The sequence below is a fragment of the Aulonocara stuartgranti genome (assembly GCF_965226115.1).
Source record: "Aulonocara stuartgranti genome assembly, chromosome: 15".
Lineage (NCBI taxonomy): Eukaryota > Metazoa > Chordata > Actinopteri > Cichliformes > Cichlidae > Aulonocara > Aulonocara stuartgranti.
This window is the reverse complement of record NC_138951.1, coordinates 21,663,390-21,781,233: the sequence shown is the minus strand read 5'-3', so window position 1 is coordinate 21,781,233 and position 117,844 is coordinate 21,663,390. Positions and strand designations below refer to the sequence as shown.

General features: G+C 39.6%; 6 protein-coding genes across 10 annotated transcripts; 4 read left to right on the top strand and 2 right to left on the bottom strand.

Moving 5' to 3' along the window:
* Positions 1–1,754: 1,754 nt before the first annotated feature.
* On the top strand, positions 1,755–31,989 carry LOC309688911 (uridine-cytidine kinase-like 1). Of its 2 annotated transcripts, none has more exons than XM_082504984.1 (15): positions 1,755–1,912; positions 4,258–4,466; positions 10,482–10,588; positions 10,950–11,120; positions 14,890–14,961; positions 19,350–19,539; positions 19,631–19,692; positions 21,639–21,655; positions 25,707–25,805; positions 26,218–26,311; positions 27,003–27,065; positions 27,261–27,383; positions 27,631–27,738; positions 28,244–28,400; positions 29,301–31,989. In XM_082504984.1, the coding sequence occupies exons 1-15, from the start codon at positions 1,833–1,835 to the stop codon at positions 29,375–29,377; spliced, it is 1,629 nt and encodes a 542-aa protein (XP_082361110.1). In that variant the 5' UTR covers positions 1,755–1,832; the 3' UTR covers positions 29,378–31,989. The 2 variants fall into 2 exon arrangements, with proteins under 2 accessions (XP_082361110.1, XP_082361109.1); XM_082504983.1 differs by having other exon boundaries at positions 1,756–1,921.
* A 676-nt stretch (positions 31,990–32,665) lies between these two features.
* On the top strand, positions 32,666–46,614 carry mpv17 (mitochondrial inner membrane protein MPV17). The gene is made up of 8 exons (XM_082505814.1): positions 32,666–32,785; positions 33,511–33,591; positions 35,930–36,045; positions 38,456–38,548; positions 40,472–40,567; positions 44,384–44,416; positions 44,498–44,550; positions 44,930–46,614. The coding sequence occupies exons 2-8, from the start codon at positions 33,519–33,521 to the stop codon at positions 44,997–44,999; spliced, it is 534 nt and encodes a 177-aa protein (XP_082361940.1). The 5' UTR covers positions 32,666–32,785; positions 33,511–33,518; the 3' UTR covers positions 45,000–46,614.
* Positions 46,615–49,303: 2,689 nt separating this feature from the next.
* uts1 (urotensin 1) lies at positions 49,304–52,200 on the top strand. Its single transcript, XM_082505815.1, has 2 exons — positions 49,304–50,286; positions 50,703–52,200. The coding sequence occupies exon 2, from the start codon at positions 50,706–50,708 to the stop codon at positions 51,150–51,152; it is 447 nt and encodes a 148-aa protein (XP_082361941.1). The 5' UTR covers positions 49,304–50,286; positions 50,703–50,705; the 3' UTR covers positions 51,153–52,200.
* Positions 52,201–59,801: 7,601 nt separating this feature from the next.
* trim54 (tripartite motif containing 54) lies at positions 59,802–77,213 on the bottom strand. Its single transcript, XM_082504974.1, has 8 exons — positions 76,845–77,213; positions 75,466–75,644; positions 72,468–72,642; positions 69,652–69,747; positions 68,640–68,873; positions 63,375–63,397; positions 61,159–61,283; positions 59,802–60,970 (listed from the first exon to the last, which is right to left on the bottom strand). The coding sequence occupies exons 1-8, from the start codon at positions 77,034–77,036 to the stop codon at positions 60,903–60,905; spliced, it is 1,092 nt and encodes a 363-aa protein (XP_082361100.1). The 5' UTR covers positions 77,037–77,213; the 3' UTR covers positions 59,802–60,902.
* A 4,439-nt stretch (positions 77,214–81,652) lies between these two features.
* dnajc5ga (DnaJ (Hsp40) homolog, subfamily C, member 5 gamma a) lies at positions 81,653–106,421 on the bottom strand. The gene is made up of 7 exons (XM_082504975.1): positions 106,162–106,421; positions 94,412–94,539; positions 90,754–90,967; positions 89,360–89,516; positions 87,455–87,633; positions 86,550–86,593; positions 81,653–85,739 (listed from the first exon to the last, which is right to left on the bottom strand). The coding sequence occupies exons 2-5, from the start codon at positions 94,528–94,530 to the stop codon at positions 87,458–87,460; spliced, it is 666 nt and encodes a 221-aa protein (XP_082361101.1). The 5' UTR covers positions 94,531–94,539; positions 106,162–106,421; the 3' UTR covers positions 81,653–85,739; positions 86,550–86,593; positions 87,455–87,457.
* Positions 106,422–108,538: 2,117 nt separating this feature from the next.
* LOC309689712 (uncharacterized protein) lies at positions 108,539–114,643 on the top strand. 4 transcript variants are annotated; one of them, XM_082506330.1, is made up of 9 exons: positions 108,539–108,689; positions 108,884–109,222; positions 109,332–109,598; positions 109,779–109,874; positions 112,037–112,123; positions 112,210–112,238; positions 112,392–112,448; positions 114,053–114,115; positions 114,299–114,643. In XM_082506330.1, the coding sequence occupies exons 1-9, from the start codon at positions 108,629–108,631 to the stop codon at positions 114,413–114,415; spliced, it is 1,116 nt and encodes a 371-aa protein (XP_082362456.1). In that variant the 5' UTR covers positions 108,539–108,628; the 3' UTR covers positions 114,416–114,643. The 4 variants fall into 4 exon arrangements, with proteins under 4 accessions (XP_082362456.1, XP_082362455.1, XP_082362458.1 ...); XM_082506329.1 differs by having other exon boundaries at positions 109,332–109,610; XM_082506332.1 differs by lacking the exon at positions 109,779–109,874 and having other exon boundaries at positions 108,540–108,689.
* The last annotated feature ends 3,201 nt before the right edge of the window (positions 114,644–117,844 follow it).

The window sequence follows — 117,844 nt, the reverse complement described above, 5'->3', positions numbered from 1 at the left end:
CACTACAGCGCTCCAGTGCTGCGTTCAGGCTCCAATGGGACAAACGTAAATTTTCTGGATTTGCAGAAACCTGTCTTTTTGTAATCACCACCTGGAACAAAAACTAATTTTTACTACTATTTGGCAGTGCAAGTGGGATTTTCTTTTTCATATTTTAACTTTCACTAATTATTAGAATATTTATATCTAGCCTTACCCTTGTTTTCCCAAGAACTTTTCCACATATCTGAATCCAATTGAAAATAATTTTAAGTTATTCATGGCCTATTTTAGATTACTCTGACTCACCACAGCATCTTGTGGTGCAAACTAGTATTACTCTAATGTAATATGTGGAATATGTGGACGATTTCAAACTGTTTTAAACACAGAAATTCACCCAAAATGCTTTTAAAGTAAATTTAAACTACCTGTAATCAGTCAGTGGCATGTGTGCATCTTTTTCCAAGCGTAAAACAAAGACTTCCAAGCGTGCCTTAAACTGCCAGTTTACAATGACAGTCCTTGGCAAAACAATGACAAGACTTTATTTGAACTTAACAATTTATTTAAATCTTTGTATAAGCAATTATTTCTTGTTCTAAACCTGTATTTTTACCACGTAAAAGATTATTTACTATGTAAGCATTAACGATAGAATCTGTTAGCTAAACAAAATAGTTAATGTTTAATTTACTGTAATAATAGCACAAATCAATTCATTATTTTGTCATAGTGGCAAACCAGCAAATTAAATTAATCACAAAATTGACCATTAGAACTAAGACAAAAGAACAAGGTAACCAAAAAATTATTTTAAAAGTTATTTTAAAATTAATTATATTAAGAACAGGAATGATGTGCGGAGCTGTTGTAACTACAGAGGAAAAAGTTTATGAAACTATGAAGACAGCAAGACAGTATAGAGGTGTGCGATAAGTGGCAGTTGAGGTCAGGCAGGAGTCTTTGTGGACTGTTTGCAGACAACATTGTGATCTGTAGTGAGATCAGGGACCAGGCAGGCAGAGGTATGGTCTGGAGAGAAGAGGAATGAAAAGTGAGTAGAAGAAAGATAGAATGCATCTCCAAATGACATGGAGACAGCTATAACAGCAAAGCTTCAAGAAGCAGGAGTAGGGGAGGTAGATGAATTTAAGCACCTGGGGTCAACCATGTAAAGAAATGGACAGTGCACAAGAGAGGTTAAGAAGAAAGTGCAGGTAGGGTAGGACAGGTGGAAACAAGTGTCAGGGGCTATTTGTGACAGAATGATAGTAGCAAGAGAGAAAGGGAACGTTTACAAGATGGCAGTGAAACCTACTATGATGTATGGCTTGGAGATGGGGATCCTGACAAAAAGAGAGAGAGCAGATTGAAGGTACTAACATTTTCATTGGGGGCAACCACAATGGACAAGATTAGAAAGAGGGACAGTTCAGGATGAGCAGTTTGGAGACAAAGTTAAGGAAAGGGTCAGATGGTTTGGGCATGTGCAGTGGATGTATAATGAATACACCGGACAGAAAACCTCAGAGGAGATTAACGGGTGCGAGTTGGCATGAGAGGAGGATGCTAAGAATAGGGTGCGATGGAGATGATCCACTGTGGCAACCCTTAATAGAAGTAGCTAAAATAAATAGAAGTCTTTAAATACATTATTAGTGTTTTTTGTTGTTGTTAAATTTAAACCAGGAGATAGTATTTCTTTTATACTATCCTCGAAATAATTTTGGAAAAAAGTTTCGGTTTTTTTTCTATTACCTTGAACACAATCTTAGTTTACGCCCGCTGACGTCACGACGCTCCCAGTGTTTGGTTTCCGCGCCGCGCCGCGCTGAGCTGACTGAGCAGACATGGCAGCAACCAGCAGCGACAGCAAACCGGATGAGCCGCAGACAGATGGAGGGACGGAAGGGGATAGATCCATGTCGAGGTCAGACAGGTAAAAAAAGGAAGGAATAAAATATGGCTGTTGTGGCACGCGGGGTGTTGTCGAGCCCCGCGGTGGAAACTGCTCTTGGCAGCTAGCTAGTCCAGCTAGCTACCACACTCGGTGTAACCCACGCATTGTGTTTTGTCGTGGGTGCAGAGAACAAAAGCTTAATAAAGAACATGGGAGAATTAGCGAAAAAACACCTAAGTGAGGACAGAGAGACCTGGGCCCGGTCGTAAAATATTCTATGGAGGTTTTATCTGTGGTTACATCAACACTTTCTTCCCTCGTCTCTTTCCATAAGCATCTGTACAGATCCTCTCATTCTGTATGCAAGACTAATGCGACAAATGACGATTTTATGAACGTTTTCAACTTACAAAGCGTTTATTCATCATTTAAAAGTATTCGGCAGCTTTTCAGTGCGGCCTATTAAATTCGGCCGTATTAACCATCACATCTCAAAAAAAATATTCACTTTCAAATTGTGTATTTCAAATGTTTATTTTTAGGAATGGCTACTGTTAACCAGGGTCTGTTTTTGTTAATTACCACCAGTTTCTAGATGTTCACTGACCATATGGTATCACAACGGAAGCTAGTGTTGCTTTGTTGCTAACGCCCCCTTATTCATAACACGTAGCACTGAGGATGTGCTGGGGATCAGGTGTCTGTCTGGCAGCTTGGTGACCTGGCTGTGTAGCTGTAGTGCAGCTGGGTGTTAAATCTATGCACAAATGCATGAGTTTTTGAATCATTGAAATGTCACTGCACCAATGAAAAACCTTGGATCCTTGCATACTTTGATGCATATCAACCACTCAAAAAATTGATGGTTACTGTGAAGGTGTTCTTTTAACTTGGCTGCACTGATTGTAAATAAAATACAAAGTTGCATTTAGTTTGTATTTACATTAGGTCAGCGAGTTATCTACGTTAGGTGTCTATCTTTACAGGGACAAAGATGTGCATGAAGCACAGAAGCGGGAAAAAACCCCAAAAGGAAATCCATAAAATCATAAATCAGCCTAAAAAGTGTTACATTTGCATAATATTTTGCTTCTGCAAAAAGCAACCTATTGCCTATTTCTGCAGGCTTACAAGTTAATATTTAATGGCCTACCTTCTCTGCCATTGAGCTACAGCATTAGACTATAAATAAAAAACGGACATAGCCAGTAGGTGGTCATCCACTGGTTAGTGAAGTGAAACCTTGTGGTGAAGCTTTCACACTTGCTTTCTTAGTGTTCTAAATACGATCTGAGAAACTGACTGCATGTTCGAACTGTAGTGACTTGTAAACCATAAAGTCCAGCCAAATGATGACAGCCTTACTCATGTGAATGGTGGCTCCCCACCCAGTGTCATGCTGTGTCCAGGGCAGCGGTGTGATTTCCTGGGGAGGGCCGGCAAGTTCCCCCTTCCTCCCCCTCAACCACACCGACAGCAGATGCTTCCCTGTGAAGAGGAGAGTTCATAGAGGGTCTCCGGAGTGAGCAGAGACCCTCTTCTCTCTCTGCAGGACAACAGTGTATCTGCAGGTTCCCAAGAGTTAATATTTTGAATATATTTAGCTAAATGTTTTCCCTTTTTATACCCATTTATAGCTTCACATCTTTGAGCTTCTTTTGGTTAGAAAAAGGCTACTTTTGACACAATGGTGGTCATAAACCTGCAGATATGTTGTAAAAATGAAAATGCCTGTATTGGAGCAGCAGCGGGGGTCCACTATGAGCGAACAAGGCATCTCTGATGGCATACTGCAAACACAAACTGTTCAAAAAGCAGGCAAACATGAGGACTTAGCCTTAGTATGAGTCTAAAAATTACTTTAAATGATCTCACGGCACTTTGGAAACATCCCACAAGTGTTTCTTTGCTTGCCTAAAAATACGCAAACAATCTGTTTTTTGGTGAAAGTCAAGCCGCACACCTGAAATGTAGAGGAGTGTTCAAAATACGATGCCCTGCGGTGCCCAAACATGTGTCTTCTGTTGGTGTTATTTGAAGCTGCATAACTGCATTGCTGCTGTGATATGATGTGACAGACCCACCCCTGTCCAGTTTTTTCCATGGCGTAAATCTCACCCATATCAGATCATATTTAGATTCATTAGTGACTCTAAATTGGATGTAGGTGTGAATATGAATGGTTGTCATGTCTCTTTATAAGTCCTGCCCCATCACAGCCTGGGGACCGGTCCAGTGTAGCCTTCAAGGGACACATTGCGTGATATATACTTATTTACATGTGAATCCTAGTTTCCCATTAATGTCACCTGTTAATTAAAAACCTGTTAAAAGGGTTAAATGTTGCTCGCTTACCTTCCTTTCTTTTACCCCAGTGGAAGTGGTGACGATTCCTTGGATGGCCTCTCAAACCATGTCCCCCGCTGTCCTTTGACCCCTTCGCTATCGCCACGAAAACGGACTACAAGCCAGTCCAAGACAGAGCCTCCTCTGCTGAGGACTAGTAAAAGGACGATCTACACTGCTGGCAGACCACCTTGGTATAATGTCACTGGGACAACCTTCAAAGAAGCCTTCGTTATAGGTGAGAGAACATCTTATTTCATTTAAATTGTTTAAAATTATGCCAAGCATTCTCCTGGCATTCTGATGAGGAGGAAGTGAATGCCAGAGTCTATCAATAATATAGCTATCTGAGTTTTTCCAGATTAAAAATCTCAGGTGCTTTCGTCCGCTTCCTGTAGCTAGTGCATTAAAATGAACATTATACCTGGGGACAGAATCATATTATTATTTTTGACCACCATGGTGCTGTTGTTGAATGTAGAGCCCCCCCCCCCCCCCCCCCACCCACCCACCCACACACACACACACACACACACACACACACACACAAAAGAAAAAACTGGTTTTAGTTGCCAAAAAAAATTGTAACAGGCGCACTATCAATAAAACCAGTGATGTCACTGGAATTTGGGAGAAGCTTTTGCAACTGTGTTGTACAGATGCAGTCAGCAGATTCTGGTCAGTCTTTGTTTTATTCCCAGAAATATTTGCCTAACTCATGCTAGGTAATGCTGTGTAAGTATTTGGTTATCAGACCCGCGATAATGTGGCGTCTTTTCTTTTTGTACAGCCACTGAGGGAAAGTTGGCTCAGCACTCGCTGCTGGTGGAAAGGAGGCATATGTGAGATCTTGTTGGCATTTAAGTCTAAACACTGCTGTGCCAAAATACATCCCTAGTGCGATGTTTGCATGGCTGCTGGTTCTTAGTCTTGTTACTTGATAAAACAAATAATTATTTACCAAAATGAACTGACATTTCAGTTATCTTGGGCAGCAGCTTTGCATTTTCTCAGACTGAAATCTAACATTTTCATGAGGCTCTGGGTGCATTGTGTGTGCATTTACAGCAGGCTGCCATCTTGCTGATCAGCTCAGTAAAATATCTGCATCGGGACAAGTCCCAGCAGCAGTAAAATGAGCGTGACAGAGACACTAAACCTGTGTGTGCCTGTGCACGTTTAACAGCCGCAGAGCCAGCGTACCGTGGTTAAACGCATCAGACTGGCATGACTGGTGATAGGTGGAGGGAGAGGTGGACATTATCTTTAGTTGGCAATCTGTTACCGTCAATGGCGCGCAATGACTGGTTACAATTTCACACTCGACTGTACCGTGGCCCCCAATTTAAAGGAGCAGTCTGTGTAACATAAGGGGGACTGTGCTGATCTGGTCCCAAGAAACAATGGAGAATATAAAGTACTGGGGTTGCAGGAACAGATGGATTTAGGGATGGAAGCAAAAGTGAATGGCAGAAAAACATTGTAAAGCCTCATAGGTATCAAAGGTGGCTGCTGTCTCTACAGTCTGGGTTTATTGCTTATAGAAAAAGCAGTTTTATCTGTTTTAACAGGATTTTCCAGTGGCTAGGCTTTGCTGCTGGGTGACGTGCTGAGAATTTCTTGTCTATGCAGGAGCTTGTGATACTTTGGATTAGCTAGTATTTCTAGAACATCTTCAGAGCTGTAATCGGGAAATAAGCAGCCCCACAGTGTTCTTTGACCGGTTTCCTAGTCAGCAGTTTCGACCCCGATGAGTCTTATCAGGGCAAAAAAAAAAAAAAACCCATTTCAACACGTCACCAAGAGTTGTTTATGTCGTTGAAGCAGCTCTGTAGGCTATTTCTGTTCCTGTGTGCACACACACACACACACATGCACCAACAAAGACACAACAGCAAATTCATCCTGCTTTTCACCCGCTCCTGCCAGCCAGCAGGGTGTTCTGGCCCCGTTCCCAGGATTGTTTTCCTGAAAGATTGCTGTTTTGGTCTTTAACCCAGGAGGTCGAGGGAGGTGAGGCAGGGATTGACTTTTATTTTAGACATCTGTCCCATTGGTTTCATGTTTTCTTTTTTGTCTCTCAGCTCAAAATATGTTTGCGTTCACAGATTTTTCTGCACTCTTAAGCATAAAGCGTGTTGCATGATTTTTGTTCATCGCCATCACGTTCAGTATTTTTTAACCTCACATCCAGATGATGGCTAAATGTGAAGCAGAAAGGACACGTTTTTTTCCCCCCTAAGCTTTATTTTCATTTTTAAATTGGAAAACAAACAAAAACAAACAAACAAAGCAAAAAACAAACAAACAGAAAACTCACAACTATGGGACAGAGCAAGTATCAACAAATAACCACAACATGGCAGGCCATTGTGACCACAGAAGCACTCCCAGGTGCACACTCTTGTATCTATGCCTTTCAAGGATAACCTCAGACATCTGAAAACCAAACACAGAAAATACAAGCATAATAATAATAATAATAATAATAATAATAATAATAATAATAATAACATAACAACATTGATAATTACATAATTTTAAAAACAAACAAACAAACAAACAAAAAAGAACTCAGGAGAAAAAGGGAGCAAAACAGAAAACAGAAAACACATCATGTGAACCCCTCCCACCATCCCCCCACCCCTTTACCCCTGTATGGCTCTCAACCTCATCACATTCGTGTATCCAGACAGCCCATATTTACACCTATCTATAGAAACTCTCATGCACAGGAATCAACATCCCCCACGATAAAACTGCAGCATTCAGGAAATCGAGTCAGGAAGGCCTAACCAGGGATCAAATCAAGGCAGACCCAGGGGGATTTGCGTCATCTCTATGATCTATTAGGTCCAAAGACGGTAGTACTGCCAGGAAGGGCCCCCAAATTTTTTCAAAGGTTCCATATTTCCCTTTTACACCATGCAATATCTTCTCAGCTGTGCAGTAGGACGCTAGCTCATTAATCTAGTGTCTCAATGTTGAAGAATTTTCAGATTTCCAATGTAGCAGAATACATTTTTTCACTGCAGTACTCGCAAGTAAAATAAAATATTTGTTATGGTAATTCACATTGATAGAACCTGTGTCACCTAGAATCCATAGTTTTGGGTCCAGTTCAATTTGGATCCCCATTACCCTTGAGATTATTTCAATGGCCTGTCTCCAGACCTCTTCACTGGGCAATTCCACAGCATGTGCAGGAGATCACCATCTGTTACCTTACATCTCAAACATTTGGGGGAATAATTATTATCAATTTTATGTAACCTATAAGGGGTGTAATATATCCTATGAAATATATTAAATTGCATTTGCCTGTGATTTGTAGAAATTAACATGGTCTGTGCCTGTTCCAATAAATGGTGCCATTCTACCTCTTCATAGACATGGCCCAGGTCTGTCTCCCATTTTCTTTTTATAGACGCTTTGTTATGGTCAGGTAACTTTTCATTGATAATAGCATATATAGATGATGCTATTCCTTTTATTGACTTCCATGGTTTGGTGCAAAGATGCGTTTCAAGAGGAGTTTCTTTTGGTATCTCGGGGAATAACCCTTTGGATTTCTCTTTGACCCAATCTCTTATTTGTAGGAATTTGAAGAAACTTTGTCCTGGGAGTTTGAATTTTTCCTTTAGTTGTTGAAAGTCAATAAATGTATCATTATTGTATAAGTCGGCAACAGTTCAAATATTTCTGTCCTTCCATCCCTGCAATATTGGGTCAGCAATATGATGAGAGAGATCAGGGTTGCCACATAGGGGTGTCCTTCTAAGAAAAGAGATATTTATTTTCAGAAGTGAGTGGGATTCCTGCCAGGCGCAGAAGGTGGTTAATATTATCAAATTGTTTGTGAGCTTGGATAGACATTTTTTTGTACCTAAAAATAGAACATCTTTTAATAGTATGGGGTTCACCTCATGTTGTTCTATTGGAACCCATCGAACCTCACTCCTCTCTGCATGTAGCCAGATCCAAATTGATCGATACTGGGAGGCAAGATAATAGTTCCTAAAGTTTGGTAAACTAAGTCCTCCCCTTGATTATGGGGCCTGTAGGGAGGAGAGTTTGACTCTTGGATTTTTCTTTTGCCATATGAAAGAAGTTATAAGTTTATTAAGCTCTTTGAAGAAACTTCTAGGAACATTTGTAGGGAGACATTGAAATAAGTAAATGAACTTAGGCAAAGTGTTCATTTTAATAACATTAATTCTCCCTATGAGAGATAATGGAAAATCCATCCATCTCTGAATGTTAAGTTTGGTTTGCTCCAACAGTTTGATATAATTTAGTTTGAACATTTGATCCTCGGATTAACCAATTTGTATACCCAAATACGTAAAGCCATTATTACGCCACTGTAATGGGTCAGTAAGAGCTCTAATTTTGATAATTGATTTTATGCTTTTATCTCACCACCTGTCGGCATCTGACAGCTGAATGTGTCAGTGATTAATGAAAAAACCAATCAGCTATTAAATAAATAGTGACAGCAGTTATTAAGGCAGCTGCAGTCAGGTTAATTCTTGATATTGAATACATTTTGATTTTGCATTTATGTTTTGGTGTCGTTTCACAGATAATTTGAATAGAACTGTATAATGTGGTCAGGGGACATTTGCTGATAGCAATCAGAGCAGTCAGAGAAAAGATAACATGTGTAACAGAAGTGTAACAGTTTTAATAATGGAGCATGTGGACATCTGTGTCAAACAAACTCATCAGTTCATTCAACATATGTTAGGCTTGAAAAGAGCTTGAGAATACCAACCGTACAGTTAAACTTATTGCATAAACACTTGTTGTCTCGTGGTTTTTTTCTGGGTCAGAATGCTGTGGTGACTACATATAAGAATGATTAGTCTTCATATAGTCGCTTAATAGAAATCTGTGCATTTTCCTGTGGTTTTCAGCTGTTTAATGAACAAAATAGTATTTTCTGCTTTTTTTTAAATGCAACAAAAATCTATCGGTCTGGCGATTTTTAACTTGAAAGCAGTGATAAATAGATGATTGGGATGATTGTCAGACATGATCACCTGGGTCATAATCTGCACGGTGTGTCCAAAGTTGTAAAGAGAACGCTCTGTTTATGTGCCAGGAAAACAGAAAATGAATCGGAAACAGAAGCAGTGTACCAGTAAGGTCAGGAACATTGCAGTCTGTTGTCCCATAACAATTAAAAAAAAGTACTGGATTAGGATTATCTTTAGCTGACGTCGTAACATTTATCTCCAAACTTGGATGTTGGAACACAGGAGTGATGTCACTCCAGTGTGTTACCGTTTTCCAGAAAAAGCACAGAAAACAGGATTTGTGTTGGTTCTTAGCAAGGTAGATCCATTCAGGTATCACTAACAATATACATAAATGTTTTTATACTCGTTTTGCTCTTAAAAACACCACCACAGCGCATTCATGGATAGAGCTCGGTCAGTGCTCGGAGTCCCAGCCAATCATTATGTCTGTAGTGGACCAAGAAAGTTAAACAGAAAAATGTTTTTCCTCGGTTCTCAGGAGGATGTGGCTTATTTAGTGAGTCACAAATACATAACAGTGGCACTGCAGATTAAAAGTGTTACAGTTGTATTACTGTTTGTGTTCAGTGCCGCCAACTTGGATTGTGGGGCACACGGGGTTGCTGAGGCTTTCCAAGTGGGAAATCAAGCAAGTAATTTTAACTGTGAAATTCTGACTTCCTAATTATTCTGCACAGCGTTACTGTCAGTGGCCTTCAAGGATTGAAGGATATTTTAAAACACATCTTTCCATTAGTCAAACTGACCCAGTAGTGTCTGAGATAAGTCTCCCTAATTATGAATGACATGACTTTTTTGCCTTTTAGATAAAACTGCATAACTGTGACTGACATTCATATAATAGACTGAGGTGCTAATTTATTAGAGGGATGTCCTGCGTTTTTACTCCTGCTGTCCTTGATATCAAGATGTTGAATAAAATGTTTCTGCATGAGTTTTCCTGGGTGCCTTTCATGCTGCAGTCATTGTTAATCCCAAGTATTTCATTTATTCCTTTTCATGCACCTCAGAGAAGTGGTGGAAGAAATTATGAGAAGTAAAATTATTATCAAAAGAATTGTGTTGGACTTTTGACTTAAAGAAAAGTATCCAGTGAAAGCTTTGCTGTCTGCTTCTAATATAACAGACTAACGTTTCTGTACTAGTCGAGCAGATTGTCGTTATCCATCAGTAATAGTGTTGTGATTCTCTCTCTCCATCGTTTTCAGGTCTGTGTGGAGGAAGTGCCTCTGGGAAAACTACAGTAGCCAATAAGATAATTGAGGCGCTGGATGTCCCCTGGGTGGTTCTGCTTTCAATGGACTCTTTCTACAAGGTACAAAAAGCAGCTGAAAGCACTGAAGTGTAAATAAGTACTGTGATTAATAGCATTTTAGCTCATTAGCAGCTTTAGTGCTGCAGTCAAGACACACTATTATTTCACATACTGTATTTAAGCCACAATAAGTAATGAGCTTTTTGATTTGAAAAGAGTCTTGCTGAAAATATAAATTGTACTGCTTAGCCCTCTGTGACTGGATATCTGTCATCTCTCAGATTTTTTTTTCCAAGAAAACAGATAATGCAAACTGGCCGGTAAAATCCATCTCAGGCACCTGAAATACCTGAAACCAAAGGGCTCAGTTGGTTTGCAGTGTGTGAATTTCCTTTCTTCTTTATATCTCTTTGTCATTCAGGTGTTGAATAAAGAAGAGCAGGAGCTGGCAGCTAAAAATGAGTACAACTTCGATCACCCCGATGCCTTCGACTTTGAGCTGCTGGTCAACATCCTGAGAAAGCTGAAGAAGGGAAAAAGCATCAAAGTGCCAGTTTATGACTTCACCACTCACTCCAGACGCAAAGAATGGGTGAGACCCTCTGATTAACTTTAACACTGTGTTGGGTCGTGATTGAAAATTTCAGTTTCGTGATTGAAACTGAAACCTTCCCCCAATCGGAGCACCATTTTTACTGTCATTTGCATTTTTAACACAAACTTTCCTCCAGAGGTTTTACAGCTTTGGTTGGTTTACCTCTGTGTTTTAATTCGTCACATTGTGCTCTGTACTCTGGTTTAAAGTGGGGAGGGTTCAGTTGAGAATAATCTGCTTTTTGTTGTGAACACTTTGCAAATTTCAGTCAGTCATGTGATCAAATCCCATCCACAAAGTCCTCATGAAACAGATTAAGTGTAATTGATGATTACACTCGTAAAGCATAACAGAAGATGTTTTTCCCATAACTTTGCTTGGTTGGTCTTGGCTAGTCATCTGCAGACGTCTCCTATCCAAAGCCCCCAGGAGTGCTTGTCTCAGGAACATTTTTCCCAGGAACTAAAAGGTCCTTCAGGCTGCTGTTTGTTTGTTTACACAAAGATTAGGGATGCTGGTCTACTGATGAAGGATCAGCTGTTTTGACATGCAGGACTGTATAAATGTTAAACCTGATATCTCAGCTACCTGTGAGACAGACAGAGAGTATTCACATTCACTGCTTTGTTCTCAGCACCACTTCCTCTCTTCACTCACAGTCTTTGACATTAGATCTCTGAGATATTTGAATGCTAATCAATAAAATCAAATAAAAAAAATCTCCTTGAACTTAATCTTCAAAGTCCAAAAGCCCGCCCACCATATAGATCAATTTCTGACTTAGTTTTGAGCTCTTTTCATTTTTGCGCTGCTGTTCTTGGTCTTGTTTCTGCTGTGCTTTTTTTTTTTTTTAAAGTGGTTCTTAATGTTGTTGTTCCCTCTCAGTTTTTAGGATGCCCACTGCCAGCAGGCAATGTCCAGTTTAATGTTTTCCCCCCCACTGTCTCTTATTGGCTTTTTAGGTGCAAAGGTTTTCATGGCAATCACAATAAAAGGCGCTGCTGTTTTCAGCTTCTCTTCCTCCCAGTGTGGGTTTACTGTCTGGGTGGGGACATCGTGTATTTGCAGCCTGTGTGTGTCATAGACATCCTCACTCAGCCTTTTAAAAAACAGTTTAGGCTGAATATGTTATATTTGATATTTGCAAATGTGCTCCTAAATATATTCGACAGTGACTATTTTTCCAGAGGTCTCAGATGCAAGTGAACTTCTATTGAATTCTGAACCTTTCTGTTGTTTTTCCATAAAAAAACCCTCCTATGCTTCCTTTAATGTGAAAACACGATGTTGACAGGAAGAAAAAAAAACTTCATTTGTGACTTTCATGTGATTGGTGCAAACTCTGACCAGAACAGAGTCATCAGTTATGCCTAAGCATGAGACACCAGCGAGGTTTCTACAGTGGGAAGACATAGAAACACTTGGTCTGCTCCCATAAACCACCTACTAGTCCCTGCCTTACTCCACATAGAGGAGTAGTTTTCAGTGGCGTTGTTGCTTTAAACTAACTTGTGAGCTATTTCAGCTACTGAAGCTGATGACTTGATAAAAATGTGTATTATTAGAATATTCCCAAATGTGTCAAAGTCGTGAGAAGAGAAGCAGTTTTCCACTCACTTGAGTTCGGTTAGTTTAGTGTAGTCTGTCTTCATTGAAATAAAAGCACTGAACACTTGAGAGGAGAAAAATGAACATTACAGCTACAAATCACCTAACACCTCCGGGGATGCTTCAGTTATTTAAGCTGGTGAAAATTCAGATGCTTGCTAATTTGCTAATTATTAAGGATTTTAGGGTACAGTACATTAAGCCCAGCATCTCCTCCCAGAGGCATTGTGAGGAATCAATCAGGCGGCATAGCTCACTGTCTATTTTTCTGCGATGTAATTTCATGGCTAAAAGCCACAACACCACATGGGAAATCGCCTCAGATCTGAGATCATTTTATGGGCCTTTTGTAACGGGGAGGATGTAATTAAGACTCAGGCCTCAAGGGTGCCGAGGGCCATCAAGCTGCAGGCTGTGTTTATAAAGCAGTAATACAGATGGACAAGAGCGAGCAACTTAGTTTTTCTTCTTTGGTAAAACTTTAGGTCACATTCCCTCTCTCTCTCTCTTTCTTTCTTTCAAGCACTGGCACGTAAGTATTTTAAAGAGCCACTAAATCATCTCTTAGTAAAGAAGGAGGAAATGAATAAATCAATAAACACTCATCTGTTTGTTTAAAGTTCACTTTCTCTCAAACTGTGCACACTGCCTCTGCCTCTCTCGCCGCTCTTTCTCAAAATCAATAGCAAAGTGTTCAGCCTATTGACTTCAGCATGAAGCTGGTCGTGGAAAGGTAATAGGATTGTGACATACTCTGCACCATTTTGTCTGCGATTGAATCGGTTATTAACCTCTTTCTCAAACGCCTGGTAGTAAAACTGGTTCTGGGTGAGTTTCATCAGATAAGTTAGTAAAGCAAACATGGGTTGAGGTTGTGTTTGTGCGTCAGTGGCTGTATGTCATGCACACACATGCAAGTGACAGTGTTTAACTGACATCTGTAAAAGTCTGAAGGCAAATAAAAATCATCTGTAAATGTGTTTTATGCTTTCATCTTATATACAGTAGATTTGTGTTATCTTGGGCAGTGTCTTTTATCTCATTTATTGCACCTTACCAAGGATATTGTGTTTCCTTTAATTTAAAAAGAAAAAATAACTGCTTAAGTCTCATAGTTTTCTTTGGTTTACGTTGAGTTAATGCAGGAATCATGTTTATCTGAAAGCAAAGGGTTTCATGTCTGAGAGCAGGAGACCAGATTTGCATATGTCACAGATTTCAGCAGTGTGCTGTCCAGGCTTGTGCATCTGGCAAGTCATAGTTTCACAAAGAAAACACAGACAACCCACAAGTTTAAACTTATTGTTCCCAGTTCTGTATGTGACCAGGACAATTTGACAGAATCAAGTAGATGCAGGCTTTTTTTTTTTTTTTAAGTTTTTTTAAGTCACAGTCCAAGATGTGGCCAGATGTTTGGGTTTTTGTGATATCACAAATAGTTTGGAGGACAATTTTGCAACTTACAGTGGTGCTGTTTGTGTTTTTGAACTTGGATTAAACCAGAACTCATGTGCCTTGAAATGTAAAATATCGCATAGATTCTTCATATATTTCTTTTTATTTTATTGTTTGTACCCTGACTCTCACCCTCTGACTCTGAATTGGATAACCAAAACAAAAAGTAAAGGTGGATTATTTCAATTTGTGTGGAAGAAGACTATTTTACAGACATCTCTAATTCTCTTCGATCCATAGTTAACAGCTTAAATTTAACTGTACAAACAAAACATTCGATTTATTTTTGTGTTTCAAAGTAAAAGGACATTAAATGACCAGCATGAAGAATGAATACTTTAAAAATATATTTGGGTAAAAAAAAAAGGAAACAACTTTTTTCTGACCTTCAAGTGTATTTTTTCTTAATTAAAACGCATCCGTATTGTATCATAAATGTTTAATTTCACACTCGTTGTAGCTCATTAATTGTGAATAATTTTCATATCCTCACTTATGACACTGAAATTATTTTTAGTTAATGAACCACTTAGTTCAAGGTGTCCACACAGTGCGGGGTTGGAGGATTTTGACCCCTATCCCTTTGTAACTAATAACCTAAGAAACATTGTGTTCACCAGTACAATCAACATGAACACACTGCAAGTGCAGCTTCAAGTGGGGGGAAAAATGTGAACCTGTCCTTAAATTTGTCCTCTTACAGAAAACTGTGTATGGTGCTAATGTTGTCATCTTTGAGGGAATCCTAGCCTTCGCCAACAAGGAGCTGCTCAAGGTAAGAATATCAGTATCCCCTCCACTCTGTTTTACTTTTCTTTTACATTTTTCTTCCTTAGAATATTTCGAATGTGCGTGTCTGAGGCACCAACAGCCACATACCACATCACTTAAATCACCTGTGATGCTTGGATTGAACTTCAGCTCGTTGTTGATGCTAAAATGAGTTGTTGAGATGTGATTGGCTGGTTAGTGTTAACAAGAAGTTGAGTGTATATTCATATTTATGTCATAATAATAATAATGGTTATAAATTTTATTTATAAAGCACCTTTCAAGACACCCAAGGACACTTTACAATAGGATAAAACACATAATGGAAAAATGACAAAATGAAGAACAATAAAACAAAAGCACAAGATAAAATTAACAGACAGTGGGTTCACAGTGAATATGCAGATTTGAACAGATGGGTTTTGAGTTGAGATTTAAACTATGGGAAAGGGCCAGTGTTCCTTATATCTGGGGGTCGAGCGTTCCACAGCCTGGGAGCAGAGCAGCTAAAAGCTCTGCTTCCCATGGTGGTGAGGCAGAAGGAAGGCACAGCAAGCTGGATAGAAGAATATTGAAGTGAGCGGGCAGAAAAGGTGGTGCTTAACAAGTCAGAAAGGTTAAGGAGGTGCGAGGTTATGAATGGCCTTGAAGGTGAGCAGAAGAAGTTTTTATATTATCCAGAATTTCACAGGGAGCCAGTGAAGTTCCTGAAGAACAGGGGTGATGTGCTGGTAGGAGGGTGTGTGTATATTTATCTGGACTATAAAAATAAGATGTGATGCAGAAATTGACTCAAATTAAGCTTTATTTTAAAAGTTTGCTTTTTAGGCTCCTAAAGCTGATATTTACATCCATTTTTATGGATGTGTAGAGAAGACTAGTGCTAGGAGGCTAAGGAGACACTGCCATCATTGCAATGCTCTTGAGGGTCAGAGGGAATAAACACTTATAAAAAGAGGCATTCTTCATTGCTAATCAGTCCTGCAGTCGCTCTCTCCAGCCTCTTCTATTGTGTATGAGTGAGTGTGAGAGAGCAGGAGAGCTGGACTGTGATGATAAGACAGGCAGCCTCTCCTGAGACCCGGCTGTGTAGCTGATTACCATCTGATTAAGTTAATAGCAGTCAGCGTCTCATGTGATCAATGGTGTTTTTTGTCCATTCTTGTAATTGAATTCAATTACAGCTGCAGATCCGATATGCTAATAAAGAGGTTTCCTTTAAGAAACCAAGAGGTTGCAAAAGGACATGGTTAATAATAGGATTTGGTGCTTCTCTCACGCTATCAAACCATTGTGGTCAGTGTTGCAGATCATTATGGAAGACTGCTTCATAGTAGGAGGAATTTTCAGTTATTGTGATGAAGCAGCTTGTTTTTCAGATAATTTATTCATTGGATTTTCTAAAGATGTCATGTTTTTGTCTGTATGTTGTTGATCTGAATTTGAATCATGATTGATATATGTATTTTCTAAATGTCAGTAGCTGTTTTTGCAGATTAAATTTGCATATGTTTTATAATAGATCTTTTCCATCTCGCTTCCCCCGTTCATTTATTTAGGCTTAATAAAACACTACTAGCACAGAAAAATATTATTTGATTCACTACATCAGTGAAGGGTTCATTCAAATGATTTTCTTGGATAATACACACGTGCCTTCCATATTATTTTATATTTTATTTAAAATCAAGTTGAATTAACTTGGAGTCCTTATCTTTCTATCCTGTCAAACACAAACAGTGGCTGCAGTAATGCATTTGTCACATGAGACAAAATAAATCTTAAAGAATTTTATTTTCAAACAATTAGAAGCCAATCAAAATAAAACTTCAGTTGTGCCAAATTCTGCTCTGTAGCTGTTCTTGTTTTGGTTTTTGGCTCAAGGTTTCGTCTTACAATACATAATACACAAAGTAGGTGCACGTGGTACCATTAAGACCATCTTATGTGAGAATGGACATCAAATGGTCTTTAAAATGACATCTGACCTGCCCGTGCTAAAAACAAAAGAAGTAGTTCCTGAAGTCAAAGCAGTGCTGGCACAAACCATCTGCATAGACAGCGTTGGACACCGAGCCAGTGGTGTTTTTTCTTTGGTTTTTCATTTTTAGGCATATTTCCAGTAGAAAAATGTGCAGATTTAATTTAAAAAAAATTGTTTGAGATTATTTTTTTGTTTGGATTGAACAATAGTAAGTGTAGAGCAAAAGATTTTGTGTATTGTTCCTGATACAGATATAGCTTTTCATTTTTCAGTTGTATTCATGCCCAGTCCTGAACCCACCAGCAATATTGTTTGTATGATATGTTGTGTAATCCTGCACTTGTACTTAAACCAAAAAAATCCACAAATTTCCACCTTTTCTTTACTATATCATAAATGTCATCAACGAATCCACAAATTTCCCTGGTGTTCATTGCTCATTGCACATTCAAGGCTTGTAGCTGCATCAAAGGAAAACTTTCCAATTTTCCAGCCTCATCACTTTGGCAAAAGAAAACTGGGAGCTTTCCTAGGTTAGGAAATGATCTAGAGCCACAGCCTTGCTGTCTAACCTTTGGGACCAGGCCACTCTTCATTCACCTGCTCCAAGCTGACAGCACTGCTTATCCAGCAACCTGCCACCTTTTTGGTTGGTCAGTCTGTCAGATTTACAGCAGCCTGAACTGCCAGCCAGTGGCTTTTTGTGCAACTGAGTTATAACTGCGCTCCCACTGCCGTCCTCCTCTAAATCACACACAGACTTCTTTTAATTTCAAAAGTCATCTATAGTTCTTTGTGTTGCCTCCTTGTTGTCCCACCTTTGTTGTGATGCTGCCCCATTGATTTTTGTCTTCTGTCTTCTGGCTTTGCTGAATTGAGGTTCAGTTTAGTGGAGCTTAGTTGGTGCATCGGGGCTGACTTTCTCTTTGAAGCTGCAATGATAACTGGTGTTTCCTCAGATTCTTCAGCATGTCCCGACCCCAGCGTCAAGCTTCCGATGTAAAAATGTCAAATCATTGAAGCAGCTCAAAGTGCCTTTTCACGGACACTGACTTTATTGAGACTGAAAAATGAAGTCTGTGCAATTTGTGCTCTTTACTTCCTCTTCTTCTTTAATACATTTATCCTTCTTGTGCAAGATAAAAAATACTATTAATAATATTTTTCACTGAGAGTCGTGTTATGTTATTTTAGTCGCATATAAGGATAAAAAATGGAAATGGGACATTTAATGTCCCACTTTAAATTCTGACTATATCAAGATCAAGTGTTTACTGCAGAGAGCTGGGAATATAAAACACTCCCTAACTGATGGGTAGTGACATTTGTTAGAAGCGTTCAGGCTTTTAAAAAAATAAATATGCAGCTCTCAGGAGTTGTTTCTGTCATTTTTACTCATGCTCAGACAGTAATCTAAGGCTATCAGAAAAATAATGAATAAAACATCTTTCATTCATCGTCTTCAGAAATTCTATGAACGGAAACTTTGTTTTGGCCTACAGAGAACTCTTCAAACATAAATGACTGCAGTGTCCTGCACTACAGCCACTAGTGTATCACCAGAGTTTCTAATTAAAAGCACATACACACACCAGAGCTACATTTCAGGGGCAACTGTGGATCAGGAGGTCATTGATGATGAGGAAGGTTTGTGGTATGATTCTTAGCTCCTTCAGTCTATATGTCAAAGTTTCTTGACATACAGTCAAGATATACAGATATAGAGTCAAGTTGCAACATATTTCACCTTAGAGAAGTGACCTCAGTGGATCCAACAGTACTCTGCATAAGTAAAGTATGTGTAGCGCAAAAAGAGATGCCTTTGAATGGGATTCAGCCTGTTCACATAAACTCCAAAGTTTTATGTACTCAGCCCGACTAACCATTATTTACAGGGAAATGGCCACAATAACAGAATCCTAGGGGCGGACATATGTTAACAAATGCTATTAGAGGATATAAATATGTCCGCTGCCAGCAATTTAAAAAAAAAAGTACTGGACCATTGATGGAGCGTCTTGTTAATGTATGTGGGTGTGTGATGCTGTTATCGATACTTTTGCAAATCAAGGAGAACTGCAGCTTACTGTAGTAAATGGGGCACAGGTGCTTAAACTTTAAAGATACCCAAAAACTTTGCAGGAAAAGCCTGCTACTAGTATTGATATAAAACCTGAACTGGTGGTGCCTTTATGGGGCCAGCACCTTAAATGTATTGACCCCATAAAGAGTTACAAAAATATCCTAATATCAATAATGATAGTCATTGTGTGTAATATGTATATACATATACAGAAACATGAAATCACTATAAAATGATCAAATAAATGCAGCAAAAGCAAAAAACTGCGCATATAAAAATGTTACAGGTCGATGAGTGATTCCTCCTTTTGGCTTTTGTCTGCCAGCTTCTGGACATGAAGGTGTTCGTAGATACAGATTCAGACATCCGCCTCATACGGAGGCTGAAGAGGGACATATCACAACGTGGACGGGACATCAGCGGCATCATCAAACAGTACAATAAATTTGTAAAGCCAGCCTTTGAGCAGTACATTGAGCCCACTGTGCAGGTTGCTGACATCGTGGTTCCCAGAGGTCAGTGGCAGTATTTTTAGTTCACCATAGAAAAGCACAGGAGCGCTCTTCTCTATCAGCACTTTACACATTGCTTGTTTTTTATGTGCAGGTGGAGAGAACTTTGTAGCTTTGGATTTGATTGTTCAGCACGTACACAGTCAGCTGGAGAAGGTAAGGAATGTTTATGATTTTGTCATTTGAGGATGTGAGGGATTACTTTGGAAAATTGCAGCTTTAATTGCATGGGCTTATAAAGGATACTATGATCTGTAGTTTCTGCAGACAGGTGGAATGTATTAAAGCTGGCATTAACTATTCCTACATGTTTAGATAGAGCTTCTTATATTTTGCTGACCGGCTTTCACTGTAGGTACATATTCTTCTAAAAACTCTAAGGTGGGAATGCCTTTATGATTACTTCAGCACAATCTTTTTTTAACCTTTCAAAGTAAGTGTGGTGCTGGCTGGTGTGGAATAGTGTGAACATGGCCTATGGGGCGTTGACTGCAAAAGATTCTTCTTTATTTATTTTTATTTTGGGGGAAATGATACAGAAATAAAAGACGGAGGCAAATTTACCAAAACATCCCAACATCTAAGATTCATCAGACATGTCAGGTCCATAGTTGGGACAAACAATAAGGTGAAGTTTGATTTTTTTTTTTTCTTTTTTTCACCTATTATAAAAAAGAAAATGAAAAACACACTTCACTTTAATTTGAACGCTGGCACCTTCATGGTAGTGACACACACCACTTGACCACTTGCAGGTGTGCATTTGTCCTGTGCTGGATTGCCTCTGTTGTGCGAACACAGCAGACTTTTGACTTGAACTTTTGAAAAATTGGAAGAAGTTGCAGGAATTTAAACCTGGTGAACAGGATGGGCTGTGGACAATAACACGATGTCACATGCTGCTATTTTTCCCGTCTGATGGTAGAGCACATTAGCTGATGTCATATTTTTCTCCTCTGCTTTAGTAGTTTGGATGAAGTTAAGCGACAGTGGCCTTTATGATAAAATAGTACTAAAAGTAATTAAGGGTACTAAAAATCAGGAAAGTAAAATTCCTGGACACTTTTCCCTTTTGCCATTTGAAGTGATGGAGGAAGATTTGTGACGTCTTTTTATGCTTTTTTTTCCTTTTACACCTCGTGGTTGGAGGTCTTAAGTAGGTACCTTAAATTAATGACCCTTTAAGGAAAGATCGTGTCCTTCATCTTAGCTCACCTCATTGTTCTGTCATCCACTCACCTTTTGATCTACCGCTAACAATGATCTGCTCCACATTCAGCACATTCAGTCATGGTCGCTGCCGGAACACCCACAGCATCTGTCACATTCACAGGCGTGTGTGCAGTATGTAATAATGAGAAATAGACGGGCACACACAGGTCAGCATGTATATTTTTCTCTTTGCCTTTACTAAAATGACTAAAATATGCCTTTTTTAAATTAAAAAACACATTCATGGTTATATTTATATGGAAAGTACAAACGTTGGCATTATGCGCTTTCCTTTGTTGGCCAAGGAAAGAATACCAACTCTTCTTTGCCTTCTGAACTGTATTACCACTATTCTTTGCTTGTGTTTTAAATCATTGATATATAAAGGACGGGGTGGCTCAAGACCTTTGCATAGTGCTGTGTATCCAGAAAGTTGCAGATTTTTAAATCAGTACTTCTGACACGACTGTGGTTTTAAACTACATTATTTCACACTTGGTCATATAAAATTGACAGCTCATGAAATAATTCGCTTGTTTTCACTTGTTGTTTCTACAGTAAAATGAAGTGGTCATAAAAAGCTGATATATGACAGTTAAACTCTTGTCCAGCCAAACATGAAATTAAAGTTCACACTTGAAGTGTTTGTCTGTTCAAATGTACGACTCTCCACAGGCAAACATTTATTGTGTATTGTGAATTTTTTGTTTCTCTTTTGGGAAGAGGTTTATGTTGTGAATGATCCTTTTTTTCTGACAAGCCGCTTGTCTCATTTTTTGTTTTTTTCTTATGTTTCTCGCTGTTTGCACACACGTGTCTGTGTGTGTGTGTGTCTCCTTGTACGTGCACGACCCCTCCTCTCCTGGCTGAATGCTGTGTAACCATTCCAGCGTGAGATCACTGTGAGGTACGATTGTTGGTGCTTTTTTTTAATTACCACATCCTCAGAGTCATCTTTTTTCTGCTCTTTTATGCCACTACATTTTCAAGAATGCCTCACTCTTTTATTTGCAAAGACTAAACTGTTTTGTTTTTACTACAAACTCATACACATGTCAGTGCTTCACCTGCCTTTTCACTTAATTCTGTTTCATCCCGATTTCATTTCATAATGGTCAGAGGGTTATAATGATTTTATCATCTCTGTCTCTGTTTAATCTTTTATTTGTTTTACTCAGCAGAAATATTTGAATGTATTCATTGTGAAAACACCTAATCAGCCTATACTTTTCAAGTCATGGATTAAAATAAAAACATGTCATTAAACATCATTTAAAGCGTCATGACCAGTGGCACATTTTGTGTGTAATATTTCTTGTACTGTCATATAACTACGGTATATGACCTGAATAGTGAGTTTAATAGTTTCCTGTAAGTCACTGGAAACCATTGATCATAGTTTGAGTTTAGAAATTGTGATAACAAGTTAATGAATGAGTTATTCACACTTGTTATCTTTTATTTATTCAGGTAAAAGTCTCATAGAGATCCCAGAATTGAAAAAGAAAATGAAATTCCCTTCATTTTGTCCTGGTAGTGAATAGGATCAGAAGCAATCTGGAAAACTATCATCTAGTCTGCTAATGCAGGACAACAGGCAATATTTGAGTGTTTTTGTAGAGCCAGGTGCTATCCACTATGTAATACTGTCTGGAAAATAAAACAATATTGAAACAGGATCTATCTGAGCCAAGACTTCCTGTTCTGTGAACTGTTTATTTAAGCTGCTTAAATATTTAGATTTTAAAATAGAAAGAAAGGAGAAAAGCAAAATCACTGAGAAATGTGTCTCTACTCTCCACATGAATTGTATGCAAACACATCCAGCACAAATGTGATTGGTCAGAAGAAGACAAGTCGTTATGTCCTGTCTTCTATTCTGGACCAACAACCTGTTTTTCATGGTTATGAACTGTAAAATTATGATATTATTTTATGCCATGTTATACCCCTAATTAAAGATTGTGAATTATTATGTAGTTTTAGTTTGCATTATTCTCCTGAATTAGAAGAAGCTGATAACTATTGCATTAGTTAAACTGATTTGCATTACATTAAATTGCTGACTTGTTGTGAATGAATGATATTGTTTTATGATGCATTATATTGCTGAGTTATAAGAAATACTGTTCGCAGAAGGTTATTGTCTAATTTGTCTGAGTAGAAGAGAACAGAGTGTGCTGGAGTTTTCTGCCCCATTTCAGCAGGAGCAGATAAACAGGGAGCCAAGGTCGTAGCTTAGGCGCTGTGTGAGAGAGAGCATGTGAATGTTTAGGCTTTTTATGATAAGGTGGAGGCACCAGAGGCTATAAAAGTTTGAGCAATGCTCCACCATTTTGAGATTTTGAGGCTGTCTGCATCAGTGTCCATCTCCCACGTGTGTGATCATTAAATCATCGTTTGACTCAACCCGGCCGGACCAGTGTTGTTATTGTGGTTTTTTCTCTTGTCTCCATCCCCAATATTTTGAACCTTAACAGAACTTAGGCAAATTCTGATTTGGTTCTCTCAGACATAGATTGGCTAGTTTGCTGAAGTTCCTCAGGTCATGTTCACACCTAACCACAACAACATGCAGCCAGCTCGGCGAAGCCTGTGCCAGTTCACATCATTTAAAAAAACAGAAATGGGACATGTTTTGGTCCAGAGGCACAGAATAGACTTTATGGTGCAGGATAGAGGAGAAAGATCAGTTTTTGGTGTCCACAGGATGCTGTAAACTTGCAGAAAAGCTGGAGTGGAGACCTAAATTATGTGTGATCACAGATGGTCATGTGCTCCTGTATGTGTGAGATGAAACCTGCTGAGAAGTAGAAGTTCTTAGCTTCAGTTCACCCTTGAACGAAGATGAATTTGCAAGCCTACTTCAGCTGAAGTTTCAGTGGGTTAAATGGTTCAGCAAATCTAAGGTCAGCTCTTAGATGGATTTGTTGAATGTGGAGAAATTCCGGCTGCCCTCACAGCTTTTACTGAAACTAATCCCAGTTTCTGAAGTTGAGTCACCTTAAGCGAACCCCACTCATGAGATAAATTGAAGTGAGCGTGCTCCTCAGTGCAGAGCTGGAATGTGTTTTTTCGGTGTTGTACAGCAGCAATGTGGTGAAGCTGTTTCACTGCTAATACTCTTCTCTCTCTTCCTTTCTCTGTTTTGTTTTTTTCCTCCTCTTGTCCCTTTGTGTGTGTGTGTTTTTTTTGTTTTTTTTTTCCTCCCTGTGTTTCCTCCTGCCTTCACCTTTAAACACTTAATCTCACCAAACAAATATCTGTCACCTTCTTCAGAGGAAGATGCGCTGGGATATGTGAGCCTCACCTCGTGCACCTTTTTTCACTGTTGTAGTCTTTAAAGATACAGATTTGTAGTCTTAGATTTAATGCACTCAAGCCTTTTTAACTTGTTAAACTATGCACTACATATTCTGACTGTAGTTAAACCGACACGTTTGCTGGGTTTGATTCCACAAATGTCACAGTTCCATTAATCTAAGCTGTGCACAATTAAAACAAAGCATGCTGTATTTATCAACACCAGAGTGTGCATGAAGCAGAATAGTTTCATTGCTCTTTAGTATTCTAAGTAGCATGTGTTTGAAACGGTATGCGCCACATATGCCAAATTTTTAATTTTTTCATGATTGCTTTTATTGTTTTTCTGTTTGTGGCCTCAAGGTCATGGCACGCATTGATTTATTTAAGTGCAAACTTTTATCTGGCATTATGATCAAAACGTTCTGAGAACAAAAGCCTTGCTAGATTTAAGAAAGCTTCCAGTGCCACGAACAATGGAGCAATAGAGTTGAAGAGTCCACAGTTTCTAAATCTAAAGACTCTACATCAGGTGAAAAGCCAGGGCAGGATCAAGTCCTTCATTTATTGACATGTACTTTTGCACTCTGAATTTGCCCCTCAGAGCGATGCTGTCGATTCCTGAAGTGTCTGAGGGGGAACACTGATTTAAATAAAGCAAGGCTTTTAATGCTGTGTTTCTAAAAGTCTGGCAGCTGACACACAGAATCAGCTTCTTTCTCGACTTTTGCTTTAAAATCAAAAAGGCTTGTTAAACCGTGTAATGTGGGGCGAGTTACACAAAGATGCCTCATGCTTATGCTGGGGTGGCCAAACGCTGTAATCCCGTAGAGCCGCCCGCTCTACATGTTTATCGTTCGTGTAGGAAGCAGTGCCACTGACATTAGTCCTGATTATAGCAGTTAATATCTACACAGACTGGTGAGATGGATGGACGCCTTGGCTAATTTATTTAAAAAAGGAAACTCTGCTTATCTTTGTGAAACCGGCCCCTCATCAGTTAACCTTAAAATGTCTGCTTTGCAGAGCGTTTGGTCGTTGGTGTTTGTAAGCAGTGCACTCTCTGTAGTGGTAGGACTTAAGATGTTTGCAGCTTCTTAATATAACCTCTTTGAGCATCGTTCTGTGTCGTGTGATTTTGTGATTATTGGTGTAAAAAGTTGCTCATTGATTACAGATTTGATATTTCAAGTCAGTTAATGAAAATGACACTTGAACCTTTTTTAAACAGCAGATATGAGAACTGATGTGCATCTATTGAAGCCTTTCTGTTTACATCAGGGTAGCTCTGGCTCATCGGTCAGCTGACTGATTACATCACTATGCTGGATGATTATTAGATGTCACTTAAATATAAAAAAAACAAATAAGTACAAATTAAATCAATTCCTGAATTAATGAAATGATTTTAGGTTACATTTGTATTAGTACATATTTGAGCAGCTGTACAATACCTGGCATTTTGAAATATTTGTTACAGAACCTACAATACTAGTTTGTTTTCAATATTTTCTTTCAGAATAATAAAAAAAGAGATGAAAAATGAACTGATTGGTTCTGATTAGTTAACCTGCAAATCCAGTAAAAGTATTTAGTTGAATGAATGTAGACACGTCTCTTACTTTGGATGCATGAATGTGTTTTGTTTGCCGCAGATCGGCTCTGGCCTCAGCTCACCAGGGTCAGCCATTACCCAAAACCCTCAGCGTGATGGAGAGCACGCCACAAGTCCGTGGCATGCACACCATAATCAGGTCAGAACGAACACTCTTTCATACGCTCATTTCACAAGCAAAGTCTTGTTAAAATTGGCCAGTGAGTAGGATTTAGAGACACCTACCTGTGAAGCTGCAGATTTGCAACCAAACCACCTCTTGTACTTTACACGTTTTTACAGGCCTACTGTGGGCACCACTTCAAAATAAAATAAGAGACAGGACCTTTCTATAGTGACAGTTTTCTGAGCTATAGAGCCGCTGCAGTTGGGATGTGGATCACGAGAAGAAAATATTTAAAAGTTATTTCTTTAAAAATTATAATCAAACAGGAGCTTGCTAGTGTAATGGTGCTGACTTTTTATTAGGCCATAAAAAAATCTTTTCTTTTTAAAAAATATAAAAAAGCAGAGGCTCATCCTGTTTGCATCTGCCGTCTGTGTTTGTGTAGGAACAGGGAAACTAACCGAGATGAGTTTATCTTCTACTCCAAGAGATTAATGAGGCTCCTGATAGAGCATGCCCTCTCCTTCCTGCCTCTCAAGGTGAGTTTTTGCATGAAGATTTTTAACTGAACTCCTGCTCTTACTCCTGTAGAGCAGCGGTCCCCAACCCCCGGGCCTCGGACCGGTACCGGTCCGTGAGTCGTTTGGTACCAGGCCGCGAGAGTTGAGGCTCAGGTGTGAAATGTATGGTTTTTATCGGTTTTCAGCATTATTTTGTTATCGTTTTTATCGTTTACTCGGTTTTCCTGGGTCTTTTCACGTGTGTTATGAATAAATTTTCTTTTTTTTCAGTACCGGTACTAGTTTTATTTTGTTGTATTTATCCGCGACACCTTAAAGGCCGGTCCATGAAAATATTGTCGGGCATAAACCGGTCCGTGGCGCAAAAAAGGTTGGGGACCGCTGCTGTAGAGCACATTTTTTCTACTGTTGCTTATGCTCCGTAGCAGGTTGGCGTTTCTGTTCTGAACAGGAAGTCTACTAATAACATTTTCAATAGTAGCAGCATCAACTCTTGCCAAGATTTGTCTTGATGCTTGCTCAGTCATCCAGCTAGATTGAATCCATTCATCTGGACGTCGCGTTTTCAGACTGATTGACGAAATGTTTCTCCCACTGAAAATGCTACGTCCAGATGAACAGATTCAACGTTTTGGGATTTTGCTAAGATTGTTTTACTTCAGCCTTTAATTTCCTTTTGTTCCTCTTGGCTCTTTCTCCTCCTCTGCAGTCAGTGTCTGTGGAAACGCCACAGGGTAGCATCTATGAGGGGAAGAGGCTGTGCGGTAACAGAGTAAGTCCTTTAAGATGACATTAACAGTTACTATAATAAGAGGACATTTAACTTAAGATGATAATTTTGCACATATGTAAAGATCTGGAGGAGCCGAAGGTTTAAGTGCACATAAATTTTAAACCTTTTAGTGTTTTCTGGTCCAGATAAGCTGCATCGCTCTAATAAACCTCACAAAAATGTCTGTTTTTCCAGATAACGGGTGTTTCTATCCTGAGGGCGGGAGAGACCATGGAGCAGGCTCTGATGGCTGTGTGTAAAGACATCAGACTTGGAAAGATCCTCATTCAGACCAATCATGACACAGGAGAACCAGAGGTGTGTGTGTGTGTTTTAGGCAATACTATAAAAGTTTTATCAGTGTGGCAACATTAAAAACACAATTTTACATGTCAGATCTAGCTGGTTCTTCGTGTTCGACTCTGTTGTTCAAACAGGGTTGTCTCTTTAATAAGTTGCTTGTTTGATTTATTTTTTTCCACAGTGCTAATTATTGTACAAGTTAGATTTTTATGTTGTATAGATTTAATAAGCTTTCTCACTGTTTTTTCTCTCCATCCTCCAGCTTCATTACCTTCGTCTGCCCAAAGACATCAGTGAAGACTACGTCATCCTCATGGACAGCACCGTGTCCACTGGAGCTGCTGCGCTCATGGCGGTCAGAGTTCTGCTGGTAGGTTGGCCCCACGTCTTCACAGCTCAGTTGTTCGTACCTCAAAATACGTGCTAGGTTAATATTGCATTTCTTGACCCAAGAGCAAAAAGACATTGTTATGCTAACAGACTTTCACTTCCTGGTTAAATAAGGGTGAAAACTGGTGTCCTAAAAAGTGCTGATGTTTTTAAATTCTCTCTAAGCTACCTTAGTGTGATTACTGCAGGGATTAGGCTGTTTGGCCAGCTCCAACCCTTCAGGGCTGAAGTGTCTGTTTCAGGGTAGGCAAACAATGAAATGCTTGTTTTTAAAAGATACCATCAGTTTAATAAAAGTGCTGCAGGTGATTTATTTTATCCATTATCAAACATTGTGCAGGCTCAGGTCATTAGTATTTATTACCCTGTGATGCTGTTAATGAAGCTGAAGTTATTATGTAAATATATGAAATTATTCATTCTGCTTGGATGTGTTCTTTCACCGACATCATCTAGAAATAAGTTCTGTGTTTCTCCACATGAAGGACCACGATGTAGCTGAGGATAAGATCTTCCTGTTGTCCCTGCTTATGGCTGAGATGGGGGTCCATTCGGTGGCCTACGCCTTCCCTAAAGTTCGGATCATCACCACCGCCGTAGACAAGGAGGTCAACGACCAGTTCCACATCATACCAGGCATCGGTGAGTACATGCACTCTGGCTTTATCAAAGTTCATTTATCATCTGTTTGAAAAACATTGTACTTTTAATAGACGATTAACATGATTTATAGAGTTTTAAGCATAATTAGCCCCATAAATCTTCTGGTTTTGCCCAAAACAAAACAGTATGTTAAGAAACTTTACTGACAGCATATCTAGGGTAAAGTGTCCTGATAAGAAACAAGGACTGTGTCAGAGGCCTTAATGGAAGAAATTAATGGACTTTGCAGAGCTGGAAGAGATCAACAACCAAGTTTGTTTTTTGCACTCTGGCCTTGAAATGTATTTTTTAGCCTTTATTGACAAACAGTGGGAGGCTATAAGAAAAGGTCACCTATAAATCAATAAGAGGCATTAAAAGGTAAATCATCTGTGAATTACACAAAGTTCAAAACCACTGCTGCATGGATGAAAGCTCTACCGTTTGCAGACAAAATCTAGCACCAGCAGAGCGGCTGCAGGGTGTTTGCGAGTTAGGGAAAGCCACAGAAAAGTCAGTGGTGTGTTTTAGGTTTATTTAAAGTAGATTATTAGCCAGGATTATAAATATTTGAATAGCAAGGTAAAGGGAGTTATTGGGAAGGTTTACAATGTAAACATTTGCTCGAAAGAGCTCTGTTCTTTATACACACTGTAGTCTCACATCCAAATCAGTGGCAGCAAAGGTGCAAAAATGATCTTAGAAATTTCCCACTGTGATTATAAATGAGCCTCTCTGTACACAGTGTAGCTTATAATCTTATTAAGTTAGGAAAAAGGTAAAAAAAAAAGGCAGTTATGTTCTTTAAAATCTTCCATATTCGCAACGGATGTCACCCACTACAGAGAACACAATAAAGAAAAGTCCAACTTTTTCTGTCCCGTCTTCTGCTCCTCTCAGGGAATTTCGGAGATCGTTACTTCGGCACCGATGCTCCGTCGGACTGGTGTGAAAGTGACGAGGGGATGGAGTTCTGAGGAGAGAGGTGCAGGGTTGTTACAAAAGCACTTAGTCACTGGAAGAAGAAGACAGCTGATTGGTGCCATTGATGTCCTCCTGAACAGTCAGCTGTTGCTCTACAAACTGCTTCCCATTCACAATGATATACTTTAAGGTCAGTTTGGTTATTAAAAAAGTCAGGAGCCAAAGTTGAAAGCGTTAGCTGTCCTGCAGGATGCGGGATGCTTCTAAAAAGATGATATACCATTAAGTTATAATTTAAAAAGGGGAAACCTAAAGCTACCTATTGAAAAAGAGAACTAATTCTGGTGTTAATAATTTTGCCAGTGATGTGTTTTTGTTGCTGAAGCTGCAGCCCGTGAGCCTTCAGGGGTGATGTTTAGATTTGCATCAGTTTACTGGAAAAGCTGACCTTCATAACCTGCATAATGTAAATAAAATGACTAATTGACAGATTTTAAAACCCAGCCGCTAAGTTAACTGGAAGATCCAGCTCCAGCGACGCTCAGTTATAATGATGTATAAGCAGTTTATGAAAATGGTCACTTCCTGGTGCTGGGTCAGTCAATAATAATGTTATCATTTGCTTTGCACATATACATAAAGGCGAGCGTGGAGGTGATGCGTCTGGCCTAGTTAGCGGTGTAGCTTGGTGTTTTTCTCTCCTAGCTTAAAGCTCTCGTAAGAATCAGTGTATTCCAGCTTTGCTCTGCTGCTGAAGCTGCAGCTGTCTGTACTGTAAAACACTTTTATCTCAGGCGACTTCCACTGAAAGGGACAGCAATGACTCATACTTGAAGAAGACTGACCGAGTGAAAAGGTGAAAGGTTTTAGCTTCCTTTTTATTCGGTTACTCTCCTGTTAAATTGTTTTTTTTTTCTCAGTGTCTTTGACTTTATGGTTCTTGTACAGCAATAAGAGAGCCAGGATATCCCAGTTAGTTATTTTTTATTGAAGCAATTTAAATTTTGAGATTTTAAACATTTCTGCCAAGCTTCAGCTGCTAATTGAATCAACACACAACTAGGGAATGCTTTGTACTGTATTTCTTGTCAGCTCTTGACCTGAAGCCCCTGTTACTGTGAGATTTTATTGATTCTCATCAACAGAAAACGTCTTAAACCAAATGACAGCAGGGGTCTTTGCTGCTATAACGTTTTGATTTAAAACAGAGCTGCATTCAGATTTCCCAGATTTTGATTGGCTTTAAGTCTTAGTAGCATTTCATGTGTAAATGCCACACACTGCTTCTGTTTGCAGACATTTTTAAAAAATGTTTTCTTATTTATTTATTGTATTGTATGAGGGTTCTTCACACATTCAACACATAACAGATGTTTATTCAAACTGCATCATGAAAATGTTGTTTGCATGTTATATGTTTTCAGTTCTGTGCTCTTATCCAGTGCCGTATCATTTTATTTAATGACAGTTTGATTTGAGAAACACAGATTTAAAAGCAGTTTAAATTTAGCTCTTTCAGGTGCTTCAATGCTTAAAAGCCTCACCTGCGTACCTGCTCCTTACAAGGCCTCATTTCCACCACACAGTGCGACTGATTCTTGGTACCACCATTTTTGGTGTTTTAAGCAAGCTAAGAAAATGCTGAAGTTCTGCATTTCCAAAGCCACATACGTGCCATCGTTGCTCTTCATGTGTTTTGCTTCGTGTAATGTTGCACCTTGCTGTGATGGCTGCTCTTCTCGACGTTGAGGTGAAGTGGGAAGCTGGTACCAAAAAGCGAGTAAAGTTGATGATGAGGCTTTGGGGAGCAGGAGCAGCAGCTGTGTGGATATTGTTACACATGTGCCAAATGTCCACTGTGAGCAAAACTCTAAAGCCGGGATGTCAAACATCAGTTCACAGCCCACGAATGGCCACAAATAATCTTAAGTGAGCCACGCCCGTAAGATTATGTATGTGTCGTCTTTGTCTTCTTCTTCCAGCTGCTCTAATTCAGGGTCACCACATCGGCCCCTATCTCACCCTGTCCCTAGCACACCACACCAGTTACCCCACTCCCTCGTTACTTGTTATTTATTTACATTTTCTTGTCTAATTGGTCATCCATTTTGAAACTACATTTTCTGCATCCTACAAAAGTGCAATCTCAACAGTATGCCTCAGCTTTTCCACATTCACAGAGTCTGTTGTCATTTCAGTTACCAATGATGAAAGTGTTAACTTGTCTAGATTTAAAACTATTAACTTTTCAGATGTTGTCACTCCTTGCTAGTGAAGCTGAGATCTCTCCCAGTTTTTACACTTTGTGAAGTCATCAAATGAGCCAAAATGGACCTGGTTCTGGTCCCCCCGGGCTGCATGTTTGACACCCCGTGCTCTCAAATAACTCTATTTCTTCTGACTTTATGCAAACTGAGTCAATAAAAAAGGTCACGTTAGAGCAAATTACAACACGTTACTTGAAAAATGTGTTCTGGGGACAGTATTGACCTCTCCTTGAGTGATTTACATTTTGGTTTCCTGGTAAGCCATTCCATTGTCATATTTATGCCAGTTACACCTGTTTGTAAACCAGAAGTCCCATTGTAATAACTTTTCTTTCTTTTTTGTTTCATTTATCGTAAGTGCCACTTCACTTGAACAGAATAAAAATCATTGCAATTTGCTTCCTGTCATGTTGTTATTCTGGAGTTGTCCTCTAGAGGGCAGGGGTGTGCCTATGTTATTGTGTACAGCGGAACTGACGCAGACTACAGTTCCTATGCGACCAGTGAAGACATTCACTGGTCGTAGTAGATCATGGTTTCTTCTGCCCTTATCGGTTGCAACAAAGCTAAATAAATTGTTGATTACTAATCAATTTACGCAGATGTAATGAATACTGTGTTAGTCAAAGTTAAGTAAACTCTAAAGTAATCTGTAAAAATCACTTAAACTGAAATGACAATAATATAGAGTTAATATAAACTAATAAAAACATCATGTACTTAAAATACTAAAATAATTCAGGAAATATCTTTGAGACTGGGAAGCCTACATGTCTGTGTTACCTGGATCCCCTTTTTATTGTATTGGAATTTTTAGAAGACCTTTAATTGTGTACCAGGTTTTTTTTAAATTGTTGCACTGGAAGAATTACCAATATAATAAATACAAAACTTGAGACTAATAAGACCCAACTTGGTTGACAACTTCTTTAAACTATAAAAATATAACTGATGTGAGCTAAGCCTAAAGAAGTAAGTGTATTTAAAATAGAAACAACAGTATACCACATAAATTTGTATTCATATTTTTCTGTGCTGTACAGTTGGAGTACTGCAAAGTCGGAGCTGATTCCGTGCCGTGAAAGCATCTCCGCCTGTTTCCTCAGGGAAGCCGGGCATGTGTACAGTTTTATTTACATTATCCACAGCTTGCTAGTTTACGGACCTTTAAGTTAACTACGGTGAGCTGTAAAGGTGAGTTAAACAGCAGCTGCAATAATGTTAAACGGAAAGTTACAGAAACGATGAAAGACTCAGCAGTTCGTTATTCTTGATTTAAACTGTGAGTTGCTACAGTGCGTTAGGAGTGCAGTTTAGTTTGGTTTCGTAAGCTAAACGAGTGATTAAAAGTTAGTGCTGTGATTTAGAGACGCTAATGACGCACTGTGCAAGTCGTAGGTTCCGTGCAACGTTAGCTTCGCCAGCCAGCACGAGACCGAGCCTCAAGCCAAACGTCATAAAAAAAAAATAGATTTTACAGTTAATCTAAGCTGTCGTAAAACTAGACATCTATTAACAACTTCGGTAGCTTGAGAGAAAATGTTAGACCCAGTGTTAGAATTCGGCATTGACAAAATTTACCGAAACACGAATACTTTAATAACATGTTAACTTTGAGTCAGCAGTTGACCATAAGTGTGATGTAACTGAATGGAGAGGATTAGCTAGCCGTTTGACTGTATTTGAAAGAGTGAGCTAACCTCTTCGATATAGGTCTTGGATACATTTAAGTGTTTTAAAACCCTGAAATAATTTTAAAAAAAGCCCGAAGTTTACACTAATGGGCAATCACTAATGGACAGTTTAACGGAACTTCTTAGTGGTATCACTTGATTTGAATCACGTTACAACCGGCGGGCGGGGTGATTGAGCAGAAAAGTCTGCATTTGCAACAAGCTTTTATTTTTCTTTCTTCCTAGGACGAGGAATGGCAGGCCTTTGGAGAGGCTACCAGGTCTTGATGACTAAATACCCCTGGACAGTCCAGATAGTGACAGCGGGTAGGACAACCTTGTCACTGCACATAAAAATAAGTTACACGCTGAATGCGCAAACGTAAATGTAGAAAAGCTGCAGACAGATGTCACATGAGAAGGTGCAGTTGGGTACACCATACACTGACCTTTGTTGATTAAAATAAAATGAAGGGTCCCGTTTCAGCTTCTGGTTGACTTTACAAACCTTTGCTCCAGTTTAGTGTACAAATAGACACAGGCTAAAGGTCATTGTACTGTGATCAGGAATAAAAGCAAATGAAAAAAGAATCAATAATATGTGTATGATATGTACATCTATTCAAGAAGGTTGTAGAGTCGTACATACTCATGAGAACATCAAGTTTGCATATATTTTTACAGGATAAGTGATCAGAACATCCAGACGAAACCATAAATATATTGATTTAACACACACACAAAAACATTTGAATTGAACTCTGTTTGCCCAAAATGTCTAAAACGTGATACAGAGAGCTAAAGCATGCTGATGAGTTTAATATGATGCAGGTATTAGACCAAAAATATTTCTGTAACTGTTGTGTAGCACTTTTGGATTTCATAGCGTTGAAAATGGCTTTTAGAGCTCTGGTGGATTCACACATTGGAGCAAGTTTCAGATGTAAATGATCTAACCTAAGCAGTTAGTGTTGCATTAACCCTTTACTTTTTTCAGAAGGCTGTAGTTTTAAAGTACTGTTTGCAGTACTATTTAGTCGCCACTAGATAGAGGCAGAGGTTTGACCTTGCAGCTAGAGCAGCTAAAAGGAGCCTCTCTGAGGAATTTAAAAAAAGAAAAATCAGTTTCCCTATTGACAGTCTTCATGCATTTTCAAAGTTTTTAATTTCAGTTTGCATTCAGTTTCCTACAAAAAAAGAAAGGGGAAAAAAAACCAACCCAAATTTATTGAAAGATTTGAGGTTAGTGTTGACACATCATGAATTTCTGAGCAGTTGGTCTGTTTTTAAATTGTTTTTGTTATAACTACATGTTATGACACATGAATTTAGTTTATCTTATTATTATTCCATTACGTCCAGCTGACGTCTAATCAGCTGACAATTGTATTTATACTGATACTATGATTATTATTCCTAATCAATGGAGCTGAACAGCCAGCATCGACCTAACATGTAGTTACATCTGCAGGTAGGTGCACGTCAGGTTACAGCACAGGGGTTCAGAGGGGTTTACTGTGATTACATAACTGTGGTGTAGATTTCCTGCTGAAGCATAAATCAGTAGTTGGTCAACGACCGTCGGGGCTGCCTCCAAGGGGCACAACTTTCACTAGGACTTAAATGTTTAGGATTCTCCACCATTTTTCTTTAGAACTGAAGAAGCTTCATGGATGAGAGGTGACATGTCTGTACCAAACCCAAGAAGTTTTAGCTGCCCACTATAATAAAGTGAAAAGCTAATAAGTGGAGTAATTTACCACAGAGCTTACTGAGGTCCTGACTCAAGCTGGAGATATTAAGGCCTTTAAATGAGTTGCTGGACCAATTTATTATTTTTTTTAAAGGATTTTTGTTAGAAACAAACAGAAGACTTGAAGAGGACCTCTGTGAAATCTCTGCAGTGTTAAGCAGGATTGTTTGTCTAAAATTGGTTTATAAATAAAAAATTAGCAGTGACTCAGGAAATTCATGGATGGCGCCAAGTTCAAAGTAAAAACACAATGATGATGAGTTAATGGTGGCTTGTTGGTGACAACCCTTTAATGCCTGCTAATAAACAGTGTGAAACAAATGAAGACAAGAGCTCGGTGATGAAATCTCATTTGTTCGTATAAATAAGATAAATTACAGAGAAGAAAAACAACTGAGTCTGTTTGAGGGACACATTGCGTGACCATCGCCAAGTTGAACTCGGATGGGAGTTTGTACTTTTGGACTGTTTTGTTGCATTTAAAGATACTTTTTGTAAACGCCCCATGCAAAATGTCACTTAAACTTTCACCACTGGGTGGCAGCATTTTATCACAAGTTGTGTTAAAATTTGATCTCAAGAAACTTTTCCTTTTTTCCAGGTCGAGTTTGACTTCAGCTGATCTCTCTTTAAGACAATGCAGATTTTTTTAGTAGTTCACATTTGGTTGGGTGCTTTTGTTAATTTTGGAAGGCTTATAAAGTATTTTAACACATTATTTTCAATATTAACAGTAAAGTTGATTCTTTGAATACATTTTTTGGCATATTTGTGGTTATTATGTAGTAATTACAAGAGTGCTGCCTAATCAGATTCTCACTGCAGGAACAGTAACATGTCTGCACGGATCATATCTGTAGAAGATTGTGCTCAGGGGACTGAGATGCAGTATCAACTCTGTTTGACCTCCAGGGTCTTTAGTAGGTGTCGGTGATGTCATCTCCCAGCAGCTGATCGAGAGGAGAGGATTGGCTAACCACAACGTGCAGAGGACGGCTAAGATGATGAGTATTGGTTTCTTCTTTGTGGTAAGTATCCTTCTGACTCTCAGTTCATTTACTTTTTAAAATTTTCTAAATACTTTTGATTTTATTTTGTTAAAAAGGTGTTACATGCTTGATTTTTTTTTAGATCTAGAGAAACTGTGTGAATCATGGTGAAATAGAATAATATTTTAGTTCATATGAAAGCAAGTCTAGCCTCTCAGCAGCCATTTTTGTGATGCCTGTCGGTGCATACCCGGGTCATTATGTTAAGCATTTAAAACAGTAATTAGTGCTCACCAAGACATAAAAACGGCATCATAGAATCAAATGTGTTTAAAATTTGTTATCATGGGAGGCATTATCTCCTTTTCTTTTATAAATGATGGTTCAGTGTGTCCTCTGCTAAAGGGAAACAAAGGATTTGGAAAATTCATACATTTGTTATTGTGGTCGCTATGCTGACACTTCCAAGTCATTTCATACAGAAACGTTCCCAAACTCAACCACTGAATCATGCTTCTTTATTATAGACAACCACAGTTACTCACAGCAGTCATTCCCAAATGCTGTGTCCCGAAATTGTGTGTTATGCTACATAGTGCTAACTAGTTATATATGATATAATGCAGTAGGGGATTTACAATATGGAAGGTTTTCTGTAAGATTTATTTTGCCACCTCAGAGGACACCAAATGAGCACCTTTGTAAAACAAAGTCAACATTTTAAAACAAAGTTTTAAACATACAGAGGCAGGCCTTCTACTGTGCAGATAACACACTGTACAACACTGTGCTGTGCAAATTTAGAGTTTAACTTAAACTGCGTGATGTGTTTTCGTTGATTCGATCCATGTCAGTGTGGCTCCCTGGAAGAAGAAATGTTGCCACAGGTTTTTACTGTCTGGTTAATTGTTTAAATTGAGGAAGTTAATATAAAGCAAAATTATTGTGTTCATGGAAAAAAAAAGATTCCTGCTTGTTTGTGCATCTGTAATTAATGACTTTAAGTGTGTGTGTTCATGATGTACTTGTCTGATCTGTGTTACTTGTTGTATACCACTCATTCATGTCTTTGTATGTTTAATTCATCAGTATTTCACTAACTGTGACAGCTGCACAATTCGCCCTCCAAGTAGCTCATTTCTTTCTGACGTCGCTGTGACGAAGGCAAAGTTTATTTATGTTTCCGTAATTATCTGAAGCTCCTCCATCGTACAAAAATATACACGCAAGATGTATAGATATTTAGTCTTGTCTGGAGGGTGGCTATTCAGCACACACAGGACTTGAGACACATGTTTATTGGCACCTATATTCATGCATCATGTATCGTTCTCCTTCACATAAATAATGCATCCATTTGTTGGTTGAATTCGGTTTATCTTCAGCCAGCCTGCTCGTGCTTCCGTTTAAGGAGGGAAGCTGTTGACAGAAAGCTGCTGAGTTCTTTTGGAAAATGTTTTTAAAATTGGACATTAATTTAAAATGTAAAACTTTTAATGTAAAAATTTGATAAAACATTTTTGTACCTTTATGGCCTAAGTTTTGTATTTTTTGGTAGTGGAGAAGAATTCCCTGTTCTGTTGTTACTTGTGCATCTTCTGCAAGATGCAAACACAGAGTTACAGGACTCGGCACATAAAAAACCCCCCAAACAAACAAAAAATACTTGATTTTTAGCCAGTCTCATCTTCAACATCATCTTTTTTTGCACCTCTGGACATCTGTTTTTTGTTTGGTGTTCAGCTGGAGTCTTATACTTTCCTTGGTTCCCCACTATGTCAGTCCATCTTTGTAACTTTTATTTTGGGAACAGGAAGGAGTTGCAGTGGGCCAAAACTAGCAAGTATGATGGGTTTGTTAATAAATACTTTCCTTGATCTGGCCAACGAGGATCACAGCCCACAGTGGTGTTATAAAAGCTGGAGAATTTGATTTCAAGAAGTACTCTGTAGTTTTATGGACACAACAATGTGACTTTGAGGAGGAGTGATCTGAAAACAGCAGCTGAGCTGTCAGCAGTCTGAGGAGAGAACCCAAATCTAAGCCAGGTCATGTTTTTTAATTTTATCAGCAGCAATTTAGAACTTTGTGATTGCACCTTGTAGAAATATTGTTAAATTTTGACTGATTTTGAACAAACTCCATGTCAGTGTCAGTTTCTCTCTTGTGGACCTGTGTTGATTTGTGAAGGACACACATTTACAGAAAATTGCAATTAGACACAAAGGTTTGTATAGTTCACATAGCAAGTTGTTAACTTTGGTTCATTTTGTGAGTTCATTGTGAATAAATGGCTGAGTATTTAATGCACAAACCAAAAAGCAAAGATTTGATGTTTTTATTTTTCATGAAATCCATCATCGGTCTTCTGCTTCCATTGCAGTTAAAGATATTAGAAGAGAATTAAGTGGGGGATTTCAAGAGTAATTTTATTTCTGTTGCAATAAAGGGCCCTGTCATCGGCAGCTGGTACAAGGTTTTGGACCGACTAGTTGTTGGAGGAACCAAAAGCGCTGCCATGAAGAAAATGCTGGTCGACCAGGTGAGATGAGCATCTTAAGGACCCTTAATGGTCGTCTTCTTCTTCTTCCTCTTCTTCCTCTTCTTCTTCCTCTTCTTCTTCTCAGCAAAGCAAACCGAACACCAGCTCAGCAATAAAAACAGCTCTCTGTGTGTAAGTGTGTATTTGCCACTCGCACTGAGCTTGTTAGTTGTGGCAAACAGAGTGGATGAAGCCTGACTGCTGAGATCGTTTTGACTGACAGATGAGTCTTTGTTGTCCTGATGGGAGGAAACTCTTGTTAGCAGACTGTTTTCCCTTTTTGTGAAGCTTTTGAGTGGAGAGGCTGAGTTATGCAACAGAGCTCCAGTTTTTGCCCCTCAGCTGTAGGTTGGTGGGGTATCATTGTCATCTACAGGGTGAGCGGGCGGTGCGGACACCCACGTTTGTGAATGCGATAACTCAAGAAGGAAGTCACAGAGGATTTTCAAATTAATACCTTAGGTGTATCTACTAGGGTGCTGAGTGGTAGCACTGGTATTTTGTAGTTGCTCATTTAGTTGTTTAAATGAGACAGCCAAAAAAAAGATTTAATAGCCTAATTGATAGAAAAACCTAAGAAACTATCTAAAGCAGAACATACTTGAAATGTTGTTTACTTTGTATAATGTTTCAAACACATGTGATGTCAGATTAGTTAAGAGTTGCAGGTGCAGTTTGACTACATCTGACTTCGGTTGCTTAGTTATATTCCAGTTTATTCTGACAAAGCTTGATATACAGTTAGTTTGCATTGATTGATTTATAAGTGCTGCAGAACAGCTGTCATCTTTTTAGTTTAAGCCTCTGTTTATTTACTGCTTCATTCATAGAAAGAGAGGAAACAGGGTTCAGCCCCAGGGAGTGGCCGATGGTGGTAGAACAACTTTGAACCAGGAATTCCTGTCGTAATTTAATAAAATAAGAATATTGCTGAATATAACTGACTATCATTTTTGGCATTGAGTAGCAAAAGCTGCAACGTTTAAATGTTCAGTCGACTAGTTGCACATAACTATAATCTGTACCTCATGCTTTCTGAATGAATCATTAACTTTAGATTAAGGAACACAAACATATCAATAAAATTATATAGCATAAACTTGGAATGCAACTTTTCTGTAAATGTCTAAAAACGAGTCATTTTTGGTAGCTTCATGCTGCCCCCTGCTGTGTTTCAGTGAAACTGCAGCAGAGCACAATGTTAAAAAAAAAAAAAAAAAAAAGCAGTATCTGCTTGTTACTGAATAAAATATTTACTGGAGCAAAGGGTTCACTTGCACGCTTGAATAGTGATCCAGTCGCACTGTCAGCGCTGCTCGCTTCACCTCAGTGTGCATAACAAACAGCAGCACTTGAAAGATTTAAGGTGATGCAGCTGTAGCGTCGAGTGACTGTTCATGTAAGATTCATACTAGGAACAGTTTAACCTCAGTCTTTCAGATTTCTTAGATTATCACTGGTATGTATTTTATTACTTAGTTATAGACTCAGTTTGTTACTTTGTTTCTGGACTCCATCAGCTTCTATGGAGTAGCAGCTAAGCATCCCAAGATCCTCGGAAAAAAAATCCAATCGAAGGAAATGAAACATCAAGAAAGTAAGACAAAAAGAAGAATGACAGCGAAGGAAAGATTTCATCCTCCATGATGTTTCTTTAAAGACTTCCTTTTCCGGATGTGCTGCAGGAAAATGTTTTGTCACAAGTAGATTAATTAGATATTTATCACCCAATTTCTCATAATCAAAAGTCATGTTCTGTTTTTAGGTTGCACGTTTACTGCTCAGTTTAGGTTGATGTCACACTGCCAGAGGGGAGCTTTTTAAATAAAACTGACCTGAAATCTGCTGATTTAGGCCACAGCAGTTACACTTATGATTAACTTATGATTCTTCTTCTTGTTTTGTTGGTTTGTTTCCTTACAGCTGTGTTTTGCGCCGTGCTTTCTGGGAGCCTTCCTCTGCATCTCTGGCGCGCTGAATGGACTGACAGTCGAGGAGAACGTCACCAAGCTCAGGAGGGTGAGTGAGTTTTATTTCAGTACCCTGACATTCCCAACATCATTACCCAGCGGAAAAACAATCCAGTGTAAAATGGGAAATAACATGCAAAACACTAGAAATAACTCTGTGTCATGTGTCTCTCACCCTTTGACCCTTGTGAAGTGTAAGTCTGAAAAAGGGCGTTAATGAGCCTCAAAAAGAAGCTTGGTAGCAGTTAGGGCAATAAACTGGGGGTTGGTACAGTTGCTTGACATTTTTCTGACCATTTTTAATGGTCACCTTTAACCCTGTGTTGAATGAGTCCATCAGTATTGTAGTGATGTGGAAAATCTTCCAGGTGACGTTGATCAATTTGAAAAACTCCACTTGAGGTAAAAGGTTAGAGTTTGACCTGATGTGTCTTCAGCTCATTTTTTATTTATAAATGTTACATCGTCACGTAAAAATAGGTTTATCCAAAGCCTGAAAGGTATCAGTTTGAATTGCACAGATAAATTACTTTGTGTTACCCTAAAATTGCATTTAAATACATAGAAAAAAGAATCTATGATTCAGATTTCAGATGCAAAGTCTTCGTCGAACCCTCCTTTCTTTGTTCTTCGTGTGTAGAGTTTTACAGTCGTCATTGTGTGGCATGAATTTGACCTTTTTAAGCACTAAAACTAAACCTGAGACGAACAAACTGGTCAGAGAGCAGTAAGCTTCCTGCACGCACACAGCTCAGGTAAACGACAGTACACAGAGAGGAAGTTTGGTTTTCATCTGACCTCCAACACTCACCTCTCATTATTATTGGAAACTATTTCCTGTGATGGAGGAAGAGGCGAGAGAGAGAGGGAGGGAGGGAGTGTGGAAATAACCAGTGTGACTCATACCTTCATATATACGTGTGCGAGTGTGTGTTTGTATGCCAGGTCAGAGCTAACTGTCATCTTGTGCCAGCTGCTCAAACGCCCGTCGCCGCCTTGCTTTCCCAACGTGCTGCTGATCACCATCAATTATTTACAAAAGGAGAGGCGCAGACCTGAAAGGCCAACCCGGTAAATGTCACAAAGGACAGAAAATAAATGACAAATGCGCTCGTTACAACGGGGTCTGGCACTGAGGAAATGTGAGATGAAAATGAATGGAGCCTCTGACCAACCAGCCGCTGTGATTGATAAATCTGGACAGAGTTCCAGTCGCAGCTTTGCCTCTCTTGTTTACCTGTTCTGCTTTTTACCTGCAACTGTTTGGTCAGAGTCTTGGTCATTACTCAAAAATAAAACACAGTACGCTGGAGAAAAAGTGAGAAAAACAGGTGAGAAGTGTGAGGCTCTGTTTTTCAAACATCACAACTTTATCACTGCACAGTTTTTCGAGGCACTTGGCAGGTTGGGGTTTTGAAGCATGTTGTTCCGTTTGCCGTCATTCTCTTCCAAGATCAACTCCACGATGTCAGGGTCAGACCACATGCTGTGCTGTGTAACTGATCAGAGTCTGAACATTCATAATGTTCTGCACAGTGTAAAGACAGGAAGAGCAGAAAAGTGTGACCTGTGTTAGATGTTGCATATACAGTACAGTGTGCAAAGTGCAAACACAAATCTAGCTTCCACGTGCTGCCCTGAGAAGACCTGGATCCTAAAACTTGAATGTTTAGACAATCTTATTAGATCATTTTTAATGAATAATTTAGCTGAATTTGGGGTTTAAAGTTTTACAACAAAACTTCATATTTATTGCATCCTACAAAGCTCCTAGAAGAGGTAAGAAAGGTCCCGTCATGTATGGGTAAAGACATTGACGTAATTTCACCCCAGGTGGCAAACTAGCTTGTTTGACCGTAATTAAAACACTGTTTTCACCCTGGAAAAAAGGCAGAAAAATATTATAGCTGGAACATTGGCTTGTTGGTTTTATATGCCAGGAGATGTCAGGGTGACCTTTAAGTAGACAGGTTGGGTTTTTTTCTCGGTGTGTGTGTTTTGTAATATCGTGTGTTTGAGAGAGAAAGTTGCTTATTAAGAACAAACACCTGATTTCTACCTTCAGGTTGCATCGCCAGCATAACAACATGATTAAACTACACGACGCACTCACGCCAAAACATTTCTTTAAGTATAATTCATAATCTTTTTGCTGAGCTCTACCACGTCAAATAAGGGAACAAATAAAAGAAGCCTTTTCTTTTTTCTTTAAATGGTATGTGCAAGTTTAGGTATATTGTCAGCATCATTTTTGTCACATTAACGTCAGAGCAATGATTCAAAGGGCTTTAAGACAATACACGCAGACTTCAGACACAAATCGTCTGTAATATCCAGTTAGGTCTGTAAAAGTATTGTCAGGGTTTTAGAGTATATTGAATTTAGGGTTATCTGATGAATGAGGGCTTTAAAAGCAGACATTTGATTAAATATAGAGGAGTTACAGCCAATTGTGTCAGTGTCCAAAAAAATGTGGGCCTACCTGTAAATATGCTGCAGTGGCTACATGAACGCTTGCACGCAGCTTTTAAGAATCCAACTTTAACTTGTATAAATTTCAGATTAACTTCAATGAATGGCGATGGTGGAGGAGGGCAGCATGCTTTATTTCATAGATCAGACAGCGTGCTGACAGCACAGCCTGTAATCGACTTGCAGACACAGGTGGATAAATGTTGTGTCAAATAAATAAGTGAAGCTCTTTGTTTCACTGCAGAAGGAAACTATGTTAAATAACCTTTACTCTGAAGTTTCAATATAGCAATATATTAACACGTCATATTTATTTACTTATTGTAACAATGTAAATACATTTTTCTTGTTTTAACAAAATGAGTGAAATAAAGTGTGTTTATGTGTGGCTGATGAAGGTGTTCATGCATACAGTTTACCTTCCGTTTGGACAGAAACTACTCACCAGCTGTAGTTTGAGCACATCAGCATTCCTCACTGCCTCCCCCACCGGCAGCTTCAACTGTTCTGATGGAAAACGCTGCAGGGCTGAACCTCGTACCTAAGCAGGAGGTCACGAGTTTGTCCGTCATGTTTGCGTGGAGAAACACTTTACTTCTGTCTTTTAAATACAACTAAAAGTTTCCTCTTAAGATTTTTGTCTTTTTTTTTTTTTTAGTAGGCTGAGGGAGAGGAGTGCAGCTTTCATGAATTAATGTACTCTCAGTGTCTGCAGTGGAAGGTGGACAGGAAGTCTTCTGACACTCGTTCATCCACGATCTAACTGATGATCTCAGGGGCCAGAAGCTTGGATCTGTGGCAGTGAATGTGAAATAAAATATTCATCCATGAACAGGAGCTTGATGAAGGAACAAAGAAACAAACAGATCTTTGTTCAATTATGTAAAACAATCTGTGCTGCTAACTGTGGACCAAATCACATCTTTAATGGGATTGTTTTGATGTTGAGTTAGTTTACTTTTTATTAAAAGAAAGTATGTTTAGAATCTGTAACAGAGTTTCTCTTACAGGCTCACGGGACAGTGTCACATTTCTTCTGGACGTCCTCTGATTTCCACATGAAGAGCTAGCTAATAAAGAAATAGTTCTTCTTTCTTGGATAGTAAATTATGTTTTAGAGTTGCTTAATTTAACACAATAACTTCACATTTGAAACCTCATGTTGAACTTTTGTCAGGACCATGTTTGTTTATTTGGGGTTTTAGAGGAGTGGAGAGGAGCGTGATGCTCTGATTATAACAGAAGACGATACGAGAACCTGAAAAAGAAAGCAGCAAAATAACCATTTCCTTTCTATTGTTTTCGTAATAAATTGAGTTTAGCATGAATGTTTTTCATTAAAGTAATTTCAGATGGTACCGACATGATAATATTTCTCTTTCTGTGTTCACAGGACTACACAGATGCCCTGATCTCTAATTACTATGTAAGTGTTCAGTGTAATCTCTCTTTTTATCTCTTCAGAATATGTTTCGCTGATCAGTTGAATGTTTCCTGGTTGTTTCAGCTTTGGCCTCCAGTCCAGATTGCCAACTTCTACTTCATCCCTCTGCACCACAGGTGAGAGTTTGATGGCTTCATTAGCATGCAGGCAGTGAGCTCTGATCATATTTGAAGGTTAGTGAGAGCAGAAGAAGCTTGTGTACAGAGTCAAATCTTAAGGGTTTTATTTTTACATTTCGACTGCTTTAACACAGTCATTTCTGCACTTTTAGGATACATACTCTGTCTGATCTTAGTGGATTATTTTAAACCTGAAAACATGTTTTGAAGTTGTAGTTTTACTACTTCTGCGTCTAAATAAGACATCATTTGTTTCACTTGTGAAAATGTCACATGAAACCAACTTTAATTGTCTCAGAAAGCCTTTATTTCCGTCTTTATGAAACTCTCCGACTTGCATCCAAACCAGACACATCAGATTTCGTCCTCCTTGCAGGCTGGCTGTCGTCCAGGTCGTTGCTGTTGCTTGGAACTCCTACCTGACCTGGAAGGCCAATAAGATGTGAAGGACGCTCACAAGTCCAGCCTGTGTCGTTCTCGCTGATGATTACTTTGCACTCATTCGTAGTGTGTGTGACATGGGCGTAACTTACTTTAGGCTACTTAGTCTGCTGGTATTTCCAATGTGTAAAGCTGTGACTGAGTCACGCGTAAAGGTCGGGAGAAACGGCTCGTCTACTCCGAGTGACAAATTCACACTTGAAAGTCAAACTTGCATTTGCAGAAATGTCTGTGAAAGTTTCTTATTTATGGAAATGGGATTTGGCGGTGGTGCTGCAGTGTATCCACACATACACACTCATACATTAACACCTATTGCTCACAAAGGAAACTTTTCTAATCTCTTTAGTGTATTGACATCATTGTTTTTGTAATGTGTTGGTTTTTTTCTATAATGGACTTCTAGTCAGATATTTTAAGTGCATTCCAGAGTTTCTAATAATGTGATTTTAGTTTACATAGTTGTGTTTTTTTGCTTTGTCTAAACCTGCCTCATCTTTTACTTCATTTCCCCCTAATTTGACAGATGAAGAGGTCAAACCTCCTGCAGCATTTACAAAGCTGCATTACTGGATTAAATTCATTTGGCTTGGGGCCTTTGATTTTTTTTTTTAAAAGAAAGAAAGAGTAGTGACGTTTTTCTACATTCGAGAAGTGTTGCAGCAGATTTGACATCTTCAGACTGTCTCCTTTCCTCTGTGAAGTTTGCAAACAGGTGAGGTTGTGTCAGCTGTCTCTACTTTTCTTCTACATTTGACAGATCTCAGGAAAAAGCTGATATAAATGGACAAGATGCCACAGTTTGTCTTCACTCAGATTACACCAACTCTTATCTGCTTTGAGTTTATTTTGTTGGTCGAGGTTCCTGTGGTTAAAGTACCTAATCTAACATCATGGCTATGTAAAGAAAGAGCCTTGTTCCTTATCTTATTTAACATAATGTTAAAGGAATAGTTTGCAGAGAGTTGAATGATACAAGCTCAATACGTCTCTGGTGTCTGCAACCACCAAGCTTATCCTATTTTAAAGGCTGGAAACAGAAAACTGTCAACTGGACAGTTGTTGTCAGACATTTATACTCAGATTTACATACTTGCTTTAAAATCGTGGTTGTTAGCAAGGCAGCTGTTTACTCCTGTTTCCAGTCTTTTATTGGGTTGGTTATCACTGTGGTCCAGTGGTTCACACTGCTGCTGCCTCACCCCAAGAAAGCATTTAAAATAAAGTGAACAGAATAAACCATTGTATAAACGGGAGTTTGTTTCCTCTAGTCTAAAGCATTCTGAGTGTTCAGTAAGGAGAGAAAACTGCTATGCAAGTGCAAATACATTAATGCAACACTAACATAACGTGTCATAAAAGCACGAGTGAGATCAGTCTTCTCTGTGCGAGGACAGTCATATTTACTCAGACGTCAAACTGTTCCTTTAACAGTCAGCGTCACATTTGTTCTGTAGCTGCTGAAGAGTCACCACTAATCCGCAACATAACCCAGGATCATGTCAGTGCTGCGTTCCCCTTTTTCAGGATATGAAGAATCGCTTTATCCATAATGGGCACATTTTTGATAATTAAAGGTCACGTCTGGTGTAAGAGCTAATAAAGTTTTACACGAGTTGAGTTTATGAGTCTGTGGTGTGTTTGACCTCGCTAACTTTGCTTTGGATGGGGTGGGGGTTGTTTGTTTGGAGGGAGATGTGGAGGCTGCTGAGCTGGGCTGCCAACCAAATTAACTGCACAAATTTTCTTTTTTTTTGTTCCCCCCCCCCACACACACAAACGCACACACTCATGGTCCATATCAGGGAAAAACAAGCGGAAAACGTCTGACGAATCGATTGAAAATCTGCCAAATATCCCCACCGCCTGCCTGAGGGAAATGAGCCTCTCCCCAGAAAGCTGGATTTCATTTTTTTAATTCGTCTCCCAGGCTCGCTGTGTTTGAGAATTAAGGCCCAGTAATTAAACGAAGATACAGTGTGTAGGCTTTTTAGCAGCGCAACCTGAAAACAGTGTGTGATGGGGCTGACATCTGTGATCAAAATGAGATCTGATCTGTAATTTGAAGTTACTGATGTTGGCTCATAATTTGTGTGGATTTACATAATTTGTGACCTCAAAGTGTTTGAAAGAAGTCGTTTTCTCCTCATTTTCATGTTTGTCCTGAAGAAAAAGTGAAAACAGCAACAGTTTCATATGAAAGATGATATTTACAAATTTTCTTTATCAAACTGTTCTACAGGCTGTTGCTAGCAGGCATTGTTGTGTGTCAAAGCACAAAAATGCTCTTTTGATTCCCATATTATAACTTATTGTCTAAATTTGTAGAACCCAAAGATAACATTTAGGGAGTACATTTCATCTCTGTCTGTGTATGTTATAGGTAATCTAAGGAGATTAGAAAGAAAAGAAACTAGACTTCTTTAAGTTTCTTCTTTAATTTCATCTACTATCATGATTTAACACCATAGAAGTCGGTTTGTTTAGCTCACAGTGAATTGAGTCAAACAACTGAGTTGTTTAATGAATCAGAGGAAATGCAAATACAGGAAATACAATTGCTGCTCCTTTAAAAATAATCTCCCTCTTTAAAAAAGAAGGGAACAGCAAGTGCACACAGAGCTAACAACCCCAAGTATTTGAAGTGTTTTAAAAGAAGAAAACTTTGTTGTGATTATGCCAGACCACCTTTATGTAATGTGCAGTGTATTAAGAATAGCTAAGTGTGAGTCTGGGAAATGTTTCAGGTCTGTAAAAGGAAAAGTTGAACTTGAGGATGTAAACTTGTGTTTGGCCTTATTTACTTTTGTCCCCTATTTACGTGATTCATAATATTTAACTATGCAGCTCTGTGACTCACTCAGAGTAAATAACATGTACTATGGATTTCTTTATATTCTGGTTTGACTGGTATAAAAAGTGAGCTTTTACTAATAATCCCGTGAAGGTTCAGCACCATAGACAGCTCCCTCACCCATTCAGTCCGACTTTAGAATCAGAATCAGAATCAGAATGGGGTTTATTGCCAAATGTTGAGCAGGTTTACAACATTAGGAAATTGCTGCGGTGCTTCAGTGCAAACATAGTGTCATAAATAGCACTTAAATAGACATGGAAAAAAATAAAAGTAGGGATAAGAATTAAAAGTGCTACGTTGAAAGATATATACATGAGTGCAGGTGGTGATCAGTGCCAAACATGAAATGATGCAGTGAACACAGCGTAGGGTCATGTGTTAGTGGTGGGAACAGTCATATGGTTATTGTTCATGTGTCCAACAGCAGAGGGGAAGAAACTGTTCTTATGGCGAGAGGTTCTGGTGCGAATGGACCGGAGCCTCCTGCCTGAGGGCAGCAGGTCAAACAGACTGTATCCAGGGTGAGAAGGGTCAGCTGAGATCCGAGCTGCACGCCGCAATGTCCTGGAGGTGTACAGGTCCTGCAGAGATGGGAGTCTGCAGCCAATCACCTTCTCAGCAGAGCGCACAACACGCTGCAGTCTCTGTTTGTCCCTGATAGTGGCTCCAGCGTACCACACGGTGATGGAGGAGGTGAGGATGGACTCGATGATTGCAGTGTAGAATTGCATCATCGTCCGTGTTGGCAGGTTGAATTTCTTCAGCTGCCTCAGGAAGTACATCCTCTGCTGGGCTTTCTTGATGACGGAGGTGATGGTGGGCTCCGACTTCAGGTCCTGGGTGATGGTGGTACCCAGGAAGCGGAATGAGTCCACAGAGGTGATGGGGGTGTCAGTCAGGATGATGGGGGGGAGTGGGGCTGTGTGCTTCCTGAAGTCCACAATAATCTCCACTGTCTTCTGGGCATTCAGCACCAGGTTGTTGTGGCTGCACCAGGACACCAGACGTTCAACCTCTCTCCTGTAGGCAGACTCGTCCCCGTCCAAGATGAGTCCAATAACGGTGGTGTCATCTGCAAACTTGATTAGCTTGACAGACTGGTGGGTGGAGGTGCAGCAGTTGGTGTACAGAGAGAAGAGCAGAGGAGAAAGAACACAGCCCTGAGGGGAGCCGGTGCTGATGGTCCGGGAGTCCGAGACATTCTTTCCCAGCCTCACATGCTGCTTCCTGTCCGTCAGGAAGTCAGTGATCCACCGGCAGATGGGATCAGGCACATTCATCTGGGAAAGCTTGTCTCGGAGATGGTCTGGAAGGATGGTGTTGAAGGCAGAGCTGAAGTCCACAAACAGGATCCTGGCGTAGGTTCCTGGGGAGTCCAGATGCTGCAGGATGAAGTGTAGGGCCATGTTGATGGCGTCGTCTACAGACCTGTTGGCTCTATATGCAAAACTGCAGGGGGTCCAGGAGGGGGGCCGTGAGGGTCCTGAGATGGGAGAGAACTAGGCGCTCAAAAGACTTCATGACCACAGATGTCAGAGCCACGGGTCTGTAGTCATTTAGTCCAGTGATCCTAGGTTTCTTGGGGACAGGGATTATGGTGGAGGACTTGAAGCAGGCAGGCACATGACATGCCTGCAGTTTAAAGACGTTTTTCATGTTCACAGCTTCTATTTAATCTTTAAAAGTCATTTCTTTGTCTCATTTGGCCAAAGCAATACTTTGCTTTAGAGCACAGCCTGGTGAAAAATAAAGTTTTAACTTCAGGCAGGTGAATGTGAGCTGAATTAATGCTGATTTATTGTCTTTTACATCTTCTTGCATCACTTCAGCGCTTAGTTTCTGCCTCTAATTCACCTCTAATTCTTTCATTTGAACTTCTGAAAGTGAAATAGCCCTTTAGCAATGCAGTGCAGGGAGACAGGCTCTTCACAGATTTTGATTCATATTATTATTATTCAGATTATTCATATTTAAGAGAGAATTTAAGGCAGTGCGGGTTGCAAAGAAAAAACATAATCACGCACAACAAAATAATTCTGATAATATAAGAATAAAAAGTTGGGCAGGTTCCTGAATCGCCCCAGAAATCCCACACCTATTGGCACCTTCCTCCTGTACCCCTGTGAGTTTACCTCATCAAACTTGATGACCCACCAAGAATGAAAAAGAAATGAAGCTGTAAAAAAAAAAATCACGTCCTTTATTCGCCGTCCATCACAGCTTCCCCAGCTGTCCCTCGGGACTTCTGTGCTTTGCGTCTCGATAGTTGTCCGGTTTCCAATGCGCTATCTGTGCTCACATTGACGTCAAAGGAGCGGGCAGGACGTATAAAACCCTCCGGTCCCCTCTAGTCTCCGCTCACAGGGACTTTTCAGACTCTGCTGAATCTCACCGGCCGACCGCAAAGTCCAGCTGCAGCATCTGGAGACAGTAAAGTAAGAACAGTAGTTCTTTCATTCAGTCTAAAGTTTTGTTCATCATTTAAACTTTTTAATAACCGCGCAGCGAGGTGCTCGTCATCTTATGCGCTTTAGCTTGAACAATCTTTGGCTACAAAAGAAAATGTTGCCATTAAATATTCTTTTGTAATTTTAATTCCAGTTCAAGTAAATGTTCTAGAAGATTTAGGTTTTCCATCAGATTGACAGATAACATTTATTTTGCCTTTGGAGCGAACATGAGACTTTACATCTGCCGAATCACGACCCAAACCAAACTTTAAAGTTTTAAAAGTGTATGAATGTCACGCTTAGCTCAGAGAGAATGTAAATAAAACACAACATTTCCAAGATACACTATGAAACGTACTTTTAAACCTGAATGTCATCTTAAATGTTTCATTTTCTTGCAGGACATGAAGCCAGTCTCCCTTCTCCTGCTGCTCTCCTCGGTCCTCCTGTCATCACACCTCCGTCCAGCCGCCGGCAGACCGCGCACCTTCCCTGGCTGGATGAATGGCAGCGGTCGCCTTCAAACGCAGCAACTGGACGAGGTGCTCCTCAGAGCGGCTGCCGCCGGGGACAACGCCGCCTCCGATCTACTGGGCGAAAACATCATGAGGATTCTCCAGAGGAGGAACCCGGATCGTCTCCACCTGCTCCCGCCAGAAGAAGACAGCGAGGAGGCGGAGGAAGCGGCTATGAGGACCGCGGCGCAGCTGCTGAAACGCAGCGAAGAGCCGCCGCTCTCCATCGACCTGACCTTCCACCTGCTGAGGAATATGATCCAAATGGCCAAGATGGAGAGCCAGAGAGAGCAGGCTCAGCTCAACCGCAAAGTGCTCGACGAGGTGGGGAAGTAAATCTCTGCTTCTTTTTGAAAATGCCTCCTTAACAGAGCCCAGAAGCTGTATCAATATTCCAGACCTCTGACATTAGTTTCTGTTCGTGCGCCTGCCTTCCTCTCCACATCATTTTACGCACATTTGGTGCCATTTTACGCATCACAGCAGCTGTCATTAAAATGTAAAATGTTTTAAATGTTATTTAAAGACATTGTTGGAAGATATGGAAAAGGACCTCTCAGAACCCCGCTCATTTCAAACACACACAATCCTCTTAATCTCTGGACTTGTGGTGGACTCGTGGCAAAAAGGGAAAACCCTTGGATATCAAGTCGTTTTCACTCTTTGAAGTAATGGATGTGGTTTGACTTGGAAATCAACACTTCTTTATGAATTTATGTCTAAAATAAGTTGTTTAAGCAGTTTGTGTGTATGTGTTGTAAGCTTAATGTTTTCAGAAAGACTAAGCTGACCTGGAAATCTATGAACCCACTGAGAAGTGCTTTAGTTTGACCTTTGAATGCTGTAGATGTGACAGATTAAAAGAAAGAGTTTATGTTTGCCAGCAGCCACAAATGTTAAAAATATGTATTTATTAATATTTAGTTAAGTATAAAGTAATACAAATGCACATTCAGATTCATTTAGATTAGTTTAAGCAAACTACATGTTTGTACAGAGTTGTAGAAATTGTATCTGCTTGCCCAAAGTTAAATTTCTGTCACTGTTGAGAACCAGAGGACAAATTTTCAAACTTTTTTCTGTCGGCCCAACTCGTTTGTATATCATCACTTTGTCTCTTGATCAAGCTCAATAGACAGATGGCTATTACCTTTTACATTAATTTCCCCCCTTTCTGTCATTTTTCTTTGAGCGGGAGCACTATCACCTGTACTGTATCTACTGTAGCATGGTAACCTACAAAAAAGAAAAAGAAAAAGGAAAAAAAAATGCTTAATTTTACTGTAACATTCATGTCTGACACCAGTCTCTTTGTTTTAGCAAATGAAAAAAAAACAAAGCTTTTTGCCATTTATATTTTGTAATAAAAAAGTTTGAAGTAAAAGTGGATGCCTTTGATGTTGTTATTGTTGCCATCTATGTGTGTGTATTGATCATAAAATACAACCTCATACTCTGATGAAGTGTCATCAAGTGTTTATTACAGCAATTTTTGGAATTTTCCTCAGCATATTCACTGTCTACATTACAGTAGTTTAGGGTTATTTCCTGTCTTCATTGGCCGAAGGGCAGAAATGGGCAGGTTTATTGGTCCATAGAATGATTATGAAACAAGTGGCAGTCAATTCTCCTCCCTATCTTGATATTTCATCTCCTTGTGATTACTGTGCAGGACTTTATGATTATTTTTGATGGATTTGCATCTCTTCATAGTCTTTCTTTTTTTTTTTTTTTTTTTAATGGAACATTTCGCCAAAGATTGCATAGGCCCACCCTAAACTTTTCAGTCATGAAGGTGCCTTAGTTTGAATTCAAATGACCTCCATTGATTTTTCTCTGATGCCACTCCAATCTAAAAGCCTTACATTTGCATTCAGCTTTTACTTTCTGGTTTAGGTCCAATACAAGGAGGCTCTGTTTGGGAAGCTTGTTTTCATTAGGTCTTAACCTGGGACTGTGTTCAAGGCAGAAATTCTAATAAGCAAATTAAGTGAAGTTTCAAGTACTGAATTAGAACAGCTGTTGAAGGACACCAGTAAAATATATCAAGAAAATCCGCGAAGAATGTGTCATCATTTTTAAGTAGTTTGTTATCTCATCATAGGAGCAGCAGCTGATTAGGCTCAGGCTTGATAGAAGTGACAGTTAGTGGAGTTGTGTCCAAGTTGTTGAACATGATAAGACAGAGAAGAAACAAACGCAGAAGTGAAAATGGCCTCTGGGTCCTGTGTTTCTATGACTCAGTCCATATTGTGGGTGTGTGGCTGATTCTTCACCAGCTGTCTGCGTGAGTGTGTACATTGTGCCTCACAAATGCCATCGCACTTCACTTTGTGCATCAAAGGAAAGACAAACGTATCGTATTTCTTTCAACTCTGTTAATGTGTTCAAGTAGTAAATAAGGCCAACAAGCATTTTTACTTATTTTTACTTATACTTATTTTAATTATGAGGTAATGCTAAGTCATGTATTATTTTATTTATGATATAGTAGATATTTTTGGATTGGGCCTGGTGAAAAATTCCTGTCTTTTTTAATTATACATGCATAAAGTTTTTAAATTCTCATGTGTCTGGGGTCATATAAACTGAAATCAGAGTAGTCAGGATGTAGATTATGTGTGTATAAAAAAGCAGCTGTATAACAGTACTTAACATCACTGAAGCCTTGGACAATAGTTAAAAATGTTTGCATACATCAGATAATAGATAATACTGGAAAAACTAGATGAACAATCCATTAAATGGTTACTGATTGATTATCTGGAATCAGACAAACAGGTGTTCAACAAGGATCCATTCTTGGACCTCTTTTGAACTCCACACACAAAAAGCCATTACCTCAGCCAAGAAAAATTGTAATGTACATGTTTATGCAGATGGCACTGTTCTACATGGCCAGTGTTTCTCACATATAGACATTACTTTGGTGGTGTACCCACGTACGTTAAAACCACCCCTTATGCATATTTGGCAACTCATCTCTCTCCAAGAATGACATCATCTGAATTCACTAATGAATAATTTGATGATTCAGTATCATTGTATTATTTGTCTCTCACATTGTTCTGGAGGAATTTTCTCGTTTACACTTCAGTTCATTGAGGTTTGTGAGGATTCACTTACACATCACAGCATTTCTACTGGGATGAGGTCTGGGCTTTGACTGGGCCGTCGTAACAATTTTTTTCTTTCTTTTTTTCAGCCGTTCTATTAGATTGGGATCATTGGGATGGTTGTGTAACATATTTTCAACCATGCTCACATTTCACCCTAAAACGCTTTGGATCTTTGGAGTCCATCTTTAGTTAAATGACTGCAAGGTACCGAAGCCTTATGGCTGCAAAACAAGCCCAAACCATCACCCCTCCTGACAGCCTGACAGCTGTATTTGTGCTGTTGTGCATATTTCTACTTTGCTCGGGCCTGTCTAAAGGACATTCCAGACGTTTTGTGTTTTGTTTAGATGCTACTTTGCAAACCTAAGATGTTTTATTTATTAATATATGTTTGTTAATTTTTACTCTTCTGTAAAGCATCCTTGAGGTTAATATTATTAATATTATTATACGTAGAAGCTTCTTGTGACAGTGCTTTGTCCCCTGGTTCAGCAAATATCTATTTATTCTAAATGAATCCATATAACACAGACCTGTTAAAATGTACAGTAAATTATATTGACAATTATTAATAATAATGTGATTCGAACAAAGTGATGATCTACAGTGTGTGTTGTGGTATTTAGATACAGAAATAGAAAAAGGTCCGTGTCTACCTTAAGTTGGACTGTCTGATTGTCCTGACCACAAAAACCATCAGGTTTGACCCAGAAATGCCAATCACAGACCAGCCAATGAGAGGAAAACAGATCAATAATGTATTTTTGACCAAAGCCTTAAAAATTGAAAATATTGTTACAAAAAAAATCAATGCATTGGTTGGTGTAGGAGAAGCATGATCATTAATCTCTCAGAGCTGACTCACTGTGACCTGGCTTGAACCAGTGAAGGAGGGCTGACGGATGCTGACGTCAAAACCTGCAGTCAAGGTAAGAAAATGTAAAATCATGGAATAACTTTTGCCACCAGCTTTGAAAGTTCTCCTTCCAGTCACCACCATCCTTGTGTATCTCATGGTTCAGTCAATTCACTCTACAACAAAAGCACCAACAAAAAAAACAAAAAACTGTGGCTTTGTTCAAAATTTCTAGCATTCATCACACAACATGAAAACAAATCCACATCTACAAGTCTTTCTCCAAACATGAAAGTGTTCCCATGATAATCAGCCATGCTATTATAATCCCAAGTTGTGTTTAAGTCAGTGTGTGGCTAATTGTTATTATTTTTAATTGTGTTTGTGTGTTTTTGTAACTTGATTATACCTTTGTTTAATCATTTGACTGTCATCACTTTGACGTTTGTTGTCATTGCACAATTATACTTTGTACAATGGCACACTGACATTCTGGTCCTGTCCCACATTGGTGCTAAAAGAAAGACAAGCAAATCACAACACTACTATATACAATATAAAATGTAAAATATGTCCAATAGACATAGTATGCATAGTCGAGAGACACATTTGTGTCTTTGGTTTTCTTTTTTTTTTTTGTTTAGAAAGGTTTGAGTCTGCCAGGCACTCCCACAGGCATCCCAGCTGTCAAAGGGTGAGAGGCTGGGTACACCTTGAACAGGTTGACGGTCTATCACAGGGCTAATTAACTTCTACTTCTTCTTTTGGCTGTTTCCTTTAGAGATCGCCACAGTGGATCATCTGCCTCCATCTCAGCCTTTCCTTACCACCCCCCTCTGTCACACCAGCCCTCTGCATGTCCTCCTTCATTACATCCTTTAGTCTTCACTGTGCTCTTCCTCTTTTCCTCTTGCTTGGCAGCTCCATATTTGACATCCTTTGTCAAATAAAGTATATTCACACTACCCTCCTCTGTAATATATCTACTTAACCTTGCCCCTCAAACTTTGACTTCAAACTGCTAAACCTGAGCTGTCCACTCAGTTTTAATCCTGTCCATCCCGGTCACTCCCAGTGAAACTCTTATCCTTTTCAGCTTTGCCCCCTGCAGCTCAGTCGCCTGTCAGTGACACTGTCTCCAAAAAAATTACTTCAGCAGGTCTCACTACCATCTTGAAAACCTTCTCTTACGCTCTTGCTGGTATCCTTCTGTCATAAATCACCGCTGACACTCATCATCCCAAATATTCTCGGCAGATGGCCGCCCCTCCCTGAGCCTGGTTCTGCCGGATTCTTCCTGTTAAAAGGGAGTTTTTCCTTCCCACTGTCACCAAAGTGCTTGCTCATAGGGGTCATATGATTGTTGTGTTATTCTCTGTATGTATTATTGTAGGGTCTACCTCACCATTTACTCTAGTTTAATTAGTTTAAATACAATATAAAGTGCCTTGAGGCCATTGTTGTTGTGATTTGGTGCTGTATAAATAAAATCGAATCTCCACCCACTCCATCCTGCACTTCATCTTTTTCTTTGGATGTGTGACTCCATGTGTTTGCATCTGCGACAGATTTATTCTGTCTCATTTCTACTGATATTCATTCCTCCACTCTTCAGAGCGCACCTCCACCTCTCCAGGCTTTCTTCAACCTGCTTTTTACTCTACAGATCATAAAATCATCTGCAAACATCATCGTCCACTCCAGCCTGCCCTCAACTATCAAACTGTCCATCACCATCGTAAACAGGAAGGGGCTCTGAGTCAATCCGTAATGTAATCCTCACCTTCACCTTGAAGCCTGTCATCTGTCATTCCTACAGCACACCTCACCACTGTCCTCAGACATATCCTGCACCACCCTCAAATCCTTCTCTGTAACTTCAAAAATGCTAAAAAAAAAAAAAAGTGATAATAAAACAATAACTCTACTTGGAACTATAAACATCTTTGCATGGTCCAACAGCAATCCATTTGATAAATGTTGAGATATTTTGATCTAAACCAAAGTGGTGAATCAACCAACATTCCCACCCATGGAGCGAATGTCTTTAATCATCCTGGCTCTGAGGCTTTTTATGTTAAATTTGTGCGATTGTTGGACCAGTTTCAGCCACGGATTAATACACATTTGGTGTTCTAGTGGGTATTTCCGGCAGCATTGCTCATTGATGCCTTTTTAATAGCTTTTGGAATGCCACAGAAGAATTAGATCTCTCAGAATTGGGATGCACAAAGAGTATTTGTCTTTAGGAAAATCAATTCTTTGTTGGTTTTGTTTCATATTTACCAGTGACGATATAAATGATCATTCATTCTTTAACTAAAAGCAGCAGATAAAGCATCCCTGCTTATATCCTGCCATTTACATATTTAAAAACAGTTCGTTCCAGATATTAACAAAATCATCTATTGCTGTATTTCCAGGTTTAGGACATACAGACACACATTTGATCCCACTGACTTTAATCTCTACGTTATTTTCTCTTAAAATTTACCTAACATGTTAAAAGCTGTACTGCAGCTTTTGGAAAGATTTAATCCTGAAGAAAACACATGGAAAAGACTTTTTTCCCTTTCCCACCCACAGCACAGAACACAGTGCTAAATCCACTGGATGCATTTCCTGTGAGTTACACACACACAGATATATTTACACACAATGCATTGGCTTCTTCTGCTAAACAAAATGATGTGGGAGGCAAGATATGTGGCCAAGTCAGTCCTCCCTGCATCTGCTGCTGCAGGAGGAAACACAGAGGTACATAAATGTGTGATTTCATGTGGTCTTTTATGTCCGAGGATTATGGAAAACATCTATTTGCATCTCTGTGGGTTTTTTCCCTCCCTCAGGACTGCAGGGACCTCAAGTACAGAACAAAAGACAAATATCATGAGATCAGTGTCACCATCCCACGTCTGAACAATCACCAGTGACTCTCCAACTGCTCGGCCTCATGTTCCTGTACTCCACGCATACGCAGCACGGATGGAGGAGGAGGAGGACGCTGTTGTTCAGCCTTTTGACTGAATCAGCATAAACACACTGATGAGGGGAATCCTTCACGCTGCTTTACGTAAGTGGTCTTGTTAGAGATGTCTTCACACATCCTCTCTGTACAGCAACAAGAACCTCCACAAACAGCCTCTGACACATTTGCACTAATTCAGTCAGAAGCGATCAGACATGTTTTTCTTTTCTTTCCTTTTGCATTTGTAGAAATTTTCAGAGTTTCTGCACTTTTAACCTCAAACCACCAAGATTTCATACAGGAATTCTTTCTCACTGACTCTGTTTGTGCTAACTGCAACTTTACTGTTTCCTTCATCTACGGCAGGTATGAAACAATGTTTTTCTGTTCAGTAGTTATAGTTTTAATGCAAAAACTAGTTAATCTAATTTGTCACATTGGGCATTAAGTGTCTGCCACATTTAATTCTTCTAGTCTTGCTCCGTTTTTCATAGTTGTCTCCTTAATCTGGCCATTGCAAATTTACAGTCTGCCGCTGAAACCAACAATAAGCTTCTTTTAAACTCTGATAAAATTAAGGTCACCGCGTCACGTAAATTATTCAGCCTACAGTTCATATTCAAACGTTTTGATGTTATAAAACTGAAACTATTAACTGTTAGAAATATGTTTAGGATTCTGGTTGGATAGCAGACTCACAAAAAAAGGAACCAATCAGGTTTCCTTTCTGCTATGACGAAGATCGTTGTGAGATGAAGAGTGGACTTGATTTAAAACAAAGACACATAATGATTTTTAGCAGAGGTTTCTATATTAGACAATAACCTATAACAATTATACACTACCAGTCACAATTCTGGACACACCTCATTTAATGGTTTTTCTTTATTTTAATGACTATTTACATTGTACATTCTCACAGAAGACACCAAAACTATAAATGAGCACATATGGAATTGTGTAGTAAACAAAAATGTGGGAAATAACTCAAAATATGTTTTATATTTTTGATTCTGTAATTACTGCTTTGCACACTTTTGGCATTCTTTCAATAAGCTTCATGAGGTAATCACCTGAAATGGTTTTCCAACAGTCTTGGAGGAGTTCCCAGAGCTGCTGAGCACGTGTTGGCCCTTTTGCCTCTGTGGTCCATCTCATCCCAAACCATCTCGACTGGGTTTAGGTCAGGTGACCGTGGAGCCTAGGACATCTGACACAGCACTCCATCACTCCCCTTCTTGGTCAAACAGCCCTTACACAGCCTGGAGGTGTGTTTTGGGGTCATTGTCCTGTTGAAAAATAAATGAGGGTCCACTAAACACAAACCAGATGGAATGGCATGTCACTGCAGGATGCTGTGGTAGCACACCACCTCCTCCATGCTTCACGGTGGGAACCTGTAGAGCAAGGCCAAGGGTTTGCAGCGCTGTCAAAGCCAAGAGTGACTACTTTGAGAAATCTAAAATGTAAGAGTTGGGGGAGGTAATCAATTTTTTCTTAATTAATTCGTAATTCTTCATAATTCCAAATATCTTGCTTCATGTAATTGATATATCTACAATCTAGAAAGTAGTAAAAACAAAGAAAAACCATCAAAAGAGAAGGCGTGTCCAAACTTTTGACTGGTAGTGAATATTATAATAGTAATAATATCTTCAACAGTCAGTGCCTCTTGTCAGTTTCTGTAAAAGGTCAATACTTTTGGTCAGAATTGTGGATTCTGAATGTTATCAAAAAGCATCATGACCTGGGAATATTACCAGAACAACCCGAGTGTTGGTGTTGAGATGAGCTTTGAGATGATGTCATTTGTTTAATATGTGAACTTTGCCACCAAACATATTCACTGACAATGAAGCAACATGAGGAAAAAATGCAGTTACATTACTAATGTCCTTCTACAAGCAGGACCACCACTCGGCAGTGATCTTAACACGTCTGGAAAATTGAAGCATTTTCTAAAATAGTTTACATTTTATTGTTGAATACGATTTAAAAACTACATGTATGGGTTCAGCAGTCAAATCCAGTCAAATCAAAGATAAGAAACATGAAAACAGTTTAATGACTTTGCCACAAAATACAGATTTAAAACACTCCCTCTGATTTTAATTCAGGATTCTCTGCATAATGTCGGTCTCTTGAAATATCCATACTTCACCAATGCGCAAGTAATTTGCAAAAATCCGACAGCAAAACAAATGTGTTTCAGCACCTGAGACTAAAGCAGGGATGGGAACAATATTGAGATCCTCATCCCAATTTCAAAGCAAATTAGTCTGTGAGTGAAAAGCATGCTGGGTTAATCCTGCTTGTCCCACGACGCTGCTGCAAAAAGGAGATTCTTAATCTCAAGAGTTTCACTTCCTGATTAAAAAAGTTACACCAAAAAGCATCAAAAATGAGCTTCCTCTGTTTTCACAGCCACCAGTAAACACGAGCATTAGTACAACTATGGTTTAAAATTCTCGTCATGGCATGTGTGAATATGGGTTTTCTTCTTTGTTTCTTTTTTATTTTATGCATATTTCTGTAAATATGGTGCAAAATGTCCAATTTTTGGCATTTTGCATCATAGGCTCACCTCTGGTAACATTTTCATGCCGTTTGTTGACTTTTTTGAGTAACTCCTGGTAACAAACAGACAAACCAATCACGTAGCCTCCTCAGCAGAAGTACAAACACCCCCTTTCTTTATCATACAATTATTACAATATATAAACATTGTTATAGCTTCTCTAGGGAACTTTTTTTTTTTGTTTGTTTCAAACACATTCCCTATTTATTGTGGAAAGGTGTATAATGAACATTTGTCACATTTCCCAAATTTAGTATTAAATAAACTATTAAAATTGGTCCTTGGAGCTAAAACTCATAAATACATTCTGTCCTCTAATTGTGAAAATGTGATTATATTTCTGCAAACTTTGTTCTTCTACGACTGATGGGCAAGAACTAGAAGTGGAATAACTACTGTGAGGAATCTGACACTTTCGATACCAAAGTCGCACACACTCTCCAGCCTTGGCCAAACAAAACTCCAGTTTATCGATTGCAGAGGCTGTTCGGTCAGTATCTCTGACAACGTTTAAAAATCTCCACTGAAGTCAGTCAAAACTGATCAGCTTCTTTGCTCTTCGGTCTTAAAATCTGGAGCCAAAGTCCAAATCTTCCTCAACTTCTTCAAAATCTTCTTCATCAGCCGCCACACCTGAAACACACACAAACATGTTGAAGTCACCTCATATACCAGTAAGAGTGACGTCAGACTCAACTTATTTGTGCTGAAACTTCAGTGTGGTTTTTAATGTGCTCAGGTCAATGATTTTAGTCCGTGTGAGGATTTTGTTTTGTTTTCCAACTATTTAAAATGTGTATATAACCACGTTAACTACATACCGCAGCAGAAGCTGATGTTTCTCAGTGTGTCGGCGAGGTCATCGATATCGATGATGAAATGGCTCATGCTCTCATAACCGAGCTCTGGAAGCTCCAACTTCGAGGCTCTCGCCATCGCCGCCATTCTGTAAACAAACGCAGAGACTTCATGTTAAAAGCTGTACTGCTTTTAACTTCATTAAAGCTGTACTGTACCGAACATTTCAGCTGCAAAAGTTTGTTCCCCTTTAAAAAGAAATACAAAAACCTGAACTCTCATGTAAAGAGATGCATTGCATAAGACTAAACTGCTACGTCTGCAATAAAAGTGAAGCATTGTACTTTGTGTTAATTTATTTTCAAAAGCCAAACCCAATAAAACATTTAAAATGTCACCTTACTGTAAGCCTGAGTTTTAACATGGAAAATTGCAGAAAGCAAGAAAGTGAATTTATGAGTTTATTGCAGATAAAAAGTAGCTGCACATTTTTAAGAAATTGATCATAATGGTCATAAATTAAATGAATTATTCTTACTTGAAGTGTAAATTCCACACGAGTAAAACGACAACAAAACAGTAAAGAACATAAAAGGCTTCTGCATTTAGCACAAAATAAAATTTCATTTTGAAGCATTTTAAACTCAAATCAAACTCGAGCAATACATACTTCTTCATGAAAATCAGAATCAGAACACTTAACAATCCCTCAGACTTGCTGCTTGTAATAACAGAGTCTATCAGCGCTGGCAAACTATAGATATTCTCACCTTTTATATCCAGGTCAATATTAAAAATAAGACATGCTCAGTCGTGTTAAACTCATTTTTCTTTAGTTGCTTCTAATCTGCAGCCAGTGTTGGATCAATAAAACCAGCGCTAAGTATTTAATCAGGCAGACTTCCATCTCAGAGACTGATGGAGATTTCAAGTAAAAGGCCAAATGTGACTCGATCTATCAGCAAAGCAAACGCACGCTGACCTCCAGGTATCCCCGCGTGGCTGCTCGCTGACTGCAGCATTGTTTGGTGTTTTGATCTCGTGGCCCCAGCAGGGTCTTCTGCTCCACAAGTAATTAGTATGAAAGGGCCAAACATCTGACAGAGAGGGAACGACTGTTGGGGAAGGTTAAGACAGTACAAAATCTACATTGTATATATAAATCAATTAATTTTGTATCAATCACTATAAATAGATTTTTGAAGTGAGCTGTCTCTGTGTTCTGCTCATTTTTGCTCTTTTTATTGGTCGTTCTTGTTGTGCTTTGCAAAAGCAAACGCTTTTTCCAGGGGAGATGTCTTTGAGAAGCACGTGTACGCAAACATTTCAGCTACAAAAGTTTGTTTTCCTTTTTAAAAAAAAGGAGCATGTTCACCTCAAGCATGTGTGACAGACATGAAGCAGTGTGGAGAACTTTATGCCGCCTATAACATCGTTCAGCCTGGTGGTGGTTCAGTGATGTTTTGGGGAAGAATATCCATGGAGGGATGCACAGACCTCTACAGGCTAAGCAACGGCACTTGGGTATCGGGATGAAATCCTTGGACCCATTGTCAGACCCTACACTAGTGCAGTGGCAGAAGCATACAGTTGGTTCCTGGAGGATGATGGAAGTGACACTGTGCCCCATGTTGACCTAAACCCAATAGAACACATCTGGGACATGCATCAGTCCATCCAGTGGTGCCAGGATGCACCACAGACTGTCCAGGACCTCAACGATGCCCTGGTGCAGATCTAGGAGGAGATCCTCCAGGACACCATCCGTGGTCTCAATAGGTGCATGCCTTGACGCTGCTATGGAGGTATACAGGCATATGGGGGCTTACAAACTACCACCTTGAGTTTCTGCAATGGAATTTCGGCAACACTGACTTTTTTCACTTTGATTTTCAAGATGTCTTTGGATTCTGTAGATTGATGAATTTTTACTCCTATCAAACAACGCGGCATCCTTTCATTCCTAACACATTACTCGGTCCATATCAGCGTGGATTGTTGAGCGATTTAATGTTGGAGGTCATATCAGTGAAATGATTGAACACCTTAAGGTTGGAAAGCTTTCCCAAACCTATGGAAATGTATTTGTGAGACACTTTTTACAGGACTCCATCTAGACTGAAGATGGCTGGGTTAAAAATTAAGGTTAGATCAACTTCTCAGAGTAAAAAGTAAAATATTTGACATGCAGGATGGAAAGGTCACATTCACAATCAGAGCTTCATCCACGAGCACTTACTTTTCCAGTATGGCTTCAGCGCTCTGGTATTGGAGAAAAGTAGAAAAGAGGAAAGAGAAAGTTAATTACATTGTGCTTCAGTCATCTCTGCCAACAACATCTGTCACAAGTATTTGTCATAGACGTCACCGTGCTAAATGAAAACATGGATTTTTTAACACTGACAGCTGCCAGAATGGCCTGATGGTGTTTACTACCTGCTTCCACTTGCTCTATCTTCTTTAACACCTGTTCTGGCATAAAACAGCGACACCTGAGGCTCAGACTTTCTCTCTCCTACAAACGCACCGGCAGACAAACACATTTTCCTCCGTGGAGACGCAGTGACGCAGACATCAGCAGTAAAGATGCCGAATTTAGTAACAACCTAAAATCGGGTCAGGGACACGTGGGTCATCCAACTGTCGGCTCTCAGGTTTTATGAACTTATTTCAGGTTTTCATCAGTCCTCAAAGTGTGCCATAAAACCTTTTCTCTATAGAAGAGCCTGAATATCTGTAGTGATAATAATACTTGAAGCTTATGAAAACACATTTATGTCAGTCCATCTACATTTTACAACATCGTATTTAATCATGTGTGCTCTGTCCAAAGTGAAAGGCGTGAATATGATCTTTATTACTGACTTTTTTCAGGTGGTAAAAACTGATTCAGGCAGCCGACTGAGAAAGTTGTAGCTGGATTAATTCTGACACAATCTGCATAAATCTAGATCAGTGGAACTGATGTGTTGTAATGGTAAAATATTCACAAACAGGCAAAGTAGCCTGTTCTTTTAGTCCAGCTGAAAACACCATCGTTGAAATTTTAGGGCTTCTGTTTGGTTTGAAATACTCATTTGACCACTGCCCCTTGGCTGGGTTCTTGAAAAATGCCAACCTGTTGTGCTTTTACCCGTTCTGCCAGAATTATTCATCATGGATGGGATGTTTCTGTCGTCTATCTGGATCTAGATAAGGGACAGACCTCCCTCTCTCTGGCTATGTCCATCAGCTCTTCTGGGAGGGAAACCATAGTATTCCCAAGCAAGCTGAGACAATCTCTCCAGTGTGTTATGGGTCTGCCCCAGGGTCTTCCTCCAGGACTTGCTCAAAACACCTTATTTAGGAGGCATCAACGAGGCGTACTATCAGATTTTTAAACCACATCATCAGGTTATTTCTGATGTAACGAGTAGCATCTCCAGCCTGAGCTACTTACGCTATATTTAAGAGGTACGAACCTCCCACTGAGTTCTCACCTCTTAAAGATGAGGTCAACTGACTACATGAATACACTGAATGAACCAGGATTTCCATGATTGGATTATCTCTTCCCTGATGGCATGGCTGTATTTCAAGATGATTCCAGAATTCATTTGGCTCAGATTTTAAAAGGATGATTCGGGGTGCATGAGGCATCATTCTCACATATGGACCATTAAGAATCTTTGGCACATGTTGGAGAAGACTTTACGCATCATCAGTACAAGATGTTGGTTAAAAATTAACACCACTGTGGACGGAAAATGAAAAACGCTGTAACCATGCCTTAATATATCGAAACAATACCTTGGTGACTGCGAGCTGTCATCAAAGCTAAAGTTGATCCAAAAAATGCTAAAGTGTGACTTTTTGGTTGGCCGGGCAGGGACACAGTGCATCAGGAAGCACATCCAATGTTAACATCTGCAAAACCCAAATATGGAGCTAGCTTAAAGTGTATATTATTTATTGTGTACGCATACTGTTATAATAATGAATGATCATATTGAACATACTAAAGTTTCAAATAACGAGGTAACTGTATGTAAGCGTTGGCTTCAGACTACTCTAAAAACCCACTTTCAGACAGTTTTATTTGTACTCCTGGCTCTGTATGATGTCACTGAGAGAGGATACTCGTAATGTGGTCACACAGTTACCCCACTCACCCGCTGTTCAAACCGTCAGTTTACGAGGGACAGCCAATCTGAAGAAAGTTGGCTTGAACCGAGAGAAGTGGCTGCTCTACATATAGTTAAGGGTATGTTACCCTTACAGTACCTGTTAGACGTCTAGACATATTTCTGATTATTTCATAAGCAAAGATGTGTTTAATCCTTGAGTTACTAACATAAAATCCACTAAAAGAATAGTTTGTGGTGGACCACTAGAGGGCTCCACTCACACCCAGTGTATAGGAAGTGTGTTCCTGTGTTTTTGCTTCTTTTTTTTTTGGTTATAAGAAAAACTGATTGAAAAGAATGTTCCATCACCAGTATTTTCATTTCATTTCTATTGTTGAAAACCCAAAATTGAAAAAGTTGACAAATTTCAGTTGTACCTGTTTATTCTGACCATGAAAAGAAGACTGCATTGAACACTGTGGGTAAAATGGCTCCTTCCATACAGAAGGTAATACTTATTTAACAGGTAAGACCCAGTCTGCAAAAAGTGCATCAATTGAAATATCCTCAGATCATGTTTTAGAACGAGGACGAACTGAGTGTTTGCATGCAATGCCAGTATAAATAAAAAAGTCACACTTTTTTATCTAAAGTGTGACTCATGTATAGCTCTAGGTCATTGTTGATGTTCTTCAGCTGTTGTTGTTAAATTTGGTCCACTTACACAAGGGCACGTCACGAAGGATGACAAGTTCAAAGATGCTTCGTGAGTAATTTTGAGATTCCTCAACATGAGTTAAACTCGTCTCCTGCGGTGACTCCATGGTGTTTATTTTCATTATCACCATCACACCGTGCTGCTGCTCCGTCAGCCCGGTTCTTATTAATTTGAGCTACAGCTGAAGTAGTAATTTTTAAGAACACCTACAGATACACAGTGATTAAAACAGCAGGAAAACAAATCAGTTAATTTAATTTATTCTTGCTGAGCATCCCCGTGCTCAGGCCGGGCTAGTTATTGTGTGTTTTCTACATAATTAAGTGTGTTTTAAAAGTCCATACATTGAATATGGAATACATCAAAATGTATGAGCGTGTGATTGATTGGTGGATCAATGCGGTGTACTTGAGGGGCTGACCTGCTTCTCATTATCTCTACACGAGTGTGAATTAATCACGGGAGCGTCAGACATGATGTTTGCCTTTAAGCTATTCAGGACCGGAGGAGACTCATGTGTCCTTGGGGGTGTTGTTGAAGCAGAGCGCCCGATGGAGAGGCGTCCCGCTGGGCTCGCTCCTCCACTTTCCCTCCTCGCCCTGCGGCTGTATACATAAAGCTCTTGATCATCAGTGAGCATGGATTATCCTGTCTAATGAGAGCTGAGCCTGGGAAAATATCGATGAGTAGAGGGAAAGCGGAGGAGCACGTGAAGAGTGCGGTGAGACTGTTAAATAAATAACAAAATAAACTGTTGATTTAAACATCCGTCTGTGGTGCTGTTGTGTCATCGGTTGCTTTAACATAATTAAAAGAGGGCCAGGTGTCATCGAGCAGCGAGTTATTTAAGGAAGCCTGGAGGCTGATGTGGAAAAATGAATTAAGCTGTCAGCTAAAAACAGGAATTAGAATTTAAATATAAAAATAAAACGTTTATATTCAGTCTTTCTTGATGGTAAATAACACGCTGACCATCTTTCAGGCATACTTTAGCACATTATGCAGTGAGTTTTTGAGTTTTTTTTCCCATTTCCGGTAATTATGTGTTCTTGTATTTACTGTAATTATGTGAACAAATCCAAGAAACGTATTTAAAGAAAAGGCATTAAAAGGGCAGCCGAGTGGTTGGAAAACAAATGACCAGTAATTACCTGTTGGCTAAATTTAAAGGCTTTAATGATGGGCTAAAAGTAATAAAGGGTTTGCTGGTGCTAATCAATAAAATAGATGTTTGAAATAGATCTCTGAAGTAGCAGATAACATGTTGACTTAGCTATAAATATTGGATGAATCGTCAATATAAATAGATTAGGATGGAAAAGCTCAAAGTAATTAACGAACACTTCAGGTAGTTAGACACAGACATCTGAAAGTGATAAACAGCAAAGAGTAATGATAGTGGGGTTGCTGGTAATGGAACAGCTAAAAAATAATGGTTTAAAAAGAAGCTAAATGTAGTACAGGTTTGACTCTAAATGGGACAAAAAAAATTGCAGTAATGATTTTAGTACATTAAAATTGGAGTGTATAAATTTATAGTAAAAATTTAGTAAATTGTAAAAATTTTCATCATGAACTAGATACCAGCATAGCGTGCAAACTGGACCAGCAGCCAACCTTCATGGAGAGGCATTCGACTCAATCCACTTTGCTATTCTCAAAAAAGTAATTAAATAAATGCAATACATATTTACAAGCATATATGTATAGCGCGCTAGTATAATCATAGAGAAATGTATCCAAAACCAAAGGCAATGGAGGCAAGTGAACTCACCACACACTAGAACAACACATTTCTAATTGTTTTGCAAATTTTCAAGGAGCATAAAGCTTTAAAACTAGTCTGACAAGCCGATAAATGACCTTTTATTTAATTTCAAAGAGACACTTTGCACACAAATCTGACCAGCACAAGCCCGTCCACTCAGTGTCCTCCTCCCTCATGTTGGTTACCACGATCGCTACAGAAGCACTCAACTTTTGCAAACCCAATATTGGTGTTTTAAGTTTTCCATTACCAAACTGTTTTAATGCACGTTATAATTGAAGTGAAGAAGTACAGCGACTTATAGAGTGGGCCTGGACCCCGGAGGTCTGTCCACTGCTGGTCCCTTTTCCAGCAGAAATCTTTGGCCCACCTAATAATATTCAATAAAAGAAAATACAATAACGAATCAATGAATCAATCTCTTGCTGGAAGACTTAGAAGTGTAAAAATTGGAGGCAGAAATTTCTGGACTCTCGTTTGTATTTTGCACCAGGAAGTGTGACGTTACAAGGCCCTTAGAATGGATTGCATAATGAGGCTTATTGTGTGAGCTGTTCATTTCATCTGAGCCAGAGGTTTGAATCATGGTTAGGTTTACAGTCCTCCTACTGAAAAGAGGAACAATAACCACGTCCTGTGGAAAGATACAGAAGCAATGGGAAAGACGAGGAGCCGTGCTGATGCCTTACTTTGATTTACAACAGAAATATTTCTTTGTAAAGATGCAGAAATTAGATTTTAGGATGTTCACCTTATGTTTCAAAGATGTACATATCTTTAAATGTGAATGTTTAGACACACACCTCACATTTGCAAAATTAGGAGGTGTACTGTGAGAAACACTGTAGAGTCATATTTGATCAAGTCTGGAAACACAAGGAATCTTTTTGTGAAACTGCAGTTTTTTCCCACCTGTATAAACAGAGGCATGTGTGGCTCCTCCATGGACTGTATGCCCGACTCCACCAGCGTGACGCCCACCTCCAGGTGATCGCTGTGCTGACGGATGAGCGACTGAACATGTTTGAGCTTTTCATCCTGTTCTTTGGTGATGAGACCCACCAGCTCCTGCTTCCGCTCCTCCAAGATGGCCACCAAACGTTCAAAGTGGCCGCTCAGGTGTTCTCTCTGCCGCTGGCCGTTTTCCTAAAGAATGATGGCGTGACAGTGTTAGTCATTTTCTAACTAACATGTCAGATATCTAATATTATTCATCAGTCCCACTTAAACTTCACCATCATTGTTTCCAGTACTAATTATTAAACATGGATGAAGCCACCACGACATCACCCAAACCAGTGTGTCTTTCCTTTAAGATGCAAAAACTAAATCACAGAAACCACAACACAGCTAGTCTGTGTGCTCTTACACCTAGCCTCAGTCACAGCAACTTTTTTGTAACTGAGAAATCAATTTCAGTTTATTGCTGAAATTAATGTTATCACACCACATTTTGCATTAGCTAAGTTTGATCCAGGATAGACTGATTTCATCTACTGATTACTGTTTGTCTCTTTAAGGAAATAATTATCCTTAACAAAATTAAATTGTGTTTTTTAAGGCAGTACAGACTAACAATGAGGGTGATGTGGTGATGATCTCTCTTCAGTAACTGATTCAAGTTGTTTTATGTTAATTTCATTCATATAACTTTCATTGTCTTGTAACTTGTATTTTTTGCGTATTTCTAATAAATTAGTTTTTCCTCATAAATGTATAATTTCTTTCTTACATTTAACAGTTTTTCTTCTCACAAATTTATGAGTTTAATCCCAAAACGTTCAAGTTTTTATTCTCAGTATTTGACACTAACTCAGCCCTTTCATTGTGTTTTCTTCAGCGACCCTTATATACTCGTACAGCTAAAGCGGCTGGATTTAGACATGAAATTGCATCCTTTGCGCCTCATGTGTTCATGTCTAACCTCTATGGTGTGGCAGATTGCTTCCATCTGAGAGATGACTGCCTGGACGTTGTCATTACTGGCCACCAAGATCGCAATGCCGTCACTCAGCTCCGTCTGCAAACATTCAGAGCATCACTGACATCAGTTAATACGGAAACTTAAAGTTAACATGGAAAAAAAATTACAAAAACAAACCTAATGTGTTTGAAATCGTCAGCTTTGATAACATCATATCCGTCAACAACGAAATAAGCTGTCAGGAAAATGTCTGCTATTTCTTACCAGTGAATAAACAAATAAATGTCATCCAGCCCAAGTCCAAGAAGAGCTATTCAAGACATATTCAAATTTCAAGACACTAGAACAATTATAAATTATTTTATTTCCTTTCAGTTAGACTATTGCAATCATCTTTTAACACCTACCAACTAAAAATGAATCAACAAGTGTTAAATTCATCATAATGCAGAAAAAGTGAGCCCATTACCCAGATTTTAATGACCCAACATGCGTTTCAGGAGGGATTTTTAAGCTTTATCTAATGTTTGCTCTTGAGGCTCCTCAGATATGGAGCGATCTACCAGAGCAGATCTTTAAAATGAATTTTTAAATGTTTCCCTACATATTTTCTAAATATTTGACATTATATTTTAGTACATCCTACCAAAGCTGCAATGATCTTACACAGTGGTGAGGCGTTTATTGCTACTAAACTTACAAACATTGGCAATCACCTCAAAGGTCTTCACCCAAACTCTGCTTAATGTCAAGGTCACATTTTTTCCATTCTCAGTGAATTTTAATTCTCACGATACAGCGAGTGACGAGAAAACATCATGTTCTTTCTGTACTTCACACTTTACAGTAACCTGTGAATTATGACGAGCCATGAGCCAGATGAGCTACTGCGTCACTGTTATTCTGGTATTCTTAACTGAGAGGCACTCTGTTGTATTCATGGTGACATTATAAGCTGATAAAATACTGTCGGAGCCCCAGTTATATTTTATAAAATAAAAATTTCAGCATTTTTTCCTGCCTCTATGATTATATGTTAAAGTAAAACACTTCAGTACCGCTATTTTTCTTAAATACAATGTTGTTGTTGTTTTTTTAAATGTTATTCATATTTAACAGTCTGTGTGTGATTTGTGTTTTGGAAAAATGCACTTTTGTTCAGATATGGTTGGTTTCAATCCTTTAATTCTGATCAGAGGTCCGTGATTACTTTGAGCTTTTCACTATTTTCCTTGTTTGTTTTTTATATTTAAACTACTTCTCTTTGGACTGCAAAGACGGTTTCAACTTTTGCTTTCGGACAGACACAAACTAGAAATAAATTCCACCTTCAAGAAAATCTGACAGTCGACTGCTAAGTGTCTTATCATTCTCGCAGATGCTGACTTTAACTCAAACCTCTCTCATAGTAATCGCAGGATTGCTCCGCAGGACGAGTACTTTCTCATTAGTAACCGCCGCCACCAGCAAGCACAACAACAACATGAGTCATCAACATGCATCTGTTTAGAATATCTTATGACATCATGCATATTTTTATAGCCACTTTACAGTTAGAGTGCGATTTGATGAGCTGCTCGTGTAACAAACACTCTCGCTTCTGTGCCGGCCAAATGAGATCACCAAACTTTTGTTTTTCAGATTGCACAAAGATGGGGAATCAACAACTTTCAGGAGCCTCATCTAAATTTCAGATGAGTGAATCAGATGCAGAGTGAGAGATGGAGAGGCCGGCACTGAAATGTCAACAAAGCCAACTGCTCGATAACATGCCGGACGCTGCTGCTGCCATCTGCATGACAAAACTGCTGCACTTTGTCTTTGTGTGACTTTGTGTGTTGAAAAACAGAAGTTGCACTTTTAATCTGTGCACAGAGCAATGCCACTGATGTTTAGATGGACAGATGATCATGTACATGTACTGAAGCCTTGATTTTAGTGGTTATATGTATCCTGTTCGTGTGCTCTGGGTATTCGATCAGTCAGCTCTTGGTCTCGTTTTAGCTGCATCATAAACACAAAGTCATGTCAGGTCTTAAGTTTGATCAGAATAATCAAAATTGAGGTTAAAAAATGTCTTAAATTTTCACATCCTAACAGTTGCTGTGTTTCTCTTTTTAGTCATGAATTGGTTTCCACAGTGGGAGCTGGTGTGCATTTTGCCGAGGAGGAAGAGGAAAAATGTAAAAATAGAAATAAGATAAAAAATGCTGGAAGATAAAGGTCATCGTAAGAACACACCTACCTGTATTTTTCATGGTAGAAACTATTTTACCAACTCTGTGGTGATTTGACCTTTAAACAAGCTCAAGCTCTCGGAGCAGGGCTCTCTGCAAATAAGCTGAAAATAAACTTAAATGAAGGTAAAAGAAGTTGATGTGAGGGTGGAAATGTGAATTGACTGAGCTCATTTAAAGTATGAGATGGAAATAAGGGGTGAGAATCACAAATGAACCCTGGGAAAACAAAGATGGGGCATTTATATCAGCAAGCAGTGTTTTATTTTGAAAGCTGACTGGATTATCTGTGATCTTCACATGTTTAACTTCATATTTAGATGTGCTATGAGCGAGTTTAAAGTGGATCTATTCAAACTGTTTGAACAGTATTTTTCCTACTCTTTGCGCTATAATGTAATTTTTCATGATATTTATAATATACGAGCATCATCCACCTGTTGTTTAAACCTGATCGCAAGGGTCGGCTAGTTAGAATAAAGACTGGTTAAAAGGAGAGGTAGGAGAGCGAAAACAACTTGGTTTAGTCAAGCGTGAAGTGGCGCGAAGTAGAAACTGTATGCTGTAACCGTCCTTCACCTTCTGTCTCATGTAGACGGTGCCGAGCGGAGCCACGTCACAGTCTCTGTGCTGTCCGAACACTTTGCACATGGAGCAGGTCGGCGTCTGGCAGGACAAACAGTAGATGTTGATCTTCTCGTCTTCATGTTCTTCACACATGAGCTGCTGCTGCTCTGGCTTCATGCTAACAAGTCTGCAAGATACAAAAAAAATATCACGTTTAATGTAAAGATTGCTCCAGGGAAATTTGGATGTGGACATAAAAGCCTGGTAGGTTTATATAACAGGTTTCTGTCAATATCACACCCATTTGTAGTAAGTTTTAATATTTACCTTAACATATTAGCAGTGAAAAAAGTATATTTTAAGTCAATCTTTAACTTAAAGCAGCCTGTAATTAAAATGTCTTAAACTCCATTACAGTAAATCTAAATAAGGTTGTAAGAAATTAAATTTAACATCCCACCCCTGCAGATAGCCTGCAGCAGCCTACAGCTACAAAGGCAGTTGCACAGTAAATCACATAGAAAGTTCAGATGAAAACCAGTGTTTCACTTACAAAATAATCCAAAAGTAGCTCTTTTTTATAAGCTGTTAGCCATCATTTTAATACCCTTAAAATGTGACTAAAAGGAAACTTGGCTCATTTTTAATCTCATTCCCATGCATAGCATGCACAAGACTTGGCATCATTGTCTGTATTGTTGAAGCAGCTTAGTTTACTTCTGTTATCACTGACGTACTTTGACGTCAGTGGATGATGGAAGAACTGCATAAAGATTTTGCCAGAGGTGGCAGCTGTCCCTTTGCCACCTGCAAATCAGGAATGTCACTGCTCACTTACAGCTCAGCTGGTTTCCTTTATTATAGCTTTAATATATACAAGAATAGTGTATGCATTTAAAGGTCATTATCATTGCTGTCTCCTTTATTTTTGCGCGTGTGATTTGACATCATTCTCCTCCCAGATTGATCACTGCCAGACATTTCACTTAAAAAAAAGAAGCTGACTCGGACATGGATAACTCTGGTGCCACGTAGCTTCCGAGAAACAACAGCTAAATTTAATGAAACAAACTGTCCTTTGTACTCTGACGCAGGCATCTCTGACAGAAACGATGATTAAGTTATGATAATATTTTTCGCATGTGAAAAAATGATGAGAAAACCACAAGTTACAAAAGATTTGTTTACATCCGTGTGAACAATCACATCTATTTTAACCCACACGGATAAAGAGGGGACTCCTGTCCTACTGTCGCTCTTCTTTTTTATCACTGACTCACTCAGCTTCTATTCTGAGAGGCATATTTACACTGAGGACGATCTGTTGTGGTAAGTGTGGAGAGCAGATGTACTAAAGAGCCTTCTGCTTGAAACGCTTTACTTTTTATACGAAGTGGATGCATGTGGAAACAACTGTCATACTGTCATTTCTACAGTGCTCGGGTATTGGTTATACTCAGGTGGAACAGTTACTGTGTCAGGTTCCACATGAGTCAAGCTGGGGAAATATTTGATAACTGATTCTGGTTGATACACTTATTAAAAACGACTCTACTTTTAGACCTTGTTCAGAATTTGTGTTTCTTCAGCCAAAATCTAAATATTAAACATCTTTCTGTTTACCTATTATTAAAAATCAAACGTGTTACCTGCAACAATCTGTAATAATCTGTAACTACAGAGAAAGCATCAGGCGTTTCTCGTTACTCTTCATATCTCCAACATCTTTCCTTGTGCACACAACACATCATTCTCCTGTGATCATCAACCTGTGCATCAAAATGTATTAATATAGCAATAAAGAAAATACAATAAAATATAAAACCAACACGTGTCTCAAGACACGTGTTGGCTAACATATTTTAGTCTGTACTTCAAAACTGAGTGACTTGTGCTTGATTTTGTCTTTAAATATGTCTCTGGAAATAAAGGAGACAAATAACCCAAAAATGAACGCTACAATGTTGTTGTTTATTTGATTATGATTATGTTGATTATGTAAGCACGCACGGCTTTGTCGTTACTGCTAAATATACTTTATATCAGCCACAATGAACAAGAACACAACATACAGTATATGCATACATCACTTCTGCTCTGCTGACAAACATGCAAACCCAGAAACCTGCTGTAATAAAATACGATGCTGCACTCTGCAGGCAGTCACTCATTACTACAGCTAAGTGCACACTCAATACACATGTTAGTGTTTTTAAATGATGAACGAAGAATTTCAAGATTTACAATCAGCATAATGTTTAATTTAATGATTCTTCTGATTACTTAGATTTGTATTAATCTCATTACATAATTATAATGTAATATAAAATAAATTAGTTGGATGAACTTGCCCTGATTAACTTTTGTGAGTTACCCGGATTGGATGTGGCAGTTAGTAGTGAATCAGGATTGGTTTGATGAGATAAATGTTTCTGAGGAAGGTGAGTCCCATAGTAACAACAAGAAATAAAAACAGGTTGTCTTGGGTGTCCAATGGTACAATTACTTGATTTTGGTTTAATACAACTAACAAATATTATTGGGAAAGTGCATTCAAAGACTGAACAAGCTGTTTCAGATTCTCTCCCTTCAAAACAACCCTCTCCTGATTGGCCAGCTTTTGCAAATAGAAGGTTGACTAGTAGGTGGGTGGGGCTTCTGTAATTCCAGCCACTGAGTCTGGGCCTGAGATGAGCGCATTATTAGTACCCTCTCATTGACGTCATACAGAAGCAAGAGTAGAAAAAACTGTCTCAAACTGAGTATTTTATCTCCACCACACCATTGTATCTGGTATTTGCAAAACAAAAGAACAATTCTGCTTAGACTTTATTAAGAGGCACAGCTTCACCAGAGCAATCCTGTGGCTGTATTGAGGCATCACTACAATGCTAGTGTGCCCCTGAAGACCCTCAAATATGTACATGTGATGACTTAAAAAGTTCACTAAAAGAAACATTTGCCTGGGTTACTACCCCTTCTTTCAACCCTCCCTCGGTGGGTCATTCACCTGGAGGACTCCTGCTGTCTATAGATGTCGATAATGTTCTCCACCAGCAGGTTCCTCTGGAGGCCATAGACTCCATGGCGGTCCAGCACCACCTCATGGCGGCACGATGGACAGCGAAAGCGACCGCCACTGGCCGTCGCACTGGAGGAACCGCGGGAATGCCACAGAGGATTAGCTGACTGGATTTAAGAGGGGAAAAGAAACAAACTGCTTCAGACTGCTTTCTGGTGCATTTCTGTTTGGTTGCACATATGAACCCAGTATCAGTGTAGAGAGAGGAAGACTCTGCTTTGGCTTATATTAAACTTATATTAAACATTTATAGCCAGATGGCAATAAATGTGACCCACATCTGCAGTTTTCCACAGGCCACATTTGGCCTTGACAGTGCTGACTCAGGGTGAGTCAGCACTGTCAGTCAAGGCCTCAGCTCAGCCACAGATCCACTTTCCATGAGCCAGATGTTAGGTGTGTTGTGACATCTGGCCATTTAACTGCAATGTTTGTGCCCCTAAATTACATTAAAATATGATCAAATCAAATCAAATCAAAATTTATCTATATAGCACATATTAAAACAACAGTGTTGACCATAGTGCTTCACAGTCAGTAAAAACATGAGACAATTAAAACAAACAATAATACAGGACAACAAACAATAGGTAACAACACAATAAGCTAGAACAGCCAACTAGTTAGAATCAAAGGCTAAAGTAAAAAGATAAGTTTTAAGACGTGATTTAAAAGACTGGAGAGACACAGCAGTACGAATATGAACAGGGAGGTTATTCCAGAGTCTGGGTGCCACGGTTGCAAAGGCCCGGTCACCTCTCGACTTCAGTCGAGACCTAGGTTGTGCTAGGAGCCTGTGATTGGACGATCTAAGTGCTCTGATGGGATTGTATAAGTGGAGTAGTTCAGAGAGATAGCTGGGCGTTAAATTATTCAGAATTTTAAAAGTGAATAAAAAAAAGAATTTTAAAATCTATACGATATTTAACAGGGAGCCAATGTAGTTTGGCTAAAATTGGGGTTATGTGTTCATAGATTCTCGTACCTGATGTAAAGAAACAGCTAGAAGAAAGAAATATTTTTACATTAGAAAAAGCCTCTGAGTTTAGGTTGCTGTTGGTGTTGATTAATGACTAAATCTGATTTCTAAATTTCAAAAGCGTATTTAATATACAGATACTATCTGCTAACATGGAAGTGGACTAGAACAAAATAAATAGTGTCTGTTTGGGTTTTCACTCCATCACATTGTAGCGTGAATCTAAGCTCACTGCAGACTCTGAGGATGAGTGTAGATAAAGGGGAACGCCATCTAAAACCTTTAAAACTAACCCAGAAGGTCGTCTCCTGTTTTCTTTTAGTCTCACCTGGAAGATGTCATTGGCACACTTGCGGCAGAGGTTGTGCTGACAGGGCAGGATGACCACAGGTTTGGAGAACATCTCCAGGCAGACGGGGCAGATCAGCTGCTTTTCCAGATTCTCCATGGTTGCTCCGCTTCCAGCACCGGGCCCAGAGCTGCCTGCTGTCGGGTGCTTAAAGCTGAGAGCAAAGCTCATCACCTCCAGTGGTGAGGAAGATGTCAAAGACGTCAGGAAGTTCCGCCCTTCTACTCTCAAATGGCTGTAAAGTTAGTTGCTTTTAGTATTTTCCACTTAGCTGTTGCGCCATTTCTAACCCCAGTTGTCCAACACTTTATGCCACAGCCAGCTTGCCTGAAGCCCATGTAAAGACCCCCCCACACACCTCAGGCCCACAGCAGCCAGCCTGTCCCTCTGTTGGTATTTTTAGCTCCTCAGTTTGTTCTGGCTTGGGTTACTGTCTAAACTGCGTTCCTGAAAGTCTGGGAGTGGCAGGGGATCACAGCAGGGTTCGGTATCTGGGTTCAAATTATTCTATTTTTATGAAGTCTGATACTTCAGAGGGGATCCTGGTGACATAATGCAACCTGTGACAGCAAAGTTTCAGGTGATTAGCATGCTGGCATAAACAGCTTGAAGCATTACTCAACTTAGCGTGTTCTGCAGGAACAAACAGACATCTGAGTATGCAACATCTCTGTTCATCCAACTTTCTGACTAATCTCACCAGGAGATTAGTCAGAAAGTCGGAGTATTTGTTGTGCTGTATTTTTCCAACAAGCCTCCTTCTTATTTGGAGCAAAGCAAAGTGTGAAAATATCATTTAATCAAAGATATTTAATATCGAAACCACTAAAAACAAACAAGCAAAGCTTTGCTAAATAATGAGCTGGGTACAAGTCAACACAATAAAGCATTTTTTTCCCCCCACGGCTGATTTATGTTTCTTGACGACATTCAATTCAGTAAGAACTTTTTTTTTTTTTTTTTAAATGTACCAAAATGGTTCAAATTTTAAAAGAAATTCTAATAAAGTTAAAATTTTAGTTTGGTTCTTAACTTAATGTTCATTTTCCACTCTACTAAATATATAAATGTGAGGTGTGCAACTGAGTCTTCAAGCAGGAAGGCAGAAGAAGAAAAAAACAAAGTCCGTCAGTAACCAGATCCTAATAATAAGCTGAACAGAATCACTGGCCAAGCGTCTCTCCAAACAAACAACGGCTCACAGGACATTTAAACTCTATAAATACAGAAATATCAGTCAGAGACTAGATAACCGACTCAAGAACGCCATCTACTGTTTACCCTCAGCACCCTCAGCCTCAGGAGAAAGCATTTATTGAATATCTGTGTCAAATGTGCAAGAAAACCTCAGATTATATCACATTTATACAGGAGCTTGGACATCAAAGCAGGGACGTGACTACAACTGAGGAATTTCTTTTTGGGGCTTAAACTTAACAGACTATGACTGATTACTACTACAACTACATCATGTTATGGACCACTCAAGTCATTTTAACTAATGTGAGGGCAAAATGTGATCAGAAAAATCAAGTAATGTGTTGTGAATATTAATATTAAACACTAAAGACGTGAAGTTTATTAATGCAGTCATGTTAAAGACCTGTAGCCCTGACCCCCATCGTAAGCAAATGCTTCGAGAAGCTGGTCAGGGACTTCATCTGCTCTGCACTACCCGACTCACTGGACCCTCTACAGTTTGCATACCGCCACAACAGGTCCACTGATGATGCCATAGCCCTGACACTACACACTGCCCTGTCACACCTGGAGAAGAGAGACACGTATGTGAGGATGCTGTTTGTAGATTACAGCTCAGCATTCAATACCATCGTTCCCTCGAAGCTGGACAGGAAACTGCAGGATCTAGGACTGAGCAGCTCCCTCTGCAGCTGGATCCTTAGCTTCCTGTCTGACAGACGCCAGGTGGTCAGACTGGGCAGCATCACCTCATCCCCCATCACACTGAACACTGGTGCTCCACAGGGGTGTGTACTGAGCCCTCTCCTGTACTCACTCCCATCACCATCAACGGCGCTGCTGTGGAGAGAGTGAGCAGCTTCCGGTTCCTTGGCGTACACCTGGCTGAGGATCTTACGTGGTCAGTACACACAAACAAAACAGTGAAGAAGGCGCAGCAGCGCCTCTTCTTTCTCAGGAGACTGAAAAGATTCGGCATGAGCCCCCGCATCCTCAGGACCTTCTATCGCTGTGCCATTGAGAGCATCCTCACTGGATGCATCACCACCTGGTATGGCAACAGCACCCCCTACAACTGCAAAGCTCTCCAGCGAGTAGTGCGGTGCTCTGAACGGATAATTGGAGGTGAGCTTCCCTCCCTCCAAGACATCTACAGGAAGCGGTGCCTGAGGAAAACGGGGAGGATCATCAAGGACTCCAGTCACCCCAGCCATAAACTGTTCAGACTGCTTCCATCAGGAAGGAGGTTCTGCAGCATCCGGTCCCGTACCAGCAGACTGAGAGACAGCTTTTTCCATCAGGCCATCAGACTGCTGAACACGTCATAGACACCTCAGCTTCACTACTGGAACTTCAACATTATGCACTCCACACTGTATATAAATGCCACTTGTTTTGCACATATTCAACTCTGTATATTTTATATATTTTATTATTATTATTATTATTATTTTATTTTTTTACTATTTAATTTGTAAAAATGTGTATACACACACACACACACACACACACACACACACACACACGTAGGAAAATATTTAGTATACACATCCAGAAATGCATACACTATTATATATTGTACATATATTTATTAGTTTCAGGTTGGCCATTCTTGTATTTTGCTCGTTTGTGTTGTTGTGTTTGCACATCTCTGTTGCTTGTGGGGCTCGCACACAAGAATTTCACTCGCATGTGCTGTGCCAGTGTGCCTGCACATGTGATGTGACAATAAAAAGTGATTTGATTTGATTTGAGAGGTAAGATGACTACTGGCCTAAAATTAAGAATAGTAAAGTCTATAAATGTATGAAGCAGTCTGAATCTGTATTTATTTCACTGTATACTATCTGCACATTGAGGCGGGACATTGTGTATGTTCTTTTTGTCACTGTCTGACACTGTAACTATGAATTAACTGTTTTACAATCACTTTTATGCTTTCATGCTCTGACCTGGTAAACTATCATTGATTACTCATGCAGAATCTAAGCCTGATCTCGTTCACAATGTGACCCAGAGACCCCTTTGTGGCCTTCAACCTGTCAGCATACAGCAGTGAGGTCTGTTCCCAGGGACAGACAAAAAATAACAAACAAAAAAAAACAAAAACCCTGAAGTACTTGCTAATCAACAGAATGGAGTCGGCAGAACTAAGCTGCTAATGGGCTAACGGGACTATTAATAGTCTGGAGTGGAGGGCTGCTGCAGTGAGCCAAACATACAAACACAGGGATTAAAGCTGAAGACCTCCGTGTGACTGTTCTGTGATTACCTTCCTGTCAACAAACTTTTTATTTATTAAAAATAAATAAATAAAAATAAAACCCACCCTGCACCCTTACAAACACCAAATGCAGCTGGGCTCTCATTCATTTACCATATAACCTTTGCTTTAGTGTTTATTAACGTGATAATGGTTGTCAACACCAGCACCACCACACATGCTATTCTCTTGGTACTGTTTGCAGCCGTTTCATTATCTATTGATGGCTCTGATGACAATGAATTGCTCTTTATTATTCACTAATGGTTCAATTACTTCTTTTTTCTGTATTTTCAATTATCTCCATTTTTTTGTATTATTATCTTTGTAGTATTATTTTAAATTTACTGCATCGGGAAGAGCCTGAAAAAAACAAAAACAAAAACAAAAAAAACACCACAACAACAACAAAAGCCAACATAACTGAATAAACAAATCGTGAAGCGACCTGCTGTGGCGACCCCTTGTGGCCAGGGAGCAAGCTGAAAGTAGCTTTATGCATCTTATTTTCTTAAGTGGTGCTAAAAAACTAAAAGTGTAACCCTTGACATAATTTACTAAGCAAGCACAAACATAAGACAAAGTTACACACTAGAAGTTATAAAATCCTGTTGTTTTATTTGGTTTCTATAATAAATTTTACATGTGGTCCACAGGGAACCACAACAGTCAGCTCTCCTATTTATCAATCCCCAGTTTCATCCAAAAATGTCTTTATCCAAATTCTTCTAAATTTGTTCACTTTTTTTTAAATTTCTTCTTCTTAAAAAAGATGAGTGCAACGTTTTTTTTCCAACCACTCAGCTTATCCACAAAAAGAAATTAGCTCCATGCTAATTGTTTTTAGCATACGCCAGTGGTTGTAGTAACCCTTGTGGTGTCCTCGGGTCAAAAATGGTCCCTAGGTGAATAGCAAACAAGTACATGGGAATCCCGAGGACACCACACGAACAGTGCATGCTGACATGTTAGCGTCAAACATCAGCAATTCTGTTAAATCCTTTCATAAAACATGTCGCCTAATAGTAAGATTTAAAAAAAAAAAAAATCATTTTGCTGTTTTATGGTGTTTAAAAAACTAAACAGTATGACTTTGAGTGCTCACCATCATGCTTAAACTCTAATCATGTAGCAATAAATGAAAATGAAGTGCTCCGTTTCACTTTTGGATGTTATTATGGATTAAAAACAACTATGACATGCAGACGTCTGCAGACGGTTTCACTCAGAAACAAGCGGATATGTGAATAAAGAGAGCAGATATGAAGTGACTGATAAAAACTTATCAAAGGTGGTTTGTTTTTTCACAATATGATCGTACACGTAGCTCTGCATTCATTTATTATAACACACCGGGTAATACAGAAGAGTTTTAGAAGCCGAATTTAGATGCAACTATAGTTTTGGCCAGCACAGATACAAAAAAAGACCAACTAGCATTAGTACTCTAAACAGGACTGTAACGCTCCACATGACAACAACTGAACAGCTTCCACATGATGTCAGTAAACAATGCTTGAGGTTTGAAAACGTTAAAACAATCTAAAAATAACATGGGAGTAAAATATCGTTTTTTATTTAAATTAGAGACTAAGCAGTAAAAAAAGCCAAGTATCAGTAACATCAGAAAATAAGAGGCCATTTAGGAGTCATCGCTTTAAAAAAAAAAAAAAAAAAAAAAGACCTTAAAAGAGCTTAGTGGGGTTTTATTTGCTCATCTTCTTTTTCCTTTCTTTTGTAGAGAGGGGCAAATAAATAAGAACAAAATAAACTTGCAGAGTAATAATATTGGTATATGATTTTAAATTCTGTTTCGAATCACAATTTCAAAATCGTTACATCCCCATTTTAAAATGCATGCACTACTAAAGGAAGAGTTGAACATTTTGGGAAATGTGCATTTCGTGTTTCATCAATACCATTTTAAATCACTAACAAAATTAAGCCAGTGAAGGGCCTTAACACATCATTCATTTAGTGGCCAACAGAGGGCAGCAACTCCAGTTTCACAACTGTATAAGAATAAGAACTTTATTTATCCCGAGGGAAACTCTTTTGTCATGTACATGCTCAAAGTAATTTTCAACTGTAGAGAGCATGCTAGACAGGCTGCCATCTGAGACGGCGCCGTATAGATGTCTAAAGGAAATGGCTCTACGCTCTTTTAATCTGTGAGTTTACAGATTAAACACGTGGCCTCGATCGCTAGTTCCACATATTAATTTTGGGTCCAGTTTGTAAGTGGTGACCTCATTAACAAACCAGAGGCTGCTTTACTTTGTAATTGACAAGTTGCTAACCTATGATTGTGCAATATCATTGGTTTTTTAGTCAGACCCACCCCTCATTCATCATGCACAGTTTCAAATCATAAAAATGGCAAAAACAGAAAAACCCCTCGGCTCAAGCCTTCATTAACACAAAGGTTGACGCTGAGGTGGTGATGTCCATCTTTTAGTTACAGTCTGATGGCAAGAAAGCATTGAAGCAAATACATTTTTAAAACAGATTCCCCAAAATGTTGAACTACTTCTTTACGAAAAAAGGTTTGTCATTTCAGAAGACGCCCAAAGCCATCTATTCATCCATCCATGGAGATGTAGCAGAATAATGCTTAACACAATGTGTTCTGTGTTTTGAGCTTTTGTTGAAGTAAATTGCTTATTTATTGGGCTTCATCTGTCTTCCATTACAGCTTTTGAGTCAAGGAAGAAAATCAGTTTCAGACAAGTCAATAAATCAGTGCAAAGTGGATGATTCATGGAAAATGCTGGCAGCTCAAACTCTCACCAAAATCACATTACATCATTAGTAATCCTCACGTCTCAACCTTAGATGGCATTAAATCTATCAAATCACCCGTAGGGAAAGCAATTAAATCATTTGCCATCTAGAAGCAATTAGCTTTGTCATGAGCAGATCCACTGACATTTTGAGCTGGACAACACAGACATTAGCATGTCAACGATAGCAGTGACTCAATAAGTTTCTGGTGTCCCAGATTAAGAGCTGAAACAATTTGCCAACTGCGCTTTTCTTTGTCTTTGCCTCCAGATTTTGGATGAAATAATCTATAATGGAAACTAGTGTTGGATATTTCTTACCATTTTCTCACATTAAACGCAAGCAAAAAGCAATAAATAAATGTTAGCTGCAGCTTTAAAGGTGCAGACACACTGAATGACCAACTGTAATTAAAGAATGTGACTTAAATCTAAAAGAGGAAAAAAACAAAACATGAAACCAAAAACAATACAGAGGAAAAGTGCGTTTGACTCAAAGAAGGTGTATAAAACTGATGAAGCCAAAAATCTCTGTAGTGTCTGTATTTATTGTGCAATTCAAGGTGTGTCAACACAAACACTGATCCAGATTCACTAAAGCATGAAGGAAGAGCGATGCCAAGTGTGCACAATGAGCGAAGATGAAGAGGAGAGCCGAATGCTTCAGGTTAGATTTAATCAATCGTGCTCATGCATTGAATTACTTTAGACAAAGTATTCCTGGGTGATTCTGCAAAATAACAGACAACAGTGAGTGCATTTGGGGCTTGTATTTTTAGTCACTGCTGCAATTATTCTTGAAGGTACAGCGCTGCCAGGGTCAGGTTAGTACATAAAGGAGGACTTTCCTGCCCAGAAACTAAGAACAGATCAGTAAGGATGCAGGAATGAATGGATCAGTCCTGCAGTTAAAGGGCGAGTGCCTGAAATTTGCAGTAAAGATGGTTGATTGCTTGCTCATTACTCTTTTTAAAGGCTGCAAATAAATGTCCAAAGCATCCCCAAATAGAAAGCAATAGTGGTGCAATTAAATCAAGAGATTGCCCTGCAATCTAGTCTTAGTGAATCTGGAGCTGAGTTCATAGATCAAGTAACTTTCAGGGTTTCTGCAGTTCTGAATGTAAGAGGTACAATAAAAGAAGAAAAATGGCAACAGACCCGTCTGACACGGTGCATAGACTGAAATGCATAATATACACACAGCTTTGACAATCTGAACCGTGGCTTACAGAGCAAATGGCATTTCTAGAAACTATCGGCCTGGGCTACATGAAGCTGTCGGCTTTGGTCTACCGAATAATCTGACTGCAACACAAAAAAAAACCAAAACAAAAAAAACCAACGCAATATATATATAAAAAAAATAAGTAAATCTAACAGAAAGTTATTTCTAGTTAAAAGACTATGGCATCTGTAATTGTCCATTTCAGTCGGCAGATTATTATTGGGGGGGTACTTTTTATTTTTTCCCCGCTGAGGGTGGCACATGATGTCATAAGGGCTCGTGTTCATTTACAGTTTGCATGTCTGCAAGCTCAGCAATTGTCCCATGTTTGTCGTTTGAGGTGAGTTCCAGTGCTGTACAAGAAGAGGCATGCAGCCGTACAAGTTGCATGCGCGCCGGGGTGGAAGCGTCAAGTCCACTCCTGATCGAAGCTCAAAGATTAGGCTCAGACATTTATTGTTAAAGCAATGAAATGCAACAGTGTCCTGATTGAAAACTTTTTACATGGTGAAGCATCTGTTAGACTTCCTGCCGCCTCTGAAGGTTATTTTAATTTTTTATTTATTTATTTTTTTTACACAACCATCGATGGGACTAGTTTGAGACATTAGAGGACGACAATGCAACATTTAACTAAATGCGATTGTTCACGAAGAAGAAGAAATGTGTAGTTCTTGTCTTGCCACTGATATGAACACACAAAGAGTGGCAATGAATTTACCACCAACGTGTATGGGTTTCTTCAGAGGGCAACTCCTAGGCAGGTTAACGAGGGAAAACAGAAAATAAGTGCTCCTGCTGGTGACCAATGGAATCCAACATGATGGGAGGCGGTTAAGATTGTGACAGGAAAAAAAAAGGTAGTAAGGTAGTAAGTTCCAGTCCCGGTTTGGATAGCAGGTAAACAATCAAAGCCACCTCTACGTGACTTTTTTTTTTTTTCTCGGCCCTCATGTCCCCATTTTTGCAATTTTGCTGGCCAGTGTCAGACCTTTACTGGTTAGAATGGAATGACCAGAAGAGATGGACTTTAAGCCTAGCCCTGGATAACTGGACTGCTATCAAGGTAACATCCAGCCCAGGCTGGACATGTGTGAAGGTGGAAGAAGAGAGGAGACTTGTTAGAGGATGGCTTGTGGTCTTAATAGCTGGCCTGAAATTATCCTCCATGACGCTCGTAGCATCTAGTAGGTTAATCTGCGTGAATACTTCTCCGTATTTTAAGTTCCATGAAGGGAGCCGGGAGCATTTCAGTGCCCACCTGGCAGGGTTTGTTTGGTGGCTCGGGTAGGTCTGGGTGGATCAGGCCTGAACTGTGGGTTGGCTGGTGACAGCGGGCTGGTTTCTCTCTGGGTCGCTGGCAGCAGTCAGATGTGGCTGGGTCATAAGAGGGGCGCAGAAGGCTGAAGGGGGAAAAAGAGGAAGTCAAAATCAGATTAAAAATAGTTATATCAGGTTAATTACAATTTTAATCATACTTCAAGAAGCTTCTGTCTTTTATTCCAGTCTTGGCAACTGTATATCCAACCTTAGCACATACTGCTGCAGAGACAAGTAAGTGAAATTCCAACTATGAGGTTGCTTAGAATGAGCTTTTCATATTTTATTTTATTTTTTCCACTGTGTATGTAGGACACATACAAACACCTTATCTAACAACGTAAACCTAACCACGCTCTGGCTATGCAAATAATGCACTGCTATTATTTGCATAGCCAATAACAGCAGTGCATAGCTTCCACCTAATCCAAAAGTGTTATCCTAACTCTAGACATTCAATTTAAATTAATTTATAGTATTGGTATCCTTGTTGTTACAGACATTTGATTCAATACTTGTGTTGGTGTGTCTGCACTGCTCTGCCAACACATGTGAAACTGAGATGTTTATGTTGGAATTGGAGCCAATAAATATTTTACTGAGGTGAAAAAAAAAAAAAGACTTCAAAAGCAAGAGAAAACTAGTATCCATCTACATTAGCAGGTCTACAGCCCACACAGTAGATTTAACACTGTACTGTAGATCAAGGAATTAAAAGTTAATATTTAATGACTGAGAATAGCCACATCAAAATGACCCTGAGAAATGAACAAAATAAGCTGTTCGTCTGCCCAACCACTAATTAAGTTACACAGACCACTTTCTCAGTATGTTCAAACCAACTGTTTATATTCCAAGTTTCACTTTTAAAATCATCATCCGTTGTATCTTACCTTCCTGCTTTTGCTAGTTGAGGCTTATCCACACCATCACTTTCCTGTAGAAGACAAAGGCACACTTTCAAAATTAAGCCAAACATTGACATACGGAGCATGAAATAAATAAGGTATAACTCTTCTGCCCTATTGTAAGGCCTCGTCTTATCCTAAGATAAAGCAAACCTCTTATTTTACCTGTAGGTTTTAGGGGAACTTACCTTTAAAAACTTTCTTATCGTACAACAGACCTGGAAATTACGTCAAGAATATCCAAGTTATCTATATAACTAGTTTTATGTTTTAAACAGCAAGCTATAAATTAGCCAAAGGGAACAAAGCTATTACAAGAGGGCAAAAGGGTCATCAGTTTGTTTTCCCCCATCTTACAAATGTAATGCTGTGCAAAGTTAACGTCCACATTTCAGTGAATGTGATATAACACTCCACATCCCATCTGAATAACTTAATTTGGACCTCTCTTTTCACAGGACAAATGCTAAAAATATCCCATAATCGTATCATCTGACAACAAGCAGAAATAATGAGCACACAACAATGTTGTACAAAGTGCCACCAACACGACATCACCATGCTCACGTTATGACAGCACCTAATGTGACACGGGTAAGGAATAAGAGACATGCAGGTACAAGACGACTAGAACAACACAGTGACTGATGCAGTGAATGTGCATGACGATGGTAAGTGGACAGCAGGAGCAGTTTTTTCTTTTAAACGGATGAGTGAGTAAGCAGAAGCTGCGTGCTGCCAGCGGACATGCAACATGGAGCGTGAAGATGGGTGAGGATGGGCCAAGACGGCTTTGTTTACGTGACAACATGGATGGATGACAACGTGACACATAAAAAAAAAATAAAACAAAATAAAAAAATTTAAAAAGCAGTAGACGTGGCTCTTACAAGTCATTTTAAATCTGGTACGCTCTCCCCAGGTCTATCTTCCACTACTGGGTTGACTGAAGTTGGCGACTGGGGCTCAGGTGGCGGCATTGGCATAGGCAGGGGGATGGGCATGCTCTTTCCTTCTGGGGTTTCTGGACCCAGATTAGATGTAGGCTGGCCTATGATTACTGTGTTACCTGTTGGATTGGAGCATGAAAACACGAATCCTGAAGCATAAGAGCATGTTTAATCCACTGATGATGCAACAGAGACCTTAGAGCTGACTTTGATTTTTGTATTTATTTATTAAAGTTAGTGTTTAAACTCTAGAAAGCAAGAAGTAAAATATTTTTTTTAAAGAAAAGCTCAATTTAAAAGCAATAAATAAAGAAATAAACACCTCAGCATGTTACAGTTTATGCATTCGTTATGCTTTGAAGCTTTATCACACGTTCAGATTTTAACACAGTCGACCAAAGACACAGGTCATTCTGTAAAATGTGTACACAGAAAAGTCCCCGCTTCAGCAGGCCTGCTGAAAGAAAAGGGCTACATCATGAAGAAACAGTTTAACAGTTTTAATGAAACGAGCCAGAGCCGCAGGAGAGGCGTTTGTAGTGTGCTCTACAGCCACATCCAACAGAAATATTTGTAGAATTTACAGCATTTCTTTTTAAACAGATCTACAAATGGGCATTGCCACGTCACTTAATGTGATTAAATGCCTTTTTCCCTTCTTTTATGAGGTCTTGATTATACTTTCTGCATCTGTGAGCCTGCTTGGGTCAGTGTGGATGTCTGTATGTTGGCCAATTTCTTGTGACCCCGTAGGACTTTAAATTACAATGCACCAACTGTGTACGTGCCCCAGATGGCAAATTTCAAGCAGACTTCAAAGAAATATACCAGCAATGACTACCCGAGTGTCTCCAGCTGGCTGGAGTCTAATCAAAGCTTGAGCTGTCAGCACTATTGGTCTCTGCACACTGTTTACTTCAGGTCTTACTCCATTTATTAACACTTCTGAATAGTTTCTGAAAAGCACATGTCACAGATTTCTTCAAGAGTGATCACAACTAAACTGGAGGGGGATGAAAAATAAAACAAACTAGACTCATCAGCAGATTAATCTGCAGAAAATAACTTGACAATTTTTTCATGTTTGTCATAATGATTCTGTGTAGAATAAATTTGTACAAGCACTGATTCCACTTTCCACATCACACGCACACAGCCTCAGGCTCACATTTACTGGATGACTTTATCAAAGTGGTTGACATTTAATAACTGGTGGCTACAGTCTTTTGCCTCTATGACGGAAGTAAAAAAAAAAATTTAAAAAAATGACTTTGTTTTGTCTATTGGATGCACAAATACCAATTCAGACTTGATCACAAATTAAAAATTACAATTTAGCGCAAATCTGATGAGAAAATAAATGAAAGTCATTTATCATTTTGTTCAGCTTGAGCCGAAATGATGGAAAGAGAGATTGTAGCCAACAAATAATCACACCAGAGGAAGTAAAAGCCCACCAGCGCACACTCGTTTGTCTTGCGTGGTCTGCTTTTGGCAGCGGCTGACAGCGTCAGTTGGTTGTCACCCGTCAGCCCTCAATAACTTTGCCCATTCCCTTTGTGGCTGCCTCCTGAGGCATGCTAGTTTTCTAAATACTGCCCCCCTAACTACGCCCACAGGCCTCACACAGTGGAGGCTGTGGCCTGTGGGGGTTTGGCTGGTGAGTGGTTGTCCTTGTGAAAAAGACTTCATAGTCTAATCCACTGACCCTGCGACGTCAACCAAATCCATCATTTTTTAATGATCTTATTTGGGTTTCAACTGAACTATAATTAAGCACTTGCAAGATGTTTCCAAAGGTACCAGTAACAGTGTTAAATAACCTTGGATTATGATTTTTCTTACCTCCGTCCTGATCTGCTTTGATCTGGGCCTCCAGGTCTTCGGGGTTGACGTACTGGTAGTTTTCATCGTCATCTGGAGGTTTGCACTTCCCGCAGCAGAAACAGCAGCAGCAGCAACAGCAGCAGCAAGTGAATAATGTACAGCACAGCACCAGACCCTACAGGGATTAACATGCAAACAGATTTTTAGCCATATGACACAGAGGATCTAAAAGAACTTTAATCTTAATCTCCAACAAATTATTGACAGCAAACAGTGAGGATTTCATCCAATCCTTTATAAACAGATTACAGATGTCATTTTGCACAGTCAGTGCTTCTGTCACCATATTCAAGACTCATGAATGTGTAACAATCATAATTCATCTAAGACAATCGCATAAAGAAAGAAAGGAAAAAAAAAAACCCTCCCCAAAAATGTTTAATTTGTAATTTCCCTAAATGGATTTTAGAGGCACAGAACATCTTTTGAGCGCAGGGACTGTAAAACCACATTACGAGCCTCACAAAGCCAGCATTCACTGCAGTTATGTTCGCACTCACTGTACTGTTATCCATCCCTAAACACTGACTATGAGGCACAGATGGAAAAGGTGCATTTCTGCAGACGCAGAGGGTGACAGCTCACACCAGCAAGAAAACACCAGATCACGTTTCATATTGTACTCACGCTACAAAGATTGATCTAGCCTACTATGATCTGTAGCCATGATTAGAAAAAAGAAAAAAGAAAGAAAAAAAAAGTGCCACCAATCAGGAATCAGCCTGGTAAAGCACGGGCTGCTGGGAAATTAGTCAAGCGTGAAACTCCTTTATAAACCTGATCACTTTGCTCTAAAAAAATACCTATTAGCTCAGTTAACGGTTACAGATTATTATAAAAGCAAAAATAATCCTGTTTAACACAAACAGCAGATCAGTTTATTCTACCAGACTTCTAATACACAGACCTTGAACTGCATTAACAATATGTTGCTGTTACAATATGCACCACTAAGTACACATTAACTTATATTTTTGAAGTACACTGCACATTACCAAATAAAGGCATAAACCATTTTGTCCCAAAATGGTCAAATATATTTAGTAAATCCAGCTGAGCCACTTTCACACACAGCTGGGTTGTTGGGACAATGCTGGGAGAATCAGGTCTGCACATTTCACAGGAAGTAGCCAACTACAGATGTGTGCTGCCTTAGAAGAGCACGTATAAGTCAGGACATACATTTCTTTACTCTCACATAGGCTTAATTGGACATTGAGCCTATGTGCACCAGTGGGCTGTCAGGTTAAGGACCTTTGTATTCTGAGACAAAGCTCTTTAGGATAATTTCGAGAATGTTTGAAAACAGTTTAGAAGTCAGAGATAGCACACAAAAACACAAACACACCAACCTTAAACCACCATTTGGACATGAGAAAGTAGTACTTGACGCTCTCCTCTCCAAACTGTTCGGACACATAAAGGCCCATGGAGCCATATTCGTCGTAAATCTTCCTCTTGTTCTCATCATTTAAAATTGAGTTCGCATTGTTGATCTCCTTAAACTTCTCCGCTGCCTCTGGGTTGTCTGGGTTCTTGTCCGGGTGGTACTTCAGTGCTAGTTTTCTGTCAGGAGAGAAAGGAAAAGATCAACAAAATTATTGATCGTCTGCTCCAAATGTGCCAGAAAGAATCTGCTGCAAGTGTGAGTGAGGAAGAAATATCACATGGTTCCCTCACAGGCTCAAGCCCAGGATGTCATGGTTTAAAATTACATACACATAAAATTACAACCATATTATTTTCCACCACTTTCAACTCTAATGACCGGCTTAATCTTTTTCACATTATATTGCAGACTGTATACTGTACTCCTATCTAAAACTGATGAAAATAGCCTGACCATGGAACTAATCATAATATCCAATAGTTGTAGCCGTAACTATAACGTTAAATACCTTAGTGAAAATTATAAACGATTGTAAACTGTTATAAACTGCAAAGAAGGTGGAATGTCAACATGTCAGCTTGGGTTCTGGAAACTTTCAAACTGTTAAAAAAATAAATAAATAAAAACTCTATAATGTCACAAGTCTATCCCACACATGAAACTACATTAAAGTAAACAAGCAGCAGTATTATTTGTTTGTTCCATGAAAGTAAAATTAAAGCTTTAACTGTGATTTTGAGGCAGCTAATCAATTTGCACTTTCCCTATTTATTTCCTGAATTATAAGAATCTGAAGTGTCTGAAGAATCTTAAGTAAATGCATTACAGATATCATTTGAAATGCTTTCATGTCAGTCGTCTGCACTTTTACAGACAGAATTAACAGACAACTTGTAAAGAAATATTTCTGAACAGCACTTTAGTTATCTGGCAGCTTATGAGTAAACACTATCAGGGACACAAATAACACATTTGAACAGAGTAGTAGCACAGAATCCACCTGCTGTTCAAACCTTCTGTTTGCAGACAAAGAAACTTGGGAGCTGTAATTTGTGAGTCATGCAAAGTAGGGCTGCCACGATTAGTCGACTAGTCACGATTACGTCAACTATCAAAATCGTCGATGACCAATTTAATAGTCAACGCGTCGTTTGAAGCTTTGTAAGATCCCAAAAGACGCAGGACTAAGTAGTAGGATTTAAGAGTGTAATAACGGACTGAAACAGAAGATGGCAGCACTGCATGTACAAGGATGCCAACCGTTAAACCCTGAAGAAGAAGCTCTGTCCCAGAATTTATAGTGCGGCCCTGCTTAGTTTCCAACAATGGCGGCAGCTAGTTAGTTTTAATTTTACTCTTATTATTCTTTCTGGGTCACAAAATAAACGTTTAACACATTTTCAGGCAAGAATGTAGCTGTGTAAACCTCAAATATCTGCTCAGTTTATCAAGACATCTCATATTTTCAAAAGCGCTTCGACGTTTTCAGAGACATCTGTTACCCACCAGCTCGATACCTAGCCTGGGTTCAAGGCTCACTAGAGCCCGTGAGAACACCGGACTCCCGGCAAATCGTTGTCAAACCCACCGCCGTCTTTCGCTGCTCAGGTTAAACGTATATGAGTCACTTAGATAACTTAAAATGTTATTGTTTGGCTTTTTTTAGTATTTTATTTGTTCCTGAGTAAATCAGTTTGGCTGAGATTCAAGTTATAGTTTTTACACAGCTGAATAAACGTCAAGCATACAACTGGTCATCAGAAGTGTGAGATGCTCGAGAATATACACCGGTGTCCTGTTATATTTTAGATATCAAGGAGTTTATTAAACTTCACAGAAACAATCTGCAAATTTCATTAAAAATTAAAAAATCATCTTGTCTTCATTTTTAGTTAGCACATACGCAAAACACTTAAAGCTGTAAGCTAATGATAGTTATATAAGAGCAGATGCATGCTGGTGCAATAAGCTGTAGGTTTTACGTCTAATGGATGCATGACCTGATTAGTCGACTAATCGCAAAAATAATCGGTGAATAGTCGATAGAGCAGGGCGATATGGCCAAAAATATTTATCACGATATATATTTGAAAATTTGCGATAACGATATAACTGACGATATAATTGATGCGAGACAAAATACAACTCCACAACATTACTAGCGCAAAATACAACCTTCCATTTATTTTCACTTAAACAAGAAGCTGGTTTTTATGTACATTAAAGCTTTATAAAAATGTAACAGTGCAAATGCAAATTCCTTGCTGAAAGTTTAACCAAAAGGCATTTCCAGTAGAAATGGGCTGACATATCCTGAGCATAACCATGTATAATATCCACTGAAGTTAAAAAGAGGTGCTTTGCAACATTAAACTGCAGTGTGCAGTACGCATTTTTCGGACCATAAGGTGCACGGGATTATAAGGCACATTAAGCGAAACAAAGCAGTCAGATAAATCAAACTTTATTAAACTCATTCTTCTTGCTTCCGCCACTTCTGTACCATTGATTCATTAATGTTGAATTCTCTGGCAGCTGCTCTATTCCCATGTTGTTGCAGTATATTAATGACTGACCTCGTATTGTGGATGGATTATCTCAGTTGTTCTCCTGACTGAAGTTTGGTCCGTTTACAGCATCCTGCCACGCGATTGCATTTGTCTCTAACTATCAGGAACCTTAACGTTAACTTTTATAAGTGGAAAAGTGTTAGTGTTCGTCCTCCAGCTTCACTGTTTATGTTATGCTAATATAGCTATGTCGCTAGCGATCACGTAGCACATCATTATATACCAACTAGCCCAACTTCAGTAACCCTACAAACGTCACTGCTGTTTAGTTTCCTGTCTTCATTTATGTTGGAAGTGATAGCAGAGCTGTAAGTTTGAATTTTTTCAGAAATCTCTCAGTCAGAACATGCTATATATATCATGCTTAGGTAACTAGCGAAACTAGCGAGCTAACTTCCGCTAGCTTCCTGCTAACTTCTAACTCCGTTAAATGTAATAAATTCTGTTTTCATGGATGCCTGGAAGTTAAACTTCATAATTACACCTGGTAAAGCAGCAATGCTGATTGTTTTATTAAAGATGAAAGAATTTAGACAGTTTTTAACTCTCAGTGATGCTGCAGTGTTCGTTTGACCTGAAGCATACGGAGTTTAGGACCCAGATTACTCCCAGATTTAAGAGCATCTTAGTCCGACAAATACGACAATAACGACGGCCGCTTGCATGTTCTGCAAAAAAATGTGCTTTGTCGTGTATCAGACGGACAAACACCAAACCAGTTCCACATCACTGAAGTTGCACCATTTTTACAAACCAATTCTGGTTCATCTGTTTCACTCAACAATCGGCCATGTGCGTATGAAAACAAAGGCACTGCGCATGCGCGTTTTACTCATATTCTATCGCGATATTTCATTTTCCTATCGTTGCCTAACATTATACCGGTATTACCGTGAACGGTATAATATGGCCCAGCCCTACTAGTCGACTATCAAAATAATCGTTTGTGGCAGCCCTAATGCAAAGCCACTCTAACGGTCCAAAATTAAGAATATGGGCAAAACAACAAAAAGAACTTTAATAAAGAGAAGTAACTAAAGTCCAGCTTACCTGTACGCTTTCTTGATTTCTTCTGCAGACGCTCCTTTCTCCAGACCTAGCACCTTGTACACACTCTCCCCAGAGGTGGACATCTTCCTTTGGGGGCGGGAGGAGTTTGGTTCAGCCATGGCTCACCTCTGTAATTAAAAGAGATCAAACTTATTAGGAGGCGCTGATACATAAAAAGCTCAGAATTCAAATGATTTATTTAAAGAATCTAAATACTCAGGCCAGTGTTAATTACCAAAGTAGTGCAGAAGGTGAGGTTCACCAAGGCAGAGGTGGTGTAAATAAAGAAGAAGTAAAGAAAAAGATACTGTTTTTCACTTTTCACTACAATAGGGAGACATAAATCAGCTGTTTAATATACCAAAGAAAATAAGGACACACCAGACAAAATAAATAGTGCTACAAAAAAAACAAAAAACAAAACATAATCATAACACCCTCGGTTTGACTTACTTCCTGGTTCCTTGTCTGCCTCTCTACTGTTGTTCAGCATACCTCAAGTTTACGTCTGACCTTTATTGTTTCGGTTCACTACAGTGCTTACTTCAAATGCAATTTTCTCCAACAGTGAACAAATAACAGCTTTAAAAACCCAATGTAGACTAAAAAGACAAACTGACGTAGTTGGCCAAGCTCTGGTGAACATACTGGAACATCTACCAGCTAAAGAGCCACATATTTACTTAAAGACTAAGTAAAATAGGGAATATAGTGTATGCTTTCTAATAACAAGCAACGGTGACTGCACAAGTTGCAGATGTACAGTTGCATGTTACACAGGATCTGTGTAGCATTAGATTGTCTCAGTTGCTTTCGATTGACCAGTTCTCCCATTTCTCAGCCTGTCCTCATGTCTTCTAGTTTCAATAAGCTAAGATCACAATAGTAAAAAGCTCAGTGCTGCATTTCACATGCCAACGTGGCACATCACGATGGCCGTCTCCAAAAACACCCTTCATTAACCACCAATGATGACGTTGCTGTAACACTGCTAGATTTGAAAATAACTTTCTGCAACAAGCTTCACAAATCAGCTTAAACTTGACAGTAATTAGTTCTATTGCACCTTCTGGGCAAATCCTGTCTTTTTAAGACAGCTTTTGTTGTGCACATCTTCGAGGCAAATGCAGTTATTTTTGTCCTCTCCGCCTCCTTCAGTGAAAATGCAGAGAAATGTTTAGAGAAAAGGGTATAACATGATACTAGCAACCCTGAGTATGCAAGCCACTGAGAAGAGAGTAGGAGAAGCCTCCTTTATGGAGGCAATGAATCACACAAGTATTTAGAAGCAGAGAGTTAGTGTTTCACAATTACTCCATACAAAATGGATTTCTGATGAACTACGATTACTGTACGCGTACACAAATACACTCACATTGAGTCATACTGAGCCACACGAATAATGCCACCCAGGTCATTGACTAAAGAAGATTACATTTTGCTGATCTCACAGATTACCCGTCCAAGTCCATGTCAGACAGGGCCAACGTTCTGGTCAGAGGCCAGCAAGACAACTGCACAGATATGTGCAACAAACCAATCGACTGTCATAAGCGTTTAACTGTAACCCTTGTAATTCTACATCCTGAATCCAAGGAATCCTTGACAGTAAATAATTAACACAAAAATGAAACAACTAAGAGATGTATTCACACAGGATTAATTTTTCCATCTGGCACACTTTGCCTTTGGGATTTTTATTCTACTCATTACAGACGAAGCAGATTTGCAAAAGGATTAAATTTAGATGAATATGTAACAGTTACTAATTAGAGAGATCACAGCTAACACTACAGATTTGTGAATGGGGCTTTTGTTATGTCATCTAACCATTACAAAGTTCTGTGCCATTAATATATGAACTCAGATATTAACTTTATCAATATTGTACCATTCTGAGTAATGTCTGTAAGAATTAACTAGTTCCCCTCATTTAATTGTGCAAACTGAAACATGTTTTTGAAGTGATTATAATTAAGCGGGATCTACTATGCTTATTTCTTGCTCCATATCTTATTTTTGTTTTAGTCCTGGACTAGAGTAGCTTTGCATTAGGGCTGGGCCATATTATACCGTTCACGGTAATACCGGTATAATGTTAGGCAACGATAGGAAAATTAATTATCGCGATAGAATATGAGTAAAACGCGCATGCGCAGTGCCTTTGTTTTCATACGCACATGGCCGATTGTTGAGTGAAACAGATGAACCAGAATTGGTTTGTAAAAATGGTGCAACTTCAGTGATGTGGAACTGGTTTGGTGTTTGTCCGTCTGATACACGACAAAGCACATTTTTTTGCAGAACATGCAAGCGGCCGTCGTTATTGTCGTATTTGTCGGACTAAGATGCTCTTAAATCTGGGAGTAATCTGGGTCCTAAACTCTCAGTGATGCTTCAGGTCAAACAAACACTGCAGCATCACTGGGAGTTAAAACTGTCTAAATTCTTTCATCTTTAATGAAACGATCAGCATTGCTGCTTTACCAGGTGTAACTATGAAGTTTAACTTCCAGGCATCCATGAAAACAAAATTTATTACATTTAACGGAGTTAGAAGTTAGCAGGAAGCTAGCGGAAGTTAGCTCGCTAGTTTCGCTAGTTACCTAAGCATGATATTGCATGTTCTGACAGAGATTTCTGGAAAAATTCAAACGTACAGCTCTGCTATCACTTCCAACATAAATGAAGACAGGAAACTAAACAGCAGTGATGTTTGTAAAGTTACTGAAGTTGGGCTAGCTGGTATATAATGATGTGCTACGTGATCGCTAGCGACACAGCTATGTTAGCATAACATAAACAGTGAAGCTGGAGGATGAACACTAACACTTTTCCACTTATAAAAGTTAACGTTAAAGTTCCTGATAGTTAGAGACAAATGCAATCGCATGGCAGGATGCTGTAAATGGACCAAACTTCAGTCAGGAGAACAACTGAGATAATCCATCCACAATACGAGGTTAGTCATTAATATACTGCAACAACATGGAAATAGAGCAGAATTCATTCATTAATGAATCAATGGTACAGAAGTGGAGGAAGCAAGAAGAAAGAGTTTAATAAAGTTTGATTTATCTGACTGCTTTGTTTCGCTTAATGTGCCTTATAATCCCATGTACCTTATGGTCCGAAAAATACGTACTGCACATTGCAGTTTAATGTTGCAAAGCACCTCTTTTTAACTTCAGTGGATATTATACATGGTTATGCTCAGGATATGTCAGGCCCATTTCTACTGGAAATGCCTTTTGGTTAAACTGTCAGCAAGGAATTTGCATTTGCACTGTTACATTTTTATAAAGCTTTAATGTACATAAAAACCAGCTTCTTGTTTAAGTGAAAATAAATGGAAGGATGTCTTTTTGCGCTAGTAATGTTGTGGAGTTGTATTTTGTCTCGCATCAATTATATCGTCAGTTATATCGTTATCGCAAATTTTCAAATACCGTAATTGTCGGGCTATAAGCCGCTACTTTTTGCACCAGCTTTGAACCCTGCGGCTTTTAGTCAGGTGTGGCTTTTCTATGGATTGTCCATGATTTTTGTGATATCGTAAGACGATTTGTTTTGTTTGTTCCGGTGTTGTACGGCACTACGTTGCCTGGCGGAAGGGCATGTCATCAGACACACAGTATCGGGTTCAAGAGTGGTATGTTGGTCACATGTCCATCCGCCAGGCAACATAGTGCCGTACAAGTAGCGCGAAAAACAAACTTCAAAGTAGCGCTACACGTTCAGCGGGAGTCGTGGATGATGTGCGGCGATAAACGTGCGAAAAGCAAGTTATGCCCAACTCAACCGGTGGAATCTGACAGCGTGGAAAAGTGTGAAAACATCCATGATCACCAACGGATTTCGAAGGGCTGGACTGCTGCATGATGGAGAGGAGGACACCGCCACGGCCCTTCAGAGGGTGTTCGACTCTGACACTGACAACAAAGGAAAGAAGCTGAGAGTGGATAACGTAGCCATCCTGAGCCTGTTCGTATCCGACACTGGAGAAGAGGACTTTGGTGGTTTTAGTGCGCAGGAAGATGGTGGTGAATGACTGACTTTTCTTCTTGTTAAAGCCATGTCACTGCACCTGAGCCTAAAAGGTAGTCCAATCTATTTTTCTGGTGTGCCCTAGGTTATTGTTATGTACTACATTTGTTACTCATTTATGAAGCACAGTACATGTTTCCTACTTGTAATTACCGCTACTTGTACATATACCTAAAAAGTTATGCAAATATGTACCCATAACTTGTTTTTCAAAATATTAATAAAAGGGATGTGTCTCCAAACAGCCATCTCTTTCCTGACAATTCGCTTTGTGCATATTCTCTTACATATGATAAGTCAATATTGAAACACCTGCGGCTTTTAGTCAGGTGCGGCTAATGTATGTACAAAACAGGATTTTCCCCTGATTTTAGCTTGTGAGGCTAATATTCAGGTGCGCTTTGTAGTCCGGGAAATACGGTATATATCGTGATAAATATTTTTGGCCATATCGCCCTGCTCTACTTTGCATGAATCAAAGATTAAAGTTATCCTTATTTATGTTATACTGGGCTTTGGTCCAGCCCCTTAATTCACTGGTCTGAAAAACAAAACAAAGCTAATGAAATGGTCAGACATAACAGAGCTGCATATCAGATAAGCAAACATTGACTCTCTGCCTTTAACATATACAGGAACCCTGGAATATATTCACACGTTGAACCTGAACTGCACTTAAACCTCATTTTGTGCCATTTAATGGCAAGAAAATGTTTAACTGCAAGAAAAACATCTTGTGTTTCTGTGGGTGTCCTTCAAAGAAAAGCCTTTTCTTCTTTTATCAAATCTACAGTTTAATGTTAATTTTGCATTTAACAAGAGGGAAAAAGATCAAATTCAATTCAAACTCTAGCTCAAAACCAGTGAGCGAAAACAACTTTGTTGATATTGCGTTCTCATCCAGATAGTTAAGAGCGCCCTGATGTGAGAACAAAATAATTGGCTTCACACTGCTCATGTGGATTTGCAATTTTAACAGATGGCACTTAAAGGTAGCATATTTTATTCACTTGGTTCCCGATTCAGTCAGATCAACAGATTTAGGTCACTTTAGAGTTTATATAAACACAGAGCAGACAAAACATATTTCTGAGTATTTTTGGAAAAATTGCAGCTCATGAATGTGAAACTCAAGTTCTCTCAGCTCAGTGGATTCACAGCTGGCTGATTTAGGAAATTACCTTGCTCTGGTAGGAGTGTCTCTGCAGGATAACACATTCAATTAAGGAAAATAAAATAAAATAAATGGCATTTATATTTCACTGTATAAAATAAATCTGTACAGAAGGATACATCTTAGAATGAACTCCTGAGTCGATAAGCAGAAGTGTCATAATGAGCACACGTGACAACCACCGTATTGTCTGCCAGACTGTACCGCTGGAGGACTCTCACATATTGCATAACAAAGTATGTTTATCACCCTTTTATTACAAAGCATTTGTTAATTCTTCTTACAGTCTGACTTTCCATTTACAAGTAAGCGTTTGTGTTCTTTCCCACTTTCTGTATATCCACCACTTTGGACCTCCATCAGTTTGCCTACTGCACCAACAGGTCAACAGAGGACACCATCACCACAGCGATCCACGTTGCCATGACTCATCTGAACAATCCCAGCACTTATGTCAGAATGATGCTCAGTGGCTTTGTACCTGTGCTAAGCACAATGACAACAGTGCATCTAATCTAAAGAAAAATCTATTTGAATAATAATAATAATAATAATAATAATATCCAAAATATTATACAGATCTATTGATAGCTGCAGCAATAACATAATAACTGGGTTGTGCTAAAAATGCACACTGGAGACTGGAAAAAAAGACAAAATCCAGTAAGGCTTTTGACTGAAATAAACCCTCCAAATAAGAGTTCAAAAAGGACAATTTTTCCTCTGTGATGGAAGCTCTGCAGGCCCAGATGGCGTTACTGCTGAAGCCAAGAGAGCTGATGTAAATACATCTCGAAACATGGTGCACAAAACAAGGGGCAGGCATGCAGGCAGGAGGGGCAGCATTTACACAGACAAGCCTTCAATATTCCTAAAATAATCCTTTGTGATCACCAAACCGCTCTGAGGAAATGTACTACGCTTTGATCAAACTGCAACTCGCAGCGAAGCAATCGATCGAGACCCACTCAGCCAGGTCTATTAGGTTAATTAGCCAACTGCAGTCTTTGTGGTGCAGACTTTAGAAATCCGCCCAGCATGTATGCAAATGGAGCTCGCCAATATGAAACGACAATATGAAAATGAACCAACAGGAGTACAAAAGCTGGAAACACAGGAAAGAGAAAGGAGTCACTGCCAAGCATTAGACAATGAGCCTTTTAAAGGGAAGATATTTATCAAAGTTTAACCACCATTTGTTTGAGGCTTTTTGCTGAGACAGTGTCAGATCAGAGGGAGAGAAAGTAAGTGAATGGGTTTTACACAGGTCTAGCTGACAAAATGAGACACTTTCAGCCAAAAACACAAGGTTTGTGGTAGAGATGAGCCTGAACAGTCAACTAGACAATCAAACCTTGTTGCTTGATGTTTGTTGTTTGCCAGAAATGCTAGATGATGAATCTACTCGTGTAAAATAATATTAACCTACAACACCACCTTCCACTAATCAGGGCTGCAGAGCCTCTATCTTTTTGAGACGGGAAGATTCAAATAGATGTAAATAAGCAAGATAGGTTGACAGCCCTGTGAAGCAGCAGAATTCCAACTAGAGCTGGGCAATATGAGGAAAATCTAATATCGCAATTTTTTTAGGCTATATCGCAATACACAATATTTATATCATGATATGTTTAAATAACCTCTATAAACAAATGTTATTTTCAACTATATAGTGCCTAGAATTGCGCTGGTATACACATTCAAATCGACCATTCAATATTTATTTTTCTACTTTGAACACAAAAAATCTGAATGAATTGAAATGTTTTATTTTAACCATCAGTTGCACACAGAGGTTTTTCACAAACGGCTATACTGTGACAGTAAGCCTCTTTCTGTGGTCAACACTAGGCCTTTAACAAATGAGTACATCCAGCAAATAAGCAATAAAACAACTGAGATTAAAAAGATGCTCTTTTGTACTTGTAACATATAAAAATTGTAAGACAAAAGCTGCGATTAATGATGCATGGGAGAAAAAAAAAAAAAAAAAAACCCTCAGTGAATTACATGCAGACATACTAAATGGTTACGATAAAGCCACTTTAACCATCGTAACCACAGCCCGGCACAATATACAAAGTCAGTCACAGACTAACCACTGAATCACAGAAAAAGAGGTGTTTTAAGGTTATGATTTTGACATTTAGGGCTCTGCATGGACAAGCACCAACATACATCAGCGATCTTTTACATCCTTACATCCCCAGCAGGTCCCTGAGGTCATGTGATCAGGGCTTGCTGGTTGTCCAGCACATGAGGTTGAAAACAAAAGGTGACAGAGCTTTTGTAACTGTGGCCACAGACTTTTGAACGCTCTCCCATTGAACGCTTTGAAAAACAGCTAAAAACTGATCTTCTTAAACTTGCTTTTGGTTGATTTTTGTTTTTATGTTTTAGCTTCTGTGAAGCACTTTGTGATTTTATTCTTGAAAGGTGCTATATAAATAAAATTTTACGTTACTTTTTTCAACTGTATATTAACCATTGAATGTTAGAGAATTTTAATTTCGTGCACTTATTCTACAGCTTAAAATTAAATTTTTTTTTAAATATCCTGCTTGTTACGGGATAATGTGTGGAAAGCTTCCAGTACTTTTTCCTGCAATTTTACATTCATTTCTTGGACTATAAGCCCAAGAAGACCTGCTACAACAGCTTTTCCTCGTATTGGGAAAAAACTGAGATGAATTATTCTTCTTAAGATGCCATAGGCAGTGTAACTAAGAGAGGATTCAGGGTCACCTGATCCAGCCCTAACAATACGCTTTATCAAAAAGGAAAGTTTTAAGCTTAGTCATAAAAGTAGAGAGGGTGTCTGTCTCCTGAATATGAACTGGGAGCTCTCGCCACACAAACTGAAGGCTCTGCCAAAAGGCAGTTAATAAAATATACATTTATAATAATACTGACAAATGTACCAGCGCCTAAAACAGCAACTTAAAGAGACAGAAGCAGGCTATGAAAAAATCCATATTTAACAGTACTTATCACCACTGATATAACTGATAATTGACATAATTCAATTTTAAGGGTACTTACAAGCACATTTCTACTGGTGATATTTTTGAGCACAGATCCATATGTAGGAGTACTTAAATGATCATTTTCTGAACGTTATTATTAGTAAAGAACAAAGGCATCTGACTTCTGCTTTGCTCCAGCTGAACTAAGCTTTTCTATTCCTTAAGAATGGAGTGTTTGTCAAAAACCACAAGTGAAGAGAATCATGTGAGAACTGCAAGCAAAAACTCCCTAAAAAGTCCTCGATCAGTGAGGACAGCAGCTCTTCAGACAGTCTGCAACACTGCTGGGTTTAAAATAGACGTCTTTGTTGTTGAAAATAACTGTGGCTTTTAAAGGTGTGTAACATGATAACTATGTAATCGAAGCAGTCGCCCTGCCACACAGTTTAACGGATCTCTGACACACTGCTGGAAATTCAGTGTAACAGAGAGTTCATTATTACACAATACTGAATATAAACAGTTACACTCCTGGTATGCAGTACTGCAGCTGCTCTTAAAAGGTGCATACTTTTATATGCAGTATGTCTACAACTGGGGCCTACTGCATCTTATTATATTGCAACTTGAACTTTGACCATCTTGTTGTGGGAAGCTGATGGAGAAGATTGTGGCCCCAAAAGCAAGCTAAATGCTTCACCCTAAAGTCTGTAACAAATTTGAAAACTTTTCTTTTTCTTTTCAAATTTGCAGAGCCTTTCATTTTGATTCAACTGACAAATCAGCTAGATTCAAAAGAGCTACTGCCCTTAAGTGTGTTTAAGGTCATTGTAAAGGACCTTAATCATGTCTGATCGCTTCTGCCCCTGTTTTTCCCAAGTCAAACTCTCTCAACCAACCAGCTGAGCAACTGACAGACAACACCACTGTTACTTTGTATACTTAAGGAAACAATCTTTGGCTTTTTCATTCTTCAACCTCAGCTAACGGGTTTAGTCAGTAGCTTCAGGTTATTCTGAAATAAAATCAAGTTAATTTTGTCAATTATGTCCATTATTAGAGTTTGAAAAGAGGAACATACAGGATATGCACACTGTGCAACAACATCTCAATCACACGTCACTACCCCTTGATGAGTGAGATTTTTAGGTTTCTGAGTGCAGGACAGGGTGGAGAAGAGAAGGGAAATATGATAATTGACCTTTTAAATGATTATAGATTTGAAAGGGGGAAAAAAAAATCTGACAGTGGCATTGAGTCTTAAAATAACTGTTGTTTGTCATTATTTTCAAGTTTTTGGGTGTTCACTACTTGACCTACAGAAACAACAACAACAACAACAACAACTAAAGCTGCCTTAAAACAACTGAGCCAGTCCTCTCCTTTAAGATCAGGGTCATATGATGGCTATTAAAGTAGATAAAATATGTCAAATTAAATTAAGTGATATATAGTAAACCTTCAAGGCCTCAGGATATTTGCTTGGTTGGTAATCCAGCCTCAAACATCAACTGCTGCTACAAACGAGCAGCTGTCTTTATGTATGGTCGAATGCATCCAAGCTTCTACTATGGGGAAAAAAGAACAGCTGTACAGCTCACAGAAACAGGACAACAGCCAGCACTACCATGAGTGTTACTGTGCACCTCAGAGTATTTAACATCAATGCATGAGATACTGTTTAAGTTAGCAGCTCAATCATTGAGATTATTGTTAATTTATGAATCCATCTAATGGTACTTCTGCTATGTATGACAAAAGAAATTTTCTTCTCATTCATATGTCAAAACTCAGTCATCTTGCTGTTGTCATCAAAATACAAACTCAAATCTTCTTAGTCTAAAGAGAATAAGTAGAGGTCTAATCCAGGGCCTTGACTTACATATTTAAACAAACCTGTAGAGGTTAAGGGCAGGAAGAATACAGCCTTCTAATCAAATATAGAGAATATTTATATTACAAAGAGAAATATAATAAGAAAGATTAGGATCTTAATACAGTGGATGCTTAATCAGTATCCACACTAATAAATAAGACAAGAGCTAAGCCTCGTCCAATAGTTAGTTTACAACATTGGAGAAAACCAGATAACCCTCACATTTGAGGTGATGAAGCAAGACAGGGAATAATATCAGTATTCCCTTAGTGAGAGATTATGTAAGGTGTTCCTGTGATGTTGAATGCAGGGCACAACAATCTATATGTACACAACGTAGATCTTAAACGAGTGGGACCTATTCTAGGTCTTTAAATTACTTTAACTGCACAGACAATCAAATATCTAACGGAAACCTAAAATTATTTCCCCATTCTTGCCTGTATCTGTGTACTTCCCAATATTTATAGATGAATACAACATTATTCTTTTTTTCAATTCTGATAAAATGCCAAAAAATAAATGCATGTAGATGATCGGTTTCTTTTGTTGTTGTTCTTACTTTACACGATTACACATAACAGACACACGTGGGCAGGGATTTAACCCAGATCTTCAATTTACTCAGTCTTACCAAGCTTATTCTATTTTACAGCAACAGAGAAAACCAGAAAATCCTCACATTTCAGAAGGTCAAACCTGAAATGATCAAACCGTCTCACAGGTAGGCTGTGAAGCAGGGTCTTCTCGAGAGAGTAAGTGCAGAGGAAAATGGTATTTTATCCTAATTGGGTCATTAGATCAATTCTGAATCTAAACAACCTGAATTTTGTCGGATTCTGATTTTTCATGTATGTGTAGAGTCAAAATAACCTAAATACTATTACACCACCATAATTTAAAACCACAGCAGGCAGCCCCCTGAGAGAAATGGGTTTTGTGGCATGTTAGGATAAAGATGAGGGTGTAATGAAGGAAGGAGTGGTGCGTGGTTGTCGTCTGTTTGTCCTTGTGCAGCGCTAATCCCTTTTGCTAATCTCCCAGCACATGGGGAACTACTTTCTATTTTACACCCCGCCATTCATAAATCCGTGATACCTTGTTTTATTTGGTTTATTCTGCCATTAATTTTGTCTCCATCTTTCTTAATCAACTAAAAATAAACCTGTCGTCCTCCTCACTGTGGCGATGACAAATAGTTAGCCTTGCTTCTATGGAGATCATTCTACCACTAAATTCATTTAATTTATGGAAAATAATTTCATTAATAAATGCACCAAAAATATGCATTAATCAACCATAAAGCTGGCAATGTGCATTGGACATGGAGATAGACCAGCCTCCATCTATAGTACATTTAAATGGTAAAATCAAATTTAAAATTAGGAGAATTTTCACTAGACTTTTCATTTTGATTGCACTTTTTTTTTTAGTAAAAAAAAACAAACAAACAGGGTTTATTTCGACTGCAGAGCAAATTCTCAAATTTTCAATCAGTCGGCATCGAAATATATCTCGCTGCCGACTAAACTAACTCGTTATAGATGAGCTTCATGGTGGGGTTAACAGACTAGGGCGAACCTTAAATTGACAGATTTTTGAATGGGGTTTGGTGTACGTGACCGTGACACCTACCCACGGTTAGCTAACCTCACGCTAGCTAATTTAGTGCCCCCAAACGCCTTACCTTGTGCAAACTGAACTCTGTATATCTCGCTGTACGGTTAGCTGGATCATAGAGGCATCCGAGTTAGGCTCTTAACTCCCAATTAACGGTCGGAATCACGGTGCCGTTTGCCCGCTAGCAGCCCACTGTAGCCGGCGGGTTTCTGCTGCTTCGTGTATGGCTCCTCCTTCCAGGAAATGAAGGAAGAAGTTGCTCAGTTTTGCCAGAGCCGATGTAGGAGAGACGCTCCACATCCCGTAGCACAAGAAATGGGTACACTCAGCCGCCGAAGCACCAGGGGGCGACAATCAGATACTTAGTAGTGAAGCACCAAACTGTGATTCTAAACAAGCTTCCCATTTTAGATTCGTTTCCAGAAGCAAAGCATTTATAATGTGTCCAAAGTTAAATAAAAGAACATGGCCTTTAGTTTTTTTCTTACAGGAATGCTGATTGATTTTCCCTTTCATATGTTAGAAAGTCATCATCCAGAGAACGTATTTTCATCAAACTGTGGTTACAACAGCAGCAGAGCTCACTACAATATGGACAACAGAGCAAAGGAAACAAACAAACAAACAAATAAAACATAAAGACACATAAGAAACTAACCTTCAGACAAATACATGCAGTGTCAAAAAGAAAAACAAAGGAAAAAAGAAAATTAATAAAAGAAACCATCAATAAATATTTAGAACAATAACAAGTTATTTCTTAAATCTGATGAGTGATGTTACATTATGATAAAGATAAAAATGATGCTGCAATAAACTAAAAGCAATCAACTGTAAACGTTGCAAAATTTCCTGATTCTCTCAGACTCCACTGATCAACAACAGCAGCATATCAACAGTATTTCATCCTTTCTGGTTTTATACAAAAAATCTTTTAGATATAAAATGAGATCATTTTAATATTGGTTGTTTTTCTGTTTCAAGCTTTACTTTTAATGTGTGTATTTAGGTGTTATCTAATCTTATTTCATATTAAAACGCTGAAAGTGAATTTCATAAAATGTTTTCTAACCACTTTTGAATGAAGTCCATCCATCCATACATCTTCTTCCGCTTATTCAGGGCAGGGTTGTGTAACAGCCTAAGCAGAGATGCTCAGACCTCCCTCTCCTGGGCCACCTCCTCCAGCTTGTCCAGAGAGATGCAATCTCTCCAGTGTGTCTTGGGTCTGCCCCTTCGGCCTCCTCCCGGTGGGACATGCCCAGAGCTCCTCAGCCAGGAGTCATCCTTTTCAAGTGCCCAAACCACCTCTTCTGTCTCCTTTCAATGTGGAGGAGCTGCGGCTCTACTCTGAGCCCCTCCCGGACGAACTCCTCACCCTATCTCTAAGGGAGATGCCAGCCACCCTTCAGAAGAAGATACTTTCCGTCGCTTGTATCCGTGATCTTGTTCTTTTGGTCACTACCCACAGCTCGTGGTCCATAGGTGAGGGTTAGGACGTAGATTGACCCGTAAATTGACAGCTGCGCTTTTACACTCAGCTCTCTCTTCACCACGACGGACCAGTACAGTATACGTATCACTGCAGCCGCTGCATGAATCCATCTTTCACTCCCTTCTCCCGTCAAGTCTGCATCATTATTCTCTTTATTATTGACTATGATACTTTACTATGCAAATTAACTTGATTTATTTTCAGACAGAACAAAAACATCTCAGTAAACCTCTCACAAACCTCACAAAAACAAGCAATGATGTAAATTAAACTCATCAGAGCTCAGTAAAGTTCAGAAGCTAAAAAACAAACAAACAAACAAACACTCAAACACAATAAAAAAAACACAATAAAATGAGCACATATACAGCTCAACCTTAATTCTGTTAGAAATAATAATTTAATAATTTAGTCACATCTCCTCTGTATTTGAACAATTTATGTTTCTTTTGTTTATCTAGTTGTTATTATAGAGTCAAACCTGAAGAGCTCTGATAATGTTGTTGCCGCCACTTTTTGAAGAAAACACTTCCTCTTGACTTCATCAGGAAGCAATTACTTAAGATTAAGAACAAGGAACAGGAAGATTTCAGTTGACTAAATCATCTTATCTGCTCTGTTTTATAAACTAAAATAATCTCTCAGACATCAAAAGTCAAATTTTATTGGGTTTAAGGAGTTTGACCTTTTAACTGTTGAAGAAATACATTTCTCACCTTCACCAAAAAATCTTTATAACAATGATGTGCCATACACATCATTATTATAAATACACTGTGGGAATGGACACAATGAGCATCTGCTAAATATAAATATAATGTCACTTTGTATAAAAAAAATTACACCATGAATTTCATACAAAGAGTGAGATACTCATTTATGAAATGTAGACTTCAGGAAAAAAGAGAACTAAAGACATTTTGCTGAGGAAGTGAAATCTCGCTACTGACAGGAAGTACAAAAGTTTTAAGTACTCATCAGTTCAGAGGGTGTGACAGTCGAGAGTGAGAACAAAAAAGAAGTGAGACAGAGAAGCACGATGGGTGAATTCAGATGGATTCAAATGTTTTTATGTCGGATGCTGATGATTCAGATCGCAGGTAAGAATACAGGAAACATTTTAATAGCAGTTAAAATAAATGTTATCAGTATTATTGCCAACACTAACTTTACAGTAAACAAGACAGCTGAGCATGCTCTATTTAGAAATGTATCTCAAATGATCTTCAGTCTGACTGTAAAAAATTCTTTATTCTAATTTATTTTTCACATTTTTCTTTAATCTTCTCAACAGTATCTGTAAATGAAACATCCATTTTTATGAAAGTTGGAGATGACGTCACTCTGCCTTGTCTAAACGTGATAGATAAGCAGAATAACTGTGATGGGACTACGTGGATCTTTACTTCAAGAAACAGAGAAACAGTAGAGCTGATCACACTTGGACAGATTAGTGAAAAAGTCAAAACTAAATCAGACAGACTGAGTGTTACAGTGAACTGTTCTCTGCTTATAAAGAAGCTCACAGTCGAGGATGTTGGTCTTTATTCCTGTCAACAATACAAACTAGGAAAAACACGAGCTGAGGACACTCTGGTTCATGAGTCGTTGGTTGATCTCTCTGTTATTACCTGTGAGTATTTACATCAAAATATTTTCATACTGTTCTCAAACATGACAACAATCATAGTTATTAAGATAACTTGACTAATTTGAGCTGTCTTTGTCTCCATCGTTGCCAGTGACTGAACATAAGGACACTGAGAAGGTGACGTTAAACTGCTCTGTGGTGAGAAATGAACAGTGTTGTCACACATTGAAATGGCTGCTTAAAGGTCAAGATGTGGACAAAGAGAACAAAGAAATTGTGATTTCACAGACTCACTGCTCCACTACTGTGTCTGTTCTGAAGAATAATTATTTATACTCATCAAGGGATGAAATACTCAAGTGTGAGGTGACTGATACTAAATCAGGAAGAGTACAGGTGTTTAGCTCACAGCCCTCAGGTGAGGAAACAGGTGAGATCCTGATCAAATGTTTAAAATGACTAAAATCACCTTAAATATTTATGTGATAGAAAAATGTAACATTTTAAGCAGAAAAAATGTTGTTCTATATAAAACATATAAAGCACACTATGAAACAAATTTTGAACATGCTTTTCCCCTATTTTTTCATTTATTCAGTTGACCCAAAAACAACAACAAAAATGAACAGTAAATCTGAAAGCGACACAACACCAGAAACAACCACAATAACAAAAAGTAGTCCTTCCATAACAGGTTAGATTATGATGATTAAGCTGACTACATTCATCAAAAATATCTGTTTGTTTGGAGCTTTAAGAAGACTTTTAAACTTTTGTTTTTAAATATTTATTTTCCATTTTGTTCCATTACATTAGAGACATCCAAAATAAGCCTCTTATCTTACAGGAAGCAGAAAATGATTGATTTTTGCAGTTCAGTGATTGATTCACTTCTGAATATCTTTGTAGTCATTGGAGATGTGATGTAGTGGAGATGTATTTATTAGGGGTGCAACGATACACAAAATTCACGGTTCGGTTCGGTTCGATACTTTGGTGTCACGGTTCGATATTTTTTCGATACAAAAAAATGTTCATGCATTTTTAATTTGTCATTTATTAAAATTATAAATATATATTTTAACTCAAAAGTACAGTTTTTAAATTTAACCCTAACCCTTGTGCGTGTTTTTTATTTTGACAGCGAATGCGCACCTGCGGACCACTTATGTGCAGCCCTGGTTATTTAGCTCATCATATTGCAGCCACAGAAATTCTTTTGTCCATGAAACCATAAAGCTGCACTTTCTTTTTGCCTTATAGTCTGATTTGTCATAACTTCTCCGTTTTGTGGTAAGCTTTTCTTTGGCTGTCACTTCTTCACCCTGACCTGTCTTATTTGGCTCAGCAGAACTGAAATGCTTTTACACACGCACTCACATAAGCTCAGCGATTCTCTGCGCGATCAACCTCTCACATGTTTAAGCTTGCTGCGGGAGATTTCACTTGTCATGTTTGCATAGTAAGCTAACGATTAATAAGACGATGTCAGAGGAATTGGTGCACAAATTATCATCACTCACAGATCAGTGCTGTCGCTCTCTATACACAGTTCGCACGATTGCAAAGTGAAAGCAAAAAAACAAGCGCAAATTCAAACGCGACTTCAATATGTCACATATTGACAGTGGCTCACCGATGCCAATGACATAATTACCCAGCTACATTTCTGAAAGAATGCAAAAGCATTGACATATATTTTTCCTTCCTACAATAGCCCGACGGGCAGGGAAGAGATAGATTTTGGCAGCCCGACTGAAAAAAATCGCTAGCTCCGGGACGTCGGGCTAGCGATATTGCAAGCCCTGTATCTGATTGAGGAATCACTCATCTTTGGAAAAGAGAGTTTATTACAGAGAAATGGCTCTTTCCAAAATAAAAGCTATACTATCCGCTTCTTCTGGGCTATATTCTCAGCAGCATAAGGAGAATCATGTGCTAACAGCTGTCTAAATGACTCGGCTAAAGTTAGTAGCATGCTTGCTTTTTTTTGTCTGCTTCCACTTGTCTTTGCACTAGGATGATGTCGGCGTAAATGTGCAGTCATATTCGTTGTGTTCCCACTAGTGCTTTCAGGTTAATCTCGTTGAAATGACCTTAACGCCACAACACGGCAAATCTCCGTTAACGAGCTACCGCCGATCGCTCCGTGCATGGGGCTAGACGGCCAACACGTTAACGAGCTAACTGCGCTAACACACTAGTTCACACCAATGTAATTGAGCATTGCATGGCACATCCAACATACTGTTTTACTTTAGTCCATGACTCGCTTACCTTCAGGGTCATACGTCACATGAAAACCAAAATAATTCCAAACGCCAGATCTGAATGAGGTTCAATTTGCCTGTTGCAAGGAGAGCTTAACTTCTGTCTCGCTAGCTTGCCCTGCGCTCTTCCTTCTGACTATGCTGTTTGCGTTGAGCGCTCAGTGGATCTGCGCTCGACAGTGCAGGCTAGGCGGAGTAGTCGAACACAGATTCACTGAGCGCTCAACACAGACAGCATCGTCAGAAGGAAAGTTGATAAAATAAATTACAAATGTTGTATTGTTCGATACATATGTGTACCGAACCGAAAGCACTGTATCGAACGGTTCAATATCGATACGAATATCGTTGCACCCCTAGTATTTATGTAGTCGGACAGTTTCTGCCTATAAAGTCACGTCTGAATTTAAACCTTCATGCAGTTCATGTTTTTCTCATCAACTCTCATCAAGTTATTGTGCATATATAGCATGTCACTTTAACCGCATTTTGTATGCAATTAAGCTGCATGAAAAGTTTTTCAAACATTTGTAAGAACTTTCATCCAAATATGTTTTTATGTTTCATTATATACTTTTTATTTCAGCTCTTTCATTGTACATCACTGGAGCTGTTGGTTTGGTTATATTGGTAATAACAGCTGTGTTTGTCATCAGATGGAAGAAAAATAAGGGTGAGAACATTTACAGATAAAACTTTTATAGATCAAGAGGGTTTGACAAATGTGGAGTTTTACAGTGAATATTTTTGTCTTTTCAGGAAACAAAACACAGAAGTATGAAAATGCTGTGAGTTTTAATATACATAATTAAGTGTTTGTTCAACTTACATTAAATAAGCAATATGTCAGCTTATCATTGAGGTGCCTTAACCTCGAGCTAAACTAGCATCACAGAGACAGTTTTCCTCCAGATGTAACTGGACTATGTCTTCTTTTTCAGGGACTGAGTTTGAAGCCCACAGAGACTCAATCTGCTCCTCAAACCATTCAGGACTTGGTGAGATCACACACTACACCCAGAGCAAAGTGTAAACCACTTTGTCTTTAATGTTTTCTCTAAATATAAATGCATAAGAAACATTGGAGCTATAGAAAGGATAAGGAAGTAAGATGATGCAACTGAACAGCAGTTTCAACACTGAACAGCAGTTTTAATGCAAAAATAACATTTTGAGACAGTTTACATGGACTGATTCTTATATAGCGCTTTTTTACTCTCCCAGAGTACTCAAAGTGCTCTATACAACATACCACATTCACACCCATGCATTCTCTAAACTGAGTGCTTCCTAACTACATTCTTACACATTCATACTCCGATGGATACATCAGAGAGCAACTTGGGGTTAGTATCTTGCCCAAAGATACTTGGCATGCAGACTGGAGGAGCCAGGGATCGAACCACCAACCTTACAATCAACAGGTGACCTGCTCTACCTCCTGTAGCTCAGGAGGTAGAGCAGGTCACCACAATATGCCACCTCATATGACCAGTGTTGGGGAGTAACGGAATACATGTACCGCCGTTACGTATTTAAAATACAAAATATGAGTAACTGTATTCCGTTACAGTTACCGTTTAAAAAGGTGGTATTTAGAATACAGTTACTTTGTTGAAATAAATGGATTACACTGCGGTACTTTCCTGTTTCATATTGTCGCGGGTCAGGACTGTTTGGGTTTTGTTTGACAGCTACGTTCTGTTGTTCCAGGCGGCAGCGTTACGGTTGCCATGGTTACAGGGCGACGCTCTATCTCTCGCGCGGCTGTGTGTTTCCTGGGTGAGAGAGCACCTTTTTGCTGTTGTTGTTGTTGTGCTAAGCTAACAGGCAGAATGCTACAAGAATAGCTCAAAAGAATGTAGCATCATGGGCAGTATAGTCCGTGTTGCAGGGAGAATGGACTGCCATACCCGTTATACCCGTGTCTGTGAGCAAGAGGAGGGAGAAAAAGGGGAGTGGAAAGGTACGAGTTGTCATCGAGAAAAAACGGGAGCTGGAAGCATGTAAATATAATAATAACCACTGCAGCCAAGAAGAGTGCCTGAGGAGCCCAGTTGTAAGTAAGCTATTAAGACTCGACTGTACACCGTGTTCTCCTCCGAAAACAATAAGTTCCGTTGGAGCAGCCTTTCAACGCCTTTCTCTGTCTCTCGCAAGAAAAGTTGACCCACACAACAAAGTAAAGCTATTTTTCGGCTGAAAGCCCAACACGGACCCCGCCGTATTAGTCAGAGGTCCCTTTACTAAGGTTCGGAGCCGCGGACCTTCAGTAATGGTAATAAATCACACAGCAATAGTACATTCACGTTGTTGTAAAAAGCATGATAATATATTAAGTAATCCAAAGTATTCAGAATAGGTTACTGTCATTGAGTAACGTAACGGAATACGTTACAGAATACATTTTGGGGCATTTATTCTGTATTCTGTAATGGAATACATTTTAAAAGTAACCTTCCCAACACTGCATATGACATTCAAGGTAGTTAAAGAGTTTTGAAGTGTTCAGCAGATGAAGAGTTGTTATTATTACGTGACACAGCATCACACATATTAGTGAGGTGACAGCATGTTCTGCTGTTTTTTTTTCATTGTGTAGGTGGAGCCTGAAGTTTCCTATGCCACCATCAGCTACACCAAGAATAGCAACAGTAAAACCCAGGTAAGCTGGCAAAGACTGTCTAATATGATTAATGTTGAATATGTGCAGAGGAAGAAGCTATTACATTTTTGATAGGCTTCAGATTACTTTCATCAAAATTGCAAAATAAGGCACTGAGGACTTCAACGTTATTCATTTATTCATGTTAGTTTATGTATCATACAAATTCCTTTTGTTTTTCAGGTTCATCGTGATGGTGAAGGCGATACTGTGACCTACAGCATGGTGAATGCTCCATCCTCTGCATCCACTGCTGATCCCAGCAACCTCTATTCTACTGTCAATGTTGCAATCACATAGCTCACACAGTTGGAGGAAGGACTCGTATTTAATGAAGCAGTCGAATAAAGGACTCGTATTTAATGAAAAGGACATTTTGGTTTTGACTTGAGGCAGTGTGATAGCAACATGCTAATTAAGTTATTGCTGTTTGTAGCTAGATTGCTTCACAAGGTTGTCTTAATGTTGTTTTCATGGATGTTGAGCTTAATGTTTCCAAGAGATTTAATAAAATGCTGGTTATTGGAAGAGTGCCGAGCTGAAACCCCCACAGGCAACCCGTGCCCCCCCCTTCCCCCCCAACCAAAGAAACATCAACACCTAAATTAAAAAATTATCGTTTTTTACAATGTTTATGAAAATACAGTTGGTTTCGTTGCTACTTTTACATGACTATGAACTGCTCAGAATCTCTAAAAGACGGCTGGGTGAACAGAGAACACAATTATTACACCAGATATTCATGTTTATGTTTCCTTTTTTAGGTTAGCACACAACTGTGTAAATAAATGTCTCTTTCTCTCTTTGTCTCTCAAGACATTTTAAACATTTCATTGTATAAAGCTGAACCAGTATTTTTCCATAACTTAAAGCAAGTATCAATATTGTGGCGAGCTCAGAAAAGGAGGAGATGGAGGTGTCGTTCGGTCTTGCTTCCGTGAGCTATCCAGGGAGCACAGCCGTTTATTAACAATTCCAGAAAACACTGCCGCTAGCTAATGCTCAGCGCGGCCACAGCACAGCGAAAAACAACAACACAGGGCGCCCTCTGACCCCCGGAAGAACACACCGTCGCAGCGAGAGGGCATCACCTGTCACCATGGCAACACAAACAAAACATCACTGTACAAACAGAACCCCGAACAGCCCCGACCCGCTACATAGCCCCCACCTTAGGGGTCAGTCGTCCCCGACGACCCCATTACCCCACACAAAGTCCTACAAATGTCCAGGTGCCTTCTTTTGGTGCACCGGCCAGTCACGACCGGCAGGGGAAAAGTCACTCGGGTCAGAACATGGGGTGCCACCATCATCCTCTGCCCCGCCGTCTGCCGGAGCGAGCGGTCGGTACGGTGAGAGCCTGTCCCGGTGCAACACCACCATGCGCCCCGGGCCCGGCATGCGGATACAGTACACCACGTCAGTTAGCCGCTCCACGACCTCCGCCGGCCCTTGCCAAGTGACTGCAGAGTTTGGGGGACACTCCTCTCTTGCGAACTGGGCAGTACACCCAAACCTTGTCGCCAGGCATGAAACCCCCCCCCCCCCCCCCCCCCTCGGCACTTGGTGTCGTAGGCTCTTTTCTGTCATTGGCCTGGGCCTGGCGGGTGTAGTCATGAACCACCTGCAGCCGCTCCCTCAGCCTCCTGTAGTAGTCCATCTCAGGCCCCCACCTGAACCAGCGTCGCGTCGGCCTCCTGCTCCCGCTTCAGCTGCTGTGCTGTCAACAGGAGCCACCCCCTTCCGCCGGCTGTGGCCTGAGCAGTAGCCACCCCCAGCACCTCCTGGGCCCGCTCCTCCTGTCGCAGGCAGTAGCGGCACTTGACGGCTACGCAGGGCCGTCTGGAGAGGGCATCAGCGTTGCCATGCTGTCGACCTGGCCAATGCTGGATCTCGAAGTCATAGCCCTGAAGGACCTCCAGCCAGCGGGCCACCTGCCCTTCTGGGTGTTTGAAGTTCAGGAGCCAAGTCAGAGATGCATGGTCAGTGCGCAGGAGGAACCGGCAGCCATGCAGATATGGCTGGAAGTGCCGCACCACTAGCACCACGGCCAGCAGCTCCCGCCTGGTCACGCAGTAGTTCCTCTCGGCTCGCCCCAAGGCACGACTGAAGTACGCCACCACCCGTTCTCCAGCCTCATCCTGCTGGGAGAGGACCGCCCCGACCCCTACAATGCTAGCATCAGTGTCCACAATGAAAGGTTGCCGGGCGTCGGGGTAGGCCAGGACTGGGGCTCTGGTGAGGGCCTCCTTCAGCTGTGCAAAAGCCGCAGCACAGGCATCCCCCCAGCCAAACAGCTGTCCCTTGTCAGTCAGGCGGTGGAGGGGGCTGGCCATTGTCGCGAACCCTTTGATGAACCAACGGTAGTAGGAGGCTAGGCCCAGGAAGTTCCGCAGTTCTTGGACGTTCGAGGGAGTCGGCCAGTCCCGGACCGCTGCCACTTTTGCGGGGTCAGTGGCGACACCTCGAGCGCTGATCACATGGCCCAAGAACGTGGTCTCTCTCGCCAACAGGCGGCATTTCGCGGGGTTGAGCCGCAGCCCAACTCGTCGGATGGCACTCAAGACCTCTCTCAGGTGAGACAGTGCACTGTCGAAGTCACCACCGGGCACCACCAGGTACACAATGCAGCGGCTACGAGGGATATCCACGAGCACCCTCTCCATCAGCCTCTCAAACGTCGCTGGCGCATTGCAGAGCCCAAATGGCATGACCCTGAACTGCCACAGCCCCTGTCCAATGGTGAATGCAGTCTTAGGCCTTGCGTCGGGGGCTAGCTCCACCTGCCAGTAACCGCTGCGTAGGTCGAGGGAGCTGAACCAACTGGAGCCAGTAACGTAAATAGGGCCTCGTCGATCCGCGGCAGCGGGTACGAGTCCTTCTTGGTGACTGCATTGAGACGGCGAAAGTCCACACAGAACCTCGGGCTGCCATCCTTCTTCCCCACCAGAACCACGGGTACCGCCCATGGGCTATTGGACGGCTCGATCACCCCAGCCGCAGCCATCTCACGGATCTTCTCCTCCGCTACCTGCCGTTTTGAGAGGGGCAGCCGGTGTGGGCGCAGACGGATGGGCTGAGCAGAGCCGGTGTCGATGGTGTGCTGGACCAGACTCGTCTGCCTACAGTCCTTGTCACTGGCGGCAAAGATGTCCACATTCTCGTCCAGGAGGCACCTCAACCGCTGGCGCTGGTCGACGTTGAGGCCTACGCAACTGCGCTGCCAAAGGTCATCGACAGCCTCGATGGTCTCGGTCGAAGGAGGTTTGTCGGGCTGAGAGGCTGAGGCGAGTGGAGATCTGGGGACTGGGGGTGAAGATGACCCAGAGCCACCGGCATCCGAAATCTGCTGAGCAGCAGCTGCCTGACGCCTGTCTCGTCTGGTCCCCACTCCCTACTTTTGGCCGGGCTGGAGGGCAAAAGTCTCTGCGCCAAGAGTGACAGCTAGCTTCGCGGTGTCGACGCAGGCCCTCCAGCGGCTCAGCAGATCCAGGCCAATGATGCACTGGTCTTGAATGTCGGCGAGCCAGAAGTCGTGCACCAGCTCTAGATCCTTCACTCGGATCCGCAACGGTTTCTTCCCCCGCATAACAGTTTTCTCCCCCGTCACTGTCAGCAGCTGGGTGTCCGTGGGCAACCAACCCTTCACCAGTGGCCCAGATGTTTCAGGGAGCACGCCAGGTCGTAGCAGGGAAATGGTAGACCCTGTGTCCACCAGGGCCTGGCACG

Coding starts and splice junctions, on each gene's coding strand:
- LOC309688911 (XM_082504983.1), top strand. CDS start 1,833: ATGGCAGCAACCAGCAGCGACAGCAAACCGGATGAGCCGCAGACAGAT. Junction 1,922..4,257: donor TCCATGTCGAGGTCAGACAG/GTAAAAAAAGGA, acceptor CTTTTACCCCAG/TGGAAGTGGTGACGATTCCT. Junction 27,384..27,630: donor ATGACACAGGAGAACCAGAG/GTGTGTGTGTGT, acceptor TCCATCCTCCAG/CTTCATTACCTTCGTCTGCC.
- mpv17 (XM_082505814.1), top strand. CDS start 33,519: ATGGCAGGCCTTTGGAGAGGCTACCAGGTCTTGATGACTAAATACCCC. Junction 36,046..38,455: donor GTATTGGTTTCTTCTTTGTG/GTAAGTATCCTT, acceptor GTTGCAATAAAG/GGCCCTGTCATCGGCAGCTG. Junction 44,417..44,497: donor CCCTGATCTCTAATTACTAT/GTAAGTGTTCAG, acceptor TGGTTGTTTCAG/CTTTGGCCTCCAGTCCAGAT.
- uts1 (XM_082505815.1), top strand. CDS start 50,706: ATGAAGCCAGTCTCCCTTCTCCTGCTGCTCTCCTCGGTCCTCCTGTCA.
- trim54 (XM_082504974.1), bottom strand. CDS start 77,036: ATGAGCTTTGCTCTCAGCTTTAAGCACCCGACAGCAGGCAGCTCTGGG. Junction 68,874..69,651: donor CAATCTGCCACACCATAGAG/GTTAGACATGAA, acceptor ATCATTCTTTAG/GAAAACGGCCAGCGGCAGAG. Junction 63,398..68,639: donor ACATGCCTCTGTTTATACAG/GTGGGAAAAAAC, acceptor CTCCAATACCAG/AGCGCTGAAGCCATACTGGA.
- dnajc5ga (XM_082504975.1), bottom strand. CDS start 94,530: ATGGCTGAACCAAACTCCTCCCGCCCCCAAAGGAAGATGTCCACCTCT. Junction 89,517..90,753: donor TGTCCAAATGGTGGTTTAAG/GTTGGTGTGTTT, acceptor TAATCCCTGTAG/GGTCTGGTGCTGTGCTGTAC. Junction 87,634..89,359: donor CAAAGCAGATCAGGACGGAG/GTAAGAAAAATC, acceptor CCAATCCAACAG/GTAACACAGTAATCATAGGC.
- LOC309689712 (XM_082506329.1), top strand. CDS start 108,629: ATGGGTGAATTCAGATGGATTCAAATGTTTTTATGTCGGATGCTGATG. Junction 109,223..109,331: donor TGATCTCTCTGTTATTACCT/GTGAGTATTTAC, acceptor CATCGTTGCCAG/TGACTGAACATAAGGACACT. Junction 114,116..114,298: donor ATAGCAACAGTAAAACCCAG/GTAAGCTGGCAA, acceptor TTTGTTTTTCAG/GTTCATCGTGATGGTGAAGG.